This window comes from Macaca fascicularis, chromosome 18 (genome assembly GCF_037993035.2).
Source record: "Macaca fascicularis isolate 582-1 chromosome 18, T2T-MFA8v1.1".
NCBI lineage: Eukaryota > Metazoa > Chordata > Mammalia > Primates > Cercopithecidae > Macaca > Macaca fascicularis.
The window spans coordinates 75021556-75152421 of NC_088392.1; the positions used below are offsets into that span (position 1 = coordinate 75021556).

Below are 130866 nucleotides of genomic sequence, written 5' to 3' on the forward strand. Positions count from 1 at the left end.
CACTGCACTCCAGCCTGGGTGACAGAGTGAGACTCCATATCAAAAAAAAAAGAGAAGAGAAGGGAAGGGGAGGGGAGGGGAGGGGAGGGGAGGGGAGGGGAGGGGAGGGAAAAGAAAAGAAAAGAAAAGAAAGAAAAAAGAAAAGAAAAGAAAAGAAAAGAAAAGAAAAGATGTTCCAAGCTCTGACTCCTTTTGGTGAGATGTGATACTTAGAGAACACAATCTGGGATCTATGAATATGCATTGTTATTGGATTGATCATTGTTTCTAAGTCTTTCAGCAAGCAGAACTGGGAAATATGGTTAGTTTTTTTAAAGATACAATATATCAGGGGTTCATACTGACACTTCCACTTTAAATTTAGCAATTAATCAGTCCTATATTTTTACCTTCTGTCTCCCACACCAAAAATCTCAGTATTCAAAAATAGAAATATAATTACTTTTACCATGTCTCACATTATACATACAATAACAGAACAACACCACCAACAATCCCACCAACAATATGATTACTAGAAAAAGTTTTTAAATTATTATATTATTATTATTATTTTACTTAAAGTAAGGCCTACTAGAATTATTCAAAGAAAAATCATTAAGTATTGTTTTCTGTGTGGTTATGCCATGAACTAGAGTCTTAGTTCATTGTTGAGTATTATATATAACTGTATTAGTCCATTTGCATTGCTATAAAAGAATGCCTGAAACTGGGTAATTCATAAAGAAAAGAGGTTTATTTTGACTCATGGTTATGCAGGCTGAACATAGGTTCAACATGCTGAACGGGAAGCATAGTATCAGCATCTGATCCTGGTGAGGGCCTCAGGAAGCTTCCAATCATGACAAAAGGAAAAGGGAGAGCAAGCGTATCACATGGCAAGACAGGGAGCAAGAGAGAGAAGGGGAAGGTTCTAGGCTCTTTAAACCAGCAGTTTTTGCATGAACTAACTGAGTGTGAAATCACTCACCACTAAGGGTATGGCACTAAGGCATTCATGACGGATCTGCCCCATGATCCAATACCACCCACTAGGCTCCACCTCCATCATTGGAGTTCACATTTCAACATGAGATTTGTAAAGGACACACATCCAAACCATATAATTCCACTCCTGCCCCCGCCCCCCCACATCTCATGTCCTCACATCACAAAATACAGTAGTCCAAAATCCAAAATCTTACCTGAGACTCGGTAAGTTCCTTTCACCTATGAGCCTGTAAAATCAAAACATGTTATTTCCAAGATACAGTTGTGGTACAGGCATTGGGTAAACATTCCCGTTCAAAAAGGGAGAAATCAGCCAAAAGAAAGGAGCAAGTTCAAAACCCACACAAGTCCAAAACCCAGCAGGGCAGACATTAAACTTTAAAGCTCCATAATAATCCTTTTTCCCTGAAAGATTTTAGGAAGGAAGGGAGGGAGGGAGGGAGAGAGGAAGGAAGGAAGGAAATATGTATATGGAAAAAAAACCCAAAACAAAATAATCTGTGACTCCATGTTCCTCATCCAGGGCACACTGGTACAAGGAGTGAGCTCTCAAGGCCTCAGGCAGTCTGCCCCTGTGGCTTTGTAGGGTGCATCCCCTGTGGCTGCTCTTGTGGGCTGGAGTTGCGTGCCGACAGTCTTTCCAGGTACAGGCTACAAGCTACCAGTGGCTCTACCATTCTTGGGACTGGCAGGCATTGGCTCCCCGCAAAGCTCCACCAGTCAGTGCCCTGGTGAGGACTCCGTGTGGGGGCTCCAACCTCACATTTCCCCTCAGCACTGCCCTAGTAGAGTCCTTCTGTCCTTGTGGCAGGCTTCTGCCTGGGCTTTCTGATGCAGCCTCTGAAATCTACAAGGAAGCTGTCAAGCCTCTTTCAGGCTTGCATTCTGTGTGCCTGCAGACTTGACACCACGTGGAAGCTGCCAACTCTTATGGCTTGGGCCCTCTGAAGCAGCAGCTTAAGCTATATCTGGGGTCCTTGAGAGAAGGCTGGAACCAGAGCTGCTGGGATGCAGAGAACAGTGTCTCCAGGCTGAGCAGAGCAGCTGAGATGAGGCCTGGCCCCTGAAACCATTCTTTCCTCTTAGGTCTCTGGGCCTGTGATGAGAAGGGCTGTCTCTAAGGTCTCTGAAATGCTTTCCAGGCCTTCCCCCATTGTCTTGGATATTTATACTTGGCTCCTTTTTAGTTATGCTAATCTCTCTAGCAAGTGATTGTTCCACAGCCTGCTTGAATTCCTTCCCTGAAAATGCTGTTTCCTTCTCTAGCATATGGCCAGGTTGTGACTTTTCTAAATTTTTACACTTTGCTTCCCTTTTAAATAGAAGTTCCCAATTTAAGTCATTTCTTTGCCCCCATATTTGATATTAGGCTGTTAGATGCAGCCAGATCACCTCTTGAATGCTTTGCTGCTTAGACATTTCTTCTGTCAGATACCCTAGGTCATCACTTGTAAGTTCAAACTTCCACAGATCCCTAGGGGAGCGACACAATGCAGCCAATTTATTTGCTAAGGTGTAACATGGGTGGTCTTTGCTCCAGTTCCCAATAAGTTTATCATTTCTACCTGAGAACTGTCAGCCTGGCCTTCGCTGTCCATATCACTATCATTATTTTGGTCACAACCACTTGACATGTCTCTAAGAAGATTAACATTCCTTCATCTTCCTCTCTTCTTCTGAGCCCTCCAAACTCTTCACACCTCTGCCTGTTACCCAGTTCCAAGCTGCCTCCACATTTTCAGGTATCTTGTAACAACATCCCCTCCTTAGTACCAGTTTTCTGTGTCGGTCTGTTTGCACTGCTGTAATGGAATACCTGACGCTGGATACTCTTATAAAGAAAAGAGGTTTGTTTGGGCTCACAGTTCTGTAGGCTGCACAGGAAGTATGGTGCTGGCATCTGCTTCTGGTGAGGCCTCAGCAAGCTTATAATCATGGCAGACGGTGAAGACGGAGTTGACATATCACATGGCAAAAGACGAAGCAAGAGAGAGAAAAGGAGGAGGTCCCAGACTCTTAAATGACCAGATCTTGTGTGAACTAAGTGAGCGAGAACAGGAGAACCCACTTATCACCAAGGGGGTGGCACTAAGCCATTCATGAGAGATCCACCTCCATGACCCAATCACCGCCCACTAGGCCTCAGCTCCAACATTAGTGACCACATTTCAACATGAGATCTGGAGGGGACAAACCGTCCAAACCATATCATTTACTTTGAGGATTTACATTTTTGCTTTGATTGAGCTAAATTTAGTGTAATAGTATATAAAATATGGCATGATTCCAAAGCATATTTAAGAAATTTAGTATTCATCTCCATCTCCTCCAATTGTTTCTTCCCTCGTCCTATGGGTAACCATTTCAACTGTTTTGTTTTATTTGTATTGGTTTATGCTATCATTGTTTTTTAAATATAAGAAGACACTGTTTACATAGCTTTATTTTTATGTCAAATATAAAAATATGTCCTTGACAGTTTATTTGCTCTCTCTCTCTGTCTCTCTCTCTCTGGTGTATCTTTTGATATTTAGAAAGATGTGAATTTAAAAATTTAGTTATCTCTTACTTTAGTCTTTATTTTCACCGTTGGCAAATTCTGAACAAAAAAAATTTCCCTTAATTTTTGTGGCAGTTGTATTAGTAGTTACTAATTATTTTAGGATTAGTGTAGACTTTTGCAAAATAATCTATCAATCCTTTTAAGACTATCCATGTAGCCACCTGTAAGCAGTGTACCTTTTCTTTCTAATGAGACAAACGTTTATTAACAGCAGGAATGAAACTAACAGAAACAGAAAAGCCATCTGGTACTTGGCTCTCCATATTATTGAGGATTAAGGAAGAGTTAGCAGACTTAAAGTAAGAGCTACTGGATTTAAAGAAACACTACTAAATTTTTTTCTCTAGCATCCTAGTCACTGGCATGTTTTTCCTTATTGAGTGAAAAATATGCTATTGCCAGGATTCTGTGAGGTAGTGTTTTCTTAGTCCCCAACTTATCTTCATAACTTTCACTTTGATAATTTACAAGCCAGAGTTATTTTCTTAATTGGCAAAGTTAGTCACACCACTTTGTAAGGTTTTCAGCAGACCAAGGAAATATTGCCTGAAGAACCACAGCAATTGTGTGAGAACAATATTAACAGGAGTTCACTGACTATCGCATCGGTTTGATGTATCATTTACTACCTTTTGTTTTATTTAAAATTGTTTCCACACTCACATTTTTGGCTAGTGATGAAGACACTAGGTAACATTTATAGAATGTGGTAGAGTTTTCTAATGCTTTCAACAACAGTTACCATATTTTATCTTCACAATGCCTTAACCCTGTAAGATGACGGAGTAAATGAAGAAGGCTTTGTTACCCAGTGTGACCGGTATGGCTATGGAGTCCCCAAGAGGGTAGGACAGTGGCAGGAGCTTTTGAATTCCCCCACTCACAGCTTCCATTTTCTGCTCTTCAGGCATGTATGGGGTGGGTGGCAGTTAAGTTGAAGGGTTGGAAAAGTCTTGCAATTTCATACACAGCACATTTAATTTAGTTTTTACTCACTGTGCAGCACAGAAGAGGCCCTGTCGTATTTAAAGGATCTGGTGTTCTGCATTGTGACTTGCAGAGTCCAATTTAGGCACCAGTCTGAGAACAGTGGCTGTCAACAGTGGCTGTCAACAGAAGCTATATTGACCCTAGGAGCTGCTTTAGAAATATGGGTGGGGTCATTTTTAGTTGCTACAATTGGGGGTAAACTGGCATTTGTGGGACAGAATAGTAGGCATTTGGCCACGTGTGGGAAAGTTCCTCATACCAGTGAAATTTTTATTTTCTGTTTTTTAAAAACACTATAGCCATCCTAGGGGGTGCGGAAGAATACATTTTATAAAACGATTTACATTTTAAATTACAGCCTAGTATACACACATGCAAAGAAAATTTAACTCAGATAGGAACTTCACAAAATAATATTGCACTCCGGTATTTTCTATTCTATCTTATTTCAGTTTTCTTTAAAAATTCTCGTTATAATATACTAAATTGATTTCATTATCCACTAAAGGATGGTGGCCCACTGTGTGAAACTCATGGCTCTACATGGGTGCACAGATTCTTCTAGGAGCTTTTTCGTGTTTACAAGAAAAATAGTAATAATTTGCCTTTGTGAATCCTAAAAGATATCCTAGAAGACTATAAAGCAGATAAAATTTAAAATTATAATTTACGTTAACAGCAGCGTATTCGGGTGCTGAAGACTTCAGTGTTATTGGAAGAGTGCTGGTCCAAAGGTTATGACTCAGAAATTTGCTTCCTGTCCATGAACAAATAAGTTATCTTCTCTGAGGTTAATTTTCTGCAGTGAGTAGATGCAGATCCCATGATCAGCTCACTCATTGGAGGGCTGTGATAAGGATTTGAATAGGATAATGGATGTGATTAGAGTTTGAAAATAGTGAAATGATACAAACAGTGAATTGTGACTCCGGCACGCTGGCTCATGCCTGTAATCCCAGCACTTTGGGAGGCCGAGGTAAGTGGATCATTTGAGGTCAGGAGTTCAAAACCAGCCTGGTCAATGTGGTGAAACCCCGTCTCTATTAAAAATATAAAAAAATTAGCCAGACATGGTGGCATGCACCTGTAATCCCAGCTACTCAGGAGACTGAGATAGGAGAATCATTCGAACCCAGGAGGACGAGGTTGCAGTGAGCTGAAATGGCACCATTGCACTCCAGTCTAGGCAACAAGAGTGAGACTCCACCTCAATAAATAAATAAATAAATGAATAACAGTAAATTGTTACTTAAGTGTGTCTGCAGAAGCCTGCTTGTAGAGCACATTAGTCAAAAATAATAATAGTAATAGCCTGGACAGCAACATTCATTAGCTACTTACTATGTGCCAGACACTGTTCTAAGCTGTTTGTCTATATTAACTCGTTCAATCTTCTTCTTATAATAGCCCTATAAGGTAAGTACTGTTAATGCTAGCCCCTTTCTAAAAATGAGGGAAAAAAAGGCACAAGGTAACTTGATAATAAGCAGGTTGGCCAAAATTACATCTTTATCTCTAGTAAATGGCAGAATTAGCTTTGAACCCAGAGTGTCCAGTTCTTGTTCCTAAATAGTTAACCACTATACTACACTTTCTATTTAAGACTGAAATCAGAGTTTTTTATTAGTGTGTTTGAGCATTTATAAAGCTTTCTGTAGCATTAAGTACTTTTGCAAATTACATGCTTATTTGAGAATAATCAATGGAAAAAAATGTACATTTTTTAATACATTTTCAAGGAAACAAGAATGTGATCAGCAAGCCCCTGCAATGAAAGATCAGATATTAGCTTTGAAGACTGTAGACTGGCAGAGAGTTTTCGGAACGCGTATGTGTACGTGTAGGAGTGTGCGTGTGTACACGCAGGTGTGCAGGCATTTACCCGCCGCAGCTTCAGAGAGAGATTGCCAGTTTCCTAGAGGCGCGATTGCTCAGGAACATGAATGAAAACCCTAAGACAGAACAGACCAGCGGTTTAGCTGCCAGAACGCAGTGGCTTGCCCTCCTGACCCCTTGCTGACATTAAACAGCCCTCGCCCTGGAATGCCGCTCCTGGCCTGGCATCCTGGGAGCGTGCGTCCCGCCTGCGGGGCAGAGATAAGCATAAACCTAGCCTCTGATTCTGAACACTAGCTAAGGCTCCCGACAGTTGACAAGATTGATGATTTTCAGCTGGTATGTCTCCGGCACTGAGGAGGCCCTAGCTTTAATTTATTGGTCAGATCAGTTTGGTTTAAGGGCCCCAGTAAACGAATGCAAATGACTTAAGGAACATTCTAACTCAAAGGCAAGCCATTAATCCACGTCTTTCAGACCAGAAGCTGAATCATCCGAAGGAGGTGCAGTGTGTGGAGACAGGGGTGCTTGTCTCCTCTGTTTCCTCCTTAGGAAGACTTCACTGTTGGAGACCTTTCTTCTGAGTGCTGCCCTGGGGTGCTGTCCAAAATCCATGCGTCTCATGAATTATGCCGCCAGATCTAGAAGGAGCCAGAGTCCTCTTTGGAACTAGGTGAACTGGGCTAATCAGAAACAGGCCCATCTCACCCACCAGCCAGTTTGCACCAGGGCCAGAGGAAAGCCGGGGCCTCTGGCTCCCATATCCCATGTGGCAACCGACCGTCGGGTTATGCTTGGCTTTGCAACCATCAGGAAAGGCCTCATGTCTGCCTAACTGCAAAACGATTTGGTTGGCTTATAAATTGCTGCCTCTATCATGTGCTTCCGAATTGAAAGGAACGGATGGTTTTAAAAGGTTTATGTTTCGTTATTAATGCAGAATGACTTCCTGCTGACAAATTTCGATTTTTACACAATTTCTTTGCTGATGCAGTATCTCTGCCACCCATGCTCCAGGGCAGCGTGGAGCCACTTCAGAGCACGCCTTTTGTGACCCAGCACCTAGCAGGGTGTCCTTTTCTGAGTGCAAAAAGAGAATCCACTGACCTCATTTGCTTCCATCCTGTGAACTTCTCTGTGGGTTTCAGAACGCCAGGGTCTGAACAGAGAAGCTTCGGAATACTTTCTCCGACTGGAGAACGTTTTTATTGTGGGAGGAAAAAATGTTGCCAGTCTCACTTCACAGACACCTGGAATTCATGAAGTCTGAGGACTTCTTTCATTTTACTTTCAACTAAAAGCTCCAGCATGAAACAGCAAAGGCTCACAGAGCTCAAGATCAGGAGGTGGCCCTGTGAGAGGGTATTCGGCCTGGATCCCTGGTGAAACTCCATCACTGAGCAGGTCTGTGATAGCCCGTGTGGTCTGCTTTCTGTAGATAATACTCGGAGACTGTGCTGCAAACATTCTCAGATTATTCAAAGATGAACGAACAGTTCAAATGGGCAGGTTTCTGTGAGTGCTTCCCTCTCAACCCCTTCCTTTTTTCAGTATGTCTCCCTATTTTCTTCCTCTCAAGCGTATCTACTTCAGAAAACGTGGAAAGAAAAGAGCCTGGTGGGAAAAGTCGATCAAGTGACAATGACGTGCCCTTATGGAAAAATCTCTGGGGTAAGCAGACTTTGGGTTTTACTCTTAAGCGAAATGAGATGAGATTACTCTATCCCAGCAAGATTTAAGCATCTTATTTTTCTAAATGTTTGGTCATTTGTGTTAAAACAGAGGAAAATATGACATCTAACCTTTTTTTCCTGAGAAAATAATCACTGTCCTCCATGCTTTGCCAACAACAATCCTTTCTCCCCCCCCATTTGTTGTAAGAGCTACAGTATCTGCAATTTGGTAAAACCACTACCCTCGCTGGGGTGTTTGATTTTGCCTTTTGCATTTGAGCTCTTGGTGTGTGCATGTATGTGCGTGTGTATATGTGTGGGTATGTATGTGTGTGTGTGAACGTGGGTGCATGTCTGTGTAGGTGTGTGCTGTCTGTGTATTTGTGTTAAGGTACGGACACTCTCCGAGATGTAAGAAAGCACTACAACTATTTTTAGGGGATGAGTTCTTCATTTTTATTCCCAAAGACCTTTTATAATTTTGTTTTTTTCAAGTTTGCATTAAAGAATAACATACTACTTTGTAAGTTTTTGTAGATGTGTTCATTAGAAAGATCAGATCTCTTAGTACATGCCATTAACCAGTTTTCTCTTAAGTTAATCATCCACATTTAACTCTCTAAAGAATAGATTTACTTTAGTTGTGATTTTTCCAAAGGCTGTTTTTGCTTTGTCTGTCAAAAACGAATAGAAAGAAAAAAGGAAGGAGGCGATGAGAGAGAATCCTGCCCTTTTAGCATATAGAGTTCTGAAATAAAAGACTGAGCTGTACAGAAAAGCCGCCAACACCATCATTTGTTTTCTGTGGTTTCTGATGATTCTTTGTGGCGCAGTTTTCAAATGGAACATTTTCTTGCTATCACAGGAAAACAGCACACTCCAGGGTGGACTCTGATTTCTGTGGCTAAAATCACTATCTCCCATTTCCAGAAGCAGAAACACAAATGCGGTCTGATTTTCTTTTGGTTGAAAACTTAATGGAAGAAAAAAATAGAACATTTATGCATAGAAATAAACACACACACAAAGGAATACAGGAAAAACTGGGAAATCTGAATAAGATCAGTGGATTACATTAGTGTCAATTTCCTGGCTCTGATATTGTACCACAGTTTTACAAGATGTTATCACTGGGAGAAACTAGGTTAAAAAGTACATGAGATTCCTCTGTATTATTTATTGTAATTGCTTGTGAGTCTACAATTATCTCAAAATAAAAAATTAATTTTTAAAAAAATTTGGAAAAATAACCAAAGGAAAACTAAATAGTACCTTAAAAATAAAAAATATTTAACTTTGTCTTTTGAAAATAGTGAAAAACACTTGAAAGAGATTGTGGTTTTACTTGTTCATTCTCTTATAAATTATTGGCAACTTACCATAGTACCTAAAACATGAAAGGAAACAGGTATAGTGTACTTCAATTTGTAAGTTCAGAGGCTATTTTAGATGGATTAAACCAATAACCTAAATTATCCTGAGAATTATGAAGCCAAATTTTTACCTATTTTGTGATAATTTAGGTTGAAAACATTATACTCTGACTGGCAACATCTAGGCAGAATTAAAACTTTGTAACTTTGGTTAGTAAAAACGATAGAATTAGATAAACCCATTATCTTTTATGGCTATAATAAAGACCTTTGCCAAAACAAAGAATATGAGTATGTTTGCTTTTCAGGGATGGAAAAAGGAGGATTCTAGGAATAGCCATTAATATTCCGAATGAAATGTGGGTTGAGATGAAAAGATAATACTTATCCTTTTAACAAACCATGTAGGCTATTACAGTGGATGAAGAGGTTTAAAAAAGCAAAATCTCTATCTATCATCTATTTATCTATTAACTCTTTTTTTTTTTTTCTTTTGAGACAGAGTTTTCCTCTTGTTGCCCAGGCTGGAGTGCCGTGGTGCGACCTTGGCTCACTGCAACCTCTGCCTCCCAGGTTCAAGCAATTCTCCTGCCTCAGCCTCCCAAGCAGCTGGGATTACAGGCGCTCGCCACCTTGCCCAGCTATTTTTTTTTTTTTTTTTTTTTTTTAGTAGAGGTGGGGTTTCACCAGGTTGACCAGGCTGATCTTGAACTCCTGACCTCAGGTGATTCACCCGCCTCCACCTCCCAAAGTGCTGGGATTATGGGCATAAGCTACCGCACCCAGCCTGCTTTAGATACTTTCTGACATACATTTATGTCGTTATAAAACTGAGAGACAGAGTATTTGTAGCAAAAATTTTAGAGACAGACTTCACAGAAAAGGAATAACTAAATCCCTTCTGAAAGATATCTTAGTACCTAACCACCTGTCAAAGCCTGTGAGATTTACTAAATCCCTGCTACAATGCAACAAAGCTCTACAACAACTGGAACTTGAGATTTGGTTTTGATACGTGATTTTGTCATGTTTGGAGAAAGTGATGATGTTGAAAGAAAAGTGTCTCCCCTTTAAAATATTTTCCTTAAGCGACTGCCTTGGAGCAGGAGATTAGGTCTCATTTCCATTCAATTCAAATTGAGCTTAAAATGTAATTCCAGGCCCTGGCAGCTACCGCAGGATGATATGCTCAGTCAGTGAGAAAAAAAACTTGGCACTTGAAACAGTTGAGGCTGGGTGTGGTGACTTACGCTTGTAAATCCCAGCATTTTGGGAGACCGAGGCTGGAGGATTACCTGAGGCCAGGAGTTCAAGATGAGCCTGAGAAACATAGCCCAACCCTGTCTCTACAAGATATTTTAAAATTAGCTGGGTTTGTTGGCACACACCTGCAGTCCCAGCTACTCAGGAGGCTGAGGTGGGAGGACTGCTTGAGCCCAGGAGTTTGAGGCTGAAGCAAGCCATGACTGTGCAACTGCGTTCTAGCCTGGGCAACAGAGTGAGGCTCTGTCAAAAAACAAAAACAAACAAAACAGAGATCTTTGTGTTTCTTCTTTGCAAGAGTAGGATTAGCTCAGGCCACTGCGGTGGGGCTGAGCCCACAGATACGGATTATGTCAGCTTGGCCTCTAAGGTTGAGGAGTTAAAAGGAGATTGAGCAAGAGATTTACAGCTGGCTGCCAGAGGAACACTTCAGGTCACCGAAGCTTATGGAACTACTCGAGTCACAGTATGTGAAACGCAAACAGCTGTCTGCCTTACTGAAGCCAAACCTGAGTGAAAACGCATGGCTGTGGAGTGCAGGGGCAGGAACTTACACACACACGCAAGGTGAAGGAGGGCCTGCAGAGTCTTATGAGCGGCCAGCCACTTCCCTGCTAGCTAAACACTTCAAACACCCTTTTTCCTATTTCTGATACTGCTTGGGGAAAATAACCAGGTAGTTGGTCTGTGTCCAGGCTACTGGAATAACAGGATTACCATTTACTCGGCACCTGATTACCACATGCCAGCCATTTCATGGGGCTTATCTCAGTGTATGCTTACACAACCCATAGGCCATAGGTACTGCCACTATTTCCATTTCACAGATGAGTAAGCTAAGGCTTACAGAGGTTAAGGAACTCGCCTCAAGTCACATTCTTTGGAGTAATAGAACCAGTACTGAAATTCAAACAGCTGGCCTTAGCGCATGCGCTCACTACACTCACTACAGGGTACAGCGCTCTCTCTCTCTCTCTCTCTCTCTCTCTCTCTCTCTCTCTCTCTCTCTCTCTCTCTGTGGCAGCTGATGAGGCGGGAGCTGCTGGTGGAAATTCTTTTTTTTTTTTTTTTTTTTTTTTTTTTTTGAGACGGAGTCTCGCGCTGTTGCCCAGGCTGGAGTGCAGTGGCGCGATCTCGGCTCACTGCAAGCTCCGCCTCCCGGGTTCCCGCCATTCTCCTGCCTCAGCCTCCCGAGTAGCTGGGACTACAGGCGCCCGCCACCTCGCCCGGCTAATTTTTTGTATTTTTAGTAGAGACGGGGTTTCACTGTGGTCTCGATCTCCTGACCTTGTGATCCGCCCGCCTCGGCCTCCCAAAGTGCTGGGATTACAGGCTTGAGCCACCACGCCCGGCCCTGGTGGAAATTCTTCATGGGTCTCTGGTGTTTCTGAATATCTGCATTTTGCTAAAAGAGGCACTAGCCATCTGCGTTCTGGGCTATATCTTCAAGAATGCTTATATAGCAAATAGTCTTGGAAGACAGAGATGGCAGTATCTCTGAAGCAAAGGGCAGGCATGCTTACTGCCTAGTTTAAAAAGCCTGAGCTCCCTACATTCAAGTTTCCTCTACCACATCGTGACTGCTGTGTCTGCACATGTCTTCTGGCCCTCTTTACATTGTCCTGTGGGAACTGGGGAATGGAGAACCAACAGAAATGCAGATGCCTCAGCTACTGTATTGCTGCGAAAAATAAACCATCCTTTTGTCTCTCTCCCAGGAGTCTCATGTCTTCTACCAGCTTCCCCGGGATGTGGCCTGCTAACTTAGTTTGCATTTGTTCTATTTCATGACAGTAGGAGGGACTAGATTAGAAAAGGGGCTAAAATAGACCGGGCACGGTGGCTCACGCCTATAATCCCAAGACTTTGGGAGGCCGAGGTGAGCAGATCACTTGAGGTCAGGAGTTTGAGACCAGCCTGGCCAACATGGTGAAACCCTGTCTCTACTGAAAAATACAAATATTAGCCGGGCATGGTGGTGTGCAGGAATCCCAGCTATTTGGGAGGCTGAGGCAGGAGTATCACTTGAACCCAGAAGGCAGAGGCCGCAGTGAGCCAAGACAGCGCCACTGCAGGCCAGCCTGGGCAACAGAGTGAGACTCTGTCTCAAAAAAAAAAAAAATAAAGGGCTAAAGGAAGGCAGAGAAGGGTTTAGCGCAGTGCAGTGAATCTCCTGGGCTTATGAACCAAACCACTTGTCTACCCAGTTGTTTTCCGTTGAATGTTAGCGTGGAGACTGGGGTGCTCCATTCAGATGTTACCTTCAGAGCTGGGACACTCGTTTCCAAGCTGCTGGAAGCATTGGCAGTCAAACATTCTCATCTGAGTCCTTCTCCATGAATTATCTTAGGCTACCTTGCCCAAGGATGGCCTCCTTCTATGAGTCTACGGGACAGGGCAGTGGGTGGGTTGGGGGAAGTGAGGGAGTACAGAATGTTCTGCCCTTGCTTCAAAGCAGGACAGTTCTGATCTTAGCTCCAGAGCTTCCTTTGGGAGAGGTTCAGTTTTCTGCCTTGTTTTTTGTGCATTGTGCAGACATCACAGTTCAGCAACTTCCTCTGCTAAAATGTACTCCCTTCACTCACAGCACTGACTTAGAGGGGCCTCCGAAAGAAATTTCCAGTGCGCAGTCTCAGTGCACAAATCTTGGAGAATGTTTCCCAGGGAAGTGACCGAAGACAGATCTCTTATAAATCATGATAAAAAAGTGCTTCCCAAGATATTGTGTGCTTTTAGTCACCATTTTTTGGTATCCATAGGCTTAAATAAGCCATTCTAATATTACCTAGAAGCTTGACAAAATAATGTAGTTAACTCAAATTCTGATAGTTGCATTAAAGAAATTATGTTTTTTAAGCATTAAAATTTTGATAATTTTGTAGTATATTCACCAAATTGCTATTTCTGACACACTATTATACTCATAAGTAAAAAATAATACAAAGATCTTTAACTTATTATAAAATGCCCTGATGGAAATTTTGGTATAATTGAATTTCTGTTTTCACTTGAGATACAAATACTTTGAATGTTTCATATATTATGTAAATGAAACAGTGGGAAGCAAGTCACACCATTTAATGTGTCCGGGAAAACTGGAATACCCTCCTTTCCTACAGAGGAGGGCAAAAAGACCGTAAACCTTGTTGGAATGGAAAAGTCGGAGCTTTGCACAACCTCTGAAGTATAGATTTGGAGGGGGAAAGTGGTAATGAATACACTGAAACAACTTCTCTTTGGAATTGACAAGAATAGACCAGTAAGAGCAAGGACAAGATAACAGGGCAAGTAGGTCAGTACCAGGCTGATGTGATGTCAGTAACATTAAGGAACCCAACCTTTTGTTAAATGATGTCATCAGCTTTTTTTTTTTTTGAGACAGAGTCTCACTCTATCGTCCAGGCTGAAGTGCAGTGCTACTATCTTGGATCACTGCAACTTCCACTTCCCAGGTTCGAGGGTTTCTCATGCCTCAGCCTCCCAAGTAGCTGTGATTACAGGTGTGCACCACCACACCCGGCTAATTTTTGCATTTTTACTAGAGACGGGGTTTCACCATGTTGGCCAGGGTGGTCTCAAACTCCCGACCTCAAGTGATCTGCCCACCTAGGCCTCTCAAAGTGCTGGGATTACAGGCGTGAGCCACTGTGCCCAGCCAAATGATGTCATCAGCTTTATTCTACCTGCTCGAGGTTGTACAAATACCACATCTAAATCATGACTTTCCAAGGGCTAAGGGGTTAGCATAGTTATTGGTTGTTTCTGATTCCAAAACTAAGTGTGGAAATAAGACCTCCCCAACTCCTGCAGTTACAAGCTTTGTCCCATTTGATACACAAATCAGACGTTTTTCATGCTGGGAGTAGTTTAATTTTCAAACTCTGCTGCAGGGGAGACTCTTTCTTCATTATATAAAGGTAAAAGCAGCACTGAACTATTTTAAAGTTTTATTTTTTAAAAAAAAGTTTTATATGAAACATGAACATTTCTCATGAATAAATGCATTATATTTACAAGTTTCATTCTTGTCATGCAACAAGTTGAACCAGTTACTTTTAATCAAAATAATGTTATGCAAGATTTTATAGTCCAGTACTCAACTCAGTTATGTAAATAGACAAGGCAAGCTAAATGCTTTGTAGTCTGCTAAACATTTCGCTTGGTTTGAATGGATCTCTCACATAAGGCACAATCTTTAAAATGAAAAAGGAAGTCCTAGCGATAACAAATATACAAACAAAAAGGAGTGTTAGTTTAAATCCTTGTTTAGCTTATCCGAAGTTGCATACAATAAACAGAGTTGCATTGTGTTCCAAACAACTCATATATTGCTTCATAATCCTGGTATCTTATTATTCTAGACTTCAGACCAAAAATGAGGTAACAGATTGAGCAAGTTTCTGTTTCATCCATAGAGATACTTAAGGTGACACTACAAAGAAATTTAGGGCTGGGCACAGTGGCTCACACCTGCAATCCCCGCACTTTGGGAAGCTGAGACGGGATGTAGCTTAAGGCCAGGAGTCTGAGATCATCTTAGCCAACATGGCGAAAACCTGTCTCTACTAAAAATGCAAAAAGTAGCCATGTGTGGTGGCATGATCCTGTAATCCCAGCTACTTGGGAGGCTGAGGCATGAGAATCACTTGAACCCAGGAGGCAACGGCTGCAGTGAGCTGAGATCGCTCCACTGCACTCCAGCCTGGGTGACAGAGCAAGACTCTGTCTCAAAAAAAAAAAAGAAAAGAAAGGAATTTTGTTCTACAAAGGTGACGTTACAAAGAATACATAATTTTAAGGGAATCATCTTCCCCATGGGTATGAATAGTTTTAAATTTTTGGAATTAGAGATATACAGATTGCTTTTAAATTGTTATCTAAAATCATTATTGCTCAATAATTTTCTAGCAGGGGAAACAGACACAAAGTTTAACCAATTGAAATTTGGGTGGTAAAAATGCAGACAAGGGGTTATCTCGAGATCAGCATTCAACTCAAAGGCAGTCCAGTTCAGTGCCTTTTGTATGTGTTTGTGTGTGTGAGTGTGCATGCGTGTGGGTAAATGATCAAAGACTCTTAATGAGACCTAAGATTTCAAAGTTCTCCTAAGCAAGCAAATGTACATGAAGTGCCTAATGCAATGTCTGGAATACGGAAAGTCCTCAATGTATGTCAGTCTATGACTCTGCATGGATGGAAATATTGGCTGTATGTCTGGATACCTCAGATAGATTTACTCAAATCAGGCTTGCATTGCAGCTATAGAAAATTCCAAGCAGTTTTTTTATACCTACCTGATTGCTCTTCTAGTCAATACCCCTTACTGACAAACGCTTCAGAAGCCACTCTTTCTGACAGTTCTGGGCTCGCTCAGGGATCACCTGGGGGTCTTAAAAGCTGGGCGGAATCTCCTCAAAGCTAAACCATTGAAAACAATGTAGGAAAACATGGAGGAGAATGGGTATGAGCTTCTTCCACGTGGGCGAAACAAGACAGTCAAGACGGGCACGAATCAAGTTTTAAAATCGGGTCTACCAGATTTCGATGTCTTTATGACACATTCTATTACTCAACTTTGGAAAAGAATATCTTGAGTCGTGTGAATAAGCCTAGTACTTGCATTTTGAATGGGTCCTTCCTTTGGTGTTTACAGTTAAGAAACAATGGAGATACCAAACAAGATAAGACTAAGCCACAGAGATAGCTGAAAAACTGCCATCAATCAAACCTCTTTGTGAAGCCGGTTAGTGCAGCTTCCATTGTTCTAAGCAGCAGGCAAAAGGAACAAATAAAATCCAGCTGTTTCTTCACTGTGGCACCAGGTGAGTCCCAGTATCAATACTTCCTTCATTGTGGATTAAGGGGAAAGTGGCCTTCATTTCCTTTCCCATTCCACTTTGAAACCTCAGATTTCTTTCTTTCTACCAGTGATACCGGTTGGTGAGTCACAGCCACCTGGGCTCCAGTTCTGGCATTGCTTGCAATGTAATCATGAGAACCTGATAGATAGTGTTAATAGCAGAGTGAATCAGGGATCAGGAAAAAATACTTTTAGATTGCTTACCTTTGGAGGGCTTTGCTGTGTTTAAAGAAAGTCAGTTTTTGACACTCAAATTTAATTTGCTATCCTATACAGCAGCCTTTTCACATGATAATTTTTTTTCACCAAATAAAGGAATTTAGTGCACTATAAATTTCCTGAATGGTGGGATGTTGATAAAAGTAAAGCTGTGAATTGGGGGGTCATGTGAACCAGAATTTAATTGCATTTGTGCCACTTGGTGTTAGACCCTTTCTCTACTCATATTAACTGTACCTCCGTTGTTCATAGTTTCCTTACTTCAAATTAAAATTAGAATACATTGGTCTCTAGAACTGTATGATTTTTGTGAACTTTAGAAAAGCATCTTTTGGGATGGATTGCTAGATTTAGAAATGCTTTTTGCATTTATTAACATCCATAACCCAGGAAACGAAAATGATAAGAAAAATATTTTGGTAAGACAGAAAATCTGTTTTCATTTCTCCTTTTTGATATTTGTAATTGGTCGGAGCAGAAAGTTCTTGTGTGTTCTTGTGTGGGCATATATGTGCTAATGAATTTGAGATGAGGAGCCAATGTCTTTAAGAAAACTCTCCCTTATGATGTTTTGCATACATGTGTATTCTCTTTCCCTCTAGATTCAACTTTGAATAAACACTGTGCTCTCAGCCAAGGAAGAGTAAATCTAGCATTAGTCATGACTGTCTTGTTTCACCCACGTGGAAGAAGCTCACTCCATTCTTCTCCATGTTTCCCTATATTGTTTTCAATCTTTTACCTTTGAGAGATTCTTCCCAGCTTCTAGAACTCCCAAGTGATCCCTGAGCGTAGCCCAGAACTCCCAGAAAGAGTATTTCTCCAACAGGTTTCCAAAGTATTTGTTGGTATGGGGTATTGACTACAAGAGCAATCAATAACTGTGCTGGGAGTTTTCTGTAGCTGCAATGCAAGCCTGACTGTAATAAATCCATCCAAGGCACCCAGACGGGCAATATTTTCATCTATGTGCTGAGGCCTTTGCATACTCTGGACAATGTAGGTTAGGCACTTCATGTACCTTTCTTTGCTTAGTCTTCATTAACAGCTTGGTGAATTAGGCAATAATATCGTAGTCTCCACTTTGTTGAGAGTTTAGGTAACTTGCTCAAGACCACACAAACATTTGCCCCTGGTTCCAAATACTGCAGTCTTAACTATTTAAAACATTGTTGGCCAGGCAAGGTGGCTCATGCCTGTAATCCCAGCATTTTGGGAGGCTGAGGCGGGTGGATCACCTGAGGTCAGGAGTTTGAGACCAGCCTGGTCAACAGGGTGAAACCCCATTTCTACTAAAAAGACAAAAATTAACTGGGCGTGGTGGTGTACACCTGTAATCCCAGCTGCTCGGGAGACTGAGGTGGGAGAATTGCTTGAACCCAGGAGGCAGAGGTTGCAGTGAGCCAAGATCGTGCCACTGCACTCCAGGCTGGGTGACAGAACGAGACTCCATCTCAAAAAAAAAAAAAAAAAAATTGTCATCTGTACTGACAGCCCAATGCCCTGATAGATGACTAATTAAGAGTATTTTAACCCCTTTCACCTAAGAAGAAAGATTTGAATTCTTCTCCTGACGTGCTTATGTCACATGTTTTCCAGAAAATCCCTCCAAAACCCCCCAAGGTGAACCTCACGTCAACCAAAACCAAGACATGAGCCAGAGCCTAAACAGAGGAAAGAAAACAGAAGAGAGGATTCTAGTGATGTATCTGGTCATCATTCCAAGCAACGAAGCTGAACTTTTGCATTGACAAACAATTTTTTCCAGAGCATTTTAAAATTTACAGGTTGGTTTCCAACAAAGCTTTTCAAAAAGAAGTATTTATGATGGTAAATCGTTAAAAGAAATGTGTTCTAGACCAAGAAAGGCAAAGCTTTCATGTCTTGTTTAGTCTCTAGCATGCTTGTTTGCAAAACACAAGCTCCAGTCTGCATGTTTCCGCAATCAACTGACTGTCTTAGAGAATATCTCAAAATCAGTCTGTCCCCGTGCTTGCTTATGATTCCGCGGTAATCCTCTGTTTGTAGTCACAAGTTGTCAGGAGAACATCATGTAAGGCATGGTATGAAGACTTAAGAAATCTTGAAATCAGAAACCTCAGTTTTCTTTCTCTTGAAGTGTTTCTAAGGGAAGAAAAAGGAGAAAGGAAATTAGCATCTACTGTTACCTCATTTAATTCCTTCAACAATCTTAAGGGTATTATTGTCTCCATTCCTCAAGAAACCAAGGCTCAGAGAAAAGGACTCACCCGCCCTGTGACCAATGACTGGGGGTCCCGGGTCAGAACCCAGAATTCTGACTCGCACCCAGTGCTGGCTCCCCTGTGTCCCAGGGATGGGCAGGACAAGAACATCTTCTTTAAAACTTTCTGTTTGTTGGGCACCTCCAAAAACCCTTATAAATTATTGCTTAAGTTATTTTGACAGAATAATTTCACTAAGTCCATTGAAAATTAAAATTTTGGAATCTCTGTTATATGGCTAGATCGATACTATACTACCCAAGTCCCTGGAAAAAATGAAATTATAAGTTTTGACTACATGGCAGAGCTTTGGTGCCTCATACACTTGCATTAAATGCAGTATCCTTTAAAATAATAGAATATGCATTTGTGAGAGTAAAAATGTGTGCATGCAGCAGTCCATAAGAGAATTAGATCCAGAAACTGTAATTTGAAAGAGTTCTAAACTCTTAGAACAAATTGATTTAAATTTGAACAATACTTACTAAATATGAATTGATGGAAAGTGAATATTTATAACCCCCTTTTGTGAATTTCAGTAAGCTGACATTTGTTAGCTCCTGACGCAGTAGCTTTTCTGAGTCAAGAGCTAAAGGTCCCTTGAATTACCTGACAGTTAATCATACATAGATGTGAAGTCAAACGTCATATTCCACTAAGTCTAATCTGCACTTGCAGGAACGGTGGACAATTTTGCCTAAACATTTGACAGATTTGGAATGTCTCTTGCCATAGACATTTAGCATGAACCAGCTTCATTGTCCTAGTATCTGTCACACAGAAATGGTCCCTTGCTCGGCTTCTAATGGATTTACTGCAAAGGCTGTGAGGAATGAGTCACACTCAGGGACACGATGACAGAGGAACAGCTTCTACAACACAATCTTCTGTAATAGAGAAAGCTGTGCCTCTCCCCAGGGACCTGCCTATAAAGTTGGTCTCCTTTCCACTAAGGAGGCATTTCTGAGAGCCCCACATAGATTAAGGACAACTTCTCTAGGTAACTACTAAAAATTAGGGCCAACAAACGAAATCTTTGGGATATGAAATATTAATGTGATGAGAATTACCATAATAAGAAACAATTGAGTATACACTGTATTACATAAGTGAGGCTTAAAAAAAAATAACACTGAGTTTCGGGCCTTTTTACCTTCCTTGGAAAATGCCTTGAAATCTTTTCCATCAATACAGTCTAACTGTACAGGTTATGGGTGACAAATAGTTTCAAGGCAAATTGCAACTTAGTTGGTCAGACTGTTTCAGTAGAAGAAAAAATGACAGTTTGAAAGAGTTCTGGAAGGGCTAACGCTAAACAGTTCCATCTTGACCTCAAACCAATGCAGTCTGCAAACAAGTCAGTATGTGAACCCAAAGGAAGAAGTGCACCCCAGCCTAAGAAAGGGACAACTTTTCCTTCTCTGGAATCAAAATGCTCCATGAAATTAAGTCATTGATTAAACGTTGGGGAGGCAAAGACTGTTGAAATGTCAGTTAAGATTCTTTAGGCTGCAAATCTGATTCACCGTGGCTTCAATGGTAAGAAATGGTATCTGCCCAGCTGGAAGTCCAGGGTGGAATGGCTTCAAGGTTGGCTCCATCCAAGGACTGTCTCTCAATTTTCTGTTTATAGGCTGGCTTCACTCAAGGGGGTAAAAATAAGTATGGTCATTCCAGGCCTCATATCCATTTACACAACATCCTGGGGAAGAGGTTTCTGGAACCTCTAGTACTAATCCATATACCATGGGAATGACAGGTACTGATTGGCTTCAACCTGAATTCCTTAAATTAATCTTTGTGGAAAGGAGGCTGGGATGACCTTGATTGAGTTAAAATAGTCAGGGCTCCACCTGTGGAGTGGAGGATGAGATCAGTTTCCCACCACCCACATCCTACACAATGGGTGAGGGATGGAAGGAATGCTGGAGACTATCCCATGCCCGCCGATATTCACGAAGTCTTGGTCTTCTGTGTTTCACAATAAACTCTTAAGAACATTGCGAATATTTTATGTATGTGAAGGTTTTTCAGAGAAATTTATTGTAGGGAAAACAAAAAGATCAGTAAGTTTAAGCTTTCAGGGTAACTAAGAACAAGTACTCTCTGCTCCCCTGCATTACACTTTTATTCTTGTGCTGTGACAGCAGACCGTCCTCCCCTATTGGCCACTCCCTGTGCCCCTGCTAGTCCTCTGGGCGGTCTGTCATTCCCACTGTGGCCACTGTTGAAGTGACTTGCTTCCTACAGGCACTGACCAGCTTTGAGCAGGTGGCACCTGCCAGCCCCTTTGCTGCGGGCCGCTCCCTGTGCTTCTGGCTTCCTGCCGTAGGGTTCACTATGGATGCCTAAGGAAACCTGCCAGGCAGTGTAGGAAAGTTCACACCTACAGAACTATGCATACCCATGTCCTCCAGCACATCTCAAGAAGCTGCTCAGAAGGTGCAAGGGTGGAGCCCCAGAGCCATCTTGTATCAACTTCCCTTCCTTTCTTCTTCCACTCCCTCTGCCCTTCATCGCAGTCCCTCCTTTACCAAATAAATGCCTGCCTCCAGGGTTGGAATCAGACTGTGCTTTCAGGGATGCTCTGGACGGCGTTACCTCTTAGGTAACATTTGTGTAGCATACGTCTACAGCGGCGAATGTAAATGTTACCTTGCAAACACATACATGAGCCAGCTCCCAAACTTCTGAAGACTAAAGCAAATTCAAGTCTTGAATTCTGTGCAAAAAGCCAGATTCCCTATTAATTGGAGTGTCCTGTGTAACACCCTTCTCTCTCCACATCCCATCACCTTTCTCCCTAGACAGTAGCTGTCTCATCATTTTTATCATGTCTGGCCCACGAGTTACCTATATATTACATTCTCAGAGGGTTAAAGTGGCTCAAAAGAAGTTTAAAGTGAAGGTGGAGGCCGGATACAGTGGCTCATGTCTGTAATCCCGGCACTTTGGGAGGCAGAGGAGGGCAGGTCACTTGAGGTCAGGAGTTCGAGACCAGCCTGGTCAACATGGTGAAACGCCATCTCTACTAAAAATACAAAAATTCTCCAGGCGTTGTGGCAGGTGCCTATAATCCCAGCTACTTGGGAGGCTGAGGCAGGAGAATCGCTTGAACCCAGAAGGCAGAGGTTGCAGTGAGCCAAGACCACACCATTGTACCCCAGCCTGGGTAACAACAGCAAAACTCATCTCAATAAATAAATAAATAAAGTGAAGGTAAAGATGAAGCTACACTGGAGGAACAACCAAAAGTGAAGGAACTAGAGAGACAAGCATCCCCTATTCCCTTCTTCCCTAAATCACTGTGTGTTTACGTTACCTTTCCTAGGCCAGTGCTTCTGCCTGGAAGTCCCCAGGCAGCCTGGATTCCACACCACGGTAGTAGCACTGAAAGTTACTAATGCTCCCTAGGCCTGGGTCTCCTGATCTTTGAAATGGAGAGAACAATAACAGTAACAGTAACAGCTACCTCATGAGTTACTAGGATTGACAGATATATAATAGCTAATATCTATCATGTTAGGCATAGTCCTAAGTGCTGCTCATACATTGTCTAGTTCCTTCCTCATAAGTATCTTATTTACCTCTAAATGGGATACTGTTATTATCCCATCAAACATATGGCAAAACTGACATTTAGAGAAGTGAGCTAACTTACCCAACTACACCCAGCTATTAATAGTAAATGTGGGCCAGGTGTGGTGGCTCATGCCTATAATCCCAACACTTTGGGAGGTCGAAGCGGGTGGATCACCTGAGGTCAGGAGTTCAAGACCAGCCCGACCAACATAGCGAAACCCTGTCTCTACTAAAAATACAAAATTAGCCGGGTGTGGTGGCAGGTGCCTGTAATCCCAGCTACTTGGGGCGCTGAGGCAGCAGAATCGCTTGAACCCGGGAGACAGAGGTTGCAGTGAGCCAAGATCATGCCACCGCACTCCAGGTTGAGCAATAGAATAAGATTCTGTCTCAAAAAAAAAAAAAAATTAAATGTACAGCTGGGTATGAACTCTGGAAGTCTGCATCTCAGGTCTGTCCTAATATCAGTGTATTCCTATCATGAAACTATATTCATTATATTTGTAGCAGAGTATGTGATGCACAGTACTTGCTAAGTCAATGTTTATTAATTTATCTTTTTCATAACTTTATCTTATTCCTTAGAATTCAACCCTGTCAACAAGACGGAGGGTCTCCCAAATGCTGCAATCTGCTCCGTGCTCTGTGCTGCTCTGCTGGGCTGTCACAACTGCTCCCTGTGCGTTTCTGCAGGCGAGGTCTTCTCCCAGGTAATTGCTAGTTTACTTGTCTCTCCCACTAGCCTGTAAGTCTACTGAGAACTTATTAAGAACGGCGTCTCTCTCAGCTCTGTGCCCTAAGTGCCTAACACATTTTAGGGATTCCATAGAAACCTGGCAAACAAACGAGAGGACATGTGAATGTCTCCCTTTGATCTTTCCCCTGGAGCGAGCAGTTTTCCCCACATTTCTCCCTGAAGCGAGGCTTCTGTCTGAGCATCGGCCTGCTGTCATCTCCTAGAGATCAATGGTGATTTTAGAGATAATAAAGATAATAGAGATCTGGGATAGTATTTTTTTCTAACCAACTACAAACAAACTCAACATTTTACTAGCAAAGCTCTGCATGTTTTTTGTTGTTGTTAAAGAACCACACCATTTTAATGATTTTTCAAATAATGTTAAGGAAAACAAAATAGGTCTCTTTAAATGTTTTATCTAAAATCAATCAATTTCTGAAAGTTCACCATCTTCATCCATGCTACAATGTCATCAGGATATTGGTTTTATTGTGTGTTTTGCGGTTTCTGGTTATAACCCTCCCATGTTCTAGTGGTCTATTTTTACAATGTATCTTAGAAAAAGAGGGAGAACTGTATGTTTCTAGCAGGCAGAGTTGAATAGTGTCATATTCCCTAAAAATTTTTCCTTCTGTTGAAACAATTCTGAGGTACGTGCTATTAGATAGATTTATTATTAGCTCAACTGTTAGTCATTTGGATGCATGACACCCTTGAGCTTAGTGGGAGTGGGGATGGTCAAAAATGACTCAGAATGAATTTGGATGCAGCCACTCACAAGCCAGGTCTCAAGAGCACTGTTGCTTGCTCTCAGTCTGCCAGCCTGAACCACATCACCTCAGTCATCCCTGAACTCTGGGATCCCTGTCCTACTCAGTGGCATGCAAAGTCAGCTGCCCAGATCCCAGCAGGAATGCAACAAAGAAAATATTAGAACTTCTATTTATGGTTATTTTAATACTTCATCAAAGAACAAAATTTCAGCAAACTGAGTTTTAAGGATCAAATTGGCTTTTGTCAGTGATTCATGAACTGGGCAGCATTCGGTCTACAGAATAGGCAGGCACTTTGCTAGGTGTGGCATAGCAGTCATTTTTTGTATGCTTGTTTGAACAGAAACAAGGAGACAGCAAGTACAAAAAGCGGAATGGTTAACGTCAGGTTACGTTTCTTGAATGAGTTAAAGCAGAGGGGACTCCATCATAAAATGAGTGAGTCCATTTTGGACTGGTTTGTTGGGGCCTAATGCAGGAACTCAGTCCAAATCGATGGCTGTATTAGGCTGTTTTCTGTTGCTTATAACACAATAGCCAAAACTGGATACTTTGTGTAAAAAAAGGAACTTGCTTCCTACAGTTATGGAGGCTGAGAAGTCCAAGGTCAAGAGGCTGCATCTGGTGACAGTCTTCTTGCTGGTGAGGTCTCTTTGCAAAGTCCCCAGGTGGTGCAGGGTATCACATGACGTGGAGCTGAGCATGGTGATGTGCTGGCTCAGGTCTCCCTTCCCCTTCTTATAAAGCCACCACTTCTCTCCCTGTGATAACCCATTAATCCGTGAATAAATTAATCCCTTCTGGAAGGAAGAGCTCTTATGATATAGTCACCACTTAAATGCCCCATGTTTCTTTTTTTTTTTTCTTTTTTCTTTTTCTTTTTTTTTTTTGTTTTGTTTTTCGTAGAGATAGAGTCTTGCCACATTGCCCAGGCTGGTCTCAAACTCCTGGGCTCAAGCAATCCTCCTGCCTCAGCTTCCCAAAGTGCTGGGATTATAGGCATGAACCACTGCAACTGACCCCATGTTTCAATACTACCACATTGGGGAATAAGTTTCATGAAATATAGGGGATACATTCAAACCATAGCAATGACCTTTCATACATTTTATTTAACAACTTTATTTATTTTTTTTTTTAGATCAATCTTGTTCTCTCTCCCAGGATGGAGTGCAGTGGCGCGATCTCGGCTCCCTGCAACCTCCGCCTCCCAGGTTCAAGCGATCCTCCTGACTCAGCCTCCCAAGTAGCTGGGATTACAGGCGCCCGCCACCACAGTTGGCTAATTTTTGCATTTTTAGTAGAGACGGGGTTTCTCCATGTTGGCCAGACTGGTCTCGAACTCCTGACCTCAGATGATCCACCCACCTTGGCGTCCCGAAGTGCTGGAATCACAGGCGTGAGCCACCACACCAGGCCTAACAACTTTTAAAGTTCTATTTTTGTGTATATTTTTAAATATACACAATATATTCAGAGGGTAATATACATTTATAGCTTATAAATGAATGTACATGCATTAGAGATTCTCAAAACATTTCTATAAGTAGGGTACATCCCTAATAGAAGAAAAAAGCAGGTTTCAAGCAATAAAGAATATATGAAAAGCTAGAGGTCAACCAGAGAACCCAATGCATTTTATTGGTTAGGCGGGATGTGTGTAATTTTTTTGCCACAGGCTCAGGCAGAGTGTGAGACATTTGCAAGTGGAACAGCAGGAGATGGTGGGGCTCAAGTGACTAGGGGAGCAGGGACTGGGCACTTTGAGAAGTAAGAAGACTACCTAGGCAAGGCAACTGGGAATCCACCCAAGTTAGTCTTTCTGAAAGATAATTCTGCTTCAATTTAATTTCCTTTGAAAAATGAAGAAAGGTTTTCTTGGAAAATCACAGCAGATTATCTATGGAATTAGTAAATCTCTATCTTGAGTCCTATCTCTTTAAGTAAATTCCGAAGTGGTTTAAATTCCCAAGCTTAATCTTTCAAGAAAATCTCCTGTATTGTCATCACACTGCAGAATGTGTCTGTAAGGGGAAGAAATGAACTTGAAAAACAAATCCTTTTGTAACAATAATCTTGAAACTCTTTATGTGTATTTGATGCCAGGGAGAGAGGGGGTGACTGCTTCCCAGGAACTCTAGGGAGACGAGAACTCACAGGTTGTTTTCAGGTTCGTTTCTGCTGACCGTACATGAAGACCTAGCTCTCTAATCCTGCCTGTGTGGGGGTGGGGGAGGGAGGTGTGCTGCAGTGAACGGGATGAAGTGAACTGGATCAGAATGTCACTGGATAGATTGGCTTCCCATTTTCTTTAGAAATAATCATTTGGAAAGCTAGTTAATTGATGTATCAAATATTTTCCCCCGAGACTCAGACTCTCAGCCACTTATGTATTTCCTTCCTTTTATGCAATCACTTACCTTGCCTGAAATTCTATGACCTAAGGCAAAATTATTGAATAATAATTACTTACTCGATCCTTAGTTTTCAGATAAAATAAGAAAACCTGAAGACAATTGTTTTCATTTAAGATTTCTGTTCGAAGTGGAAATTGTCTAGGTATATGAAACTAGGTATGTTTATTATTTTAAAATTGCGTGGTTTATTTTTAAAGGATGGTTCAGTATCCCAAGGCCAGATATTTTGAACCTGGTTTCCCCTATTAAGCAGGAAGGAAATCTGCAGTTTAACCTCAAGTTATACAGCCTCAGAGGTTTAAATTGAAATCAGGACTAAAATAATACATATTATAAATGACAGAAACACCTCAATTGTCAGGGAATAAATCTCAGGGAAAGAGGAGAGAAACAGGGGGCCGAATCAACTGAAGAACAATTTCCTCCCAATCTGTTGGGCTATCAAAGCTATTTAACATGAAATGGCTAGGGACCTGATCATAATTAGAGCTATTTACTGCTAGGAAGCTTGCGTCATAGTTTAGGACATGAATAAATGAGTCTTGGTATAATACCATGCAAAGAAAAATTTTAAAACCCAGACAGCTTTTCCAGACAATTAAATTTACATTTTACGAATGGACAAAGAGGAAAATGTTAATACAGAAAAGGCCATGGCCATGCATTCACATTTGGGTCCACTTAGCATTCTACTCATCAAGACACTTTTCTTTGGAAGATGGACGACTGATTGATAAAACTTCAAATAAAATAAGATTTACTGCTGGAAAAACCACTATTTTATTTGTCTATTTTCTCATACTTAAACAATATAGTTAAAAAACAAAAGCCTGCTATGATAGGATGAGAAGGAAACAAACAGTCTGTTGAAACTTTCAAGTTAAACATTCTGCCTTTAAGAGGGTAAGAGTGTTTAACGGTCTTCCAAACACAGGGGCTACAAGCAGAATTGGCTAGAAATGATTAAATTGGATGTCTCTACTTTTCAGTCTTGAGAAGAGACCATCCACATGGACTTTCCCTGAATTATAAATTTTATTTTACCTTCCTCTATTTCCTAAGGCTTTGATCTGTCCTCTACACCTCCCAAAAATCATTTAATATATATCGAGGAGCATGCAGGTACAAAAATGGACCGGCTGAGTGGCAGAGAGATGATAGCAGCTCCCAGGAGAAATGGCTCTATGCTTTCTGAGATCAACATTTAACACACGAATAAGAAGGCTACAACCCATGACAGGATGAGTCTCGAGGGAATAGAGGCTTTCACTTACCCTGTTCCATCATGCATGGGCAATTTTATAGCTGCAGACTGTGTTTAAAACTTCTAAGCTTATCTCCACATCAGTAGTTAGAAGATCCATTATTTGGCTGCTTCTAAAAATAGGTGTTTTGTTGTCCCTCAACTATAAACAGGTTAGCCTTTACAGGGGAAAGCACTGTGATGGAATGATCCTCTCTGAACTTCCCTGGTGTAGAACTAGAGCAGCTGAAATAGAAGAAAGCACCACTTAGAACCACATGCCAGGAGCACGTCAATATTCTCTCCATGTTTTCAGAAATACAGCTTGCCCTCTGACAAGCTAAGGAACTTAGCTGCGTGTTTTTACTTAAACTCTGTCCTGCAAGCCACCTTTGTTCCCTCTTTCTTCCTCTCTGAACAAAGATTTATTGAGGGTATATTATATCCCAAACAATGTGCCAGGGGCGAGAAAGGTCATATGCACTAATGCCAAGTGAATGGGAGCATATTACAGGTTGTCCTTATTGCCATCTGATGCTCCACATCACTGGTGGGATAGGTGTGTTCATCCTTGTTTACATGGAAGGACATAGTTCCAGCCTTATTGCTGAAGTTATAGAATAGGAGAGCATTCTGAAGCCTGGGCTCTTCCTACCCACACCTCCTCCTTTATCCCCAAGTCAGGCATTGAAGGTTGCCTATTCACATCCCTTAAGCCTCCCTCCAATCCATTCTCTCTTCCCTGCCAGTCTTGAGTTTCATTTCTTCTTATTAATTCTGGAGACTAAGTATCTCCAGTTCCATCTCCTCTCTCTGCTTTCATCAGCCTTGCATGTGACCACCACAGCAATATCCCATCGGCAGTGATGGAGGAGGCATTTCTTTTCCGGTTGTCCAGATTCTTCTTGATGTGGCCTAATTTATCATTCCAGTAGAAACTCTGACTACCCTCTAAGAAGCAACACAATGCTTAGTTTATCTTTAATCACATTGTCTTTTTTCCATTTTCCATGCCTTTCTTTATTGGATTCCTATCTTCCCGTGACTTGCCCACCCAAGCAAGTGTATGGCTTCTGGTCTCCCAGAATCCTTCATACAGATCTCTCTTACAGCACTTAGCACAAGGAATTATAAATGTTGCTCGTGTTTCTGTCTCCCTATTAATGCAATATTAGATTCTTATGAATAAGAACTTTCCATTACCAGCCAATGACAGAGTCCCTGGTTTAGAACGGCATTCAGCATATGTGAAGAAATCCCCCAATATACTAACTGAGGAGTCAGAACTCAGTCAAAACAGCATTGTTTTTGTAACAATGGATGCTTTAAAAAATATCATTTCTGAAGACAGGGGACAAGATGGCCAACTAGATGCAGCCAGGAAGTGATGTTCCCACCGAGAGAGACCAAATTATTGAGTAAACCACCATAATTTGGGCAGATCTTTGGAGAAAGATGTTGAGAGTGGATGGGAAGGCAACGCTGAAGGTGAGGCTAAAAAGGAAGGAAGCTGGGAACTCTGTACGAGGTATCTGGATGCCAGGGCCAGTTCCCGACTCTGAATGGATCCTGGGTAAGGGGGGGAGTGAGGGAACTGAAGGATGACTTACTCTCATCACAGATCTTTGGGATCCGAGCTACAGGTGACCCTGCACCCCCCATGGATGTGTAAGCTGGCAGGGATTTCTCCCAGGAAGCAGGCAGAGACAGGCCTTTGGGTGGCATGGAACCTGGAAGCTTTTGCACACTGGGAAACTCCAGGGGAGAGTGGCCATAGATGCTCATCCCCTAGGGTTTCCCACTCCCCTCAGGGAGTCATGGACCCCAGCTGACCTCAGAGCCAGGAGACAGTGGGGCCAGCTTCCCTGTGGGACTGGAGTACATCTGCTCTGAAGGCCTCCTGCCTGCCGGCCCCTCCCAGGGTTCATACCTAGCCACCCTGCAGAAGCAGATGCACAGTACAGCTCCTGCAGCTCAGCCTGACTGTGTTGCTGCACTTGAGTACTTTCCTGGTGGCCCAAGAGCACATCAGATTCCCTAGTGCAGCCAGAACCCAAACCCAAGCTATGGGACATCCTGGTGCCTCCAGGGCTGCAACTCGCAATGTGGGAGTACAAAGAAGAGATCTGTGGCTGGCACTTGAGCAAGAGAGGAGCTCCCCACCTTCAGAGCACTGAGAGGGGCGAGATCCATTGGTTCCTGGGCTGGGGCAGGAGCAGGGCATGCCTGTCTCCACATGGTGGTCCAGAAAGAGTGTGGCGTATCTCCCTGCTGCAGCCTCTGCCTAAGGGGAGCCTGTGGCCCAGAACACCTAACAAAAGAAACAGAGGCATAGTGTCAGGGATCAGAGGGGCTCCCCAAAGGCTCAGGAGTGGACCTGGTGAGCACATCTGTGAAGGTAAAAAAGAGCAAAAGAGCTGCATGGCTGGGTATTAACCTAGCTACTGGCCACTATTCTTCAGCTCCATCGACTAGATCACAGGCCAAACTACAACACGAAAAATGTATCTTGCTAATATATACAGCTATGAAACCAAGTGCAAGAATTTACACATACATGAAGATCCTGTACAGAGCCATGATCCACTGAAAGCATCCAGAAATGAAGCCAACAGACTATACTCAACTTACACCACAATTAAAGGAACACCAATACCCTCCACCCCAAATAAGAAAGAATCAGCACAAGAACTCTGACACCCCAAAAAGCCAGAGTGTCCCCTTACCTTCAAGTGAGTCCACTGGCTCCCGAGCAATGGTTCTTAACCAGTCTGAAATGACTGAAATGACAGATGTAGAGGTCAAAATCTGGATGGCAAGGAAACTTACTGAGATTCAGGAGACAGTTGAAACCCAATTCAAGGAATCCAAAGAACCCATTAAAACAATCCAAAAGCTGAAAGATGAAAGAGCCATTGTGAGAAAGAACCAATCTGAACTTCTAAAGCTGAAAAACTCACTATAAGAATTTTCTATCACAATCAGAAGTATTAATAGCAGAATATACAAGCTGAGAAAAGAATCTCAGAGCTCAAAGACAAGTTATTTGAATCAATTCAGTCAGACAAAAAGAAAAAAGAATTAAGAGAAATATGGGATTGTGTAAAAAGATCAAACCTATGATTCACTGGCATAACTGAGAGAGGAAAGAGAATAGGAAACTTGGAAAATATATCTTAGGATATAGTCCATGAAAATTTCCTTAATCTCACTACAGAGGTTGATATGCAAACCCAAGAAATACAGAGAACCCCAGCTAGATACTATAAAAGATGACCATCCCCAAGGCACGTAGTCATCAGATTCACCAAGGTTAATGCAAAAGAAAAAATCTTCAAGGAAGCTGTAGAGAGGGTCAGGTCACATACAGAGGGAATTTCATCAAGCTAGCAGCAAACCTCTCAGCAGAAACCTTACAAGCCAGAAGAGATTGGGGGCCTATTTTCAACATCCTTAGAGAAAAGAAATTTCAACCTTAAGAAGTCCATATTCTGTCAAACTAAGCTTCATAAGTGAAAGAAAAATAAAATTATTCTCAGACAAGCAAATGCTGAGGGAGTATATCTTAACTAGACCAGCCTTACAAGAGGTCCTTAAGGAAGCACTAAACATGGAATCCAAAAAAGAAATACCTACTACCACAAAAACACACCTAGGCACACAGCCCACAGGCATTACAAAGCAACTATGTAATCAAGTCTACATAACAACAAGCTAACAACACAATGACAGGACCAAAATCACAGATATAAATACTAACCTTGAATCTAAATAGGCAAAATTCCTCACTTAAAAGACAAAGTGTGACAGATTGGGTAAAAAAACAAGACCCAACCATCTGTTGTCTTTAAGAGACCCATCTCACATGTAATGGCACCCACAGGCTCAAAGTAAAAGGATGAAGAAAGACTTACCATGCAAGCAGAAAACAAAACAGAAAAAGAGCAGGCATTGCTATTCCTGTATTAGATAAAACAGACTTTAAAACAACAAAAATTAAGGACAAGGAAAGGCATTCCATAATGATAAAGGGCACAATTCAGTAAGAAGCCTTAACTATCCTAAATTTATATGTCCCCAATATTGGAACACCCAGATTCATAAAACAAGTTCTTCTTAGCCTACAAAAAAGACTTAGACAACCACACAACAATAGTGGGAGACCTCAACACCCTACTGGCAGCGTTAGACAGATCATCAAGGCAGAAAACTAACAACAAAAAAAATGGGACTTGAACTTGACACTTGACCAATTAGACCTAATAGACATCCACAGAACATTCCACCCAACAACCACATACATTCTTCTCATCTGCACACAGAATGTATTCTAAGATTGGCTGCATGCTAAGTCATAAAGCAAGCTCAATACATTCAAAACAGTTGAAATCATACCAAGCACACTCTCAGACCACAGTGTGATAAAAATAGAAGTTGATATCAAGACTATTTCTTGAAACTATAAAAATACATGGAAATTAAACAACATGCTCCTGAATAATTCCTGGATGAACATTGAAATTAAGGCAAAAACAAAGTTATTTGAAATTAATGAAAATAGATACACAACTTACCAAAATCTCCAGGATGCAGCCAAAGCAGAGTTAAGAGGAAAGTTTATAGTCTTAAACACCTTTATCAAAGAGTTAGAAAGATCTCAAATTAACAATCTAATTGTGCACCTGAAGGAACTGAAACAAAAAGAATAAACCAACTTCTAAGCTAGAGAAGAAAATAACTAAAATTAAAGAACTTAATAAAATTGAAATGCAAAAATTTCTGCAAAAGATCAATGAAACCAAAGTTGATTATACAGAAAAAGGTTGATAGACTGTTAGCTAGATTAACAAAGAAAAAAGATAAGATCCAAATAAGTACAATCAGAAATGACAAAGATGACATTACAACTGATTCTACAGATATACAAAAGATCCTTAGAGAATACTGTGAACTCTATGCACACAGACTAGAACATTTGCAGGACATGGATACATTCCTAGAAACACACAATCTCCCAAGATTGAATCAGGAAGAGATTGAAATACCGTATAGATCAATATTAAGCTCTGAAATTGAGTCAGTAATTTTAAAAAAACCTACCAACCAAAAAAAAAACCATGAACCAGATGGATTCACAGCCTAATTCTACCAAATATATAAAGAAGAAGTAGTAACAATCCTCCTGAAACTATTCCAAAAAATCAAGGAGGAAGGACTCCTCTCTAACTCATTTTATGGAGCCAGCATCAGCCTACTACTACCAAAATATGGCTGACATGACAAAGAAAGAAAACTTCAGGCCAATATCCCTGATGAACATAGATGCAAAAATCCTCAACAAAATGCCAAAATGCTAGCAAATTGAATCCAGTAGCACATCAAAAAGTTAATTTACCATAATCTAGTAGCTTTATTACTGGAATGAGAGGTTGGTTCAACATACACAAATCAATAAATATGATTCACCACATAACAGAATTAAAAGCAAAAACCATGCGATCATCTCAATAGATGCACAAACAGCTATCAATAAAATCCAATATCCCTTCATCGTAGAAACCCTCAACAGACTGGCTACAGAAGGAATGTACCTCAAAATAATAGCAGTCATCTATGCCAAACACACAGCCAACATCATACTGAACAGGCAAAAGCTGTAACCATTCCCCTTGAGAACTGGAGTAAGGCAAGGAGCCCACTCTCCCCACTTCTATTCAACATTGCACTGGAGGTCCTAGCCAGAGCAATCAGGTAAGAGAAAGAAACAAAAGGCATCCAAATGGCAAAAGAAGTCAAACTATCTGATACGGTTCTATACTTAGAAAACCCTAAAGACTCTATCAAAAGACTACTAGAACCAATACATGATATTAGCAAGGTTTCAGGTTTCAGGATACGAAGTCAATGTACAAATATCAGTAACATTTCTGTACACCAAAATGTCCAGGCTGAGTCAAATCAAGAACACGATCCCATTTATAATAGCCACACAGAAAATGAAATATCTAGGAATATAACTAACGAAGGAGATGAAAGATCTATACAAGGAGAACTACAAGACACAGCAGAAAGAAATCAGAGATGAAACAAAAATATGGAAAAATATCCCATGCTCATGGATTAGAAGAATCCATATCTTTAAAATGGCCATACTACTCACAGCAATGTACAGATTCAATGCTATTCTTATCAAACTACTAAGGTCATTCTTCACAGAATAAGAAAAATCTATTCTAAAATTCATATGGAACCAAAAGAAGAGCCTGAAGAGCCAAAACAATCCTAAGCAAAAAGAACAAAGCTGGAGGCATCACACTACCTGAGTTCACTCAAGGCTTTAGTAGCCAAAATATCATGATATTGGCATAGAAACAGACACATGGACCAATGGAACAAAGTAAACAACTCAGAAATAAAGCCACACACCTACAACCATCTGACCTTTGACAAGACCAGCAAAAAGAAGCAATGGGGAAAGGACACCCTATTCAATAAATGGTGCTGGGATAACCAGCTAGCAATATGCAGAAGAATGAAACTAAACCCTTACTTTTCACCATATACAAAAATTAACTTAAGATCAATCAGGCTGGGCATGGTGGCTCACACTTGTAATCCCAGCACTTTGGGAGGCTGAGGTCAAGAGATCGAGACCATCCTGGCCAAACCTGGCAAAAACCCATCTCTACTAAAAATACAAAGATCAGCCAGGCATGGCGGCACGCACCTGTAGTCCCAGCTACTTGGGAGTCTGAGGCAGAAGAATCGCTTGAACCCAGGAGAGGTGGAGGTTGCAGTGAGCCAAGATCACACCACTGCACTCCAGCCTGGGCGACAGAGAGAGACTTGGTCTCAAAAAAAAAAAAAAAAAAAAAAAAAGATCAAAGATTCAAATTAAAAGTAAGACCTCAAATTATAAGAATTCTAGAGGAAAACCTAGGAAATACCCTTGTTAACATTGGCCTTGGTTATGAATTTATGGCCAAGTGCCCAAACCCGATTGTTACAAAAACAAAACTTGACACGTGGGACCTAATTAAACTAAAGAGTTTCTGCACAGCAAAATAAACCATCAACAGAGTAAACAGACAACCTATAGAAAGGGATAAAATATTCACAAACTATGCATCTGACAAAGGTTAATATCCAGAATCTATAAGAAATTTAAACAAATCAACAAGCAAAAGACAAATAACTCCATTAAAAAGTGCTCAAGGCCGGGCGTGGTGGCTCAAGCCTGTAATCCCAGCACTTTGGGAGGCCGAGGCGGGTGGATCACGAGGTCAGGAGATCGAGACTATCCTGGCTAACATGGTGAAACCCCGTCTCTACTAAAAATACAAAAAACTAGCTGGGCGTGGTGGCGGGCGCCTGTAGTCCCAGCTACTTGGGAGGCTGAGGCGGGAGAATGGCGTGAACCCGGGAGGCGGAGCTTGCAGTGAGCTGAGATCCGGCCACTGCACTCCAGCCTGGGTGACAGAGTGAGACTCCGTCTCAAAAAAAAAAAAAAAAAAAAAAAAAAAAAGTGCTCAAAAGACAAGAAAAGACACTTCTCAAAAGAAGACATACTAGCAAAGAGCAAATGTATGAAAAATGCTCATCATCACTAGTAATCAGAGAAGTGCAAGTAAAAACCACAGTGAGATTTTATCTCACACCAGTCAGAATGGCTATTATTAAAAAGACAAAAAACAACAGATGCTGGCAAGGCTGCAGAGAAAAGGGAAGGCTTATACACTATTGGTGGGAATGTAAGTTGGTTCAACCACTGTGGAAAGTAGTGTGGAGATTTCCCAAAGAACTTAAAACAGAGCTACCATTTGACCTGCAATCCCATTACTGGGTCTATACTCAAAGGAGTATATATAGATCATTACACCAAAAAGACGCATGTACTTGTATGTTAATCGCTGTGATACTTGCAATGGCAAAGACATGAAATCAACCCAGGTTCCCATTGATGGTGGATTGGATAAAGAAAATGTGGTACATATACATCATGGAATACTATGCAGCCATAAAAAAGACTAAAATCATGTCCTTTGCAGCAACCTGGATGGGTCTGGAGGCCACAATACTAAGTGAATTAATGCAGAAATGGAAAACCAAATACCATATGCTCTTACTTATAAGAGGGAGCTAAACATTGAGCACATGTGGACGTAAACATGGGAATAGTAGACACTGTGACTCTCAAAAGTAGGGGGAGGGAGGAGGGCATGGATTGAAAAACTGCCTATTGGGTACTAGGCTCAGAACCTGGGTCCAATATACTCAAGTAGCAATCCTACACATGTACCCTCTGTATCTATAAGTAAAAACTGAAATTTAATTTTAAAAACATTTCTTTTAATAGACTTACCCATTCATAATAACTCACAGGAAGTGTGGTATCATATGGTACAGAAAATCAATAGTATATTTCCTGAAAACATAGAGTTATTCATCCTAGCTCCTAGACTAAATATCACTTGAGTTTTGGCTCAAATAAGTTTCTCTTTAATCAATAACAAGCTGTTGGAAAGAAAGAATGGATAAATGAACGTGTGGAATTTAATTGATTGAGATGTTTACTTTCCTCAAAATAGAAGCGAAACAATGAACAGGACGGTAGTGAATTCATTGGCCAGACCCTCAAAATGTTGGTGAGTATCACCACCAAAGGTCTGCGGGCAGTGTGTATTGGGGAGTGTTTAATAACCAGCTCTCCAGGATAAAACAAAAAAGCCCAATTTGTGGTATTTACAAATTTCCGAAGTGTAAATACTTCTATTATGCTATCAATGCAAAGTCACTGAACATGGAATTGGGAACTGGATCCAGTTGACTCCAGCATACCAGGCCTAGTACTGAAATGGCCAGTATTGCTACAGTCTGCCATGCACTTATAGGAAGCTCCAGAAATCCTGTTTCTCTGTGAGTTGTCATTGTCATTATTTGTTTGTTTTGGTTAAGAGGATGGAGTTTAATGTCAGACCAATCTGGCAGGAACATGGGCTCTGCCATAGAGGTTTGATGCTGGGTAAGTTGCTTAAATGCTCTAAACCTAGGCCTCCTTATCTGCAGATAAGACTGGTAAGTCTAGTGGACCTTATAAGGTTGTTAGAGAAATACTTAATATATGCAAAGGGTTCTACTAGTACCTGGCACTTAGTGAGTGTTTAGCGAATATTATCTGTTGATGATGATGATGCTAATAATAATATCCCTTGGTTCTCATGTAGGTGAAGAGGAAAGTTTCCTTGGAATTAAGGTACTTAGTTTTGGTGTTAGTGTCATTTGTAGCTTCCTGGCTTGTTCCTTTTGGCCTCTCCATGCTGCCTGTTCCTGTTTGTCAGACTAATCCTGAGATCCCTTTTGTCTCATTCTTCATCTCTACCTTCTGTGGATCTCTGGACACTGATTTGTTGCACCGATTTTGTACAATAAACTTTTGCTGTATATGTTTTCTTAGTTTTGATTTTCATTCACTTGGCTAGTCTCATCACTGCCCAAATCCCTTGATTTGGAAGAGTACTCTAAACATTTTATCAAAAATATACAGCTGATCATTTTTTACTGAAAAAAAAATCATTCTCGGTGGTTATCGTCATTTTCTATTTTTATCAACTCTAATTTTTAGAGTTTGTATGTTATCTCATTTAATCTCTAGATAGGTATGACTATTCTCAATATATAGATGAAGACGCTGAGGCATACACGTGTTAAGTAATCTGCAGTAGGTCACACAGCTTGTGGGAAGTTGAAGTGTTTAAAATGAGATCAGAACCTTGGAGTACTTGCCTCTGCAGCCTGCACCTACTTCATCTGAGCTCTATTCAGCCCCCATTTATAACTACGTTAAAATAATTCTGTTCTGAAATATGCTTAACATTATATGGATTCAATTAACTACAACTGATGTAATGCTAAAATCTTCTATTATGATATTTTCCACTTAGAGTTTGTTCTCTAGCATTTTAGTACAGTAGGAATCATCAAGCAGCTTATTAATGATATAATGAGTGACTAAGTGGTGGAGGAATGGTGAATAGAAAGTAAAAAGAAATTGAAACCATCTTCTCATCAGTAGACATCAAAGGTCTGTATCTTATCCATAAATTGAGTTGAAGATGCAATAAGAGTATTAACCACAGTAGACATTAGGTAGACTGAACTTAAGATGTTCTTGTGCTAGGTAAAACATGCTTACTTTCAAAACTCAGAAATTGCCTAATGAAAAACATAATGAGTAAGAGGTGGGGAAAGTCCATTTCTATTATTGGAGAGGAACAGAATACAACTATTAGCAATATTCTTGTTTTCTTTGCAGCTGCTGCTAAGTAAACGTCAAGGTATGGGGCAGCTGGATGTCTGTATGGATCCTGCAAATGGAGAGGCTCTGCTGTGGAAACAGAATGGAACTTAACCTCAGCTAAAACAGTGGTGGAGAGCAGAGTGATTTTCTAAATAATTAAGTGTTTTCTTTTACATACATTAAGCCATACACACAGCCTGAGGCACTGACATTTTAATCATTTTAATCAGTCTTTGATGACTTCCTAGGGTTTGAGCTTTTTTGAGATGGAGTCTAGCTATGTAGCCCAGGCTGGAGTGCAGTGGCACGATCTCAGCTCACTGCAACCTCCGCCTCCTGGGTTCAAGCAATTCTCCTGCCACAGCCTCCCAAGTAGCAGGGCCTACAGGCACATGCCACCACACCTGGCTAATTTTTTGTATTTTTAGTAGAGACAGGGTTTCACCGTGTTAGCCAGGATGGTCTCAATCTCCTGACCTCATGATCCACCCACCTCGGTTTGAGATTTTTTGAGGAACCCAAGCATAAGCTCCAACTGCTCATCTTCGCCTGACCCTCTAGTCAAGGGCTTGCTGTGCTAGTTCTTTTCCCCCTTCGTTTTCCCCAGAAGACTCAGAGCCTACTGTGTAGCAGCACTGAACCAGGCGCTTTGCTATGTTTCCTCATTAAATCTTCTCATAACCCTATGAGGGAGGTCTCCTTTTACAGTAGAGAGAGCAGAGGTGCCAGGAGATTAAGGAGGTTGCTTAAGGCCAAAGAGCAAGGACCTGGCGAACTCAAGATGGCTCTCTGGATCTGTACATCTGTGCACTTGTCTTTGCAAAAATGTTCACTGCCCACCACCAATTTTCTTGCCTGACTATAGGCCAAAGAATGCACCTTTTGCATGTTCTGCATAGAGTTTACATTCAATTTCTTTTCCAGATTTGTTTTTTAAAGACTTTAGGGGAACATCACAAATTGTATTTCTTTTACTCTTTTCTCAAAATCGAATCTCTTTCTTTCCCTCTTTGACAGCTTTATTGCACAGGTTTAAGTAGTCTCACTACCTGTGAGAATTTGATGAGAAATCAGAGAGAATAAATCTCAAATTGAGAAAGCATTCATGGCCCATTAGTCATTTTCTAAGTAAATAGTTACTCTTGGAAATGCCATCATTCTGGAACCTACTCCTTCACAGATGAGACGCATATGAGCGAATCTATAAAAGCATTTTTGGCCCTGAACACTCAGAGGAGAAGTATGATGGGGTCATGCAGAAATGTTCTTAGAACTATTCAACATTTGTTACTGTACAATAGCCGTTGTTTTCTACATTGGGAATGCTCATGAGCCAGAAGAAAAAGAGTGGTTATTCTTGTGTACAACACAAGAAAGATATTTAAAATAGGAGGGGATCCGACTATGTCTTCTATACATTATCTTGGCTACTAATACAACTTCATGGTTGGGTTGTGAGAAGCTATGCTTGGTCTTGTTCTTTAATATTTAATAGAACTCTGATTTTGAAAACTGAAGAGTTAAAATGGGTCCAAGCAAAATAAAATCAAATAGAGTAACGTCTTTATTGCAAAAGATTATTTGTAGTGTAGTTGCATGCTCGTGCACGCATACACACACACACACACACACACACACACAAATATATATTTTTACAGCTTTATAAGAGGGAAATGTTATCAAGGCATGACTAGATCCTTGTTGTGACTCTTTTTGTTTTAATCTTACACTGTTAAACTCACAAGAATCTCTCTCTGTGCCCCCATTTTAAAGGAGGGGCAGTGGTGAAGGTAAGAGGGGTTGATCGTCAGGAATTGCTAACTGGTAAAGTTGCTTGGATTCTCTTTGTTTGCATTTTCTAAATGTCAGCAATGTGCCCAATTCCCTGTTCTGAATGCTGTTCGCAACTGGCTGCTCTACAAGCACAGGGTGGACATGAGTAACAGAGACAATCTCAGAAAACCTTGGGAAGTCCAGTTCCTCCAGCTGGCCCTCAGGGTCATTGAAAGTGAAGGCTATAGAGCCAAGGGCAGAAGGCAAGGGATGGAGAAGGCTGATTCAATGCACCCTGGGAAATTCACTGGGGTGACTTATTAACTGTGGTACTCTGTCTTATAGGTGCCTTACCAAAAAAATTAAGTAAATCCAATCCCCGCCACCTCCAAGGTCACCAGCTTATTGTAATGTTAGTCGCCTGTACCTGTGTTTTATTTACTTCTTTCAAGTGTTCCCATGTTGAACAGTTGTACATATCTTGACCATGCATTTCCTCACTGGTTTAACAAGCAGGTGTTGGGAACCAGGGGCTACATGCCTTTTATTAGGTTGGTGCAGAATGAATTGTACCTCTTGCCGTTACATTTAATGTCAAAAATCACAAAATTACTTTTGCACCAACCTAATACAATCTTGCAGTGTAAGTCCAAGGTAGCTCATGTTCCCGTGTGTGTGTGTGTGTATGTGCATGTGTGTTGGGGGTGCATGTGTGTGTACCTACAAATATAAGAGTATGCTAGTACAGCTTTGGAACAACCAAAGAGAGTTCTCAAGGCCATTTAAATCTCAGGGAAGTGAATTTCCTCTGCAAACAGGTAACCAAAACAAATCTGAACTTCCAGAGCTGCAAATGTGCAGAGTGGGAGGCAGCAATGTAGTTAAAAATTCAAGCCATTACCTTGTGTTTCTGTTTCCTAAGGAATGTGTGCTCCGGAAGAGAAAACATTAGTATCCTATCCATCAAAGTAGGGAACACATTGTTTTATCTCTTTCTCTAGAAGTTTCAGGAATTTCCATTATATCCTGTGGGAATTGATATATCCTTCAGAGATAATCTGCTGTGTGTTTCATCCTCTATCTTATCAACCATACATTATGCATTTGCTTATATCGTGAAAGGCATCTTTATTTAAAATTGATATTGTTGGCCGGGCGCGGTGGCTCAAGCCTGTAATCCCAGCACTTTGGGAGGCCGAGATGGGCGGATCACAAGGTCAGGAGATCGAGACCATCCTGGCTAACACGTTGAAACCCCGTCTCTACTCAAAAAAAAAAAAAAAAACAAAAAACTAGCCAGGCGATGTGGTGGGCGCCTGTAGTCCCAGCTACTCGGGAGGCTGAGGCAGGAGAATGGCGTAAACCCCGGAGGCGGAGCTTGCAGTGAGCTGAGATCCGGCCATTGCACTCCAGCCTGGGCAACAGAGCCAGACTCCGTCTCAAAAAAAAAAAAAAAAAATTGATATTGTTTAGAAATGAATAGTTGGACATCAGTTGACATCTCGTCTCTCACTTAAAATATTTGTAGCCAGAAAAACTTGTGTTTCATAACATCTGCTTGGACTTCTGATTCATAATGATTTAAATGGATGATTACTACAAGATTAGCTGCAGAAACTAATGGCTTATCCATCTGATTTGATGTATTTTAGGCATGAATGGCTCCCCTCCCCCAGTCATGTGTACATCTGAGTTATACCCTTTTATACTTGATGAGACAGATCTTATGTGTGTGTTAAAAGTGTGGGTTTGGGGGATGCTAGCGTGAGGACTGCAAATGCTAGTCAGTCAAGAGTGGACTAACACTAGGCAGAAAAGGGGTGGGACCCACATATTGTGGTCACATGGGACTGGGTGGTCAGAAGAAGGAACCAGAGTCAGTGTGAGTATAGAGCAGAAAGAATCTGGAGTTAATCAGAGCAGAAATTATCTGGGTAGTCTGTGGATATCTACCTTGCTGGGGGGCAGTGTTGGGGTATTATACTCAAGGAGACAAAGAGTCCAAAAATTCTGGTTGTGGATTACTTTCCTTTGTCTTGTGCCTGCTGGTATCATCTTTGGCTGACAATATCATGTATTAGTCCATTCTTGCATTGTTACAGAGAACTACCTGAAATTGGGTAATTTATTAAGAAAAAAGGTTTAACAGACTCACAGTTCCACAGGCTATACAGGATGCACGGTTGGAGAGGCCTCAGGAAACTTACAATCATGGCAGAAGGCAAAGGGGAAGCAGGCACATCTTACATGGGTGGAGAATGAGGAAGAGAAAGAAGGGAGAAGTGCTACCTACTTTTAAAACAACCAGATCTTGTGGGAACTCACTATCATAAGAACAGCAAGGGGAAATCCATCCCCATGACCAAGTCACCTTCCAGCAGGCCTCTCCTCCAACATTGAGGATTATAATTTGACATGAGATTTGAGTAGGGAAACAGAGCCAAACTATATCATTCACTGGAGATCACTAGTTTCAAAACAAGCAACTCCCTTAAAAAATAAGTATCTGTCTTAGTCTGTTTGTGCTGCTATAACAATATATCTGAGACAGGGTAATTTATAAATAATACGTATTTATTTCACAGATCTGGAGGCCGGGAAGCCCAAGATCAAGGCATTGGCAGACTTCATGTCTGGTGTGGACTGCTCTCTGCTTCCAAGATGCCTCCCTCTGGTTGTGTCTTTGTGTGGCGGGGGTGGGGGGTGGATGCTGTGCCTTCACATGGCAGAAGGGGCGAATGCTATACCCTCATATGGGGAAGGCAGAAGGGCAAAAGGGGCCAGTTAGTTAAGGGTACCAATCCCATTCATGAAGCTGGAGTCCTCATAACTTAATCACCTCCTAAAAGCCCCTCCTCTTAGTACTACTGTATGGGGCCTTAGGTTCCAACATATGAATTTTGGTGGGACACACACATTCAAACCATAGAAGTGTCCATGCTCAACATTTTCAAATCTGTATAATGCATTGTTGAAGAGTTTAAATATTCTAGATTCATTTTCTTTTCAAAACCTGGGAAAATTGCTCAACATACTATTGGGTGTTTTGCCATTTCTATTATCCAGAATGATAGATTCAATGAATATGGCTCAGTATATGAGGAAACCTATCTTTCAAAAAAAAATCACGTTTACTTATAGGGTAGTCTACAGACAAAATATGGCCCATAACATTTGGCAACATTTGTTCTTTGACCACTCGGTGGTTTCTTTCTAAACATTGACTATGAATGTCTCTAGGCAGGGCATGTTTTCTCCATTGTTGCAAATGTTCCTCTGCTCCCAGTCAGTTTAATCTTTGCAGAGTCACACATATATCTATATCTATATATCCAAATCTCTCTCTAACTCATCTATGATGTATGTATATATGTATCCATATATCTATTATCTATCTATCTATCTATCTATCTATCTATCTATCTATCTGTCTCTATATCTTAACTCTCTGGCTCCAGGACTTATAAATGTTCAATAAATGTATAAAAACAGCTAGCAGGTATTGAAGGCTTACCATGCTGCAGACACAGCCCTAGGATGCAAGTACTATTTTTACTTGCATTCTAATATACAGAGGAAATCTAAGAAAATTGCCCAAGGTAACACAGATGGTAAATGGCAGAGTCTGGGATACAAACTCAGGGGGTCGGCTCCAGAGTTGTTACTCTCCACAACCTTCTCAGCACCGTAAATAGCCAGCGGCAAACTCTCCTTTCACCGTGTGAAGCGCTTCCACATCCAGGCTGTGATCCCAGGACGGCCCAAGGCCCAAGCTTTATCTACTTCTGAAGTTCAGATGCAGAAACATCTGAAAACCCCACATGTGCGTGTGGGGGCACAGGGACTGAGTGTTCTGGGATCTGAGGGACTGACAGGAAGAGACCGTCGCTAATAAGCCAGTCTCTCTAGCCAGCACCAGCTAACAGATCTGCAGGGACCAATGCGAATGGAAAAGGTAGGGCTTTCGTTCAAAAGGCAGAAACAAAGTGCTGTTCAAATGCAGAAATATGCAATGTTTCCCTTTCTTCCCAGCCACTCTTCACCTGCGATGGCACTTTTTGTTTGCTATGAAATGTGCTCCCTCATGGGCTCAGAGCCATCCAGAGGCCAGCGCAGGCTGCTGGTGCCCATGGCCCTGCCCTGCAAGGCTTGTGCATATCTATATCTATACACAGGTGTGTTATGTACATTTTCTCTGTCTCACTTCCTTATTTATCACATCAGGCTGGAGTAGAACAACCTCAAAATGTTATTGTGAGGATTAAATAAGTAGATATACATAAGAATGCTGACGGTAGTTTCTGACACGTAGTAGACAATATTCAAGGGTTAGGCATTTTTACATTTATTATTTATTATTATTTTTTAACCCAAACTAACACTTGGATGTCTAGTCAATATTTAGTAATCAGGAACTAATTCAAGGATTTCAAGATGTCTGAGACTTTGCAAGGCAAATAAAAGCGTCGACTCAATACTGGGTCTATCCTGTGTAAGGCATGGGGCTAGGAGCTGCGAGGGCATCCAGGATTCCACCAAGCGGTCTTCAGGACGATGGTCTGTTGGGGAGGTAATGTGGAAACAAAGATGCTAGGATGAAGCCATGGACCTAAAGTGTTGCAGGGACAGTAAGAGCTTCTGGGACGCAGTGAATGAAACCGAGGAGGCTCCCTCCAAGAAGTTCGTGTGAGCCAAGCTCTTCAGGGTAGGAGGTCTCTAATGTCGAAGGAAATTTTTTTTTTTTTTTTTGAGACAGAGTCTCGCTCTGTCGCCCAGGCTAGAGTACAGTGGTGCGATCTCAGCTCACCGCAACCTCCGCCTCTCAGGTTCAAGTGATTCTTCTGCCTCAACCTCCCGAGTAGCTAGGATTACAGATGTGCACCACCACCCCCAGCTAATTTTTGTGTTTTTAGTAGAGACGGGGTTTCACCGTGTTGGCCAGGCTGGTCTCCAACTCCTGACCTCAAGTGATCCATCTACCTCGGGCTCCCAAAGTGGTGGGATTACAGGCGTGAGCCACCCCACCCGGCAAAGGATAAATAACTTTTTGAAAAGGTAAAATCATGACTATCTTAAAAATATTTAATGAACACATATCCAAAATTTTATTCCACTCATTAACTAATGATAGAATCATTACAATATTTTTAAATGATTCCAAAGAAGATCCAAAGGATATATTTAGGCAACCAGGAATGTTAATATAGGTTTGCCAATGGATGCAAAACCAGCCTCTCCCCCAGGTGGGAGTCAATTGCCCCCACACCTGGACAAGATTCATTTGCATCATCTCTATTGATGAGAATCACTGGAATTACTATGAGTTTTCTACAATTTACAGAGGTATAAAGTAACTCAAAGACAATGAGAGCACAGACTGTATGCAGTCGAATAATCTCGTAGAGTGCATCTAGCATTTCATTGAAAAACCTTTCTTAGTAATCTTTTATGCCCATTTCAAAGTTTTGGACAAATTTTCTGGACACCTCTACAGTAATGAATGGTGGGAGTATGGGGGAGAATTGCATAGAGGCCGTTTGTCATCAAAGATGCAGAGGGAACAGGGACCTCAGAGGTGAAGCTGGCAGATCACCTCTCCTGGGATTCTCTTTCAGACAGCTGGTAGGTCCCAGCAGGGCTTGGAGCAGCTCAGGGCCTGCCTGGTGCTTCAGGGCTTTGGGGAAAGAGAGCCAACTCTTTCTGCTCAGGGGTCTTAACAGCCTCTGGCTATTCAAACACATTAAGCTTTATCACTTATTTGCACCTTGCCGAAGGTCAAACAGGGGCTGTGAGTTCTTTTATCACAGTCATTTCCTACTTAATAATAACTGAAGGCAAGACAATGAAGACGTGGGATTTGGTGGAGGAGGGGAGACGCTGCCTGGTATTTATCTACAAAGTCATAGGAAATTCTCTCATTTCATTTCTTGTGGACAGCAGCACAGCAGCCTTACAAGGTTAGTAGCATTATTCCCAATTTTTCAAAGGAGGAAACTGAGAAATGAAGGAATTTTCCCAGGGTGAAGCTTGGAGAGGCAGAGATTGAACTCTGTGCTTTGTCCTTGGACAAGGAGCCAGGAAAGGAGGGCAGTGTTAGGCCTCAGGCCAAGAACCCTGATCGGGGCTCTGGGGGCTTGGGACTGGAGGTGGAGAAAGATGAGGAAAGGTGGTAGAACCTGAAGGCTATGCCTGGCCTTGGCTTTCAAGCAAAGACACCTTATATCTAAGTGTGGCTTCAACCCTGGGTGACAGATGGGGTTAATATATTCATCAGAAGGCCCATGGACCATTCCTAACTGTCGTCACTTACAAGCTAGAGTGAGTGCTTCACATTGCTGAACTTCTGCTACCTTATCTACAGGACAAGGGGTTTGGGGAAGAATCCTTCTCAGGTCTTCTCCAGCACCAGTGCTATGTGACTAAGAAACTCAGAAGGTAATGAACAATAGTAACATGCGAGGGAAAACAGCTTGTTACAAGCACTAGAGAGGGGAAAGAGAAAAAGCAAATTCTACCCAAAGAGAAATTCCACTCAAATATAGGTAAATCTACCAAATAATTCTGCCTGTTAAATGCAGTCTTTCTGGCCTCTACTACCTCTGGTCAGTAAACAGCCAAGATTGTGATGCTGTCGGGCTGCAACTCTTTCCTAAGCATTTTAAGGACATTAGCTTTGGTACTTTGCATGACTGAGAGATGAAAGGGTGAAAGGGTTATGCCCTGGTTCTGTGGATGCCACAAACCTAGGGGTTATTTACTGTTCTGCTGTCTTTTATGGTTACTGGGACCTTCTGCATCCTGGGTGCCATTAGCCTGCCTTCCTCTGTTCCTGCAGGTTTGCTCAGGCTTTTCACCTTCTCTGTTGACTACAAAACCTCAGCGGGATGCTGCTGAATGTAAACCTACAGCTCAGCCTAAAATAAAAGGAAAGTCAGCTCAGGAGATGGGGTGAGCGCTTGAAACACCTGGGGCTGGATTGGGGCTGGCTTTTAACCACATTTATAGGAGTAAATCCTCCAGCCAGCCCTGGCCAGTGTCACACAGTGTGACGGTTCCAGCCATCCTGCCCCACCCCGGTCAGCTCTGGGTCTCCATTCCTGCACTCTTGTGCTTAGGCCATTGGGGAAGGATGGATGATAAATGCATCAGTTGACAAGCCCGAAGCTCCAAAGCAATCCTTACTGTTAAAAGCCCTCTCCCAAGTCACAGCCTACTCAGGGCACGTTATCTAATAATCCCAAGGCTTTTACCAAATAGAGTTAGTCTTACAAAGTGAACACAATACTCAATGAGAAACTGGAGATTCGTTTTTCCATTCAGTAAATATTTAAGGAGCACCTATATGTGTCAGGCACTATTCTAACAGCATTAACACAATAGCAAAAGTCCCTGACCTCATGGAACTTACGTTCTAATGAGCAGAGAGTAGCAATAAACAAGTAAGTATATGATATAAGGAAATATGCAGAAAATAAGATAAGGAAAAGGGATAGAGAGTAATGGAGGGATATTATTTTATTTAGAATGTCACGAAAAGTCTCTCCTATAAAGATATCATTTGAACAGGTCTGAATGAAGTGAAAGAATAAGTTGTCCATATCTGGGGAAGAGGTTCCAGGCAACAAGGGCAAAGATCTGAGGTTTGTGCATTTTCTATCTAGTAGGTGGGATAGCAGAGGTGTCATGGAGGCCACCATGGCTGAAGTGAAGTGATCAAGGGGAAGACTAGTAGGAAATGAGGTCAGAAGGTAGGGACATGGATTAAAGCAAAGCTTAGGGGCCATTAAGAGCATTAGCATCCCGCCCGCCCCCCTACCCCCCACCCACTCCCAGAAAGGAAAAGCCACTGGAGAGCTTGGGGCAAAAGAGTGACATCCTCCGACATATATATATATATATATATATATATATATATATTTTTTTTTTTTTTTTTTTTTTGAGACAGAGTCTCACTCTGTCACCCAGGCTGGCATGCAATGGTATGATCTCGGCTCACTGCAACCTCTGCCTCCCGGGTTCAAGCGATACTCATGCCTCAGCCTCCTGAGTAGCTGGGATTGCAGGCTCACATCACCACACCGAGCCAATTTTTGTATTTTTAGTAGAGATGGGATTTTGCCATGTTGGCCAGGATGGTCTCGATCTCCTGACCTCGTGATCTGCCCACCTTGTCCTCCCAAAGTGTTGGGATTACAGGCGTAAGCCACGGCACCTGTCCCCTGACTTATACTTTTTAAAGATCGCTCTAACTTAGAAAAACTATTTTTCTAAGTATCAGTCAGAAAAATAGAATAAAGAGTGGCAAGGACAGAAGAAAATCGCAGACTGTCACAGTAGTTTAGGTCAGAGTACATCTAACTGTAACATACACATGAACCACCTGGGCATCAAGAGAAAATGTCATTCTGATTCATTCTGTTGGAGGTGAGACTGAGATCTCGCATTTCCAACAAGCACCCAGGCAAGCTGGAGCTGCTGGGCCACAGACCACCCTTTGAGTGGCAAGGGTATAAGTGGCATAGAACAGTGGCTTGCAAGATAGTGGTGAAATGCATGAGAAATCCTCAGATTTTGAATCTACTTTGAAGGAAGAGCCAACAGGATTGTTGGTGAATTGCAGGTGAGGTATGAGATAAATCAATGAGGTTTTGGACCAAGCACTGAAACACACAGAAGCACCATTTTATGAAGACGTGATCTCAGAAAGAACTTGTTTAGGAGGTAAAAAGAAAAGAAAAGAAAACAACCAAAAGTTTAATTCTGGACATTGTAAGTTAGAGATGCCTGACAGAAATCCCAGTGACGGCCTTGAGTAATCATCTGGGAATATGATTCCAGAATTCAGAGGTGAAGTCTGGGCTTGAGATATGAATTTGAGAATTGCCAGCTTGTAGTTTATTTGTAAAGCTCTGGAGCTGGACACCGTTACAGAAGGCGTGAGGGTAGCTGGAGGACAGGCTGAGTCCTGGAGTACTCCAGTATTGGAAATTGGGAAGACGGCCAGGTGCAGCAGGAGTCAGAGAAGCAGCCCCAGTCAGGGAAGACAGGAAAGGGGAGAGTCCTCTGGAAGTCAAATGAACAAAGCATTTCAAGAAAGAGATCGATCACTTACAATCAATGCTGTCAGTAGATCAATATGATGAAGACTGAGAACAGAACATTGGATCTGGCAACATGGAGGCCACCATGGCCTCAATGAGAGCAGTATCTGTGGAGTGATGGTGATGAGAATCTGTCCAAGAGAGAATGGGAAGAGGGGAAGTGTAGACAGAGTACACATTCTTTAAAGCAATTGTGCTGTAAAATGCAACAGAAATTGGACAGTAGTGGGAGATAGATTTTTTTTAGTGATATGGGTGAAGTGTTATTAGTATTCTATTATTCTGATGGGGATAAGGAGAAAACCTGATGATGCATAGGCAGGGGTGATTTTGGAAATGTCGACCTGTAGTGGATGAGAGGGTGTGGCCATAGACAAGCCCATGCTTTCATAGTATGGGGAGAAAAGGCAGAATACAATTGCAGGTGGGTAGTAAGTTTGGTCAAAGAAGCATGTATGAGTTCTGCTGGGCATGGTGGCACATGCCTGTAGTCCCAGCTACTTGGGAGACTGAAGCCCAAGATGGGCTTGAATCCAGGAGCCCTGGGCCATAGTGTGCTATGCCAATCAAGTGTCTACACTAGGTTTGGCATCAATACGATGACCTCTCAGGAGCAGAAACCATAGGTTGCCTAAGGAGGGGTGAACCAGCCCATGTCAAAACCAGAGCAAGTCAAAACTCTCATACTGATAGATCCTGCCTGTGAAGAGGCACTGCACTCCAGCCTGAGCAGCATAGCCAGATGCTCTCTCTCTCTCTCTTTTTTTCCTTTTTAGATGGAGTTTTTCTCTTGTGGCCCAGGCTGGAGTGCAGTGGTGCGATCTCGGCTCACTGCAACCTCCAACTCCCAGGTTCAAGCGATTCTCCTGCCTCAGCCTTCCAAGTAGCTGTGATTACAGACATGGGCCACCACACCTGGCTAATTTTTGTATCCCTAGTACAGACGGGGTTTTGCTATGTTGGCCAGGCTGATCTGGAACCCCTGACCTCAGGTGATCTGCCTGCCTCAGTCTCCCAGAGTGCTGGGATTACAAGCGTGGGCCACTGTGCCTGGCCTGGACCCTATCTCTTAAAATTTTTTCCAGAAGCATCTGTAAGCTCTGTCCTAACTGTTTCTGTTGTTTCCAGTGAGAAACAAGATCATCAGCTGAAAGTGACAGAACCAGTATTAAGTAGAGTAACATCTCTGTCCTCACAGGGTCACTGTCAGACACATGAAGCAAACCTGCAAATAGACTCCGTATTGGAATAGAAGGTGCTGTGGGCTGAGGGAGAGGGAAGCGGAGGACTGCATGGAAGGCCCGCTAAAACCGGGGGAGGCACTCTGGGCACAGCCTCCAGCAGCAATGACCCTGGAGTTGAGGCAGTGAGAGTTGGCTGAGTGTAGGTGTGGTATTCCTGGAAGAGAGACCTGCTGAGGCTGACAGAATGCAGCACTTCCAGAACTCAGTCTGTCTTCTGGAGTAATGTTTCCCACTAAAGCGAGAGAAGCCAGGGCTGCTACCCAGGGGAATGTGCTGCAAAAGGTACCAGCAGAAGAGAAGCCGGGGCTGGAGTCCAGCACATGGACATTAGGCTGATCTGCATTCAAGAGGCTGCATACACCCACCCCAAATGGGGCACGGGTTTCTAATTCATTCACCCAGAGGGGAGCCTTTTGCTTTTTCTAATACAAAGTTGCCTGATAGGCCAGGAGAACCCAGTTACATGTCATTAGCCCTTCAGTATACTTTAGGTTATTTCCTGTAAGAGATGCAAACAGTTGTACTGAGTACTGTAGAAAAGAAAGAATTTCTTAAGCCAGTTTAACCTAGCTAGCGTAGGTCAGAAGTAAGCCTGCTCGATCTTGGGCTGGGTTCTGAGCTGGAAATTGGAAGGCTACCTGGCTCCTGTGGCACTGGAGGCCATGCCAGCTTCTCTTGGTCCCTGCCTGGTCCGTGGGCCTGAGGTTGGGAAGCTGAGAGCCAGGGAGAGAACACAGGTTTGCAGCTGGAGGTATTTCAGGGTATTTCAGGCTCAAAGCAGCAATGCAAAATCATCAGTTCTCCACTGGACCTTTGCAGTGTCCCTCAGACCTGGTAACGGACACAGGAAGAGGAAGCTGAGCAGCCACCAGACTGGATGACTTCAGAGGACCTGCATTGCATTGTAAACTCCACAGAGTCAGAGAGCAGGGAGTTGGCACGTGGTAGATGCTCAATAAATGTCTGTTAGGTGAATGTGTAAGTGAATGAATGAATGGTGGAGCAGATAGCAAATGGTCTCCAAAGAGAAGGCCAGAACCTCCACAGTATACAGTAAGAGGGAAGAGTGTAGGGTTGGGAATAGGGAACAAAGAACTCCTACTCAGGGTGGGAAGTTCAGGTTCCAAAAATTCTGCAGGGCTGTTTTTCTTGTTGTTATCATCACCTGCACATCTTCCCTCAGGGGAGTATTTCTTAGAAAGCAATTCTATACTGATAGCCAGCAAATAATTAAGTTGTTCAGAGCTTGAAAAGTTTGTTCTCAGGCCGGGCGCGGTGGCTCAAGCCTGAAATCCCAGCACTTTGGGAGGCCGAGACGGGCGGATCACGAGGTCAGGAGATCGAGACCATCCTGGCTAACACGGTGAAACCCCGTCTCTACTAAAAATACAAGAAAATTAGCCGGGCGAGGTGGCGGGCGCCTGTAGTCCCAGCTACTCGGGAGGCTGAGGCAGGAGAATGGCGTGAACCCGGGGAGGCGGAGCTTGCAGTGAGCCGAGATCGCGCCACTGCACTCCAGCCTGGGGCACAGAGCAAGACTCCGTCTCAAAACAAAAAAAAAAAAAAAAAGTTTGTTCTCTGACTAATTAAACTTTATGTATCTAGCTGTTCATTGAACATGATTCTAACGTTGCACTATGAATATTACCACATTATGGACCTTAGGTTCCATTAGATTGGCATTAGTACCACTCAGGAACATTTTTATGATGTGTAAACCCCCAAGACAAATGAACCTGAGACATACGTAAGCATCCCATAAAACAAACCCTGTTGGACTTTGATTTTGAATGTTTTGTGTTCACAGCTAACATGATAGCATAGTACCCTTTTGCCCAGAACATAAAACTTGACAAACAGCCTATGGGAATGCCATCCATTTATCAGCATGGGATGCACTGGAAAAATGTAGCTATAATATATACAGTGTGGCAGTTGAACGTAAATAGGTTTTATAGCTGCAGCTGTGACACATCCTTCAGCTGAAATCCTTTGACAATTCTGAAAACTTCAAATGTCAGTTTGTCAGTGTCATTTAAGAAAGAGTCTTTGAGAATTTACATTTATTTAGAGAACTGATAGTCAGATAATATATGAGTAATGATTCTTTAAAAAAATAAACAGGCTGGGTACTGTGGCTTACACTTGTAATCCCAGCACTTTGGGAGGCTGAGGTGGGCAGATCACCAGGTCAAGAGATCAAGACTGTCTTGGCCAACATGGTGAAACCCTGTCTCTACCAAAAATACAAAAATTAGCTGGGCATGATGGTGTGCACCTGTAGTCCCAGCTACTCGGGAGGCTGAGGCAGAAGAATCACTGGAGGGCGGAGATTGCAGTGAGCCGAGATCATGCCAGTGGGCAGCTGAGTGAGACGCCATCTCAAAAAAAAAAAAAAAAAAAAGAAAGAAAATAAAATGTGCTACGCACTTTCAAATGTCAAGCATATACTGTAAAATAGAATAATATCTATACAACGTATGTCATATACTTTCAGAGCAAGTCGAGAGGACAAGCTGTTTTCCTATCCTTTCTGTTAGAGCTGGCTGATAATGCATGTCATTTTAGCAACTTTCTTCTGCATTCAAGCAATTCCTGCGTCCTTGGAAGGCTGCCCAAAGACACTTACCTGTCCGCCAGCCCAGCCCAACACTCTCTTAAGGCAAAAAGACTCATTTGCCATATTTCAACCTGTCAAACTTCCTGTCCTGGGTTATTTTTAAACAATTGAGGGTGGGTGCAGGTGCAGTGACTCATGGCTGTAATCCAAGTGTTTTGAGAGGCCAAGGGAGGAGGATTGGTTGAGGCCAAAAGCTTGAGACCCTTCTGAATTACATAGTCAGATCCTGTCCCTACAGAAAAATTACAAAATAGCTGGGCATGGTGGTGCATGCCTGTAGTCCCAGCTACTAGGGAGGCTAAGCCGAGAGGATACCTTGAACCCATGAGTTCAAGGCTGCAGTGAGCTATCACTGTGCTACTGCATTACAGCCTAGGCAACAGAGCAAGACCCTGTCTCTAAAATAATAATAATTTTTAAAGGATGAGATTGGTTGAGGTTACCAAGGAATTTTGAATAACTGAATCATAATGTACTTTATAAAATATAATGAGGAGTCACCAGAAATATTTGTTACATTTCCAGCTAAGGGTTTGAAATTAAAGAAGCTTCCTTGGCAGGGGCTATCACCTTGAGAGTTGCAGTGTGACAGTCAGATGGTGGACAGTGCACTGGACATCCCTTGGCAGCGTGGAAGGGTGGGGCAGAGTGGCGGGCCTGCAATCCTTGCCCATACGTCACCCACATCTATGTCTCTGAAATCTACACAGTAGCTATATATTTCCCAAGAGCAAGATTTATTTTTCAGATGTCAGAACTGCAGTTTAAAAAATAGGTTTTTGGATGTATAAATCATAATATAGTAGTTAGAGTTGGCTAGAATCTTGCCTTCCTATTAAAAAAAAAAAGTCAATTCTGAAATATAAGCTAACATAAAAATATACAACACTGTGTAAACATGGTGTACTGAAATCTGGGTAACTGGATCTGTTGGCTGCCTGCAAAGCACAGAAACTTCTCTCTGAATCATCCAGTGCCTCATGAATGTGTGTGCTGCAGACAAGCCAGAGTCATTTGGGGCAACTGGCGTTTTAAAACTCGAACGGGAAAAGCTGTGGCTGCCACAAGCCAATCTCCCACGAAGGGGTAAGCAGAACTGAGGATGGAAAGGGATTGCCAGTGAGAATGACGGGGGAAGAGAAGGAACACAGATTGAGCGCTTAGTGCTCAGAGGCTTTAAATACCTTATCTCATTTCTCTCCCCTGATAACCCTACAGGCTAAGTTCTATGATTCCTAACTTACAGATTAGAAAACGTTGCCTCGGAAAAGTTGAATGGGTTGCCCAAAGTTATTCTCATAGCTGAACTGGGCACCTAGGTTTGAAGATTTCTCTTATTAACAACTCCGGAGTTAGTCCATTTGGCCATCCTGTGTCGACGGAGAAGAGGAATCTCTGCACATTTGGGGTTAGTGGGCGCTTCCTCAGGACCAAGCTTTGTGTTAGACAGCAGAACTTAAATGAGAGATGAGGCTCAGTCCCTGAAGAGGCCAAGAGATTGCAGCAGCGGTTCTTCATCCCAGCCAGAAACTTCCGAATCAGACCCATCCTTCTTCCTACAGCTATAACCATTGTCCAAAGACATCTAAAGTCACAGCTTAGATGACTGTGTAGTCATAGCTGCCATGGAATCAGTGTTTAATTTGTGCCGAGTGTTAGGTTCTTTAGAGACCCCAAAGGAAATAAGGACAAATATATCCAAAAATTGAACCATGGGGCATTTTGGAATTTACTGCAGTATAATAGGAAACATGTTTTTATTTTCTAATGACAGTTTGGTGAATTTCCTTATGCTCGAATATGCAGCATCTAGACAATGAACATCTTCAATTGATCTACACCGCCAGGACGTAACTTCCTGCCCAGCATGGAGCTTGGGAAAGTCAAACCCCCAAAGGAGGCACCATGGAGAGCTTTTTATCCACCTACTACAGAGAAAAGAAAACAGCTTCTGGAGTTACCATGGATATGGCCCAGTCGCTGTTTTGGATAGCAGATTAGGTTGATAAGAGATATACTGAACACAATTATCAATGATTTCTGGAGTTTTCTGCTGGCTACCCTTCAAACTCTGATTTCAAGGGGAAAAGTAATTTCACCTTTTCAATGTTGTTTATTCAACCAGGCCCGGCAAAGGGATTAGGAGGCAACTTGATATTTACATTCTAACTGCTCATTGTGTTCACAGTTCCCCCATTGTGTTCTGGAGCTACTGCAACTGCTTACTTTCTAATCAATGTTTTTCCTCCAGGACTGTTTTCTCTTCCTATCTACTGAGAAATGATATTGGTTTCCCTCAATAAGATTCTGTTACCCCAAAGTCATCAAAGGCAAGCCAAAGCTGTACTTTCATGAAGCCTTTAAAAATATTCTGAGGATGTTTCAAAAGACTGAAGCGATGGGGTTGAGAAAGTGAAGTAAATATAAGATTGAAACATTAACAGAAACACTCGTGCCTGTGAGAAGGGGAGCTTTGCCGGACAGGGCCCCCACACCGGTGAATATTCCTTCTATCAGCTGAAGAAGGTCCTTATCATAAGACCTCCGCCTCCTAGCCTGCTTGGTTAACTGAGATGTCATTAATCCACCCAATAAATGATCACCAAGAGTGTCAGCAACCAACCTTCCTGTAGACAATGAGAAATGCCGGGGAGAAAGAGGCTCCTTAAATATACAACCTTTCTGTGGGCGCCACGTTCTCTCCTTCCCAGGACCCCACCTGGCACAGACACTACCTGGCAGCCCTCCTGTGCAGCTGCTTGGCCACCTGGTAGCTGAGGGCTTAACCAGCGACCATTTGTTTCCACTACATCCCGAGGTAACAAGGAGAGCAATGCCCAAGGGCTCAGTGCCAACACAGAAACAACACAGAGAGAAAGAGAATTGCCACTTTGTCGGAAACTGAAGGCCTCCCTGGAACTCCTGAACTCTGTCGGCACCTCCTGAGCAGCACTGAACGCATTCTGCTCTGTTATTTGAATTATTTGTTGAGTTTATAAATTCTTGTCTTACCCCACCCCTGGTGCCCCTTCTTGAACAACTACTGATTAACTTTTTTTCCTTATGCCAGTCCCTCTACTGGGCTAGTGACAGAGGAATGAGAAATAGTGCTTGTCTTGGAAGATATTCCAGTTGATGAAACAGATGCTATAAGCCAGCAAACAATACAGTATGATGGCAATTGGGGTGAGTATGAAGTGCTTAGAATCAGAGAGGAGGACGGGAATAATTGTTCATTGGATTTCATGGAAGCTTGAGCAATGAAGGGAGGTTGCTCTCCCACTGGTGTGTAACGATGGCTTTCCTGGGATGACAAGCAGGCCAGCTATGCCTTAATATGAAGGCTAGGTACATCATAGATTAGTCAGAGTTCTCCAGAGAAACAGAACCAATAAGTTATCCACTAAGAGATTTATTATAAGGTATTTGCTCACACAATTATCGAAGCTGAGAAATCCCATGATTGGCAAGCTAGAGAACCAGAAAAGCTGGTGGGGTTGGCCTGAGGAGTCTGAAGGCCTGAGAGCCAGAGAGCCAATGGTGTAGATTCTAGTCTGGCTTGGAGGACTGAGAACCAGGAGTACTGAGGGTAGGAGATCAATGTCCCAGCTCGAGCAGTCAGGCAGCATGAACTCACCTGCTCCACCTTTTTGCCCTGTCCTGGCCCTCAGTGGATTAGATCATGCCCACACACACTGGCACAGACAATTCATTTCCTTGGTCTACCCATTCACATGCCCATTTCTTCTGGAAACAGCCCCACAGACACAACCAGAAATAATGTTTAACCAAATATCTGGCCATCTCGTGATCCAGTCAAGTTGACACATAAAATTAACCATCTTACTAGCAAAACTCAAGTTCTTACCTTAGCGTTGCCACTGTGTAGTGTTAAAAAAAAAACATAAAGTGGCGAACAGGCTTGAAGAAATCCCCTTGCACATGAAGCCAGTTAGACCCGGAAAGCTTGACTTGCAAACACAACTACAACTTAACATGGGCTATTTCTTATAATGCCCGTCTCAGAGAAAAGTGAAACTTAAGCTCAATCAATTGGAAGTCATCAACTAACCTATAATTATCCAACTTGGGATTGCCCAATGGGATAGACCAAACAAGGCAACTATACAGAGACGTGAAAAGGTCAGTTCACTTGCCCACGGTCACACAGTCACGGAGGAGCAGAGCTGAGAATAGAGCCGGTGAGCCCCCGGGCCTGTTATTGACCATTACTTTATATGGCTTCCTCACGTTCACCGTAACTAGCCATGGATGGGCACTGTTAGCTCCCCACAAAGATGTGGCCCAATAGGAAGCTTCACTCTAAAACGCCCATAAGGAGAAAGTAGGAAGACTATTAGCTGATAGGGTTGCCTGGTAATATTTTATAGGAGCTGGAATAAAACCTAAAGAAAAGATGGAATCAGAGATAAAAAGAGTGTTGGAGTGCATGAAGTAGAAATACCAGGAGAGAGAACTGGTGGAGCAGGCCTAGAACTGAAATATGGCTTCAGATCTCAATTTGAAAGGGCCAACTTGGTAGCTAGGGGACCTTAGTTTCAGGAACGAGATAGCAACCTGCACCCGGCTGTCTCTGATGTTGGAGTGACTAGAGGAAGGGAATCCACCTGGGCTGCAGCAGGGAGATGAGGTCCCCTCATTGTAAAGAGAGCATTCCAGAAAAGGCAGGCTCAGCGGAGCTAAGATGACCCTATTTCCTACTGTCTTTTAAAAAGCGCTGAAGAAGCTTTCCCTTTCCCAGTGGTAAGTGACAAAATCAAGCCTGATGCCCAGGGCTGTGTGATTCCAAAACCCACATTCTCCTTCAAGCTCAAGAGTAGCAGAGATTTGTCAGTTTTTGCCAATTTGACAATTTTGATGCAACCATGTTAGAGCATACAACAAGGAACTTGGAAGCTTATGGCATTTATTTTCAAAAATCCAACAAGCTCTTCTATTTCTGTAGACTGTATTCATTTTAAAAGTCATGTGGATGATCATGGAGTTATTTTGCTATGTGTGTACAACAAGACTTGCAATCGGGACTACTTAGGAGAGCAATACAGTCCTGTGAGCTGACAGTGAGCCTGAAGGAGACTCAAATCTCATACCAGCTTAAGATTTTTTAATCAGAGACAGCGAACTAAATTCAGGTATTTTAGCAACACACTGTTCAGTAATGCTCACCAAAAAGTATAGAACAAATTTGAGGAGGAAAATATTGGCGTTTCATTTTGTCAGAGTCCCAACATAGCATGAAGTTTCAGCACAAAGCTTGGTGACACTGGCATCCTTTGCATCATAAATCGCAGAGACAGGTCCTGACACATCCTTCCCAATAAAGAAGTCCTGGGTCCAGGCTGTCTTCCAACATTAATGAGGCTCGTCACCACATAGCCGCAGGAGACAAAAGCAGATGTTGCATCTGGTGGGAATTGAGGGAGGGCATCCACCATCAGGACATGTGGAACACCAAGATCATTGTGCTTCTCTTCTGAAATGGTCTCAATCCTTCAGGAAAGAAAAACTATCTTACTGCACCATCTGAGAAACAATCTTTGGCAAACCAAAAGGACTAAGTCTAAGTAGAACTTCTTAACCTTAGCTGCACCTCAGAATAACTTGAGAAGCTTTAAAAACTACCAATGCCTGAGTTTCACCCCTAGGGCCTCAGTTATCTGTCAGGTGTGACTGTGAAGTTGCACTCAGAAGCTCCATGTGTAATTGAGCTCTGGGGAAGTCACTGTCAAATTTTTTCAGGGAAGAGCTTTGTGGAAATTCACCAGTCTGAGACACAATTGAAAGAAGTATTGGTGTCTGGGTGAAGTGATCTGCCTGGACCCCTTCTGTCAATGCACATTGAGATCACAATCATGGTTAATGTCTTTAAAAAATGACGGACACAAGCAGCTTTTTTTTTTTTTTTTTTTTTTTTTGAGATGGAGTCTTGCTCCGTCATCCAGGCTGGAGTGCAATGGCGCGATCTAGGCTCACACTTCAGGTTTGCGTGCATCCTCACCAAGTCAATCTTGTGTTGGATTTTATAGCTTCCTCTCTATCTTTTCCACTGCCATGTAGAAAAGGCACCAATGTGGGCCAGATGGTTCTGGGCTGAGTTTCTCCTCCACCACTCATTACCTTGGTGACCTGTCATGCATTTCCTCACCTGTACATTTCCTCACCTGTACATTTCCTCACCTGTACATTTCCTCAACTGTACAGTCTGACTCTTCCAAGATGGGATCAACCTAAGCTGAGTGTTGGGGAGGGTTCTCTGTAATTCTAGGTTGCCTCTCATTCCCTTCTCTTTGCTTCTCTCCAAGCCAGAGCTCGTTCTGAGACACCCCGGTCATTGTACGTATAAGGTCTTTTGGGTATAGTTTCTCCAGCTTCACCTTAAATGTCCCACTGAAATACATGCCAGGCGGTGCTGTCGGCCCTACTGGTAATCCACTTGATTTGCGTTTGCAGAAATCACTCCAAATTCGCCCATTCTCTATACGTGGTGGCCCTCCTCACATTCTTTAAGCTCTTCCAACTGAAATGTGCCCTCTTGGGCACAGCATGTACTATGGAGCTGCATGCATTCTTACCATTCTAACCCAAAGCAAACATCCCATTTTATGAGCCCTACTGTGCAACTCCCCAGTTTCCCCATTCTTGCCTTTCCTCCCTTCCCTTTCCCTAGCATGATAAGAAGTGTGTATTATTTTCTCACACATACTTCTCTCCCTGTCCCCGTGCCTGCCCCTTTTCCCACAGAGAGCTACACCAAGACTCTCCTTCCCTGAGCGACCTTGCATGCTGGGCTCCTATCGCAGGCCCATGGAGGAAGAGGCTCTAGGAGAGGCCTGCATGGAAAAAGACAAAAGAACTCCCCCAGTGCTTTCTCCATCCTTAGTTTTGGTACAATATCTGCTCCTCTTCCCAGCAGAAAAGATAAGGAACATCAAAGTAGACAAACTCAATCTCATAGCAATTGATTTTTGTTGAACTCACTTTATCCTTGGTCTTACTATATCATCTATTAAAAGATTTTACCATTTTATGTCAAAAGATCTAGTGACTTTCAGGCAATTATTTGGGCCTAGGTATTTCTTCTGTGGTAAAGACAACAGCACATTCAATAGTGCAAACCAAAACAATCATAATACCATTTCACTTGTCAGCTACAAGGTCATCATCTTAATCTATATGCTTTTCGCGTACGTAAATAATGACAAGAAAACATTAGGAGCAGGGTGGATAGCAACAGATTTTAAGCGCTTTCCTCAAGCAATTTTTCATATGGAATATTCAGTTAGATTTCCAAAGGAAATGAGAAAATAGGATTCTTGCTCTTCAAAACTAATGGCATTACACAATGGTTTACTTCTTAATGTTTTCCATGATGATTTATATCTCTCTTCTTAGGGAATATGCAAGCTCCCCAAGAAGAAAGGGCATAGAACAAAAAAGAGCTCATATGGATGACTCTTTCAGTCAGATTTCATGATTTCCCAGCAGGCAATACTTGGTTGCAGGCTTCCTGTCCTCTACACAGCTCAAATTACTTTCCATGTTCCCGAACCTCTAGTAGCACTAACTTATTGAACAAACCCCTTGACCTTTCCTTTTCCTTGACTTTAGACTCCCTTCGTTCTCACCCGCCCATGCCATTCATCCCTACTTATGAGCTCCCATCAGAAGCACTTATCTCCCAATCAACATTTCTTGAGCATAACGAGGGCCATGACAGTGATGTCATTCTTTGGACTCTTGGAGTACTCCCCTAAACAGACCCTAAGACCACCATTTGAATGCAAGTAGTTCATTTGGGAGGAAGTCCCAGGAAACACAGTAGGGGAGTAGAGACGTAAAACAGGAAAGCAAAAGAACCAAAAAATAACATTCATTATCAAGCAAATTACCACTTTGAGTAATTGGAGCATAAATCCTTCTGTTGGAGTACTCTAGGAGCTACATTACACAGTTGTTATATCTGAGGGATGAGGGAGCTGGGGTATTTATACAACCAATTCTCACAAGCCATTCAACCTTTTTATTATTAATCCCTTAGCATTTCTAGATTACTGTGTGGAGATGGCAAAGTGGATTCCTTTAGCTGTTGAAGACCCTCAAGCAGAGAAGCTCAGGGGCTTGTAGATGGAAATCTAGCAAGTGTGCACTGACACTGTAAGAACAGGGGCATCTGGGCAAGACATTGCAGGATCTGCTGCTGCCACTGTAGGCTTACTTGCATGAATGGGTTCCTCCAAATGCTTTGCTTAAGCCCAGCTAGTGATGGCAAATATATTTCATTTTGTGTGTCAATTTCAATTAGATTACTGGAGGCTTGGCTGGGAAAGATTCTAAGGGTATGTTAAAGGTTAGCAGGAGAGAGGATCTATGGTTGATCAGAGATCTCTGTGAAAAGACAGTTGGATGAAGACTGGCAATATCTTGCCAAATATTTGGTATCCCAACTCTGGAATTACTCCCGAAAGTACTGGGCAGAACCAAATGTGCTGAGGGTCTAAAGAAAAATGAAAATGCCAAAGGAGAAGTGGGTCAGTGATCAGGCCTGTCTTAATCCATTTGAGTTGCTACAACAAAAATACCATGACCTGGGTGATTTATAAACAACAAACACTTATTTCTTGTAGTTTTGGAGGCTGGGAAGTCCAAGATCCAGACACTGGCAGATTTGGTGTTTGATGAGGGCTTGTTCCTCATAGATAGCACTTTCTCGCTGTGTCTTCACATGGCACTAATCCCATTCATGAGGGCTCTGTCCCCATGACCTAACTGCCTCCTAAAGGCTCCGCCTCCTAATACCATCACAACGGAGGAATTGGGGGAGGTTTCAACATATGAATTTTGGGAGGACACAAACATTCTGCTGAAAATAGAAAATACTCATAACTTGTTGGAAGTAGGAGACTAGATTAGGAGGAGTAGAACAACAGCAAAGACTCTGTTGAACTCCCACCCCCAGCCCCACAAAGCAAAGTCCCTGCTCTCCTTCAGAGAGGCCAGAGGGAGCTTTGTCCCTGTTCCCCCATTATTACGCTGGCTGAGCTTCATCGTCTGGGCTTCTGAATACCAAGTCTGGGCAGAAGTGGGAAAGCTTGCCTGGGGGAAAAAGAAAATGAATCAGCCTGAGCAATAGAATATTTGACATGAAGACTGAATATTTCATGTGATTTTGAAAAGTTCAACCTAGGATTTTCCCAGGTTGAATATTAATTAATGTATTCATTTAAGCAATACTTAGTGATCATCTGTTATAAGCCCCCCATTATTGCACGCTCTTAAAAACTAAAAAGATGAACAAGGCATCAAGGCATAGTCCAAGCTAGGGGAAAAGGCAATAAAAACCTTACCAAGAAGGTGAAGGAAGGGTAGTGTTTTTTTTTGGAAACAGTCTTGCACTGTCACCTGGGCTGGAGTGCAGTGGCACCATCTCGGCTCACTGCAACCTCACCTCCCGGGTTCAAGTGATTCTCCTGCCTCAGCCTCCCAAGTGGTTGAGATTACAGCTGCGTGCCACCATACCCAGCTAATTTTTTGTATTTTTAGTAGAGATAGGGTTGCACCATATTGGCCAGGCTGGTCTCGATCTCCTGACCTCATGATTCACCCGCCTTGGCCTCCCAAAGTGTTGGGATTACAGGCATGAGCCACCACGCTTGGCCTGTGAAGGGTAGTCATTATGGGCCCAGACTCTCTGGGCATTAATCCTAAACCCACCACTTACCAGCTAGGTGACCTGGAGACATTTATTTCATCTCTTTGTGCCTTGGTGTCCTCCTTGGTTCCGCTCTCATGGAATTGTTTCGGAAATTATATCTGTGAACATATCTGAAACTAGAACGGTGCCTGATGTGTAGTCAAACTCAATACATTTAATCTTTTTGCTTTTCCTATGAAAGAATGGATTAGTAACATCTCATTTCCTAGCTGAAGGATCAGGGAGGCTACGAAGAGTTACTGTGTTTAAAATGGGCACTGGAACACAAACAGTTAACCAAATGAAAATGGGAGGAAGGCTCCTGGGGCAAATAGCAGGCCATGTGCAAAGAGACAGAGGAGGGGAGGCGGGGACGTCCAGGGAGCAGCATCTGGCTGACTGCCACATGTAGGAGGAGTGAGTCTCACACTTGCTTTTTCAGAGATGGAAAATAACCAAGGATTTTCAGCTGGACAATGGCATGACCAAAACTGTACTTTTTTTTTTTTTTTTTTTTTTTAAGATGGAGTTTCACCCTTGTTGCCAGGTTGGTATGCAATGGTACAATCTTGGCTCACCACAACCTCCGCCTCCTGGATTCAAGCAATTCTCCTGCCTCAGCCTCCCGAGTAGCTGGGACTATAGGCATGCGCCACCACGCCCAGCTAAGTTTGTATTTTTAGTAGAGACGGGGTTTCGCCATGTTGGTCAGGCACGTCTCGAACTTCCGACCTCAGGTGATCCACCTGCCTTGGCCTCCTAAAGTGCTAGGATTACAGGTGTGAGCCACTGCCACCGGCCAAAACTGTATTTTTAAAGTATGATTGTGGCAAAAGAATCCATGAGTATATATGAATTGCTATAAAATCCTCTCACCTGTTTCTTCCTTTCTAGGTTTATCAAAAAGCACTGAATCTAAAATGAAAGCATACTAACTCGTACTGCCTAATTGAGTCAATTCAATCTGAATCCATGCAGCATCTATCCCATAATATCTCTGACATGGCTGGGAGCCACTCTGGACCCCAGCTTTTTCTCTAGGCTGCAGCCTGACACTCACCTGGGTGGATGGAGCAGAAGGCCACATACACGGATTCCACCCTCTCTTTGTCTGCGGACACATGCAGAAAAATCAGCACTTTCATGTACAAAGTTAGTGAATTAGTTTCAAATTGGGTCAGTACTAATAAGGGATAGAGCTGAGTGCTGTGGCATGTTAATAAAGCCCTGACACTCTTTAAGGTCATGAAGTCAGGGATGACTTCTCTGAGGATGTAATTGCTAAGCCCAAGCTTGAAGGAAAAGAAGCCATAGGAGGAGCCAGACAGGGGAAAGCACTTCAGCATGAGCAAAGGACCTCAAGGAAAACACCAGAAAACAGGCCAGTGTGGCTGGAGTGAAATGAGGGGAGAGCCCTGCTGTTTTCTTCTCTGCTTGTTTACATGTTAGAGAGAATGAGAATATTCCCCGCATTGTTCGTTTCTCTGCTGAAAATAGAAAATACTCATGATTTCATGGAAGTATGAGACCAGATTCGGAGGGGCAGAACAATGGCACAAGGTCGTGGGCAATTCTAAAATAGAGTGGAGAGCCCGGCCCACCCCAAGGCCAAGGCTATCCTTCAAAAGCATGACGGGTCTGAACATAAACAAACTGAACATCGATCACTTGGGCCTATTTTGGGGCATGGCTCCCTCTTCCTAGGAGGACCCCCACCCCATCATTCAGCACAGATTAAGACACCAGAAGAGAAATATCCTTAGGGTTGCATGAGAAATTACCCCCTAGATCTCTGCTCATATTAGTGTGGAATCTTCTGACCTTAGGACCAGAAAAGGCCATAGGCAAACTTCTAGGGGTCACTTATCATTAGGAACAACCACAATAAAATCCTTTCAGAGAAATGAGTTGTCTTAACCACCAGAGAAGAGAGCAGGGAAATACGAACAGACTTCCATCCACCCTTTTAGGCTCTTTGGCTGGGTTATGAAGTAAATTAACGTAAGGCAAATAAACAAGAGGAAAAAGACAATTTTAATTACATATCCCTGCTCAGGAGGCCCAAAAAATATGAGACTCAAAGAAGGGTCAGATGATTGAAGCTCACACTGCATCCTGAGCTATAGAAAAGAATAGGAGCTTGAGGCTCCTCCTGGTTTTTAGGGGGCAGGGGTAGGGGTGACAAGTTATGGGGAAGCTATGGGAGAGTAAGAGGAGTTGTATAGTGATTAAGGTTGTCCTGTTATTCAGATAAAAAAAAATCTCAGGTAATAACTGTTGTCTCAGAGCAGCCTTTGGAAGAATAAGTGACTGCCTAGGAATGGTGTCAACCTCTGGCCAAGCTTAGGCTTCTTTAGCATCTATTATCAGCTTTGGGAAATGTCCTCTTGCTCCTTCTCATGCTGCTGATCAGACTGGCAATCAGAGAAGCGGTGGGGACTAACATTGGTTGGACATCTACTACTGTGCCAAGGACTTTACTTGTATTATTTCATTTATACTTTATATCACCTTTATAAATTTAATTTTATTTTATGGCTAAAGAAACTCAAGTTCATAGAGCTTTAGTAACTTGCCAAAGCGTGCACAACTGATAAGAAGCAGAGTCAAAACTGGATCCAGATCTGTGTAACCTACCAAGTCAAGCTCTTTCCAAAAATGTGCACAGGTTTTCTGCCAATTTAAAAACATGGTGTTGGAACTAATAACAAACTCAGTAAAGTCACAGGATACAAAATCAACATTTTTCACAGAAACAGAAGAACAATCCTAAAATTTGTATGGAACCACAAAAGACCCCAAATAGCCAAAGCAATCCTTAGCAAAAAGAACAAACCTGGAAGCATCATGTTACATGTATTGAAAATATACTACAAAGCTATGTTAGCCAAAACAGCATGGTGATGGCATAAAAACAGACACATAAACCAATGGGATGGAATAGACAGCCCAGAAATAAATCCACGTACTCATGGCCAATTGGTTTTTATGAAGATGGCAATAAGAACACACAATTGGGCAAAAGACAGTCTCTTCAATAAATATTCCTGGGAAAACTGGATATTCACATGCAGAAGAGTGAAATTAGATCCTAATCTCACACCATATACAGAAATCAATTCAAAGTGAATTAAAGACTTAAATGTAAAACGTGAAACTGTAAAACTACTAGAAGAAAACATATGGGGAAAGCTCCATGACAAAGGTCTAGGCAAAGATTTTTTGGATATGATACCAGAAGCATAGGCAACAAAGGCAAAAATAGACAAATAGGATCAATTCAAACTAGAAAGCTTCCACACAACAAAGGAAACCATCAACAGAGTGAAGAAATAACCCATAGAATAGGAGAATATATTTGCAAACCATGCATCTGATAAGGGACTAATATCCAAAACATGTAAGGAACTCAGAAAACTCAATAGTAAGAAGACAAATAACATGATATTAAAATAGACAAAGAGCCTAAATAGACATTTCTCAAAAACAGATGTGTAAATGGCCAACAGGTATATGAAAAAAATGCTCAGCATCACTAATGAACAGGAAAATGCAAATTAAAACCACAATGAGGGCCAGGCACAGTGGCTCACGCCTGTAATCCCAGCACTTTGGGAGCCCAAGCCCAGTGGATCATGAGGTCAGGATATCAAGACCAGCCTGGCCAACATAGTGAAACTCCATTTCTACTAAAATACAAAAAAAAAAAAAAAAATAGTGGAGCGTGGTGGTGTGCATCTGTAGTCTCAACTACTCAGGAGGCTGAGGCAAGGGAATAGCTTGAACCCGGGAGGCAGAGGTTACAGTGAGCTGAGATTGCACCACCGCACTCCAGCCTGGCAACAGAGCGAGACTCCATCTCAAAAAAAAAAAAAAAAAAACCCACAATGAGATGTCACCTCACATCTGTTAGAATGGCCGTTATCAAATAGATGGAAGGTGACAAATGTTGGTGAGAATGTGGAGAGAAAGGAACCCTGTACACTGCTGGTGAAAATGTAAATTAGTAGAGCCATTATGGAAAGCCGCGTGGAAGTTCCTCAAAAAAGTAAAAATAGAATTACCATACTAACCAGCAATCCACCTACTTGGGTATTTATCCAAAGGAAAGGAAATCAGTATATCAAAGAGATGCCTGCACTCCTACATTCATTGCAGCACTTTTTACAATAGCCTGGATATAGAATTAACTTAAGCGTCCATCAGTGGATGAATGGACAGAGAAAATGTGCTGTATATACACAATGGAATACTATTCAACCTTTAAAAAGAAAGACATTTTGTCATTTGTGACAACATGGATAAACCTGGAAGTATCATGTTAAGTAAAATAAGCCTGGCACAGAAAGACAAATGCCACATATCCCAACTTATATATGGAGTATAAAAAAGTCAAACTCATAAGAAGAGAGGACAAAAATGATAGTTACCAGAGGTTTGGGGTGAGGAGGTTGGGAGATGTTGATCCAAGGACACAAAATTTCAGGTAGGCAGGAGGAATAAGTTCAAGAGGTCTATTGCACCTCATTTGACTGCAAAAAATAAGAACACATTATGTATTATTACCTTGAATATTTCTGAAGAGAAGACATTAAGTGTTCTTACTGCAAAAAAAAAAAAAAAAAAAACTGATAAGCATCTGAGGTAATGCTCATATCCAACGGCTTGAGTTAACCATTCCACAACGTGTACATCTATCAAAATGTCATGCTGTACTCCATAAATATATATATATAAAATATTTACTTGCCAATTGGAAAATAATATAGAATAAAAGAAAAACATGGTGGTAAGAACACAAACTGTGGAATCAGGCAGCGTAAATTTGGGTCCCTACTCTGTCATCTGTTAGCAGAATCGACTTGGGCAGATAACTCAACCTTCTGTGTCTCAGAGGTGTTAGCTATGTGTATCGATATAGGACTGTAAATAGGGCTTTCCTTAAATAGGATGGGGATAAAATGAATTAGCTAATATTGTAAAGCACTTAGACTACTGCCAAACACATAGTAGGTGATCCATAAATACAAGCTGTTTGTAATTTCTAGTAACTTATGAAAGAAAAACAGTAGTTACCATAGAAGGATTCCATGGTTTTATTTTCACAAGCATTTCTGCACTGGCTGTCTAGTATAGCTAACAAAAAAGTTTTTGGTTTCTACCTTAAAGTCACAATGTCTTTTTTTAATGTCACAAATATTATTAATCAAAATTTGCCTCACCACTTAATTTCCAATAATATAATAGTTAAGAAAAAGATGTAGCTACTTAATGCTATATTAAACATTTTTAAATAACATGAGGACTATGTAGCCAAATGGAACTACACTTTCAACATAATAAGTGAAAAAAGGAGAAGTGTAAAATTATGCAAATACTATGATGACATGTGTATGAAAAAAATAGACTGGAAGGAAAAGACCAAAATTATAACAGTCTTTATATTAGTAACTTGAAGTTATTAATATTTCCCTTATTTTCCAACATTTATTGTTATGTGATGTGGCTACATCATAATAAAATAATGCACCATCCCAAGACATTGCTTACTACACATTAAAACAAACAAAACACCCATCTATAATCTGTTATAACAATTTCAATTTTACATGTATGCGAGAGGGTGAGCTTTGTATAAAATAAAAGGCTAAGCATGTTCAGGAATATCACAAAAGATGAACAAAAACCTTTTGAAAGAATAAGAATCTAAGTCCTTCCATTAAAAAAAAAATACATTTTCCTTAACAGCTAAAATTGGCGGTCTGTGTTAAGAAAACACTAGAGAAGCCAGGAGGAAACCTGAGGCTGCTTACAGTTCCACTGTGGAAGCACTTCTGACAGATGGAGGCTTCCTTTCCCCCTCTATTTCAGGCCTGCAGGAACTCTGAGCAAATCAGGGCCAAGGTGCCAATGTGAACCTCAGCCTGCTCCCTTCCCATGGCTGGGTCCCATGACTCTACTTGACCCTTAGACTGAACAGGGCCCCAGCAGATCCCAAGATCCCTGCAGTCTCACTCCAGCTATTCTTGTCTCATCCTTGTCATGCCTTCTGCCCTCCCCATCCTTCCATCTCCTCCTCTGTCTTCCTGTCTTTGGACATCAGTAGGTCAGTTCATGGATGTCACTGGACATAGACAAAAATGGCCACCTACCATTGCTGGGCCAACCAGTTGCAGAGGGACTGAAGGCACTTTGGGGTGGCTGATCATTGTCCAGCATGGCAGCAGGGCAGCCGGGAGCTCAGACACCTGCTTGTCTGATTTGAATTCACAGCTTCGCCATTTACAAGCAGGCTGACTTTAGACATGCCAGTTCAACTCATGAAGCCTCCATTTCTCCATATGGAAAGCTGGGATGATCACGACAATATCTATTGCATCGTGTTCCTGTGAGGAATCAATGAACTACTGTATGAAGTATTCGCATGGTCAGTGCTCAATGGAAACTTTTAATGGCAATTTCAGCTCAAGCTTCACCCCTGAGATATTATTATTCTCTGCAAGTCTTTTCTGAATCCTTCCGTAGCCTTTGAGCCAGTTCCTTCCCTCCTACTCATCCTCCACTTCCACTGAACAGTATGTGAGTCTATAACAGCAGAAAAAAAAGAGAGCCTGATAAACTTCTCTGTTTTCATATGTAGAGAACGACACAGCCTTTATCAGGAGCCTGGTGAGAACCACCATTCCATCCTGTCTCAGCCTGAGTCTTTATTTTCATCCAAAGTGATTAGGCAACCATACAGTCTTTGCTACAAGTGGTGGATCAGAAATACAAACCATATTTGTCAATAACACCAAAGTCCACATATATTCCAAATATTTGTGTTAATACTTTCTTTTGTTTCCTTTTCTTTTTAAGAGGATTGATTGAAGCTTCAAGGAATGAATGAGGCATCAGCAGAAGAGGAACAAAAGTCACATAGGCTGCTCCTAAATCCTGGTACCTCTCAAATCACACCACCTAAGAGAACTTTGAGACATGGAGGGGCAGAGGGTTCTCTCTTCCTTTGTCCCGTGTGCAGCCCTGCACCTCCAGGGTACAAAGTGGAAGGCACCCCCACTGTGGGAGGGAGGGAGCAGGCCAGAGAGAAAGCCCAGGCATCTCTTGGCCACCTTGATTAATGCAAATAAAATTTCTGTGGAAATCTAGTATAAATCTTTGTAAATTGGATCATACTGTCAGTTGACATTTAATTTCAACAATGTGTTCCACGAAGAGAAAATAAATTGGCCCTGAGATCACAAAGGAATTCAGTAAACCACTTACAATTGTAAATTTAGCCAAAAAGTATTAGAAAATGTTTTAACACATTCAGTTGAGTAAAATAATGATAAAAAATAGAGCAGAGCAGAAACCACCAGAAACTGTAAATGAAAAGGAATAAAACCTCATTTCACTGGAACAGCTCCTGGGATTTAAGGGTGTAGATTTCTTCTTTTAATGAAAATTACTCTCAAAGTTCTATTCTTTGAACAACTCTTCTCTACCCGCAGTTCTCAGTGGATCTCTCTCATCCACCAGGCTCTAGAAACATCAGCTCCTCCAGCGTCAAGCTCTTTTCCCTCCTGTGTGATCACAACTTATTTTTTTAAACAGGTATTTAACCTGCCACCCATTAATAGATAAGTATAACTAAAGATGTGCATTTATCTATGCTGATTTAAGTCAGTGTTGCTGAAATATTTTTGCCGAAGTCATCAGAAAAGCATCTCTAAGCAAACCCCCTGAACATTATTATCATTCTTGCAGCCTGTGTTCTATTAGAGAAAGTGCAATTTCCGCATTCCACTTGAAAATAGAACCATTGCGCTTTTTGTTACAGAAACATTTTAAGTTACAAGTTATATTGCTTTAATTTCTCCCCCACCCTCCCACATTTTTGAGGAAAATTGATGCCATTTATCCTGTGGACTGCTTCATATCCCAGAGGTCATGTAAGAAACAGGACAATAGGCAGCGAGTTCAGTGTCAGGAATGTCAAGCACGGAGGATCCTATCCTTCCAGCTATGTTCCAACAGTCCGTTGGAAAGTGGAGACTTATTTATTTATTTCTTTTGAGACAGAGTTTCGCTCTTGTTGCCCAGGCTGGAGTGCAATAGCACGATCTCGGTTTACCGCAACCTCCACCTCCCCTGTTCAAGCAATTCTCCTGCCTCAGCCTCCTGAGTAGCTGGGATTACAGGCATGGGCCACCACGCCCGGCTAATTTTTTGTATTTTTAGTAGAGATGGGGGTTTCTGCATGTTGGTCAGGCTGGTCTCGAACTCCCGACCTCAGGTGATCCACCCGCCTTAGCCTCCCAAAGTGCTGGGATTACAGATGTGAGCCGCCATGCCTGGCCAGTGGAGACTTATTTTAAAGGGAGTAAATTTAAAGGGACATCCTTTAGATGTGCCACCTGCAATAGCATCAGGTATAAAGGTGCAGGTCCTGAAGTACTGTGGCTGTGCCCACAGCGACAACACAGGAGAGGAGCAGTGTCCCCGCTCCACGAGAAGATCATGGGAATGTCACCAGGACAGAACTGCTGAGGAAAGTATCTCACTTCGTCTACGTTAGCCTCCTCGGGGCTCAAAGCAAAGAATGAGCAATATGTAAATGAGGACAAGGAATGATTAATCCTCAAAGTTCGACTGCCTTTTTCCAAAATTGTCTCATTTCTTGGATATTTGCCCATTAGACCTCTGTCTTCTTCTTCTTCTTTTTTTTTTTTTTTAAGGGTTTTTCATCTTCCCTCCTTCATCTCTCCCTTTTCTGTGGGAGCTCTTGCCATCCTAGCCAAACACACACAAAATGCGCTGGAGAAGGAGAACGTTATGTCCTTCTAGAAGGATCCATGAATTTGCCTCTTTTTGAATTTCAAATACTGCAGCTAGATTTGCAAACCTTTTCAAGGTCATCGAGTTCTATTGGCAATATTTGATCAGCATGTGGAAACACCCCCTAGGACCAAATGTTATCAACCGAATGGAATTCCAGCGACTATGATATTTCAGCTCTGACGAATAAAGAGGTGGGGGAAGGCAGAGCGGGGAAGAGTTCTTTGGGGTCAGTAATTACATGATAAGCCTGGGAAAAGGCTTACTCACATCTAAGAATCATTCAAGGGAGAGCTATAGTTTCCGCCAAGAGATAGAAAGATTTGAAAAAAAGATATTAACTTGAAATCCTTTACTTAAAATGAAATAAACTGTATTTGACATTTGGAAACTGCTGCTCCAGCAAAGATAAAGGCACTCAGGTTTCCAAATGGAAGGTTGAGATAGAATGTGGAGGCTTCCTGAGATTCTGAAGTATCATTTAGAAACTAGGAGCAAAATCTCAGATTCTTGGAAGATGTTCAGTAAAGGAAATATTTTTCTTGGCACAATGTGCTTCATTTTTCTTAAGAGAAAAATAAGAAAAAAAGAACAGGCTGAGGAGGGCCAGTTTGCATAAATGGGGCAGAGGCTGTAATAAAAAATAAACAGTCCAAACTCATTTCTTTTGGGCCTCAACAAAGCAGGAGACAGCAAACAAATAAAAATGAAGAAAAGTAATTTGGTCGGAAAATATTTGTTTATTTTAAATCAAAAGCTGTATGAATATTTTTTAGATATTAAAAAAATTATTTCTTTTTAGATTCACGGGGCACATGTGCATTTCTATCACATGGGTGTATTGCATTGGTGGGGATTAGGCTTGTTACATATCTGTTACTCTAATAGTGAACATTGTATCCAAGAGGTAATTTATCAGCCTTCACCCTCCCACCCAACTTCCTCCCTTTGGAGTCCCAGTGTCTGTTATTTCCATCTTTATGTCCATGTATACTGGTTATTTAGCTCCCACTTTCCAGTGAGAACATGTGGTATCTGGTTTTCTGTTTCTGAGTTAGTGCACTTAGGCTAATGTCCTCCAGCTCCATCCATGTTTCTGCAGAGGACATGATTTCAGTTCTTTTTTATGGCTAAAAAAGCTGTCTGAATTCTAATCAAAGGAATTATGAGAAGGCTTAAATGTAGAGTGACCAGCAGCAGCAGTAGCATGTACACAATACTGACCCTGGTAAGACACCCAAATCCTAATTTCCCCAAATCCTGAAATGGAGAATAGAAAGTGTTTAACTGGAGAGAGACAGAGCCCATATCTAAATCAGCCAAAGGGCTCTGAGAAACACATCAGCCTCGAAATCCTCCATCTCTGATTTATGGAATGCTCTTCACCACAGGCTGCTCTGGATGGAGATGGTGGACGGGAATCATGTGTGTGACATGTCTGCTTGCCTGCATGTAAACACAAGTATCCCAGTGTTCCTAGACAGACACTCTGTGTTTCTGCAATCTCTAGCATTGTTTTGGTTTGGTTTGGTTTTAGCATGAAAATGTGTACTAAATCACAACCCGCTGTTTCTCCTTCACATTTTCAGTTTACACATAATTGGGAACCTGTTGGTCAGGTTTGGGTCAGAACAGGCCTCTAGAACAAAATTGTAAACCTAACAATGGAAATTAATAACAGAAACTCTGCCAGAAATTCAACTCCTGTGTTTGGAACCACCAGTTCTGGTAACATTTGCGGACAGTTTCAAGATATAGTCTTGTTTTTAAAATCTTTTTATTTGACTTGAGACAGAATTTTCATAGACTCCTTATGAAATTGAAAAGTGAAATGATATCAAAGAGCAGAATTATAGATATCATAGGGTGTTGAGTTTTCTCAGACAAACACCTCTCTTCAGCCTAAATTTGAATCCCAACATGCTTATTACTTTAATTTGGGAGTTTCCAAATTCCAGTGCTTCTCTGAGCCACACTTAAACTACCACACCCTTCTGAGGAGATTGGCAAGCGATGTCTGACTCCACCATCAATCCGGTCTCTCCTTTCCCTGCTTAATAAACATGCTTTTGATGTTACTAAACACATAGCCATCAAGTAAAGCACCATGTAACAGGGTACCTGATGTCTATCTTTCCAGACAGATATATGAAACTTTAATTATCTAGAGTCTCAGTGACAAGAAAGTTCAAATAACTGAGTATTTTTCTGTTTACAGAGTAAAAAGCCAAGGGTGACAAAACACAAGAACTTGAGATGTCGTCAAGAGAACATTTCTAGTTTATGTTTCAGACTCTGCAAACATTTAGGTCATCTCCCAGGTCTTCTGTGTAGACATGGGTTTCAATTCTCACTCACCTGTATTTCCTAGTGTGGTGTTGAATAGTAAATGGAAGCACGTATATTGAGTTTTCACGGCTGTCAGACCCCAGCACCGTGTGTTTTCCCAAATGCTTTCTCAGCTGCCACTCTCAACTCGGAGGCAGGTACCATGATCGCGGTGTCAAACTCCAGATAGCTTCTTCCTGGGTCACTGTTCTTTACCATGGGCGCCTCTACCTCTCAAGTAATATATGCACTTTGAGCGGCCAATAAAATGAGGATATGCACCACATCAAGGTTTCTCATTCAATCTTTCTTTGGACAAATGTAATAACATCACTATCATCTCCACATATCTCTTGAGCTACATTGTCAGAAATGCATATGAAAATAATATAAAATTATACATTGATGCATCCAATGTTAGAAAAGAAAAAGATACTCAATGTAAAGCAAATTCAATATTAGAATTTTATGTTAAAAAAATAAAAACCATACCCATTATGATCATACCCTGAACCCCCAGAAGAGAGACAAGCAGTCTTCAACCAGCCAAAAAACAAACCAAAAAGAAATAAAAAGACAAGAAAAGAAAGGAAAATAAATGTGTAATAAAGTAGAAGGCATTTACAGATCCCCTCTTGTCAAAACATTCAAGTACTCATTTCTGTGGGAATATATCAGCTAGTAACCCCTCCAATTCCTATAGATTCCCTTGTGAAGCATTTGAGGTCAAATACTTACATGACAATTTAGAAGTATGTTGCCCTGTCTAAGATTTTTCACTCTGACTCATTGATTTGAGAGTTGGGACTCTAGCAACAAGAAACATAATGTCAGCAGATATTCCAATGGACCTTGGCACATTCCTTCCAGAAGCTTCCAGCTGCCAGCAGAGGAGCACGGCAGAGATAGCTGAGGACACGGGGGGTTTCCAGTGGCATAGTTACCACGAGTGCAGCCGGACAAAAATAGATGGAGAGGTGGCAGGGCAAGTGATCTGAAATCTCCTCAGGACTGCTCTGTGACTAGGGGAATTTTTCATAGCATCTATTCTGAACTCCATCTGCCACTGTTTGACTGTTTGAAACAAGGCATTCCTCTACTCAGAATATTATGTCAACTGGCCATGATGAACTGGGTCCTTTGCAAGTTCTGTGCTGTATCCTGTGGCTCTCTGAGTTATTAGGATGCCCTGCTTTTATCACTTATGTGCCATTTTATTAAACGTCATGCAGAAAAAACCTTTGCTTAAATTTTTTAAATATTCAGTTATTAGTGAGATCTGACCTTGAGAGCAGCTATTCCTCCCCGGAGTGCTGGGGAAAACAGGCGAAGTGGTTGCTGTCATTCTGCCAGGCTTTGGGTGTTCTTTCCCAACCAGCACACTGTGGGAGTTATGTGGTGAGCCATGGGGAGTGCCGTTTACTTGAGCGGTGTTAGAATGTAAGATGGGGGTTGAGGGTCTCAGTGTGAGAACGTGCTTGTAGCTATGATAATTCAAGACAGCCAAGTTTTTGAAACTACTTTGGTCTTACAGCCAAATTTGATTCCAAATGCTTGAAAAGTCTGTCCTGAATCAGGCCATGAGTTGATGGTAAATTGTCTTTTCTTTAATCTTTGGAAATAATTCCTGATAAACATGATATTAAGAACCATGCTCATACATGTCAACTTTTCTCAAAATCCTTCCATGAATTTAGCAATTGTCTTTACACTAGAGCATGTGCATGTGTGTGTGTGTTTGTGAGAGAGAGAGAGACAGAGAAGCAAAGAGAGACAGAGACAAAGAGAGAATGAGATTTGGCAAGCGTCATGATTAATACCATTTTAGTAAGATGATCCCTGCAACCAAAATCACTCTATGTAAAACCATGATGAGAACTTGACTCCTAGCTTTAACACCACTAAATTCCAACTTAAACTGCCTCCATTTTCTTTGCTATTGGGACACTTCTATTTTACTTTTTATTTTTTTAGAAATGGGGATCTCACTATGTTGCTCAGGCTGGACTCGAACTTCTGGGCTCAAGTGATTCCCCCCACCTTAGCTTCCTGAGTAGCTGGGACTACAGGTATGAGCCACTGAGCCCAGCTGGGGCAATTCTATTGGTATCACACATTATTGAAGAAAGTCTCAATAGAGCTGACAAGACCCTGTTAAAACAGTGTTCTTTTCAGCAGGGAACACTGCTGATCAAAGTACTCATCCAGCACGACTAAAATTCCACCTTTCTTTTATACTACCTCAAATTTGTCCTACAGAAATACTTGTATCTTTATTTGAAAAATAGAAAAACAAACCAAACTAAGATGAATTGAGTACCTTCTATGCACCAGATATTTTATTTTCATCCTCTCTGTAATCCTCCCACAAAAGCTATGAGTTATTACTGCCAATTTACAGAATATGAAAATGGAAGAAGTTATAATGCTCGGTTTTTCTAATCCCATTTTCCAGCATATTGTGCTTTTAAAGTAGTAAAATATGGTATGGGATGACAAAAAACCATTATTTTTGCGAATCATTCTAAATTCAGAATTACATAATTATATGAATTTATATCCCCCCCAAAAAAAAGACTATATGCTGTGCAAGTTGAGATAGGACTGAGGCTGCATGAGCCCCAGAAAATTGTCTGATATGATGTTACAAAGCTTCTATTGCAAGCCTAAACCTCACTGTAGTTCAAAGACTTCCAAAGAATTGAATCATCAATGAGGCAATGTTGAAAATGCTGCAGCTGACAATATATTGGAAATTCCATCCCTAGTTGATGGAATTAAATAAATCAAAGATGAATCAGAGATGGACTGCAGTTTCCAACTCATGAAAATATCTCAGTCTCTGCTACCAAAAAAAAAAAAAAAAAAAAAAGTTGTTGAAAAATGTCTCCTCTATGTTAACAAGATAGAAGTGTTTGAAGTTGATGGTGTCGATAGAAGAGATCTGGAATGCTGTTTGCTCACCATCCCAAGACTGGTATGAGGTCAGAAAGAGCTTTTTCAGCAGCTGAACACATTTGCTCAATATACCACTGATGACTCAACAGTGGTGCTGTGATTCACTTTCTTTCTTAAGATCATACATTAAAAGATTCAATAATATATTTGCATTAAAATGCTTTCAAGATTAATCACATGCTTCTAATTTTAATGTTATTTAATTTCTTGAATAACACTTTACAATTTTAGCTTTACCTAATATGACTTTATATTAGAGTAATAACATATGTCTAAGTACATATGTACGTTTTGGAGGGACATTTTTATTTATTTTTGAAATTCATAAATTATTATTTTAAATGTATTTAAGTTTCAGTTAAAAATGAGCTTCACTTTGCCTTTAAAAAATACAAGCCAAAGTGCAATTTTAATTAGCATTTATTTCATGATGAGTGAGGTTGAGAATCTTCTGGTGTGTTTAAATGCTATTTGTATTTTTTCCTGCACGCTTTTTATTTATAACTTTTGCCTGTTTTTCTATTGTGCTGTTGGTTTTTTCTTACTGATTTTCAGGTCTTTAAGATATATATTACACATTTTTACAATTTGTATCTTCCTTTTGCCATGTAGAAGTTTAAAAATATTATGCATGTTTGTCAGGGTAAGAAATGCTAACTGCTGTTGGCCAGGTGCGGTGGCTCATGCCTGTAATCCCAGCACTTTGGGATCGCAAGGTCAGGAGTTCGAGACCAGCCTGGCCAACATGGTGAAACCCTGTCTCTACTAAAAATACAAAAAAAAAAAATAGCTGGGCATGATGGCTCCCACCTGTAATCCCAGCTACTCAGGAGGCTGAGGCAAGAGAACTGTTTGAACCTGGGAGGCAGTGGTTGCAGTGAGCTGAGATTGCACCACTGCACTCCAGCCTGGACAACAGAGCAAGACTCTGTCTCAGGAAAAAGAAAAAAAAAAAATGTTAGCTGCTGTTAACATACAATCTGAATAGTTCACTTAGCTTAGTACAATAAAATTTATTGCTTACTCTCATTATAGTCAATACTGTTTGCCAGGAGGGGACGGGGGCACTGATAGGGACTCTGAACCTTGTAGTCATTTAAAAGCCAGGCTCTATCCATCTATGACACTGCCATTATCAACAGAAACCTCCAAGTTTATTGTAAAAGGAGAAAGAGGAGAGGACTGTGATCATGCATGGGAGACTCTTCTGGGCCAGTCCTAGAAGAGGTGTATGTCAATTCAGTCCATATTCCACTAGCCACAACTAACAAAATCTCTTTGCCAAAATTGTCAGAGAGGTGGGAACCACAGTCTTCTTCACACCCAGGAGAAAAATGAAACCATTTGCAAACATGGCATCATTTTCACAGAACTGAGTATTTTCAAAATTTTTAACCTTTTTTTAATGGTTTCTGAATTTCATGTCATACTTAGAAAGGCCTTTTCTATTTCAAAGTTCTAAGAAATTCTTCCATGTCTCCTTTCAATGCTGATATATCTATCTCTGCCTTTAAGATTTTTTTTTCTTTACCACTGATTTTCAGTCATTTGATTATGAAATGACTTGGGGTGTATGTGTGTTACAGGTAGAGAGAGAAACAGAGAGAGAGAAAGGGCACTGTATTTAATCTATTTGAGACAGATTGGATCTATGGGTTTAAACTTTTCAACAAATCTGGAAAATTTCTGACCATTGTTTCCTCAAACTTTTTTCTGCTTCCTCTTCTTTTCTATTTTTGGAACACCAGGTATACATGGTTAGACTGTTGAATATTGTCTCCTAGGTCATTGAGGCTCTTCTCATTTTGCATTTCAGAATTTTCCCCACTCTATGCGTCACATTCTGGATAGATTCTATCACTATTCTTTCGAGTTCATTGATCTTTTCTTCTTCAGTGTCTAATCTGCTGTTAATGTTATCTGGCTACTTTGTTGTTTCGGATATTGCAGTGTTCATCTCGAGAAGGTCCATTCTGTTCTACTTTATGTCTCTCATTTCTCTCTTTGATGTGAGCATATTTCTTTTAAATACTTGTACATAGTTAGAAAATCTATTTCAATGTCCTTGTATGGTAACTCGATCCATGCAATAATTTCTGGGTCTGTTTCTATTTTCTGATTTTTCTTCTGGTAGTGTGTTGCATTTGCCTGCTTCTTGGCATATCAAGTAACTCTAGAGGTTGCACATTTGTATTAAGTCTCCGAATTGTATTGTTTTCCTTTTATGAGAGCTGAACTGTGTTTTGGCATGCAGTTAACTTCCATGCATGGCAGTTGATCCTTCAGGGACTGTTTTTTACGTTTTTGGTAGCAAGAGCGTGCTTTTTCTTCCTTTATTCCAGGAATAGTGCAGCCTTTCTGTTACTGCCAACAAGTGACCCATCTGAGGCCTTTACGAAATGTCCTGAGTGATCACTGAGTACTCTCCATTCTGGTCTTTCTGATCTAGAATGTCTCTCTGCTGTGAGATCTTGGAAATGTTCAGCTCACCTAGTCATTTTTTGCACCGTTTTATAGAGAGATACTCTTTGCAGGCATGGCCCAGTAGTCAGCAAAGACTCTGGAGCATAACTGCACAGATTTCTGAAATTTCACTTTGGTATCACTCTGTTCTTTCCTGTGTCTCTGCCCTTCAAGCTCTGACTACCTCAACCTCTAACCCTGATCTCTGTCTCCTCAACCCACTGAGGCCACTGGGCCCTGTCTGGAATTCCACTACCTATGCCTTCATTTGGGAAATTGCTTGCAGCCAGAAATATGGGACTATCATAGGGCTTCCTTTGTTTTCCTTTTTTTAGACATCATAGTGCTGGGCTGCCTGCTGGTCAGTGTCTGAAACAATTATTTCACACCTTTTTGTCTAGTTTTTTTGTGGTGGGAAGTTAAGTTTTATCCTTTATATTTTGTCACATCTGGCTGTAGAAGTTTAAGTTTGTAATGCTGAGATTGTGTTTTGTAATTAGAACTTCCAGACTTGGTCTGAAGGTTGAATCTTAAAAAAAAAAAAATGAATAAGCAAACCAAATAAATGTTATTTATCACATTAAAAAGTCATGCAAACTTTATCCATTATAGAATTAGAATGTGGTTCCATCCATAAGCCAGATAGAATGAGATGTAAATGTAAGGCTATGCAACTTCAACTCTGCTGGTCAAGGGGGTGTCTTCCAACTATCTCAGAGCGATTCCATTTTATTTTCTTTCTAATGTTATACATTTCTCCTGGTCATATTCAACGGTAACTAATTTTTACATCAGTGTATCCTGTATTGCCCTCTTTCTTGGATTATTCCTTTATCTTGCTAGAATATTGTTGCAGGGGTGGGAGGCAATTCTCCATGTGTTATCCAGGACTCTCTTTTCAAGGACATTTGTACAGCAAGATTAGTGTCTTCCTCTGCAGCAGAGAGCAAGTTTGATTCCTGACCAGGATAATAAAGATAGCTTCTTCCTCCACAGGAAAAGGTGGCTGGGGGTACTGGCAGCCTCCGTAACATTGGGGGTTTCCTAAACTCAGGGTTCCTTGGCTGTGATGCAGACCCACTGTAAACACAGCACCGACCTGGGCAGCCCTGTGTCTCCCCTATGGAGGCACAAAGGTACCAGTGCAAACAGGAAGCTCATGCTGCCTGCTGTGCGGTGAATAATGAAGTTGTTTGTCTCTGACTGGGAGTCTCATTTCTTCTGCCAGCATCTCTGAAATTGGTAGACTAACTTAGCTTGCAAGTAGGGTAAACTCTCAGACCTTTCACTGTTCCTAACAAGTACTGTAGAGCGATATTTTCATCCAGTTTTCATGTCCGAACGTGTTTTGTTTTGCCTTCACATTTGATTGTTATTTTGACTGAATGAAGATATTCTAGAATCAAAATATGTTTTCCCTCAGAACTTTGAATTTTTTTTAACCTAAAATACCTAGGGTTTCTAGTTAGAAGTTTGATGCTAGTCTGTTATCATTCCTTTGTAAGAGACCTTGCTTTCTCTCTAGAGTTCTCTGTCCAAGAAGCTTTTTGTTGTTTTCGTTAGCCTGTCTTAGTATTTGAAATTCCAGTCGGAAGATTCCTGTTCTGTTTTTTAATCTCCAAGAGTTTTCTTTCTGTTACTTCCTTATTTCTTCTCTTCTTTTCCCTGTTTTTCCTTGCTGAAAATTCCTACTGGATATATTTTTAATCCCCTGCATCTATCCTCTATGGCTTTTAAATTTTTTTTTAAATTTTAATCTTTTTGTCTTTTGGGTATTATAACGATGTTTCCTTAACTTCACCTTCTAGATTAATAATTTCAACTCTGCTTTTTTTTTCCATTCTGAATAGTGTGATAAATTGTCCAGTTTTTAAATTCAGCCTATCCACTGATGTATGTATAAATGAATGTATATATGTATGTTTCAGGAAATCATATATTTTTATTTCCAAGCACACTTTATTCAAACTTCCACCAGGCCAGAATTCAATTACTTCTCACCAAGTTTATTTATCTATAACGTCCAGATCTAAGGCACATCACCCCTCAACTAGACTATGTTTTAATTTTTATCTATTTATTTTTTGATACAGAGTCTCGCTCTGTCGCTCAGGATGGAGTGCAGTGGCACGATCTCAGCTCACTGCAGACTCTGCCTCCTGGGTTCAAGCGATTCTCCTGCCTCAGCCTCCTGAGTAGCTGGGATTACGGGTACACACCACCACACCTGGCTAATTTTTGTGTTTTTAGTAGCGATAGGGTTTCGCCATGTTGTCCAGGATGATCTTGAACTCCTGACCTTGTGATCCACCTGCCTCAGCCTCCCAAAGTGCTCAGATTACAGGCACGAGCCACTGCACCTGGCCTTCAACTGGACTATGAAAATAACCTAACTCGTCATATCCCTTGCCCTCCCTGTCCCCAATATCTGTTCTCCACATGGAAGAAGTTCAGAGTGATTTTTTTTTTTTTTTTTTGAGACGGAGTCTCGCTCTGTCGCCCAGGCTGGAGTGCAGTGGCCAGATCTCAGCTCACTGCAAGCTCCGCCTCCCGGGTTCACGCCATTCTCCTGCCTCAGCCTCCCGAGTAGCTGGGACCACAGGCGCCGCCACCTCGCCCGGCTAATTTTTTGTGTTTTTAGTAGAGACGGGGTTTCGCCGTGTTAGCCAGGATGGTCTCGATCTCCTGACCTTGTGATCCGCCCGTCTCGGCCTCCCAAAGTGCTGGGATTACAGGCTTGAGCCACCGCGCCTGGCCCAGAGTGATTTTTTTTAAAATGTAAGTAACATCATTGCATTCCTCTGCTTTAAATACTCCAATGGCTTTCCATCTCATTCAGAATAAAATTTGAAGTCTTTGCCATTGCCTATTAAGTCCTGTTTGATAGGGACCCCCGCCAATTCTTTTATCACCTCTTCCACACATCACCTTCTCCCTCACTCTATTTCAACCACACTCACCCCAGGACATTTGCACTTCTCCCTTACACCTGGAATACTCTTCCTCCAGATATGTGGGTGACTTGCTTCCCCAATTCATTCAGATCTCAGTGATGTCTTTTGTGGTCTTTCTATTTAAGATTCCAACCCCACCAATCACTCTCTTACTCCATTCTCTGCTTTATTTTTCTCCATAATATTTTATGTACTGATGATATACCACATCTTATTAATTAATTAGTGAATATCATGCCCTTTTTTAATTTTAAAGAGGGCAGAAATTTTTTTTCTGTTTTGGTTACTCCCTTATCCCTGATATCTAGAATGGTGCCTGGCACGTGATAGACACTAATAGACATTTTTCAAATTGGTGAATACATAAATAAGCAAATAACCTTTTCTCACGTGTTTCCCGTGATATCCTCTAGATCAGTCTCTCTGAAACACTGTGACCGTTTTTAAGGTTCTATTCTGTTTATTGAGCAAATTCTATTTTCTCTGAAATTAGTAATGAGGATTTTCCAGCTTGGTCTTTCTATTACTTATGCTCCGTTTTCCTCAAACATTCGCTTCTTCTTGGTAATGTTATTTCTTTAACTACAGAAACTTTAGCTACAGTTTCCTCTTCTTTTTGCATTAAATTTATCCATCCACTTCTATCTTCTAGGTATTCCTTAATGTTTCTGGGCCACTAACAACACAGGTATGGTTGTACACTTTTCAAAATATCTTTTTGGTAATTTCCAGAGAGACCTGGGGCTCACTCTGCTTGCATGGGAAGCCTCTTGTGGTAAGTCTCAAATCTGATCAATTTTTTTCCTAAATGTCTCAGAGTTGTCAACGTGGCTCTTTCATCAATGGTATCTTAAAGTAATAAAGGTTGTGGAGAGATAATTGGGTAGGATCTGTTTCCTTTCATAAATATTCTTGTCTTTTTTCCTGAGCCTTCAGGATGAAACAGAACCAAAAAACCAAAACAACAAAGGACAACTTTTGTTAACTGCACATCTGTCTCGAGGCACATGTCGTCTTTTTTAAACTCTGCCACATCAGCGTTCTGTTGTAGTCTCCTGCTTTTAAATATCATTGAAACTTAACTACTTGAGTGTGTTTTCTGCTTTTGTCTTATCTTTTCATCCTAAATATGAAAAAGACACCAAGTGACATTTGAAAAGAACCATGACCAGTTTATAGGAGGAAACTACGGCGTCATTTTATGTTCATTTATTTTCCATTTCCTCTTGTTTATCTTATTTTTTTATATTCTTTGAAGTTGGATTAACTGTGTCCTCTGAATTCCAGGATTTCTACCAGATGAGTTATTTAATTAACCCACAATGCTTTATAGAACATTTTCAATGAATAGATCATCCTTGAAATTAATCTGGCACATTGAAAGAGATTTCTGGTTTCAAGAATTTTTGGCCTAAAATTATTTTCAGCTGATAAATAATATTCTAAAATAGTTAAATCTGCAGTTGTGTGAGTCTTCATAATCTCCTAAAGTAGCTGGGGTAAATATGATCCATAAAGGAAGCCAAAAACTAGAGAAAAACCTAAAGCTTAATAAGCAGTATTTGGAATAACTCTGTACCCTTTTAAGTGACTCAAAGTCAAAGCTAAGTAAACTCACTCTGTGAATACATTTGGACAGTTATTTAGTACAAAACAGAATATATTGTAAAGAACGTATTTTACTTCCAATACATATTTTTTCCTTGAATCTCTATAGGTCTAAATGAGTTGATGCATTCTGAATTAGAATGAATCACTTTGGATTAATATCAAATATATGAAGAAGCCAAAAGTTCTTCATCTCTTTAAGTGATGGCATGGAACAGAATTCCACTAAAGAGATATCATACTTTAAAAACCATTTCCATTTCTCTTTCTTTTATCTTTGTGAATTCTTAATTCTTTTCCTGCATGAACATATTATTCCCTAATGAGGACATTACCATTTTTCTCTTTTCTTACCCACAGGCTGTTCAAATCAACTGAGCTCTTAATGATTTAGTTAAGAGAAACACCCTAATTGGAAACCATCCTCCCTCTGCAGCCAGTTTTAGAATTTTTAGCTTCACAGCTACAGCTTAAGAGAAACTTAGCAAAGAACCTCAAGATGCTAATTATGTGGTTATATAATTTACATAGATTTATATCACATTAACATATACATTTCAATTTTTTGAAAATTAATCTAGGGCAAACTGATGAGGGCGATTACTGGGGGTATTTTAGGATTTTCCCTTGTGATCCACTCAAGCACATCATTTATTTTTTAAAATGTGTATTAGCTTGTTCTAATGAAGAGTATCGCAAATAGACGTAAATATTATTGGTTAGCATTCATGAGGCTGCATGGACTAATTCTCTAATGGTAAGAATTATAGTCCAGCAGTCCTACACTCCCTCTGGTCACAGAATCACAGAGCAGGGTAGACAGATCTTTGGAAAATGTAGAGGCCTGCCTGGTGCTTACCCTCTGTGAGAGTTTAGTTATTCTGGCAGAGGTAGTGGAGTACCTGGGTGTTCTTTCAAAGGCCCCTGAGACATTCTTTTCTTTTTCCTTTTTTTTTTTTTTTTTTTTTTTGACACAAGGTCTCATTTTGTCACCCAGGCTAGAGTGCAGTGGCACCACCTTGGCTCACTGCAACCTCTGCCTCCCAGGATCAGGCAATTCTCCTGCCTCAGCCTCCCAGGTAGCTGGCACCGCAGGCACGCGTTAGCACACCAGCCTCATTTTTTGTAATTTTTGGTAGAGTTGGGCTTTCACCATGTTACCCAGGCTGGTCTTGAACTCCTGAGTTGAAGTGATCTGCCTGACTATGCCTCCCAAAGTGTTGGAATTACAGGTATGAGCCATGACTCCCAGCGCTGCTGGGCCATTCCAATGAGCAGCTGGAGTAGAGTCTACATACAGTAGGGCACCAATGTAAAGCATATTACACATTTCAAAATCACTTCAACCACAAAATAGTGATTAATTATAAACACATTTCAGTGAAGGCAATACCATAAGCATTTTTTAAAATTAATGAACCCCTTTGAAAATCCTCTTACCCCTAGCGTGAAGTCCAAATTGCCAATTCTTTCCTTTCTTTCTTCCAGTCATCCATTGATAGCATTGAAAATGATATGGCCTTCTCAGTTATTCTAAATGATATGGAAGAAATGTCCATAATTTTTGATATGTGTTTTATGTCTGTTATGGCTTCATGCAAAGTCTAAGTAAATTTTTATACATCCTCACATACACTGGATAGAAGTGATATTATTTCTACACATAATGGATAAGGGGTATAGGCCTTAATATCTACTCAGTAAAACTGTGGACTATTAAGAGCTTCCAAACTCTGATTCTTTTTACTCTTTTCTCATTCAATTGACTTTTTCTTTCTCATTGGAATTGTCCGAGGTCTGTGGTAATGCCTAGTGTTGGTCATAATCACATAGTCAGTTTTTCTAATATTAATGTTTCTAATCAAATTCAGGGTTACATCTGGCTTAGTCCCAGAACAGCTGGGAATTCTGAGTGCCACTGGGGAACGTAACCAGTTGCCTATAACTTTGAAAAGCATATTTTGGCCACTTTTGCATGGTTATGTAAACACAGACATATCCAGATCTAAGAAAGAAAGACACACCAAGACTATACTTGAACTTATTAAATATTTATATTCAGGTCATCCTAGCATTGTTCCTTTATTGACTTAATAGCCATGTGCTTTCCAAAGCCACTGGCAGGAATCAAACAATGATTGTAATGAACTGATCTTAAAATCAAAGATCATTATGGAATGAACATGCTATAGCAAATATGTTGTTTGCACTTTTGAACGTTTTTAAAATGGCTTAGGCCAAAACAAGTTTCTGCCAGTCATTAAATTACTTTAGAGCAAGGTGGTTCACGCCTGTAATCCCAACACTTTGGAATGCCGAGGAAGGAGGATCGCTTGAGCTCAGGAGTTTGAGACCAGCCTGAGCAACATGGCAAAATCCCATCTCTACAATAAAATACAAAAATTAGCCAGGCATGGTGCTGTTGCCTGTAGTCCCAGCTACTTGGGGGGCTGAGGCAGGAGAATCACCTGAGCCCAGGAGGTCAAGGCTGCAGTGAGCCGTGTTCCCACCACTGCACTCCAGCCTGGATGACCAAGCAATTACTTTTGGGAGATTTCATATGTTTTCCTAATGTTCCTATTTTTGCCCTAAAAATTATGCCTAAAAAATTTTCTCCACAAATGGTATCAGGGAGGAAACAGAGTGAAATAGTTCCAGCCTCCACTTGTAAGCCAGCCAGTTAGTCAACTGCACTTATTGAATGCCAGGTGGCTAATTATACCCAGAGTAGTTTATTTTGCCAGCATCGGACTGCTTTCCTACATGATCATTTTGGTACCAAATTTTGCATCTGCAAAGGACAAATTATGAATGTAAATTAGAAATTTATACAGTGTAAAATTAACCCTACATGTAGAAACTAATTTTTGTATTTGAATGTACACCCATATCTTACCTTCATAGAAATACAATTATTGAATTAAGGTAAAATGCATACATAAAACCTATCAGGATGTCATCACTTCATGCATATGACACCAATATAGCAGTGACCTTTGGAAAGTACATCTGTAGTGATTTAATCAACTTTTCATTTTATGTAGTATTTCCTAAAGTACATTTCATGGACTTGTAAAATGTCCTATGTGAGAAACAAAAGGTAGGGGAGAAAAAGGGGGTTCTGATCATAAGGCTTTGGGAAATATTTTCTTTGAGTTTTAAAATATAGCGTTCTTCAATTCCTTTAATGTGCAAATATTCCCTGTGAATCTGCAAGAGGACATTAGAATATGTAGCTTTTCCCAGATGCATTTGACCTTCTAGGACCTAGTCAAGTGTGGGGCCTCGGGAAAAACGGATTTAATGAGTCAACACCACACAGTTAAGATCATTCCCATTCCCATCTCCATGTTGCCGTAATTGTTGCTTTTAACCTATACCACAAGCTCACCCGCACTTCAATAGTGATAGAGATTTTACTAATCTCCTAAGAATATATGCAAAGACAGACGCAGTGGTATAAAGCAGATAGCTCATTTCTTTAGAGTTTTTCTGGAATTGGTACAACCCCCACTTGGACATGACGTCGAGGACCTGGGAGTAAGCAGTTCACATGAGGCTCTCATTAAGCTTGAGGAGTCATCCTGGCCCCGGAGTTTAGCCCATTTGCATACCCTGCGTCAAGTAGTCCCTTCTATGCTCAACATTTGACAATCTTGTCATTAATGACTCTTCCTAGATACAGGTTAAGGAAACAGCTATGATCATGCACACAGTCCTTTGGGTGGTGTCTACTTAGAAATTAATTTTCAGGCAGCCCCTGGCTCATTTCCCATTACATCAGCTAAAGGATTTGTCTCACTAACCATTCTCAAATATACACTGTAGTAGTTTTCAAGGGTTGCCATAGTAAAATACCACAGACTGGGTAGCTTAAACAACATCAGTTTGTTGTCTCACAGTTTTGGAGGCTAGAAGTCCAAGATCAAAGTGTCAGCAGGGTAGATTTCTTTTGAGACCTCTCTGTGGCTTGTAGATGGCTGCCTTCTCCCTGTGACCTTAAGTCATCTTCCTGCTTTGTGCATTTCACTGGTGTCTCTTGTGTCTTAATATTTTTTTTTCTATAGGGGCATAAGTCAGCTTGGATTAGGACACAATCTAATGGCCTCATTTTAGCTTAATCATCTGTTAAAAGGCCCTATCACCAAATATAGTCACATTCTGGGGCACTGTGGTTTAGGGCTTCAATATATGGGTACACAATATAAGGGACACAATTCGGTCCATGACACACACTTAGCACCTTGGGGTACTACCTGCACCGCTCCCAGCTCCTGGGGAAAGTGAGGTTCTTCTCTGCAGTCCAGGATCCCTGAGTTAATAGGGGTCATGTGGTTCCCGGGTGGACACCAATGGCCTTGCTAATGACAGGCTATTTGGGGGCAAGAGGGTAATTTCTTTTGAGGAGTATCCTGATGCTGCTTTTGAAAATCAACTTGATTGATGTATAACTTACAAGCAATAAATTACGCCCACTTCAATGAATTTTGACAAGTAATATACTCATATAATTACCACTACAATTAAGATTTAAACATTCTTATTACACTGTCATCAGTCTCCTCAACCCTTGGCCCACTGTCACAAATGATCTGCTCTCTCTTGCAATAATTCTGCCTTTTCCAGAATGCTCGGTAAGTGGAAGAATACAGTGTGTACTCTTGTGTCTCTGGTTTCTTTTGCTTAGTATATTTTAACATTTTTGAGATTCACCAGTGTCATCGCATATGGCAGAAGTTCAACCCTTTTTAGTGCTGAGTAATATTCCTTTCTGTGACTATCATACAATTTATCCGTTCACCTGTTGATGCACATTCACCTGTTGCTTCTAGTTTAAGGCTGCTATGGACACTGGTGTTCAAGACTTTGTGTGGACATTTGTTTTCAGCTCTTTGGAGCCAATGTCTAGAAGTAGAATTTGGGGGTAATATGGTAAGAGTGAGTTTAATCTTTTAAAACCACCAGTCAGGTTTCCAAAATGGCTGTACAATTTTATCTCTCCACCAGCAATGACATGGGTTCCAATTGCTCCCCTGGACAACTATTAATAAATAATCTTTTAAAATACCGTAGTCAGTATTTTTCATTGTAGCCAGTTCAGTAGGTATGTAATGGTATCTCATTAAAGTTTCCATTTCCTAATGACTAATGATACTTTATATTTTTTGTTGCTTCAAGTAACATTCTTCTTATTTCACATTAGGCAAAATTTACTTTTAAATGTTCAATGCTTAACAAGAAACTTCATGGCAAAAAAAAAATCGCATGAGTTCAACTGTATTTTAGTTTTTAAAAAGTCTCCCTTAAATTTACAGAACGATTGGGAAGTCCTGTTGCTGTCTTTTGGCAGATATATTGGCCCTGTCACGAGAAAGAATTTCTCTGCAGAGAACAGGGCCCCTCCCCAATCAGGAAGAGAGAAGTATTTTGAGGAGAAACAGCATTTTATTTCACCAAACCCTAGCTATCTCGCGTGGGCCTATGTGAAAGATTAACAGGTGCCTAACCAATATTCGGTCCCCTTTTTGTGCTTTGTAAGAGAACCCAGCTTTTATTCAGTCCAGGGGGAAAGTATCTAGCTGAAAGACTGTATTTCCCAGACTTCCTTATAGCAAGGTGTAGCCATTTAACTAAGTCCTGGCCAACAAGTATGATGGCACATCCCATAACGTCCAACAAATGTTGGGCGAGACATCCAGGAATGCTGTATAGAAAGCTGTTCTCCTATTTGTCTTCCTCTCCCTCTCCTCTTCTCACTGCTTGGATGGCAGGTAGAATGGCTGGAGCTTTAGAAGCCTTATGATGCCCCTGAGGATAGAAGTGACAAGCTAAAGTTGCAGACAGACAAAATCTGGGTTGCTAGTGAACCTACGAGGCTCCTTCCTGGCCCTGTCTGCCTAACTCAACTTCTGTGATGCGAGAACAGTTCCATGAGAAAATGATGCTCATGCAATTGTAATTTGTGGTTTTCTCTTTTGTGCAGCCTGGACCAGTTCTAATTGCTATTGCCAGTAGAGTAGAGGCATGAACACTACTGCCAGCTACAAAGTCCCCAGAACCCCCCAAAAATTCTAGCCAACAGTACAGGCATAGGGGCCAAAGCCGACCAGAGCTGCTGAAACCGGCAAGCAGCATTAGCCACCTGAAGTATTCGTCAGTAGATTCTGATCTACTGGGTGATTTTGTTTTATTCTAGCACAGAGCTCTCCTTCGGACCTGACACTGTTCATGAACACTCTGCCCCCTGAAAAATAAAATAACTACATCATTAGGTTGGTTTCATAAAAATCAGCTCAGGCAATCAGCATGGTCTAAAAAATAGAGAATTAAACTAACCATCAAGACATTGGGGTTTTGTACTCTTTCCCCATTTAAACAACTTTGAGCACATTGTTTATGTTTTCTAAGCATTAAATGAACAATTCCATTGCTGGCAGGAATTACACATGTTAATATTTAATTTGATCCCTCTTTTCTCTTCAGTGATAGCCCAATCTTGACAATAGATGGAAGTTGACTAGAAAGACTAGTAAGGTGAAGTCATAGGAAGAAAGTAAAACAAGCTAAAAGTATATTTTAATGTAATATTATATGCTATATATAATAGATTTAAATAATATATAATAATATATAGATATATATTTACATTAACATAACATATGCATTTATTTCATCTAATACATATAAGAATTATAATATATAACATAATAATGTATAGTATATAATATGTACAGTATATTACATATTATATAATATATAATAAGAATTATATTTATAATTATATTTATAACTAAGAAGAAATATATTATATATTAAAGTAGAAATACAGTAAATATATAAATATATATTTCTATAATATATAAATATGTTATATATTTCTATAATATACAAATACAAATGTATATTTAATATATTTCTTTTATATACACATAATATATAATAATATATTCTATACTATTTTATATAATATTATATGCTAAGGTGATTTAGGCTGGTGTAAAGAAAACAAGCTTCTCTTGAAACTGATTCTGTTTCAGTAAGAACAGTAATAAAGAAATAGCTATAATGTCAAGATTTCTGTCTTCTTTTCTACCCTCAATATTTTTGTGTCTTATAGAGGCACACAATAGTATCACTGTTAGTTGCAAAAATGGGCACAATTCTGCCCTTCCCTATATGCGTGCCCAGGCTATCCTGCAGTTTTTCTATTGGCCCTGCTGACAGCCAGAAGCCCCCAGAGCCTGAGCTGCCCATCTGGCAGCTGACCTCAGACACATGAGTGAGCCCAGTCAAGACCCAAAGGGTCACGTGGATGAGCTGAAATTACTGACCTACAGAATCTTGAGCTAAGTGAATGGTTGTTTTGTTAGGTCACAAATTTCTGGGGCTGTTTGTTATTCAGCAAAAGCTAACTGATACTTACACCTGTGAATTTTTGAAACCAAATTTCCTTATGTGTAATTTTTCCTTCTCCAAATTTGAAAAAGAAACAAGAAGGGGGCTTTTTAATGCAAAATTCTTCCCCAGCAAACCATCATGTCTAGGGCAACAAAACATTAGTAGAGATGAAGGGCCTTTTCTGTGTTCAGCTTATGGGCAACGAGGCTACTGAATTTCTATTTTACTCGACTGAAGCAAATGCCTGAGGATCACCGTATTTATCTTTTCCTTATAAATGAGGTTGTATTACTTTGTAATCCCCTGGTAGGTTTTGCCATGAACACCCCCCTCCAACATGAACTGCCTGTGCTTCCTGCACCTGTGCTGGTGGCCTGGGAGTCATTCTCCACCATCAGTATCCTGTGAAACCAACCAACTCCCAAGAGCCTCTTTTCATGGCCATGGGCTGCTGATGCAGGCTCACCTCCAAATGCGGGAAAGTAGCAGACCGCTTTTATTTTCAAGCTCCAAAGTTTATTTTGGAAATACAAGTTTGTCTTCCCAGGAAATCCTGAAGGTTTTGTGAGCATGTGAAAGTATAGGTACCTTAGGTCATTCTTGTACTGCTATAAAGAAACACCTGAGACTGGGTAATTTACAAGAAAAGAAATCTAATTGGCTCACAGTTCTGTAGGCTGTACAGGAAGCACAGCAGCATCTGCTTCTAGGGGGACCTCCAGAAACTTTTACTCATGGTGAAAGGGACAGGGGGAGCAGGCACTTCACATGGCGAAAGGAGCAGCAAGAGAGAGAGAGAGAGAGAGTCGGGGGAGAGGAAGTGCCACACTCTTTTAAATGGCCAGATCTCCTGTGAGCTCAGAAAGAGAGTTCATTTATCACTAAGGGGATGGCCCAAGCTGTATTAGGGATCTGCCCCAGTTATCCAAACACCTCCCTCCAGGCCCCACCTGCAACACTGGGGATTGCAATTCAAAATGAGATTCGGGTGGGACAAATATTCAAACTATATTAATAGATTAATTAAAGAATGTGTTTTCTTATGCCCCACCTCATCACGCAGAGGATATAGAGTGGCTGTGGAGGGCTTGCAGTACACCTAGACACATTAGGAGCCCTCCGTGGGATGTAAATTTAATGGTTCTGTGCAAACTCTTCTCTCTCAAGTATCTGTCTCATGCCTGTCACCATGCCTGGATTCACTCTATTAACCTGTTATTCCGTCTGATCTTAGAGGTTTTTTTGGTGTTTAAGGGTTCCTCATCCCAGTAAATCTCCCTGCTGTCATCAGTTAGCACATCCACGGGAATTAGCTGATTGCTAGCTGGAAGAAAGAGTAGGCTGTAGGATAGGTGCTGAGAGAGGTGGGTGGTGCCATTTCAATTTCATGTATTTCACTGTGTTTGAGGGGTGCCCTCATATTAAACTGTAGAAGTTTTCTCTAGGAGGCCCTGAAGATTACTGGCGATTGTTTCCAAGTCTCTTTCACATTCAGCAGATGATAATACACTTTCCTTCCTTGAAAGGTATCAGCGTTCCCTCATTATTACTTTGGAAGCAGTAATAATTTCTTTCATTGTTGAGCTGTGTTCCAAGCACAAAATGTCTTAGGAATTCTCGGAGGCCATCTCCTCTGATCCTCTTTCCACCCTGACCTCGTAAACTGGGAAGTAAGGATCAAAGAGCAGAAGAGACTTCCCTGGCCTCTGAACCTCCCCGACCAACTGCCTTACTCTTCTACTTAAATACACACACACACACACACACACACACACACACACACACACACACCCCTACCTCTGAGAATCCTGGGATTTGGAGGAATGTAGTTTGGGATTTAGAAAGCAAGAAAAAGAGAAGGGAGAAAGAAGGAGGGAGGTAGAGGAAGGACAGGAGAAAAGAACGAAGGCAAAAGGCAGGCAACTTTCTCACCGTAAGTCGCGTATCAAATTAATTTTGTCCTGAAGAGACAATAGGGTGCAGTCTTTAAATGTCCAGGCTTGAAACCAGGCTGCCAGCTTAAAATCCTACTTCTACTGCCCACAAGCCATGTGAACACACAACTCACTGAAACTCTCTGTTTCTGTCACAACCTACATAAGACCACGATGAGAACACAAGAGAGCCTATCTCGTGCATGGTTGTGCAATTAAATGAATATATGCACATGTGTAGTACAACAGTTCCCGGCACTCACAAAAAAATCTACGTACATAGTTGTCTATGTGATTCTTCCCGAACTTTTCAGGCAGACTAAATCTCTTCTCCCCAGTTCCCCAGTACACCCCCCTTTGTCTTCGCATGAAACTTAACCGTTCTGGGACTGTTTGCCTGCCTTTCTCCCTATGAGATTCTGAGTCCCTGGAGGGCCTTCCTTTTCATTTTAATCTTCGGAGGCTGACACAGTACTTAGCACATAGTAGGTCCTCTGAAAATACCATTTCAATGAATGAATGATTCAATGATTTCATAATACTTATAGAGTCCATATTTCTTAACAGCTCGCCTGTCAGATCCCTCAGAATATGAATGCAACATCACTTTTGAATGTCCTCTGCCACCTTCCCACCTCTGCATCCTACATTCTGTCATAAAAGTGCCATATGCTATTTGCTGCCATGACATGCTCATGCTGTTCCCACTCTGATGTAAAATGTCCTTCCCCTCTTTCTCTGCCTAGTGAATTTCTTTACTTCCTCAGGCCTTCTTCGAATGTCATCACTTCTGTGAGTTCTTCCAGACGACTCCAAGCCCCAAGCCAGAACATAGTGCCTTTTTTGATGTGCTCTCCTAGGTCTTTGTTCTCTAGCATACAGCTTGTGAAAATAAATTGTGCTCGGTCACATGCCTGTCTCTCTTTCTCCCTCTTTTAGTTTGTCAGCTTCTCCTGGAATAAGCATGTCAGGACTGCCAGATTTCAATAAATATTTGTTGAAGATTAATGCCTGGGACTTCACTGCTTTGGGTGATGTTTAGATTTCTGTCTGCCACATCTACTCAAGGCTCAGTAGGTTATTTCTGCTGGCCAGGCTAATCAAAGGCATTTGCTGATGCAAGCTAGGTGGTCTGTGCCTGGAAGAGTCACACAGATCATTAAGCCTTATCCTTAGTATTCAGTGAGCTGTTTAATAAGCCAGTTTTTTCAGGGAGTTTCTTTTGTTGTTGTTCTTTTCTGTACTATCCCCTCAAACTGAAGCCAATGGGTCTGAAATACGCTTCCTGGAGACATGCTGCAAACCAACATGTTTACCATGTTTTTTAATTTTTCCTGACTTGGCCAACAAGTTATATTTTTATGTGTTAAAGTTTTTCCTCATTCTTCTCATAGAAGAGGCAGCTTTGACATTTGTTTAAAACTGTAGGTTCTTGTAGATAATTCATTTTTGTTTTCTGGATGAATCTTTGTAATAGTCCATTCTCACACTGCTAATAAAGACATACCCGACACTGGTAATTCATAAAGGAAAGAGGTTTAATTGACTCACAGTTCAGCGTGGCTGGGGAGGCCTCAGGAAACTTACAATCATGGCAGAAGGGGAAGCAAACACGTCCTTCTTCACATGGCAGCAGCAAGGAGAAGTGCTGAGTGAAGTAGGGGAAATCCCCTTATAAAACCATCAGATCTCATGAGCACTCACTCACTATCATGAGAATAGCATGGGGGAAACTGCCCCCACAATTCAATTATCTCCACCTGGTCCTTCCCACGACCCATGGCGATTATGGGAACTAGAATTTAAAATGAGATTTGGGTGGGGACACAGCCAAACCATGTCAATCCCAATGCTGTTTTATACAAATAAATGGCTTAGTAATCTCAGATTGATATTAATCTAAGAATTTTTGTCTTTGTGTGTATATGGGTGCTGATATTTATAGCCAGTTTTGGGGGTCAGGAAAGAGGAAAAAGATGGATAAAGATTCCCTAATGAAGGGCCTGGAAACACCAAAGATAACAGTTGAACTCCATTAGATGCCTGCTTTACTTAGTCATCACAGGGTAAAAGACCAGAACACCTGATGGATACCAACCACTTCTGTTAACAAACCTCTGTCTCTCTCGGCTTTATGTGTCCCCCTCCTCCTTCGTAGCCTAAATTCTGCATCAAAGTGTTTTCAGGGATATTATCTTCTTCATTGGGTTTAGTCACATGAAACTAAGGAGAAACAGGTAATCCTCTTCCACATTCTTGGAGGTCTAATTATTCTCAGACATGTCTTAGATCTAATCAGCAAAACTATGTGCACTCACATGTTCACACACAGAAGAAATCACTTCAAAAAGATGCTAAGGCAGACATACACTTTTGTACCTGGTATTTTAATTTAAACCTTTCAAAACTATTTTTAAGTGTTGGAGCTATTAAGATAGATAATGTGGATTGACACTTGATTTTGTGTTGATATAGATGTTAAATTGACTTGATAGTCTTAGTTTCAAGTATAAAAGTGAGGAACTTACCATGATTTAAAAGTAAAGTTCACAGCATGAAATAGATGGATGCAATATTCGTTTTCACAGCAACTTCAATTATGCCTAATAGGAAAGGGATACAGTCCTGCCCAATGTAGTTCTCTGAGCTCCATAGTTACAGCTCATCTTCCAGAGTCATCATTAGCCTGAAAGATGACTCAGAAATGTGACCTGTTAAATGATTGTACAGTAACAAGAGGTTATATTTCTAGAGCGTTGGCTGTCTAGAGAGATAGCTATAATGCAGTTTCATTTGAATTTTACTTTAAGACAACTAGGTTGATATTATTATTCCCATATTACAGATGAGAAAGCAGGTTCAGATAACTTTTAAGTGATTTACCCGAGATTACAAACTGGTAAACACATTTGGAGTTTGAATTCAGATGTGTCTGATTTCAAAATTTATGTAGGCACAAATATGTTACCATACCATCTCCTCCAAATATAATTGCTCTTTTATTTAACACCTGCCTGCTAATTTCCAGCCCTTCTGAACAAAGCAAACCCAGTATATGAAGAGAGGGTGACTCAAAAGATATTCAGACCAGCCTGACCAAGATGGTGAAACCCTCTAAAAATACAAAAATTAGCTGGGCATGGCAGCGGGCACCTACTTGGGAGGCTAAGGCAGAAGAATTGCTTGAACCCGGGAGGCAGAGGTTGCAGTGAGCTGAGATCGCACCATTGCACTCCAACCTGGGCAACAGAGCGAGACTTCGTTTCAAAAAAAAAAAAAAAAGATATTCAGTTCCATATGGACTTAACGAGCTAAATGTACTTCATATTTGCCCTTTTCCTTAAGGAAATAAATCTAATAAGATGACTTAAATGGGTAAATCCAAAACATATTTACTGCTAAGATGTGTACTAAACTCTTCTCATGCCTGGACTATTACCATAATCTCGTAACTGATTTCTCTGTCTCAGTCACTTCACCTGCAATCTATTTTGTATTCTGCCTCCAGATAAATATTCACAAAGCATGATGTTCTTCTCTTCAAAGACCTCTTATTCCTCTGAATAACTAGAGTATGTTGTTTATACTATTCATGTGGTACTTACACTATCCTGTGATTTAGGAATATGTATATACTTTATATTTCTTTATGCAATGTAAGCACTTTAAGAGTTGAACCTTAAATATTTAGCCAAAGTAAGCACTTAATAAAGAATTATCAAATTCAGAATTTTCCACTGGACAGCAGAAAATGCATTATTTTTGTTCTGTGACCAGCTCTTCAAATGGACTCCACTCAGCCATGCTATATATTCTCAGAACACGTCAAAACCTGCCACCATCTCTTCTTGTTCATTTACTCAGATCTCTCTCCTCTTTTATTTCAACCTCCCTATTCCTTGGGCTCTTGTTCCCTGAACCCTTGGTTCTGCCCTTTAACCACTAAAACCTACCTCTTACATTGCTGGCTTGGATGCTATATTTCATCTCCAAATATTATTCTCCAACTCGGATTCTTGGCATCCTGTCTTGGACCCAATCGATATTTACTATTTGTATGTGTGCCAATAACAAATTGCTATTCCCTCTGTCACAATGTAGCTCATGGGACTAACACCACCTGGGCCAATCCACCCTGACTCCCTGCCAGGAAACACAGATTAAACACATTGTCCAAAATACTTAAAACACTTAGAATTTATTATCCACTGAGTACTGGATGAGTTAACAGACAGGAAACCATTGGGCTCCTTAGACAACAAGTGTAGGTTGATTAGAATGCCTTAGAAAGCCTTTCCACATCCAGCTGAAAGGGGCTGCAAGAAAAACAGGAGAGAAAGTGTAATAGCAAGATCCTTATTTTGCAGTCCAGACACAGATTCCATTTCTAGTACTGGCAGATACGGATAATGTCTACTGAGTTTACTTTAACGGCCGTGAAAAGAATCAAATGAGATGATAACTGTGAGAGTTATTTGTCAAAAGTAAATGTTGAATGGGTGTAAGATACTTCAAAAATACCTGAAAGAAGACCTAGGCCCTCCTCTGTGACTGCTTCTCGTGTGGAAAATGAGGGCATTGGACCAGATTATCACAGATCACCTTCCAGTTCTGTGAGTCTAGGAGAACTTCCAGCCCTGTTCCTTCACACAGGGACAGTGTTTGGCTTCTTCCCTCTCCCTTTCTGAGGATTTGCAGCTCCAACCACTGGGGCACAAAGAGATGACCTGACCTTCTCGAGGTTACATAGCAACAACCAAGGGATCAGTGATGCGCATGCCCTGCTCTGCTCATGCATCGGGCTGTGCTTATGACTCTTCTCACATCTGCTCAGACCCACCTGCCCTCCCAGGATTCCACTAGGGTTTGCATGACCCCTGCAGCAGCTTGTGTTGTTCTCACAGTCCTAAAACTCTGGAACCATCCCTGTCATTGTCTCATTTTCTGACAGCAGTCATCTTCCAGGAATTTGTGGGACATGAGAGCCAGGCTGAGGCATGATCTCTGATGCACCTGCTACAGTGAGACCCGCAGCAGGTCTGCCCTGCTTGGACCCCTGGAGAAGCTGGTCTCCAGCACCTCCCAGAGATGCTGAATTCCATAACCCAAAGGAACATTAAGCCTTCATGAGACAGGCTGGAGTTGGAGAAAAGCCTGGCCAAAAAATGGGTGCTCTTCTTCTCCCCGGTGGACACGGTGGCTTCAAACAGCAGGTTGGCTGATTCCCATGAGACAGAGCAACCAGCTGTGTTTCCTGGAGAAGCTACGGCCAGTTGAGTAACATACAGACTGGAATTTGTTTTCCCTCCTTCCCTTCCTCACTCTCCTTTCCCCTTCACTCTTCTTCCCTGACATTACACTTCCACATAGGACACTGGCACAGAGCTTTGCTTTGTTTGGCTTTTGATTTTGGGAGAACCCAGCTAATGTTGAGACTTTCCTAATGTTGAGATTTTTGCCACACTGCTTCTTGTTTCTGGCAGTGACATAGCAATGTTTCTGGGCGTTGTCTTATAAAAGAAAAATCTTTATTACCAAACTGCATTTTCTCACTATTACACACATATTTAGCTGGTGGCAAAATATAAAATCACACCCACGTATGTAACCAATAACCACTCAGTTTTTTTAAAAAGATGCTAGTTTGTGTTACAATGATAGCACCCAAATCAAATTGTAACATATGAATGTGTTTGGCATGCTAATTGGGGAACATTTAATTGAAATAAAGCACACCACCAAAAGAACACATTAGGTAGTATCTAAAAGATCCCTGCTCCAGTATTTTACATGCTAGAACATGCAACATTTTAGCTATTCACATTTTATTCCTTACCATTTTGGAAGAAGTTGCTATGCTTTTAGAAATAAAAGAGGGAAGGTGAAGCTCAGTGGCTCATGCCTGTAATTCCAGAACTTTGAAAAGCCCAGGCAGGTGGGTCACTTGAGTCCAGGAGTTCAAGACCAGCCTGGGCAACACAGCAAAACCCCATCTCTACTAAAAAAAAGAAAAGAAAAAAGAAATGAAAAAAGAGAAAAAGGCAAGTCACAGATTAGAAATAAGAGAGGGGCCGGGCATGGTGGCTCACGCCTGTAATCCCAGCACTTTGGGAGGCTGAGGCGGGCGGATCACAGGGTCAGGAGATCAAAAACATCCTCGCTAACTCGGTGAAACCCCGTCTCTACTAAAAATAAAAAAAATTAACCAGGCGTGGTGGCAGGCGCCTGTAGTCCCAGCTACTCGGGAGGCTAAGGCAGGAGAATGGCGTGAACTCGGGAGGCGGAGCTTGCAGTGAGCCGAGATCATGCCACTGCACTCCAGCCTGGGCGACAGAGCAAGACTCCGTCTCAAAAAAAAAAAAAAAAAAAAGAAAGAAAGAAAAAAAGAAAAGAAGAGGAGAAGATGAGGCAATGGCAGCAGCATCCAGGGCTGTAGGAGTGTGGGAACAAGGGGAGCTGCTGCTGGGACCACAGACAAATCTCACCATGCACCAAGGAGCTAATTTCCTGGTTCACATAATCGAGTAAACAGAATTACAGGGAGGCATGAAAAACCTGGATATGAAATGATTAAGTGGCAAACCCTCAGGTTGCCATGCCCATGACTATTTCCAGTAGTGGGATTCAGAAAGTGTTAGGACTGAGGAGAATCCAACCTGAAAGTGGAGAATTTATCCTTGAGTAATACACAGCTCCTGCTAATGTTTTTGCTGAGAGTAATTTGGTGGAAATAAATGCAATTAAGTTTGAGATTTGCAGGGATTTGTGTAATAGCTTGTGGAATCTTAGATAGCTAAACTATATGAATGGCCGATGAAGTGACTGTACTTCAAGTCTAAACACTGAGAAATTGCAGTATGAGAGAGGCTGAGGATCCCCCAGAGTCAGTATAAAGGCATAAAGCATGTGCCTATCAGGAGGGAGTAGGAACTGGATGGGGCACAAAGTCATGAACACACAGGAAAGTCTGGATATGACGGAGGCCCAATTTTCTTTGCTACACCTAACCAAGTGTTTCAGCAAGACATGCAACACCTGACGCACATCGTCACACATTTACAGTTTTGGGGTGGAAGTAAGTATATATTTAAACTGTATATGCTTTATTCTGTAAGGTTATTTTAGTAGTTTCCATCTTTCAATTAGCTCTTTAGTCCTTTGAATAGAATTCCTAGAAAAACCCCTCCATAGCATACTCCGAACGATGGTCATCTGAAACAGAAGGATGACGGCCAATTACATTCAAGCTACTCTGAGCTGAGGTCCAGGGCAGGCCTGAGTGGAGGTCAAGAAGAAAGCGTTTGCCTGGAGTGGCTTTGGTGGACAGAGCAGGGCAGGAAAAAATAAGTAGGACACTTCCTTTCCAAAGACACTGAGCAGCAGAGTGGTCAGAACCAGGCTGTTCGCAGAAACTCAAGGCTGGAGCTCATGAGAAAGAAGGAAGGCGTATTCAGTACACAAAGGTAGGTCAGATGACCAGAGGAATATAGACAGTGGACAGATGGCTCATGTGGGAAAGCTGTCAGGAGGACCTAGGCAGAATTAGGCAAAGGCAGAATTGAGAACCTTCTTAAAAAGCATGTCATTCAAAAGAGGCCACGCTGCCGAAAGCTGCGACTCGTTTAATGATCAGCATCATGGCAGTCTGCAAGAGTGAGATGTCCAGTTGAACGTTATCTGGTAAGGTGATTTTGTGACAACTCACATTTTCCCATCTTTCTTCATCTACCTTCATTCTTTAAAGAGCAATTGATGTGGAATCTGACACCCAGAGTGGCTTTTCAGAAAACAGCATCCCCTGCAGAATGGTGCTTAAATAAGGCTGTTTAGTTTTAAATGTGTCTCTAATTACATGTCTCTAATCAGATTCGTGATTTATCTTGCCAAATAGCAAATCTGGCTATTGGAATCCAGGTATCCTTTAAGCCTTACATCCTTAGGTTTGAGATGCTGCGGCAAACTTCTAGACTTTTATTAGAGGGTGCTGTCGATTGAGAAAGTGGGTTTCTAGAGTGAGTCTTCTCTGGATTGGCCAAACTCACCTCCCGAGCCAGAGGCTCATTCAGCAGCAGTTCCTGAACTGACTGTCTGTGGGAGATTGTCCTTGAGGTTTCCCACAGTTGGGGAGAACAACTGTCGGGGAAGAGGGGAAGGAAGGAGCTGTAACAAAATTCAGAGGTAGGAATTCAGGAGCAGAGTTATAGTTGGGAAAGGAAGCAAAGCCTGGCTGGCTGCCCTGGAACTCAGCCAACATCGGGGCAAGTTAGGAGTGAGGGTACAAGGCCTCGCTGGCACCCGGTCTGGGTGGAGCTAGACTGGAAGGGAGATCATGTGCCTGAGCTCATGCCCAGAGGTCACCTGGCTCATGGTGCCCTGGCCACACTCTTCCAGATGAGACAAATGCCAAGGTCCTTCTCTGCAGTGGGCTTGCTTACAACAGTGCAAGCAGATCTCACAGAGCAAAAGTCCAGATGAAAAAAGAAATAAAAGGTGGTGGGAAGCAGTGAAATTCGCAAACAGAAATGCTTTAAATGACCCACTTCATTGACCTGGAGGTTATTTATTTTTAGAACAAAAATTGGGAACATTTTGACATGCAAATTAATATTGAGTATTTTCTATGCATTACTTTATAGCAGTTGTTAGTGAGATTTCTGCAGTACTTTCCATTGTGTAGAATGCAGGGCTACCCCTTTGTAGTCAGAAGACCACAGGGGTCTAGCAGGGCACATCCACCTGAATTCCCTTCCCACTACATGGTCTCGGCTGGTATTACTGTCTGCTCTCCTTAGTTGAGCATGTCTAGGATTTAGATTGCTTCTTCCATCTTGCCCTCCCAATATTGAGGTTCTGCAGATCTGGTCATTCACATTAATAAGCATCTCAGTCCTCTATACACCAGAGTCTCTTCCCAAACCATGAATTTCTATGACAGCAAGGATTAATAATAGGAGGGTAGAGTTAGATTTCTCAATCTGAACTTATTACAGCCTATTTTGGGTGAAATGCCAAAACCATATGGTGGCAACAAGGTAGACTATGTGTTTGTTTTATCTGATTTTTATAGGCCTTTATGTGTGTTTACAGATTTATTTTTAGAAGAGAACATTTCTTCTATAACAATATGCTTAATTCTTTGAAAGCAGATGAGAAATTTAAGAGCATAAAGGAAATGTTTTAATCAATTCTTTTCCTAAGGCGTGAAAGAAAAAAAGGAAAACTGGGCCAGGCATGGTGGCTCATGCCTGTAATCCTAGCACTTTGGGAGGCCAAGGTGGGTGGATAACCTGAGGTCAGGAGTTCAAGACCAGCCTAGCCAACATGGTGAAACCCCAGCTCTACCAAAAATACAAAAATTAGCCTGGTGTGATGGCGGGTGCCTGTAATCCCAGCTACTCAAGAGGTTGAGGCAGGAGAATCACTTGCACCCAGGAGGTAGAGGTTGCAGTGAGCCAAGATCACACCACTGTACTCCAGCCTGGGTGACAGAGGGAAACTCTGTCTCAAGAAGAAAAAAAAAAAAAAAAGGAAAACTGAAACACATAGCATCCCAGAATCATAGTCCTGGAAAGGAATGTAAACTTAGTGACCTGCCTGGATTAGAGCTTCACTAGTATATGAACAGATCACGTGCCATCAAGATGGAACCTATACTCGAACAGCATTTTGTAGAAGGTGATGTGCATACAGGCTGGTGACTTCCACATCTGTATCTCCAGAGCACCAGGTATGCATGTTTAACTGCCCTGCATGGATCCTCTGCCAGGCAGGCAGACTCACCACAACCCTACATTTACACTCCGCACTCCTCCTTGAGAGCCAAATCAGGAATTCAGTCTCATTCACAATTGCTACAGAAAGAATAAGATACCTAGGAATACAACTAACCAGGGAGGTGAAAGATCTCTACAATGAAGACTAAAAAACACTGCTGAAAAATATCAGAGATGACACAAACAAATGGAAAAACATTCCACACTCATGGATAGAAAGAATCAACATGGTTAAAATGGCCAGACTGCCCAAAGCAATTCATAGACTCAACGCAGTTTCCATCAAACTATCAATGATATTCTTTACAGAACTATAAAAAACTATCTTACAATTTATATGGTTCCAAAAAAGAACTGAAACAGCCAAGGCAACCCTAAGCAAAAAGAACAAAGCTGGGGCTACAGTAACTAAAACACCATGGTACTGGTACAAAAACAGATACATAAACCAAGGGAATAGAATACAGATCCCAGAAGTAAGACCACACATCTATAACCATCTGATCTTCAACAAAGCTGACAAAAACAAGCAATGGGAAAGGACTCTCTATTCAATAAATGGTGCGGGGATAACTGGATAACCATATGCATAAGATTGAAAACCAACCCCTTTCTTACACAAAAAGTTATTTTTATACAAAAATCAACTCGAGATGGATTAAAGACCTAAATGTAAACCTAAAACTATAAAAACCCTGGAAGACAATCTAGGCAATAACCATTCTGGACATAGGAACGAGCAAAGGTTTCATGACAAAAACACCAAAAGCAATCTCAACAAAAGCAAATGGGATCTAATTAAACTGAAGAGCTTCTGCACACCAAAAAAAACCATCAACAGAGTAAACAGACAACGTACAGAACTGGAGAAAACATTTGCAAACTATGCATCTAACAAAGGCCTAATATCCAGCATCTCTAAAGAATTTAAACAAATTTACAAGAAAAAAAAACATTAAAAAGTGGGCTAAGAACATGAACAGACACTTTTCAAAAGAAGACATACATGTAGCCAAAAAGCACATGAAAAAAAGCTCAACATCACTGATCATTAGAGAAAAGCAAATCAACACCGCAATGAGTTACCCCCTTATCACAGTCAGAATAGCTATTATTAAAAAGTCAAAAAATAATAGATGGGGGTGAGGTTATGCAGAAAAGGGAACACTTATAGACTATTGGTGGGAGTGTAAATTGGTTCAACCATTGTGGAAAGCAGTACGGTGATTCCTCAAAGAGCTAAAAACAGAACTACCATTTGAACTGGCATTCTTATTACTGGATATATACCCAAGGGAATATAAATCATTCTAACATGAAGACACATACATGCGTATGTTCAATGCAGCACTATTGACAGTAGCAAAGACATGGAACTGACCTAAATGCCCATCACTGGTAGGCTGGATAAAGAAAACATGGCACATATATACCATGGAATACTATGCAGCCAAAAAAATAATGAGATCATGTCCTTTGCAGGAACAGGGATGGAGCTGGAGGCCATTATCCTTAGTAAACTAATGTAGGAACAGAAAACCAAATACTGCATGTTCTGGGGAACAACAGATGCTGGAGTCTGTTGGAGGGTAGAAGGAGGGAGGAGGGAGGGCATCAGGAAAAATAACTAATGGTTACTAGGCTTAATACCTGAGTGATGAAATAATCTATACAACGAACCCCCATGACACAGGTTTACCTGTATAACAAACCTGCACATGTACCCCTAAACTTAAAATAAAAGTTTAAGAAAAATGAAAGAAATAGAGTGCTGATATATCATTTCCAATGAATCTGTGTATTTCTCCATAGACAGTGCCTAAGCAATTAAACATAGCATGTGCTTCAATAACACTTCCAATTATATAAATGAACTTCCATGGATTATTTAAAATTGTATTTATTCTCCTATTCTAAATAAACAGTTATTTAAGTCAAACTCTGCTTCAGATGCCATGAAAGAAAACAGTGGGTATGGTTTAATGCGTATTTTAGTGGACTTGTCTTGGGAAAAGTTTTAGGTGGTGGAATCACCAGAATTTCCCCTCCCCAGGTTACCTTCATTGAATTGCAATTATATATATTCCTTAACAATGTCTGGTGGTGTTTCTAAATTTTTGTTTTTGATACAATTGTATGTAAGAAGATTATTGTGTTATCCAATGATACACAAAGGAAGTTCCAGATTCAAACTTTCTTTTAGAATAAGAGGCCAGCGAATGCTCCATTGAGTAGAGTTTGATCTTATAATTTACCAAATCTTCTTTGTTCTCAGTGCCAGATGCTCAGAGGCAAATTTGACTCAACCATAGCAGCCATTCTGAAGTCATTTGATCTTATGGAAACCCTCTTTCTTTGGTCTTGATTATTTATTTCTCTTTTACGAACCTTTTAATGCATGTCTTTGGTTTGTTCCTCCTCATTTTATTCAAAGAGGCAGAGCATATATTTTAAAATAAATTACTCAAAGGACTTTATTTGGGCCAGGTGCAGTAGCTCATGCCTGTAATCCTAACACTTTGGGAGGCTGTGATGAGAGGACTGCTTGAGGCTAGGAGTTAAGACCAGCCTGGTAAACATAGTGAGACCCCCATCTCTACAAAAAATTTCAAAATTAGCCAGTAATCCCAGCTATACAGGAGACTGAGGCAGGAGGATGGCTTGAACCCAGGACTTTGAAGTTGCAGAGAGCTATGATGGCATCACTGCACTCAAGCCTGGGTGACAGAGCAAGACCCTGACCCTGCTCCCTCCCCCAACAAAAAAGCAAAAAAACAAACAAAACAAAACAAAACAAAACAAACTTTCTTTGTATAAATTGAGGTCTACACTACTTCTTGTCATTGTGCAACTGGGATGGAATTACATGATGGAATTGTCACCCTGTGGTGCATTCTGCCTTTCTTAGGACCAAAATCCACCAGGCCACAGAGCTCACTTTCCTACCATTTTGAGTCTCATTTGTGAAACTGAAACCATGTAGGAACCAACTTGCTCATTTTGGGCAAGTACCCAGGAAATAACATCAGTAACATTAAAACATTCTGTATTAAATTACTACATTACAGACAACCCCATAATGAGTACAACAAAAAGTCCAAAGTAATGCTCTGGTTATTATGCCATTTCTTCCCTTATTCCTAATGATCTCAACAAATTGCCAAATCCTTAGAAACCTTCTCTAGAGTTGCCTCCATACAAAGCATCACTCAAGAAAGTAACAACATTTTGAAGTCTTTACAGAAAAGAGAACATTTGCGGTTGGAACAACTTATCACTAATTTAAGGCTAATGTAAGCCAGAATTGTAACACTGCTATCACTTCAGCAGTACTAAACTACTAAAACAAAAAGTTCTAACTTGGAATTGTGTATCTCAGTAGGGCGCCATGGATTTCAGACCCCATTCTAAAGCTGAATTAGGTCTCACCGTTATAGTCTCTCTGCTTCCTTCTTTATGTTACCTAGGAACCCAGAGGCACATTAACAGTCCCCAAGCAGATGGGCTTCCCCTTTATGTGTTGCTCTCCACTTGGGCAGGAAAGGCACAGCTGCGTGGAGCAATTTTGTGTGGAAGATCGCCTAAATACATCCACAGCTTCTCATCCGCTCTTCAGCGGGGAGCTGGAGCCTGGAAGCAGCAGGCTTCCTCGCCTATTAAGGACTAAATGCTCCTATTTGGATTCCTATGTCTTTGGTTCCACAGATGTGCTTCTTAGCAATCCTCACTATTTTCAGGAACATGTCCCTTCATCCACTTCCTAGTGGACTTTCAGTAACCTTCTGTATTAATCAGGGGTAGGATAACCATTGTGACAAACATCCCCAAAGTCTCATCTTCTCGGTAGACTACAAGTGCTTATTTATCACTCAAGGCAAAGGTGAATGTGCATTAATGTGCAGTGGGGTCTAGCTCTGTCGCCATTCCCCAGACTGGAGTGCAGTGGCACGATCTCCGATCTCGGCTCACTGCAACCTCTGCCTCCCGGGTTCAAGCGATTCTCCTGCCTCAGCCTCCCAAGTAGCTGGGATTACAGGCGCCCACCACCATGCCTAGCTAATTTTTGTATTTTTAGTAGAGGGGGTTTCACCATGTTGCCCAGGCTGGTCTAGAACTCTTGACCTCAGGTGATCCACCCACCTCGGCCTCCCAAAATGCTGGGATTACAGGCGTAAGCCACCATGCCCAGGCTGCTTCTACGTTCTTAGGGTCTTCCTCAGATGGTTGGAAGTTGGAAACCAAGACAGAGCATAGGAGATGTGTGAGAAAATTTCTGGGTCAGGCCTGTAAGTGATCCCCTTCCTCTGCCCAAGTTCTTGGTCATGTAGACACAACTCTGTAGGTGAGGCTGGATATATAGTCTGGCTGAGTGCCCAGGGTTAGGGCTTGGGGACCACACAGCTATCTCCCCCTCACATTTTGTTAACCCCAAATCTTCATTTTCCATCTTGATTATATTAGCAATGTACAGACTATAAATTGACTATTTGAAAGGAATTTACCCGAGGAAGGAACTGTTCAGTTTGGATCTTTGATTCTATTTTATGCATATTTCCACAGTCCCCACCTTCACCATCGATATAACTACCTCTTGTTATTCACCAGGGTTTTGTTTGTGTGTTTCCCTCAATTCACTTCACAACCATGGTCTTCATCGGGGAACAGCTCAGATGCCTCTTCGGGACCAGGGAGGTGAAACAGCAGAATGTAGGGGTGAGAATGAACAAGAAAGCCACCGGCGAGACTGTGCTAAAAGCGGGGAGTGCACCTTCAGTGGAAAGGGGGCAGCCGCCAAATGCTGCAAAATAATGTGCCCAGGGCTATGAGTGCTTCCTCTTTTCCGTGGAGGCAGAAATCTAGATTTTTAAGTAAAATGTCCTCATTTGCAAATGTTGGCAACTAATTAAACTATTTTTAACCCTCTGAGCAGAACTCTGGGGGCCAGAGTCAGCTGGTAGGCAGCCACTCTACAACCTCTGTTTTACCTTTTCTGCCCTTGTGAGTAAAGGCAAGCATTCAGAAATGCATCAGAGGGGTGAACCCTGGCCCTCTATGCAGAGGAAGGCACAGAGTGCCTACATGTCAGACACTCTTGTTATTTCTTTCTGAGTGTTACAAACACCAGATACGTGTGGAAAAGTTGAAGTTTTGTTTTTGTATTTTTAGTAGAGACAGCATTTCACCATGTTAGCCAGGATGATCTCCATCTCCTGACCTCGTGATCCACCTGCCTTGGCCTCCCAAGATGCTGGGTGACAGGCGTGAGCCACCGCACCTGGCCTTTTTTTGTTTGTTTGTTTGGTTGGTTTTGAGACGGAGTCTCTTGTCGCCCAGGCTGGATTGCAGTGGTGCAGTCTCGGCTCACTACAACCTCCGCCTCCCACCTTCACGCCTGGATAATTTTTGTATTTTCAGTAGAGACAAGGTTTCACCATGTTGGCCAGGCTGGTCTCGAGCTCCTGATCTCTAGCGATCTTCTCTCCTCAGCCTCCCAAAATTCTGAGATTGCAGGCATGAGCCACCATGCCCAGCCTCTAAAATCTTTTAAAAGGGGTGGTAGAGAACAAAATGGGAAGAGGTTGGAGAAAGAAAGGGACATGGCCAATAATATAATGAAAAATATTACCTTAGAAAACCATGTCGTGGACCACAAAAAGACTAAAAGGAAAATGAAAACGGGAGAGGTGGACACAAGGATTTTCTAACAGTGATTTGGTAGGCCTGCAGTTGACGGAGTTCTCACTTCTCTAAGCAACGAAGCCAAATCCTAACACTCTTCTGTAGGGATATAATAAGCCAGGAAGCCCGCACTGAGCAGGAGTTTCAAGTAGATCTCTTTAATGACCCCTTGCAACACTGAGATTCTGCGACCAACAGCATGGAAGTTGAGAAGAGAGAAAAAGTTAAGTTACTGCACAAAACAAGTCCCAAATTAAAAGGCCATAGCAAAATATATATATAGACCTTTAACAGAAAGCATGTGAATTAAGAGAAGGATAACAACAGATAGGAATTAATAGGAACTTGAGATTAAGAGACTCCAAATGTTTGCAAGTCATAGAAGGAAAAAAAAGTGTGTGTGTGTGTCAAGGAGGAGTTGGGCGGCTTCTAGAAGCCCATGCTATAAATATCAAGACTTCGCTGGAGGTCCTACCTTTGTGCCCTTTCCAGCATGTCTCTTCTTGCTCAAGAGCCGCATCTGTTCTCCCTACATACTGTCCAGGGATCGGGTTTCCAACCAAAGACACACAACACTTATTCAGGAACAGATGCAGTAATATTTCAATTAGTTTGCTTAAAGCTTTTGTGTTTTTATTCACTTGCTAGCACTTCTTTTAGTCACTACTTATCGGAAATAGAAGTTTTGTACATTTCTTACATACCCTGGAGAGGTTTCATTCTATAAATTTCTTCTCCATAATATAGTTCCAATTTTAGGAAACTTTACTTTTCTAAGAGATTTGTCTGCACTCACCCGTAGTATGGTAAAGCTTTGCACTTTGTGACTAACCATGTTCCAGGGAATGTCTTTGGACACGGTTTTTGCTTTTTATGATTTCCAGAACTTTATCATTTTTATCTAAACTTAATTTTTAAAGTATATTTTGAAATTTAGCATAGGTCTGGCCCATGGCCCATTTATTTACATCAGTAAACAAAGTTGAAGTCATCAACTGTGGTTTAATTAAACTAATTTAATTAATCTAAGTAATCAAATTTTATTTTCTATAATAAAAAGATAAGTGATTTAAACTCTACATATTGGTGAAGAGTTTGAAAATTGCTTGAGTTTTTATTAATGATACAGATTTAAAAAAAAAAAAACAAAAAACTTTCCATGAACCTGATATGTTTAAAGCTGACTCGCAATGATTTTTTTCTTTCTTTTTTTCCAGAAGTCCTATTGCCTTCATATTTTCAAGGCACTGGATGGATCCAAAAAATTAAAGTTAAACTAAAACTGAAGGCAAATCTTGAATTTCTTGAGTAATATGCAAAATCTGAATTAAAGCACGTGAACTCTTCTGAAAGGAATAGACCAATTTAAAAATGTCCAAGGAGCAAGTGGAAACAGAGAATTCATTTCTGGCTCATTAACATTGTTGATGAGAGCAACAATATGCTTATTGCCGAGCGTGGTCTCTGCCAGTGGCTCTGAATGCTCCCTCTGGACAAAAAAAGCCATCTGGGAAGGACTTTCCTGAGAGACCTGTGGTCAGTCCCCACACAAACCTCAATTCCTTTTGGCTTTTTATTTAGGATTCAGAAGCCAAAAAAAAAAAAAAAATGCCAGGAACTACATATTCCCCCAAATCAAACCACCACCAACAACCATAACAAGAAATAACAACAGCATAACCATATGAAAAACAGGGGCAACAAAAGGAGCAAAAAGACAAAGAGAAACTGGCAAAAAACTCCCGTTGAAAACAGCCGAGACGACCCAAGTCCCCCATGCTGTCTGTCCAAGGCCGGTGCTCCTTATGCCCACCTCTGTGCCAGGTCCAGCTCCCCCCTGCACAGCGGAACCCAGCACAGGTATGAATGGCATAGGAATCTTACCCATCAATTGTAGAAGGAAATGACATGTTTTGTGAAATTCCTTTGTAGTAGTAAAAAATATAAAGCAGTGAAATTCCCACTTTATAGGAAATTCCTCTTACGTAAAAATTGCCCCTAAGGACAAACACTAGCCAAGAAAATGTAGGAGCACTTGTCAAGAATGAGAAGACCTGAGATTTTATCATTTTTCCTTCACCGAAGAATTTGATTCAGGAATTCCTGACCTGCATCTGGTGTTGGTTTCTGGCTTGTGTTTAACCTTTGGGTGTGTTCAGTAAGGAATGTCTGCTAATCACGTTTGGTCCAATAAAATCTGGCAGCTTAAAAATGTTGATGCTATTTTGGAACTATGGACTTCAAAGGAGTAAAGATTTTGTATAAATTCAAGCTGTTGTGAAGGAGAAATGATGTCACTGCTCAACAGGCCAGCAATCTAGGGCTACAGACGTCTCCCTCAGTCTGCTGCAGAGGAAGATATATGATGAAGCAATAAGGAAGACAGACGCAAATTGGTTTTGGAGAAAGTCCACCTGCTGTTTCATTCATTCACTCATCCATTCCTTCATCCCTTCATTCATGAGATGTTTGTTAATGTCCACTGTATGCCAATCCTCTGCTTAGAGCTGTAGACACAATGCTGAAGAGTGAGAAGAGAAAGAAAAAGAAAAGGAGGAAGAAAAGGAAGAGAATAATAAGAACAAAGAATAGGATAAGCCCAAAATGTCAGCAGACAAATAATTATTGAGTATTTATTATATGGCAAGTACTATGCTGAGTACACTATCTACTCTTTATAAGGTGCACTATCTCATGGAAACTTCTCAATACCTTGATGTAAATACTGTTATCTATTCCCACTTTTTAGACAAGAAAAATGAGATTCACTTAGAATAAGTAATTACTCCTGGTAAACTGACTCATGAAGTAGCTGACCTTTTTCTAGAAACCAAGCGTCTCTGATTGGCAACACCTTATTACAAGAAAGGACATGGTCTCTGCAAACAATGGCCAGGATTCAAATTCTGGATCTGCCACTTACTAGCTATGTGACCTTGGGAAAGATAACTTGCCTCTGCCCCAGTTTCCTGTGAGGATGTTATGAAGATTAGGCGTGTTATTGTATGTAAAGTACTCAGAATTACACTTGGCTTATAGGATGTATTACAATGTGTTTTATATTATTCCAAAGCCCAGGCTCATAACTATCACTTTCCTGTCCTCAGGGAGCTTAGAGTTTAACAGAGGATAGATCAAAGACCAGTGGACAGCATATTACAACACAGTGTGCTAGGGCTCAGACAGGGGAAGACCAGGGTGCTAAGGAAGCATGCCCTTGGAATCTGCGTCCAGACTTGGGGATTCAGGGAATCTTCCTAAAAGAAGTGGCATCTACGTGGGAAGACCTGGAGGACAAAGAAGAGGAGTGAGCTATTGAGAGTTCAGAGAGTTGGGATGTGTGCTCAGGGAAACTAATTGTTTCCTGAAACTAGTTGAAATTGTTTCCTGAAACTAGGGAAACTAGTTGAGAGTTCAAAGAGTAGGGATGTGTGCTCAGGGAAACTAATTGTTTCTGAGAAACACAAATTAGAAAAAAAAATTAATTCAGAGAAAGACTGCAAGTCTTCATTAATGTTTTTCTGACTATGGAAGCAGGAAATAGTGTACTTGACAAATCTGGTATAAATAATATTTACAAATATATGCTAATGGAATCTGGAATTAGCATTTCAAGCATCAAGAATTTTAAAAGGACTTTTGATAACTGTGAATTGATATTCAACACTGTTAGTTTGAACGGTTACGTTTCAGAATATACACAGAAATGCCAACTTTCACATTCTTTTCCTATTACTTCTTGTCCTTTTTTCTTCTTCTGTTTCTGTTTTCTCTGCACCCCCACCGCGGCTTGCTTTCAGGGACAGAATTCATACCAGGAATAAGTGCCTACTGTGAAACTCTTGGTCATCTCAGCGTGTCTGACAGCCTCAGTGATGCCCCACTGGGGAGAAAAAGCAGCGTAAGTAATGGAAAGCGAGGAGAAAAGTATATTCAGAAAAAATAGCCTTGGCCAGGCATGGTGGCTCATGCCTGTAATCCCAGCACTTTGGAGGCTGAGGTGGATGGATCACCTGAGGCCAGGAGTTCAAGACCAGCCTGACCAACATGGTGAAACCTCGTCTTTACTAAAAATACAAAAACTAACTTGGTGTGGTGGCACATGGCCTGCAATCTCAGCTACTTGGGAGGCTGAAGAAGAAGAATCGCTTAAACCCAGAAGACGGAGGTTGCAGTAAGCCAAGGTCATGCTATTGCACTCCAGCCTGGGCAATAGAGTTAGACTCTGTCTCAAAAAAAAAGAAAAACATAACTGTGTCTAGTTTTTCTCTAGCACACTCCAATGCTTGTAAGGCTCACTCACTCAGCACTATTGCCTGCTCTACATGCTACAAGTTGCTCTTTGCGTTCATTATTTTATTACTTTCTGTAAAAATGTCTTAGTATTCAGAATGTAGTATTTTCATCCAAAAAAATTAATAATATGATTTTGATCAAGGCTGTTGTAAGCTGCAACCTGATCCTGAATATAAAAACCAAGGCATGTGAAACCCACGTTTCACCTCTTACCAAGATAGGCTGTAGCACTTGATCACTTAATCCAGGGTTATGCAACCCACACAAAAGCAAAGTGAGAAAGATATTGCTTTTGTTAGCACTCACTAGGAATTCCCAGTTTATAAAAAGGAAGATGTTGCTATCCTCCTCCCCTGCAACAGCAGAAGGCAATTGCTGAGAAGGCAATCGCTAAACATTTCCATTACAAAATTTCAACCCCACAAAATGCACTTTTAAGTTAAATTTCACTTTTTTTCTGTAAAAAAGACACGTACTTAAAAAAAAATCCTCAAGGAAAGAGTATCTGTTGTGATTACTGCCTCATTTTTTTTTTCGTAAGTTTTATTTGACCAGTTCCCATGTGCTCTTGCTTTGTCATTTGTGGCTGACACAGGGAGGTCAGGAGGGCACAACTTCACGTTCAAGGAGATGCCCCTGCTGGCTGTGAGCCCTTTTGAGTGTAATGATGGTAATAATAGCTTTCACCTCTACTTTCTGTGATTTCTAAACAAGAAAGTCTTGTTTGCAATGTCCAGACAGGATCCCTGTTTAATTTTCTCAACTTGCCTTTGCTGATTAGAAAACAAATGTATCCAGGCCGGGTGCGGTGGTTCACGCCTGTAATCCCAGCAGTTTGGGAAGCCAAGGTGGGCGGATCACGAAGTCAGGAGTTAGCCTGGCCAACATGGTGAAACCCTGTGTCTACTAAAAATACAAAAATCAGGCGGGCGCGGTGGCAGGCACCTGTAATCCCAGCTACTTGGGAAGCTGAGGCAGGAGAATCACTTGAACCCGGGAAGCGGAGCTTGCAGTGAGCCAAGATCATGCCACTGCAGTCCAGCCTGGGTGACAGAGCAAGACTCTGTCTTGGGGAAAAAAAAGAAAACAAACTCATCCAAATCCCCTTTCTCTTAGTGGAACCTGATAATACATGTACAAAATCACAGTATAATTTAGTGAGCTATATTTAAAAACTGGTTATATCCTAGTTGACTGAATTTTTTCCATAAGAAAACCTAGAAATGTCTCACAATAGAAATATGAAAATGCTCCAGGCCACATAGACACTTGTTTTAGCCTTATTTTCACTTGTAAGTTACTGTGCACTGAAATTGTGTTCTTGATATTTCTATCCTATTAATTCATAGAGATACCAGCAGTGAGGATAACAGGAGGATAACTGACGAGGGTAGATAATTGGATGATTCTTCCCTTTAGAACTGCAGTCCATGTACTTCATAAGTGGCAAGTCACAGCTAAAATCCACTGGAGCACTGAAAACCATAGGAGGCACAAGCCAAGAAACACAGTTGGAGGATACGTATTTGGGGAGCAAATCATCGGTATCCGTGATTGTACTCTGTAGTCATCACTACTACCTTTAAAGAGAATGTTGATCCTAAATCAAACGGCCCCAGATTATGATGCCTGTTGCGTGGCTTTGCTATTCCCCTGACTGTCACGATGGCAAGAGTCACTACTTTGTACTGTTTTCAGTTTGTCTTTTAAGACTCCTTTCTGAATTTGTGGTTCTTAATCTATTACAGACTTCTAAGAGAAGGGCTGATGTGCAGAGAGGATTTGTGACTTCTATTTTGGTGCTCAGGAGCCTGTTTTTACTTTGTTCCTGATTCTCAATGGTAATCTGGATAGTTGAGGTTTTCAGATAAATGAGGGGTTTGCTGTATGAGGCTGCAAGGTTTGAAATGGAAACTTTGTGCCTGAGAGTAAGCAATTCTGAATGTGAAAATATGTTTCCAATTAAGATAATCTGGTTGTCCATATTCTGGGCATACCAAAGTTAAAATTAATTCTAGCTCTTCTTTGACATGAATTTGACCAAAATCAAATGTTCTTACTATAAAAACATATTCCATATATAGCTTTCTTTTCACTTGATGCCAAGTGGTTATTAACTTATTTCTATAATCTTTTACAGATCTCATGTTACAACAATATGGCCATGGAAATCTACAGCTCTTTATTTTCAACACATATGAACCTGATTTTAGCTAAAAACGAAGTGCATACTTCAAGCAAATGAACAAAACGTTGAAGCATATGGACAAAAGAACATGGAAATTATCATGGTTATTCAATCAGTTTATGATTATGGCAAAACATTTCTAGTATAAAACATTTGTTGAACACACGCTTGGCTGTCTTTCAAAATAGCTTTATAGAACAATCAAGAGGACAAAAAGTCAAAGTGCTTTTTACATTTTTAATACTAAGTTTCTGCTAAGGCTACAATCTATCAATAATATAGTTCTAGAAATATCAAGTAATAATTAACTATTTCATTGTCATTTTGTCTTTTATATTTAACACAAATTTTAAAATACTTTTTAGAAATACCCAAGTCAAAATTTGCTGTAAAATATTTCTGGATAAATTGAAGTACATAAACTTACCTAGGACATTGTCCATCGTCCACACTGAAGGCAATTCTTCCACTAAATCCCTGTATCTTACTTTACAGTCAATTTGGTAATATTGAAACAAAATAAAGAACTGTATCAATTATCTAGATATTTCTTTTCTAAAATAAAGCAACTTCACTATTTTTTCCTGATTTTTAAGTATAATATGTGCTCGTGGAGAAAATTGAATCCATATAGGTACTCCTTTGCGGATTGCAATATTTGTGAAATCTATGTCACAAAACAATCAGTTAATTTTTACCTTAAAGAAACTCAAAACAGGCTGGGCGTGGTGGCTCACGCCTGTAATCCCAGCAGGTGGCCAAGGTGGGCGGATCACCTGAGGTCAGGAGTTTGAAGGCAGCCAGGCCAACACGGTAAAACCCCGTCTCTACTTAAAATACAAATAAATGCAGCCAGGTGTGGAAGTGGGTACCGGTAATCCCAGCTAATCCAGAGGCTGAGGCAGGGGAATCACCTGAACCTGGGGAAGCAGAGGTTACAGTGAACACTGCCCTCCAGCCTGGGTAACAAAGGAAGACTCCATCTCACATACACACACACACACAAAGAAATTCAAAACAGTATGAAGAAAGTAAACATGACTCTTAATCCTACCACCCAAAGCTAGGCATCCTGATCTTGTCGGGGAATATCTTTCTAAGTATATCTCTATGCATATACATATGTATATAGAAGCACACAATTCGAACAAAGAGAATTACATAAATTATTTCTTGATCTGCTTTTAAATCACCATGTTATATAAATCTTTCTCTGCCTATGAATATAGATATACAACATCTATAAAAGAGTTACATAGTATTGGAATATATGGCTAGTCTACAGTTTATTTAATCATTTTTGTATTAATGGATTTTTATTCTTTGATTTTGATTTTTTTCTATAGACTAGAGACTCACTATGTTACCCAGACTAGTGTTGAACTTCTGGCCTCAAGTGATCCTCCTGGCTCAGCCTCCTTAGTAGCTAGGATTACAGGTATGAGCCACCATGCCTGGCCTATGAATGGATTTTAAGTTACTTCCAGGATTTATTGATTTTTAAAAAACTACTGTGGTGAACATTCTTGTGCCTTTCAAATCTGACTTCTTATAAGCTATCAGGACATCTCTTTTATGGGCTAGAACCTTGGACATACCCAAGCAATGATTTTTCTTTTCTCATGGAAAGTAGAATTGACACATTGACCATTGTCTATGATCATAAGCAACCACTGCAAGAATCTCCGTGGCCATTTCCAGAGGGAATTCTGAAACATTAGATATTGTGTTTCTTGTTGTAAATATTAGGTTGGTATAAAAGTAATAATTGTGATTTTTCCAATTACTTTTAATGGCAAAGACCGCAATTGCTTTTGCACCAACCTAATGTATATATTCCAGGCTATACATATATAATATATATAACAAGAAACAGATCATACAATGTTTCATATATTTACAATAAGAAACAGAGCATCTAATGTTTGAAAATTCCCTCTGAAAAGTCCCCTTTTTGTCTACATGGACTTGGTTTTTCTTTTGTGCATAATATTATGTTGATCTTGGAGAGAAGGAGAGATACATTTCATCTAACACAGTGTAACTGAATAGGACTGCTTTAAGTGTGCTTGTCCTTTAAGAAAGGCTAGTCTTATATTTTAAGAAATTATGTTTGAAGCAATAATGTTATTGTCACTTACACCTTTTCCTCTCAGGAAGGAAGGATTTTTTTTTTTCTGGGTTTTCTTGTTAATAAAAATAAATTAAGTATTTGAATTGTTTATTTTTACTTGCTTTAAAAATAAAAAGCCAACAAAAACCTAAAGAAAACATTTCTAAAATCATTGAATGGCTTTAAAGACTAGAATGAAGGCTTTATGCTAAAGGAGTCAGTAGACACAATTATGCAGATTTGTTTTAAAAAGCTCCAAAGAGGGGGAAAAAAAAGAGATTACACTGAAATTGATGTAGAGAAGCCAAGAATCATTTAGAGCTTCCAGAAAACTGGGACAAAAATCAATAGGAAAAGGGGTCTTTGTTTATAATGGAATTTGAAATTCAGAAGTAAAATTCAGTAAGTAGCTAGAGCTCCCTGAAGAATTGCTGACTGAGTGAGTGAGTGAGTGAGTGAGTGAGTGAGTGAGTGAGGTTTGAAGAGGCACAGAAGAGGGGAGGGGGGAAGGAGGTTTTATTAATATCAGACAGTTTCAAGGAAAGAGCAAGCCAGCAATAATTCCCCAAACTACTAGACTTTATCTGGGGTGGGGGAAGATTTATGAATATTACATAATTTTTTTTCAAGTTTTTTTTCTCTTCATTCAAGTCAACTGAGTTTTGTCTAATGGCCAAAGGAGGTCCTTGGTCTTCAATTCAACGTAGCTCTCTCTTATTTTGTTAGACAGCCACACAGGAGTGTATTTATATTGACCTCTGCTAATGACAAGATTTAAGAGGAATCTCCAAAATTCATCCAGACCTTCCATTTCCAGAAATGGCCAACAAGGATTAAGATTAACCATCGTATCTTCTGCTGAAAGAATGAATATATCAGATGAATAGTTTTCTCTAGGAGGAAAAGGTGTGGTGTTATAATTGAGACAGGACATGAAGAGATTCTAAGGCAATCTTCTCTTTCCTGATCTGATGATTCCCAGGTAATAATTTTATCCCTTGGCCTGGGTGGTGGCTAGTTGTTTTTGTATTGTTGTGTATTTAAATTATATGTGCCAGGCAGGGGCGCGGTGGCTCACGCCTGTAATCCCAGCACTTTAGGAGGCCAAGGAGCTGGATCACCTGAGGCCCTCAGGTGATCACCTCAGGAGTTCAAGACTAGCCTGGCCAACATGGTGAAACTCTGTTTCTACTAAAAAATATAAAAAAAAAAAATTAGTTGGGCATGGTGGTGGGTGCTTGTAATCCCAGCTACTCAGGAGGCTGAGGCAGGAGAATCGCTTGAACCCGAGAGGTGGAGGTTGCAGTGAGCTGAGATCATGCCACTGTACTACAGCCTAGGTGACAGGGCAAGAATCCATTTATTTAAAAAAAGAAAATGATATGTCTCAATAATTTTTTTAAATGCATTTAGTTCTAAAATTTAGCCTCAACCATCAGGCAGTTAGATTTTGCCCACTCAAGATAGATTTTCATTCTCCACGAATAGAAATATTATCTTCCTTTGGATCTAAAGAACACTTTCTAAAATCTCAATTCCTATTGGCTTCAATAATCTTTTATATAAAGTTGAAAGCTACAGAGCCCAAGTGGAAATATTGAAAAGATTTCCATGACGATTTTTGTCAGAGCATTACAGTTTATGAGGTGGCCAATTAGAATCATTTATAAGAGAAATAGTTGCTAATGCTTCTACTACACAATGTTGTTTCAGCAAGGAATTCCTATTCCTCTCATATAACTGCTTTAAATCTTGCATTAGAAGTTTACTTTCTGAAATCTTCCTGCAAATGAAAAAGGAATGACATGGTCTTAATAATTAAAATCAAAAGCTTGATTCCCTTTATTTAGCTGAAAAATACAAAAATACTTGGACTAGAAACTGCTTTTTTTTTTTTTTTTTTGAGACAGTCTCGATCTTGTGGCCCAGATTGGAGTGCAGCGCTGCTTTCTCAGCTCACTGCAACTCTGCCTCCCAGGTCCAAGCGATTCTCCTGCCTCCGCCCTCTGAATAGCTGGGATTACAGGTGCACACCACCACGCCCAGCTAATTTTTTTATTTTTAGTAGAGACAGGGTTTCACCATGTTGGCCAGGCTGGTTTCGAACTCCTGTCCTCAGATGATCCGCCCGCCTCGGCCTCTGAAAGTGCTAGGATTACAGGTGTGAGCCACTGCACCTGGACGACTAGAAACTCTTAACCTTGTTCTAGAGAATAATTGTCATCATCAGAATAATTTCATCAACCATAGCTAACTTTCATTGGACACTTCTTATGTACAGACAGTGTGCTAAATATTTACAAACATTACTCACGCCTGTAATCCCAGCACTTTGGGAGACAGAGGCGGGTAGATCACAAGGTCAGGAGTTCGAGACCAGCCTGGCCAACATGGTGAAATCCTGTTTCTACTAAAGATACAAAAAAAAAATTAGCTGAGCGTGGTGGCATGCACCTGTAATCCCAGCTACTTGGGAGGCTGAGGCAAAAGAGTCGCTTGAACCCAGGAGGCGGAGGTTGCAGTGAAATGAGATGGCGCCACTGCACTCCAGCCTGGGCGACAGGGTGAGACTCTGTCTCTAAAAAAAGAAAATAAAAGAAATCTGAGGACCATGAAATTTAAGTGTCTTGCTACTAAATGGTAGAGCTGAGATAAGTCAATGTCTGTGACTCCAAAGTGCTAGCTCATAATCACTGTTCTGTGACCTACATAGGCTGTAAGGACATTGATACCTAATCATTAAAGATTTTTAAGATTTTTGAGGGGTTTTTCCTCAAAAGATAAAATTTAAAGTACAATTTTTAAAAATTGCAATCTAATGGGCTATTTTCTCTTCTCTGTGCCTCTTGTATCCCTGCACTCTCTGTGTCCATATATTTTCCTGAAGTGTTAATTACTCCCATTGTTTCCATTTCCATAATTATGATAGCATCTGGTTAGACAGTTTTTCCTAGAATATAAATTAGTCTTATGTCCTCAAGTAAAACTGGAAATAGCCACTTTGAAGAAATGAAACATTTCTGTTTTAAAAAGTGTGAAAATAGAGTAGATTACAGTAAAGTGGTCTGATAAATCTATTTTTCTAGTTGATATAGAGATATCATGTCAAATTTTACTTTCATGAGACCAGGTGATTTGGTTTCTCCATAGTCTTAAATTCAGTAATATATCAACCAGAATTTAGTAAAGTTAATAATTTATGTGGAGAATATATGGCAGGGATATTTGACCTATAATTAACCAATAGGTAGCAGGGCAAAGTTACCACTGGTTAAACTGAAGTGTTAAGGTTATTTACAAAGTTGCTTTAGTCTATTGTTGACGGGATTCATTCAAACTGCTCAAAGTGGTGAATTAAATGGAGAAGGGGTTTACCACCTCTGTATCCTTTAGGCCTTTAAGTATGTTACTAACTCTGCTTTTTCTAAAAAATGTGATACTGTTTGGTGACAGTGTGTACATGTGATGGCATAGATGGGGTCCACTTAGCCTTGAACACTACAATAGCCTTGAACACCCCACAAGCTCAGGAACCAGGGTGAGGCTCTTACCATCTGTCAACTGTGTTCATTCCAATTAAACAATTTTGGACTGGGGAAATTACCACGGTTAGGTCTGTTTACCTAATCTACTATGAGCTGGATCTTGGCCAAGACTCCAAACTTCTCATACTCCTCTCAAACAGGAGGACTGGGATGAGTTTTCCTATCTCAGTGTCAATGCAGACCCTGTGTCCAACAATCCTTGAAACTTTTGACTTTCCCTTTTGCCATGTACAGTTACTTGAGTAAGTAGCCGTATGTCTCTTTGAGGAAGAACCAGGAGACTCATTGCTGTATTTACTATTGAAAGACCCTTTCTCCTGGGGACCCAAGCTCTTATTCAGACAATGGACTGTGGATTGGAAACTGGCTCAGCTCGGGAAATTAGGCAAGGGATTCTAACTTTTTATTTGGATGACTGCCTTCAGTCTTTTGGTCATACATCCTTGGTTCTTTTTTGGTTGTATAGATTGAGACAACCCTTGTTTTACCACCTATCATACTTGAGGTGCACCATGCTCAGTTAACCGCTTGCATAGCCTACAAATCATGATCTTGCCACTTATAATGGCACCCACTATCTTCTGCATTGAAGCACTGCCACCTAGCCTCTTTTATTTCAAGCTTCTGTCAGGGAGCACAGTTCCGTGACCACATCTTCCATCACTGCACTGGCCTATAGAAGATGGTCACCTCCAAGCTTCTCTGGGGTGCTCATTCCTTATCACTCTGGTGTTTGGGGTGTCCTCCAGGTTTTCTCCTGGAGCAAAGCTGTCAGGTAGGTTTTCAGCCCTTACATAGCACATTCACTTCAGAAGTTCTTCCTCTCCAAACTGTTTGATCTCTTCTTCCACATTCTGCCATGAGTATTTTGGCATATCTAATTCACTCAGTGTGGAGCACTGCTTTCTCCAAGCTTTGAAGTGCTGCCCTAGCAGCATGAAGCAGAGTTTAGCACCATCTCCGGATAAACTCTTCTTTATCTGACTTTTATGTTCCAGCCCACTTCATTAATCACCCTCAGGACACAGAGCCATTCATATTCCGTTGGCTCCACATGGTCTGTGATAGCTACATCCTGTAGCTCTTTTTGGGTATAATGCTTTTTCTCTCTTAAGGAATACAACACATCCCCAGTGAGTATACTGTGATTAACTCTAGTTAGGTCACTGGTGGCCAGGGAGGAAGATGGGGTTAGACACTGTGGGCAGCATGTGCTATCTTGCAGGGCAGAGATCTCTCATCATCTTCAGATAAAGGGTATAGCACAGGCCCATAGCAGAGAAAAGTGGCCACTTGTGTTGGTTCAGAGGGCTCAGAGAATCTGGGAGTTCAAGATTATCAAATTCATCAACTCAGATATCCCTGTAACATGTCACACCCCTTTCCAACTGTGGCCTTGCCTGGGCGTAGCAGGTCTGACTGAGAAGTCAACCTCCTCTGTAGCTCGGATAGTATTCTAATTAGGTCTTGGGCCTACTCAGATTTTCTTGTCTGCCTGCTGCAGATGATGAGAGTCTCTTTATATGCTACCAAGGAGGCCCAGTGGCTTTCGCACTTAGCCTTAGTTAATGATTAATCACTGTGGTAGGCAAAATAATAACCCCTGAAGATATCCACATTCAGATCCCTGAAACCTGTAGAAAAGAGATTTTACAGTTGTTGAGATGTTGAAGATTCTGAGATGGGAGATTAGTGTGAATTATCCAAGTAGGCCCAGTGTAATGCCAAGGGTCCTTATGGAAGCGGGGAGGAGGGTCGGGGTCAGAGAAGGAGCCTGGATGGTGGGAGCTGAGGTTGGAAAGGTGTGATTGCTGCCTGGGAACCAGGAACCAAGGAATGCCTGTGGCCTCTGGAAATTGGAAAAGGCAAAGAAATGGAGTGTACTCTAAAGCCTCCAGAAAGAATGCATCCCTGTCTACACCTTGATTTTAGCCCACTGAAACCCATTTTGACCTTCTAACCTTGAGAACTCTAAGGTCATAAATTTGGTTGTTTTAAGCCACCAATTTCATAGCAATGCATTATACCAGCAATAGGAAGCTAATACTTTTCATCATCTTTCTGAAAACTTAGCTGTGATGGCCCTCAACAGCCATCCAATTCCATAGTCCTTAGATAGTAGGACTTCCCAACCTCTCAAATCCCTAATATCTTGTATCTAATAATGCAATACCTTCCACCAGTATCCCACCCAAGCTCACCACCACTGAAAGTTTTAACAGTTAACACTGCTACTACTACCAGGGCTACTGCCCCAGCATGGGGGCCCCATGGCCACTGGTCAGCAGGTGCTCCAGCTCCCACTCCCATTTGGTGCCTGCTTCCGTAAACCACTTCTGGCAGCAACTGTTGCAGACCAGGCTCTTCAGGAATCATACCATGCAACAGAGATTTGTGTGCATGAAATATATTGGTGAGAGTCCCTGGGGATGGAGAGTGGTGGTGACTGAAGGAAGGGGGAATGAGCAGAGGGAGAAATTGAACCAAGATACAGCAAAAACAAAGGCCTCCATGGATCCCATGCAGAGCTCTCCAGCTGGAATGGCCCTTCCGAGAGTCAAAACAGGCAGGAGTGCCAGGCTTTTATCTCTTTCCACTAAAAATTTATCATCTTTAAGCTGCCTAGAAAGGAGGCTGTTTTAGTTTATTCAGACTGCTATAACAAAAACATAAATTGGGTGGCTATAAACCAGAGAAATTAATTTCTCACAGTTCTGGAGACTGGGAAGTCCAAGATCAAGCTACCTGCAGATCTGGCATCTGGCAAAGATCCATTCCTCATAGAGGCCACCTTCTAGCTATTGTCCTCACTTAGTGGAAGACGAAAATGAGCTCCCTCAGACCTCTTTTATAACGGCATTAATTCCATTTATGAGGGCTCCACCCTCATGACCTACTCACCCCTCAAAGGCCCCACATCCTAATACCATCATCTTGGGAGTTAATATTTCAATATATGAATTTTGGGGACACAAACATTCAGACCATAGCAGGGACATAAACTTGGGTGAATGGCTCTCTTTAGCCCAAGGGTAATGTCCACAGAGGGACTCACCTAAGAGCTGTTAGCCACCAATACTCTCAGCAGCTGGGGAGTGAGTGCTCAGTCCTGTCTTGAAGGTGGGCAGGAATCGGGGTGGAGGGGGAATCATAGTATCCACTACATATGTATGTGTGTGTATAGATGTAGGGATGGATGCGGATATTAAGCATGTCCTCAGTGAGCGAACATAAATATAGACACATTTACAGTAACTTTTTCAAACAGAATGTCACGAACCCCTCCCGTAAGCAGTCTAGTTTTAAAGGTGTTACTGCTATCCTCCTATCATCTCCTAGAATCATCAGGTGTGTTCATGTCTGTATCCTAAGTGGGGTCATCTTGCTGACACAGGAGCTGCCTTCCCACCCAATTACAGAATCTCAGTACTTCCCTATCCCACGTCTTTTCAGGAGTTTGCAAATGTGTGTAGTGCGTGTGGGGGTGTGAGTGTATGTGAGAGTGCATGATGTGTGAGAGTATGTGTGGTGTGTGATATGTGAATGTATAAGTATGTGATGTATGCAGCGTGTGGATGTGAGTGTGGTGTGCGTGTGAGTATATGGAGGGAGTGGGAGGGAGGTGATCAGAATTGTCACCAGCTGATCTGATGTCCCTCCCTGCTCCCACCCTTTTTGGTGCCCTTGTCTTGTCACCCTTTGGCCCCTGTGTCTGGTGTGGCTCTGCTGATGCCAACCTCTGCTGCCCACAGGTGGCTTCCTTGCCCCTGCCCCAAGCCTCCTGGTGTGTGAGGGTCACTGACTGGTCTTCCTGGGGTGCCCATGCAGTGCCACTCTGCTCTTGGCTTGTCATATCCACTGTGTCTGGCCCATGAACTCCCTGCTCCCCTCCCTGGGTGGTCAGTGGTTTTGTTTCTTTCTCTGGTTAGTACTGACACTCACTCCTTTCTCCCTCTTCCTCCTACAGGATAAGGTTTGTGTTCCTAGTAGTCTGGTTCTTTATTTTATATCAAATCCCTCTTCTACACAGCCATCAGCATCTTCAGAGAAGAAAGCAGAAGCCCCGAGTCTATGAGTTTTCACACACACACACACACACACACACACACACACACACACACACACACACACACATTTAACCTGGATTCACTGGGCTCCTGCAATACTGACACCTTGTCCCTGAGTCTTATCTTTCCTGCCAGCCTTCTGCCTTATCAGGGGCTTTTCAGGATGCCTCTTGCCTCTCCCTGAAGTCCTCTATTATCAACCCCACTAGTACAGAAGACACATCTGTGGGTGTCTGATCCTGAATCCTGAAGAGAGTTCAATTTTTTCCTATAGAGTTTTTAGGCCTCAAGAAGTTCAGGGCTTATTCCTGTAACTCTGTTTAAGCATTGAGCATGCAGTGAAGGTTGAGGGTTCAGCTGAGCATTCCTTGGCTGCCCAGAGCCCAGAACCTCCTGGCAGGAAGTGCTGCCCAAGACCGCATCCGTGACTCTTCCAGGGTACATCCAGGAGACCTTGCTGCAGGTGCTGGAGTTGTGGCTCATATGGAACTCATAACTGTGTGTCGGTATCCAAGCTGAAATTTGCTTTAAATCAAACTAATCTTTGGAAATCACTTTTATTCAAATCTACTGTGAAGTAAGTATAGTACCACTAATCAGTAAGTCCAACATTTGAACAGGCTGTTGTTTCTTAGTTGAAAAGCAAGTAAATTAGTTGGCTTCTGTTTAGCAGCTATGGTGTATTGAAACAATAACAATAATGATACAACTAACTGTCTTTAAACTCTAGAATGACACTCAGCATGGTGAGGAGCTTGCTCTATAGAAAGCCTACAAATTCAGACCTCTCATCTGACACTCACCCTGCGGCATATGCTCAGTAATAGCAGGCTGATTCCATTCTTTCCATTTCAGTTAAAATAACTCAAATAAGTGTATAGTATAGTGTTCTGTATCTATGAAAAATAGATCAGAAGAAAATATATTAGGTGTTTTTTTTTTTGTTTGTTTGTTTGTTTTTTTTTTTTGTTATTTTGTTTGTTTGTTTTAATGGCCGGTAGCCCTGGAGGGTGAGATTATGGGTGATTTTACTTCATTTTTTATTACACTCTATCCTAGTCCATTTTGTATTGCAGTAATGGAATACCTGAGGCTGGGTAATTTTAAGGAAAACAGATTTATTTGGCTTACTATTCTGCTGGCTGGCAGGTTCTAGATTGGGCATCTGGTGAGGGCCTCAGGCTGCTTCCACTAATGGCAGAAGGCCAAGGAGAGCTGAGTGTGCAGCGATCACATGGTAGAGGGGAAGCAAGAGAAAGAGAGGAGAGATAGCAGGTTCCTTTTAACAATTAGCTCTTGTGGAAACTCACAGAGTCAGAACTCACTCCTGCAAAGGGCATTAATCTATTCATGAGGAATCTGCTCTCATGACCTAACCACTGCCCACTGGGCACCCCCTCAAACATTAGGATCACATTTCAACATGAGGTTCAATGTAGAGGACAGACACCCAAATGTTTTAAAGCTTTTTTCTTGACTATAAAAGCAACATATGACCATTGTAGAAAAATTAGAAAATGGAAATAAGTTTATGGAGAAGACAAAGATTATCCTAGCATCCCTATCACCTAGAGAAAGCAACTGTTAACGTTTTGTTATATTTCATTTCCATTTTTTCCAAGTAGCCAGATATGAACATACAGGTGTTAGACCTGAGTTGACACTGGGTGTTAAGTCATGTATTTTTATTTTGTATTTGTTTTTTCACTTAACATTGTATGGGAAGCTTTTTTGCTCATCTGTAACAAAACATCATTTTTAACAAAGGCTAAATATTACTACCCTATGGCAAGACATGAATATTATATCCAGTGTCTTGATATAAATAATGATGCAATGAATAAAGTTGTAAATATTCAACCACATATCAGATTCTTTCCCTGGGATAGATGACAACAGATAGGATATGGATTACTTTCATAATTAGAAAAAATATGTAAGCTACATTGAAAAGTATCAACATGATGTGGACAGAAAGACCTGCAAAGTATTGGGCTAGCAGCAGCAGGTTTGGGGGAAATAAGCCATCTTTCTCTCATGCCAGACAGTACAGGCCAGGAACAAACCTGCCTGTGTTCTGTGAAGGAAACCAATGTCTGATACAGGTAGGTGGTCTAAGCCATCTTCCTTTTCCTAGGAGCAGGAAGACTGGGAAAATCTTTCTTGGTAGCATGGAAGAGAAATATATGCAATAGTTATTTCTAGCATGGGGAATTCTTGGGGCAATACTGCTTCTTCCCTTCTGCTGAAGGGTGTACTCCACTCTCTTTAGAGGGATATGATGGCACAGCACATAAAGCATCCCTGAAAAGAGGTCATTTTATAGATATAGCCTCAAAACAAAGCAGCAGTAAGTAGGATGAGTGTGGCTGGGCTGTCCCAGTCACTGGGTGAGCCTAGAGAGAAGGACCCCTGAGCACCCACAGAGGGATTTCGCCATCTCACCCTCATCACAGGATAAACTATGCATGAGAAGAAATCTCTTTCGGACTACGATCCATGCTGTGCTTTGCATAATTCATGCCAATTTGCTAAAATATGCAGAGAAAATGATTGGTTCAAGCTGAGAGAGAGCATTGCAGAGGGAAACAAGAGTCTAGCTTCTCCCTAGAAGTAGCTTGATATTCATTTCAAATTCATTTCATCCCCTGTATCTCAATGTGCTTCTCGTTTGAGAAAACAGTTCAAACCACATATATACAAAAACTGAGAAAGAAATAGTGGTGTTTCCTTATTTGAGATTTTTTAAAAATCTAAACAATTCTAAGAAATGATTTAGAACGATTTTGAGATAAACTTTAAACTTTTTCTCTGAGGTAAGGTTGAAAGCTACATGAAAGTATTTTCACTAATAAAGGGTGAAAACAACATAAGTAGTTTTTAAAAACCTTGAAATAAAACAGTAATTATGTAAAACTATGGAGTACTACATCCAATAAATGACATGAATGTATGTGTGTTTAGATAATTCTATTTTAATAAGCAGTTGCATATATATATATATATATAGCTTTCTGTTTTAGGCGAACTTCTTTCCCTATAAAAACAGAGATAGTAAACCTTAGTAGGCTACATAATAAATTATAATAATGGACATGATAGCTCTTGTGAATAGTGACTTTTCTCTGAAGACAGTGACAGACAACCAAGTCATTGCAATCTGTCTCTGCACAGCTAAATTAAGAGACTCCATCATCGATCATGTTGAATTTATTAAAAGGCTTTTTATGTCACTTTGGTACAGCATTGGCCTATTATAGTTACTGTCATGCTCCTCATTTTGTTAAGAAACCAGATGTTCTTAGAAGAAAGCAAAGTTGCATTTGGTGTGAAAGAAATGAGTTTGTCAGGCTGGTTGTAAGAAAGGAATCGTATTGGAAGATAAAAAGGTTGGTAGAGAGTAAAACTTAAAATATCTCCAGGGGGAGGAAAATGAGTGTCAAATAAGAAACAGCAAAAAAAGAACAGTTATTCACATTACTATCCTATTAATATAAATTACCAACATTTGTATTTTTTAGAGGATAACTGTTCATTTATATTTGATTTTCAAAATAACACCATGAGTGAGGAATTTATCACCTGTGTTCCTCAACTGACAAAACTAAAGAGAAGAAGGGTTAATTAACTTGTTTAAAGTCACCGGGCTTTAGGCCAGGCACAGTGGCTGACGCCTGTAATCCCAGCACTTTGGGAGGCTGAGGCAAGCTGATCACTTGAGGTCAGGAGTTCAAGACCAGCCTGGCCAACAAGGTGAAACCCTGTCTCTACTAAAACTACAAAAATTAGTCGGGCGTGGTGGTGCACAACTGTAATCCCAGCTACTCGGGAGGGTGAGGCAGGAGAATCACTTGAAACTGGGAGGCAGTGGTTACAGTGAGCTGAGATCGCACCACTGCACTCCAGCCTGAGTGACAGAAACTCTGTCTCAACAAAAATAAAATTAAAATTAAAGTAAAATAAAGTCATCAAGCTAGTCAGTGTCAGCATTGGAACCTGGCCATCTGCTTCTCAATCTGTAGCTCTGGTTGCACAAATGGGTCTCTACCTTCTTCTCATATTTGTGCTTATGCAAATCTGTAAACTGATACCCACAATAAGCTCAATTCTAAGAATATTTATTGACTTCTTAATAAACCTTAGAATTACGGTTTTGATTCTGTATCTCCTAAACTCATTTTCCCAAAATACTTTCATATCATTATTTCTATATTCTTAGCAAAAAGTATTAAACAAGTGGTCAAAATTCTATTAACTTCATTTATTGGCTGAAGAAGTGGAAGGGTTAAATGACATTCCTAAAATCAAATGAGCTAAAAGATGGCATAGACCTGTGGAGAGTTCAGATTTCCTGACATCATCCTAGGTTCTTCACAATTTGTCACAGGTCTGTGGGTAAGGCTGAGAAAATCATGTACTACCACCATTTTTTTCCTCATGGAGTCCAAATAATCTGTGACAGTCTGTCACTTGGTCTTACGTTAAAGTCTGTGTTTTCGTGAATCCACCATTAGTTTCTAATGTTCATCTGTTTGTGATCATGTCACTTCTACTTCCATTATAACAGCAGTCTGGCCCATCGAAGGGCTGAGATGAGCATAGTTTAATGCTTGTAGATGGGCTAAGTCTAGAACTTCTCTCCTGGTGACATTGTCCTGCCACTCCATGCTAACTACCTTTCAGCGCATGTACTGAGTGCCAGGCACTATGCTAAATGCATTATATGCATCTCTGTATTTAATCCTCATGATACTATCATTATAATCCTACTAAATAGGTTGAAATTAAATTGCCCAATTGTAAGTTGGGAAGGGAGAAGACCAGGATCCAAACCCAGGCAGTTTGACTCCCAAGTCCTGATACTTAACCATCATGCCACTTGCCTTAAGTCTCTACCTTGCAGCCATGTCAATCTCCAAATAAGAATACTGCTTTCTGTTCTGGTGCACCTTTCTCAACTTTCTCACTCCCTCTCAATTCAGTTTTCTCCTTCTGCATCAATCATTACTTGATGATGTTTAACCTAAGAGGCAGAACCCAATGACAGTTCTCATTTTTTAAGAAACCTCATGGACTTGGTACAGTACTTCTCTTGAGTAAACCAGTATTTGATCTCAAGCTTTTCAAAGCTCCCCATCAGTCCCAGGTGCTGTGCTGACTCTGCAAAGCAGTGTGTGATAAATTCCCTGCTCTTTCAGTTTCTGTGCTTTAAGAACACAGTCATCTGTCTACATTTGACAATTTCTGTGTCATTGTCAATGGTGTCTGAAATGTTTGTAATATGATGAGGTAAAAGAGTCCCCCAGATGTCAAAATATGTATTGTGACACAGCTTTCTAAATTCCTTACTGCGTTCTCATACACAACTGCACAGAAAAAGTTGAACCGGACTGAACATAACACGTAGTCTGCCATCACACAATTCTTGGTAGGCATGGAGAATTGGTAAACTTTTGAGAGTCTCCAAACTTACTGAAAAGTTGCCAAGTGCTTTTTATGAGATTCTGGAATGCACTTTAGAGATTCTCCTGCTATTCCCTTCACATTTTGTGCGCATTAAAACTAGGTGCATTGTACTGTGCCTTGATATTAAACACAAGCATATGGTTTTGAATAGCTGACCCTGGAATTTGTAACTAGGATTTGCTTTTTCGATGTGAAGGTTATTGTTTGATATGGTTAATATTTTGTTTAATGTGAGATACTTAGCACTGATTAGCACTACAAGTGGCCATGGATACATGAAAAGGTGAATTTCGACAAATGTAAATGTCACCCTGGGGAGTGATTGCACATGTTTAAGTATACAGACTATCCCCGACTTAACGATGAGCTGACTTACAATTTTTCAACTTTACAATGGTGCAAATGCAATACACATTCAGTACACTCCTCTACTTAGGATGCAGCAATGTCTGCACTTTTCAACTTCTGATATTTTCCATTTATGATGAGTTTATCTGTATGTAACTCCATCATAATTCGAGAGGCACTTGTATGTACACCTGTCAAATAGCCCTGTTTACACAACATCATCAGACGTAACAACAGAAGGATCAGAACTACAATTTGTTAGTTTCCTAATCGTTCTGAACTTAATGTGGTTTGCTGAGAGTACCCTTCTTTGCCATCAAAAGTTATATTTAAAAAATCTTAACAGGCAATCTAGACTGGACATTTGAAAGCCAAGTTGCAAGAAAGGCTTCTTTTTTAATTAGATGGTACAGAGAT

General features: G+C 41.1%; 2 long non-coding RNA genes across 5 annotated transcripts; one reads left to right on the plus strand and one right to left on the minus strand.

The window, feature by feature from the left end:
• The first annotated feature begins 7493 nt into the window (after positions 1 to 7493).
• LOC135968281 (uncharacterized) lies at positions 7494 to 110952 on the plus strand. 3 transcript variants are annotated; one of them, XR_010582939.2, is made up of 6 exons: positions 7494 to 7783; positions 7959 to 8050; positions 16342 to 16510; positions 18367 to 18554; positions 23178 to 23302; positions 109644 to 110952. It is a non-coding gene; the product is annotated as an uncharacterized lncRNA (long non-coding RNA). The 3 variants fall into 3 exon arrangements; XR_010582938.2 differs by lacking the exon at positions 109644 to 110952 and adding an exon at positions 69370 to 69909; XR_012427320.1 differs by lacking the exons at positions 16342 to 16510; positions 109644 to 110952 and adding an exon at positions 69370 to 69909.
• On the minus strand, positions 57710 to 63909 carry LOC135968282 (uncharacterized). 2 transcript variants are annotated; one of them, XR_010582942.2, is made up of 3 exons: positions 63572 to 63909; positions 62539 to 62630; positions 57710 to 61913 (listed from the first exon to the last, which is right to left on the minus strand). It is a non-coding gene; the product is annotated as an uncharacterized lncRNA (long non-coding RNA). The 2 variants fall into 2 exon arrangements; XR_012427321.1 differs by lacking the exon at positions 63572 to 63909 and having other exon boundaries at positions 62539 to 63341.
• Positions 110953 to 130866: the final 19914 nt, after the last annotated feature.